Source organism: Engraulis encrasicolus, chromosome 1 (genome assembly GCF_034702125.1).
Source record: "Engraulis encrasicolus isolate BLACKSEA-1 chromosome 1, IST_EnEncr_1.0, whole genome shotgun sequence".
Lineage (NCBI taxonomy): Eukaryota > Metazoa > Chordata > Actinopteri > Clupeiformes > Engraulidae > Engraulis > Engraulis encrasicolus.
The window spans coordinates 687,447-830,006 of record NC_085857.1 but is presented as its reverse complement, the minus strand read 5'-3'; the positions used below and the strand labels follow the sequence as shown (position 1 = coordinate 830,006).

Below are 142,560 nucleotides of genomic sequence, written 5' to 3'. Positions count from 1 at the left end.
CTGTAGATGAGAATTTAAACCATAGATCTGATCTTGATTTCAGTTGAAGAAATTGCTGAGAAAATTATGGTCAGAATAAGATTGGTCAGTCAGAAAGAAATTCTCCTTTCTGGATCATTAACCATTGAACAAACATACATACAAATGGTTTGAAAATGTAATATCTATAACTTTCAAAAAGAAACTTATTTGAGTAATGCACTTTTGCCTGTCAATAGGTGTTGGTACTGTGAAACTCATTGAGCAAAATAAGACTTGAGGAACTTGTCCAAAGATCAGGTTTTCTTGCCTAGTTGTGAGAAATAACATTCTGTGGCTTATAAATCATTATTAACCTGTGTGTTCATTGTGCAAATACAAGATGGCCATCAGTGCATCAAGTGAAATATCTCTTGAGGTGGCCCCTCCCCAATGACATAAAGAGAAGACGGGGAGGTAAGGTCCCCAGGTACCTCTTCGCCTACAGGGCCCACAAATACCTTGAAGCGGCCGCGTGTGTATGTGCATGTTTTTATTTATTTATTTATTTAATCAGGAAGGTCCCCTTGAGTTATACCTGTAAAAACCTGTTCTTAAAGGGTGTCCTGGCCAAGACGGCATAAAAGACATGCACAAGACTTAGACAAACAAGAAAAGCAGGATATGCATAAGCCATATCAGACATGGGTGCAAGCTGATGGACAATAGCAAAGCAGGCGAGCACCAAGCAGTGAAAAGGAAAAGTGAAAAAGAAAAGCATGCACACAATAGACAAGAATACAGGGGGACACAAAACTGAACTGACATACGTAGAATGACATGAAACAAAACAGCAAAAAGGAGATTAAAAACAGTGACACTCCTCTGCTAAAGTTGTTTTTAAATATTCCAAGTTTAAAATGTTTTGGAGGTTAGGCCTATTTCAAGGATGTGGGGCATATGAATTAAAGTTAGTCTTGCCAAGTTCAGTGCATACAGCAATAATATTTAAGAATATTTAATTTCCTGACTTAGTGTCATATAGGAACTGATTTGGCGTGACAACAGAAAGTTGATGTATGATGGGAGTTTGCCAACCAATGCCTTTGCAATAAACATGATGTTTTTTTCTCCTGCGTGATGGATGGTTAAGTCCATGTTACCTTTTTCTACAATGTGCAGTGCTGTGTTGACATGTTTGTGTAATAATTCACAACGCTACATGGTAAACCACCTCCAGCGTTTTTAAAAAAAAAGAGAGGCAGAAGCATGTATATATGCATATAATACGTCACCATATAGCCTAAGATGGGTAAAAATGTACTCTGACATTTAAAGGAAAGCACTTTCTAAACAGAAATAAAAACTCTGGGGTAACACTTTATAATAAGTACCCCTTTTTAAGCATAAGTTAAGCCTTAGTTAAGCCTTATTTTAACATTAGTTAACCCTTAGTGAATCAAAAGTTAGTCATTATGTAAGTATTATTTCTCATTTCTTAATCATTAACTACTACCGTTAGTAAATGGTTTGTGTGTGCTGATGTAACTGTTCGCTAAGTAAAGTTAAGCCTTAGTCAAGCCTTATTTTAACATTAGTTAGCCCTTAGTGAAAGTGAAAGCCCATTGGGAAACTCCAACTCCCATTGTCATTGTGACACAGCACTCCACAGCACACAAGTGAACACTGCACACTGCACACAACGAAATTGCATTAATGCCTCACCCGTGCAAGGGGGCAGCCCTCAGTGGCGCCCCATGGGGAGCAGTGCGGTGGGACGGTACCATGCTCAGGGTACCTCAGTCATGGAGGAGGATGGGGGAGAGCACTGGTTGATTACTCCCCCCACCAACCTGGCGGGTCGGGAGTCGAACCGGCAACCTCTGGGATGCAAGTCTGACGCCCTAACCGCTCACCCATGGTGTATCACAAGTTAGTCATTATGTACTTCTTGGTAATTATTACATACTGTTAATTAATGATTCGTTTATGGTGATTGAACTTTCTGCTAATGATTAGTAAACCATCATTAAAATGTCAGATAACCCTCCTTTTTTTCTGAAAAAAAAAACATTATCTCTTTGTTGTCTCCGACCACCTAACAATTAACAAGTACCATTAGGCATGTATGGTAATGGTTTGTAAACACTTGCTTTAGCATCAGTGAAATCTTAATTAACCCTTTTGTGATGGTTAGTGTGTGATGACTGGTAACATGGCAAACAGTAAGTTGAGGCTCATGTGACTGCCCCTCATGGATGTTTCTGGACATTAACAAATGACTTGTTAAGCATTGCTTAAGCATTATCAAGGATTTATAACCCAATACTTACTGTAAGTATATCTGGGGAACTGTTTTAAAGTGAAAACCTGTTAAGGCTTTACAACACATTAACAAATGACTTGTTAAGCATCGCTTATGCATTACCAAAGAGTTACAACTCATTACTTGAGGCGGTGGTAGCTCAGGTGGTAGAGGAGCAGTTCAGCAACCCAAAGATTTCAGGTTCGAGCCCCACTCGGCTTGTCTCCATAGTGTGTCCTTGAGCAAGATACTTAGCCCCAAGTTTCTCCTGGTGGCAGGGTGGTATCTCGTGTGGCAGCCTCGGTCACCGCTGTGTGAATTTGAGGCATACACATACACATAGTCCATTTACCATTACTTAAGAATATCTGGGGAACTGTTCTAAAGTGAAAACCTGCTAAGACTTTACAACACATTAACAGATGACTTGTTAAGCATTGCTTAAGCATTATCAAGGAGTTACAACACTTTATTATCAAGTCATTTGTTAATGTCCAGAAACATCCATGAGGGGCAGTCACATGAGCCTCAACTTACTGTTTGCCATGTTACCAGTCATCACACACTAACCATTACAAAAGGGTTAATTAAGAGTTCGCTGATGCTAAAACAAGAGTTTACGAACCATTACCATACATACCTAATAGTACTTGTTAACGGTTAGGTGGTGGGAGACAACAAAGAGATTATGTTTTTTTTCATAAATAAAGGAGGGTTATCTGACATTTTAATGATGGTTTACTAATGATTAGCAGAAAGTTCAATCACCATAAACGAATCATTAATTAACAGTTTGTAATAATTACCAAGAAATACATGATGACTAACTTGTGATTCACTAAGGGTTAACTAATGTTAAAATAAGGCTTGACTAAGGCTTAACTTTGCTTAGCGAACAGTTACATCAGCACACATAAACCATTTACTAACGGTAGTAGTTAATGATTAAGAAATGAGAAATAATACTTACATAATGACTAACTCGTGATTCACTAAGGGTTACCCAATGTTAAAATAAGGCTTAACTAAGGCTTAAATTATGCTTAAAAAGGGGTACTTATTATAAAGTGTTACCAAACTCTGCGTTGGTCTAAGCTTTTTAAGAAGATGGTCAATATGTGTTTCATAGTTCAAAGTTCATGGTAGTAATGCGGGTCTGGGTAAGTTTGTGATGGTACCTCTAATCATTATCTGAATGATGACCAGACACCGTTTTAACCTCTTTCTACAGAATTTAAACACAATAAAGTTCAGAGTAGATTCCAGAGGGCGGGATTAAACTGTGTCTATCCAAGAAGAAAATGAACAGGATTGATAAATGTATCCTACTATACTCTAATATACATTTAGTATGCATCATTCCTTCCGTATTCATAAATCAATTTCCCTAGACCTTAAAATGAAATAAATACGATACGATTAGACTTGTCAGTTTTCACTGAAATTAATTTTGCGTCCCTGAGCAACACTTGCTTAAGACATACACATAACATGACGGTGCTGTCAGCCATTTTGGATTTGCTGATACACTGAATGGAAAAAAACTAATGGATACCTAGACCATGAAATCCTGTGAATAGACACCAGAATTATAGCTGTAGATCTTCTAGATCAGGGATGTCAAACTCAGGCCCGGGGGCCAAATCTGGCCCGCGGAGGTGTTTTATTCGGCCCGCGAGATCATTTCAGATCTGTATTACAGTTGGCCTATATGCACCATTAATGTATAGCGTAATAAGACTTGAACATGAAATATGGTTTGTCACAGGATGTGCAGACACATTTGAACTACCATACATGATGGGAAAAGGTGTGTGAGAAATTTAACTATGAGTATGAAGCTTACGTTCACACAATTTTAGTCAGTTCGGCCTGCGACTTCGTCCCAGATTTTTATTTTGGCCCTCTGTCAGTTGAGTTTGACACCCCTGTTCTAGATCTTCTTCCAGGTGATATGACACTTTGTAGCATAGAGGTAGAAAATAACACTAGAAAGGACACAGCAATTTGCGACAGCACTGGGAAATGGCAGCTGGAGCTTTCCAACTTCGTAGGTAGTGTAGGTACTTTCAGGCAATGCAAGTCAATGGAGAACACGCCCACCCCTGTCAAGAAATTAACTAAAACTGTGTGACTATAAAGTAACACTTTAATCAAAGACCAGATTTGAAGTGTCAGGCTACATATCTACTGAAATCATATGAGTCGATAAAATACATTTAAAAATCAAATAATATATTTTATGAACATAGTTAGCAACACACTTCAACTATTGTCCGTATAGTGTGTTGATGGACATTTTCACATGATTAAGCCATTTTTGACAGAGGTGAGCCTCGTTCTCCGTTAATTTCCATTTCTCTGATCTACCTACAGATAATGGCCGCTACAGATTGCCGTAAATAGGGGGGCGGGGTCCTCTCTAGTGTTATTTTCTACCTCTATGCTTTGTAGCATAATGGCCAGTGTTTGGCAGCCATCTTGGATTTCCACAATATAAAGGCTGGTTGATGATGTGTACGCCACAGAACCTTAATTATCTCACTATAAAGTACCAATTAGACAAAAACATGTATCTATGGACAATTTACAATACATTTATATTATATGAATTTTCTTTCTTTTTGGGGGCACCCCTTCTAGGATGTCTTCAAATCACTCAAGGAACATATGTACCAAATTGCTTCTATCCAACACTTAACCGTTTTCCATATAAGGTCCCTTACTGTATGGGCTCCACAAAGCTGTGCTGGCACACACACACACACACACACACACACACACACACACACACACACACACACACACACACACACACACACACACACACACACACACACACACACACACACACACACACACACACACACACACACACACACACACACACAGGAGATTCTGGGTCAGGTGGGGCGCCAAGCAAAAACGCAAAAGAATGAACATTTGAACTAAAATCACTACTACTGTAGTGTGGTATGGACTGTTATTCACTATCTAGGGGCTTGGGGGCCCCAAGCGGCTGCCTGCCTTGCCTAGATGCACCTCTGCACACACACACACACGCACGCACGCACGCACGCGCGCGCGCGCGCACACACACACACACACACACACACACACACACACACACACACACACACACACACACACACACACACACACACACACACACACACACACACAATGCTTAGGTTCATTTTATGGTGTCCTGTGGCGTGACTGCTCTTATAGAAGGAAAAAAAAACTTTTTTTTATATAAATGAAAACACATATTAAGATGTATACAAAAGGATTAAAATGGCCATAATGCAGTGATCATTTCCTGTGGTGTGACTTCATTTTCCTGCGGTGTGACATGCCTATGCAATGTCTTGAAGCAGGACACATTTTCCCAAAAATGGCAAAAATAAGGCGAAATTCCACGGACCTATAAGTGCTTTATGTTTTTCTATTTATTTCCAATTTTTTTCCATCATTTTTTTCAGGAATTGGAAAAACTTTTTTTTTTTTTTTGGCGTTACGCCCTTAAACGTCAACCACCCATTTATGTATAGATTCTGATTGTAGTTGTGATATACTGTATTTGTGTATAGATTCTGATTGTAGTTGTGATATACTGTATTTGTGTATAGATTCTGATTGTACTTGTGATATACTGTATTTGTGTATAGATTCTCATTCACTGTGGGTGTTTGCAACGTATATCCTGGGAGATACACAGTTTCCACCATTCAACGTGGTGCTGATGCTGGATGATGTCCAGGTGGGATTCTTTTATTCAAACGAGACTGGACTCATCAACACAAGACCCTCAAGTGGGGACAATGACACTCAATATCTACGAGACGGTTCCATTATCTTTGAAGACATGTTTCAGAGCATGAGAAGAAGAGTACATATGTTTAAAGACCGGCTCAACAGCTCAGAAGGTATGGAAAAAATCCTTGTTTACAGAGAAAGTACCCTCACAGCTTTGAAGGTATGAGTAGGCTATTTCCAGTTCTCCAAAGTGCTTTGTCTTTCTGTCTGAATGTGAACTATAGAGCTTGAAAGTTCTGCCCCTTAGTTCCGCATTTCACGGGACCTAAGCTGACCATCAAACAACATGGTTGCGAGTAAATATCTTCTGATCTCAGTCATTATATGCGCTGGGCTACAAATATGCTGTTAAAGAGGCTAGATAAAGATTATTCGTGCAGAAGTATCAATGTTTTGTTCCGAGGTCGTCTGCATGAAAAATGTGAAGAAACACAGCTTTCTAAAAAGTTTGGGGGTTCGTACGAAAAATTAAACAAAAATATCAGAAACAACTTATGTTGAGCTCGTGGCACAACTCGAAGGGGATCGAAATATCATTTTAATACCGCAATTGGATTACATGCTACGATTTTCGGCTAAAAACGCTGTTGAGGTCCCATGAAATCGGGGGAAGTGACATCACTTTCAAGCTCTATAGGAGAATCCATGCATGACGTCACTGTTTACACTTTTCACCTTCCATCCGACGGTGGGTGGCAAGAATCAGCTTAGTCACTTCGGCTTGTGTCGTGAATACACTACAAACACACCCAGACGGTAAGCCTCATGACTTGTTAAGAACTGTGCAATGAAATCTAGTTAGACATCACACCTGGTAGAATTATTATCTCCATCCTATTCCTAACACGGCTGAAATATCATCGGAAAAGACACTTCGTAGCCATCAGAAACCTAATATTTAGCTTGCTCGGAGTGGCATCACTCGGTACGTCAAGTCAACACTACAAAGTAAAAACCATTATTCTCAATGGTTTAGGCAACCTAGAGTAAACTGATTATCTGTTTGGTCTAAAGCTCGCTCTCATGACTACTGTGAAATACACTGGATTGATCCATCTTGACGTTAGCTATAGGCTACTTACTTTCTCAGTGTTTGTAAACGTTTAAGTGCGTACGCAGCCAGGGATTCCAAAATGCTAGGCGGCTAGGTGTTTATCATTGGAAGTCCCATTGGAGCCCTGTACATTGTATGACAAGGACCTGTTGTCTTGTTGGCTGGCGATTTTATCCACTTGCTCGGACGCTGTACTGTCGGTGACACCGTTTGGAAGAACATAGGCCTACTATCATGTCCCTCGGAATTATTTGCCTTGCTCCCTAAAAAACGCTATATTGTGTTGCAAAGTGCACTGCTGACAAGGCGTCAGGTTTCGCAGTTGGAGGCAGCCTCTGATTGTTTGGAAGCTGCCGTCATTCAAAAGTTGTCCCAGAGATTTTGATAGGAAGGTGAGATGGGACAGCGTACATAGATCGTACATAGAAATTAACGGTGAAGATTCATAACGCAAATATGGCATCTACCCGCACATCTCCCGCCTGCTGAGCTGCGGTGCCAGTGATCCAATCATCTGGCTCCATCGGCGCACGCGAAATGATGCGCATGCTCAGTTGTGAAAAGCCGTTGCTCTCGTGCCGTTACGGAACTACTGCGCCCGCGCTCTGTCAAAAAAACAGTGAGAAAAGTGGCTTAAAAAGCTTTGTTTTGACTCGTATAACACAACCAAGCAGTCTAGATTGATCAGTTGTTCAAGGTGGTTTCAACCATATGGTCCTATACTCAATTTCCCCATTCATTTTTCCCATTGACTCTCAGATCTGGTCTACTTAATCGCGAAATAGCACCCCGAAGGCGTCAACAAGATGGCCGCCATCTGTCCAGTCTCGATCTAAACCGCCTCTGGTTGTCCTCACGTGACGTCATACAATATAACTTAATTTAATTGATTCTTATGTACTCACGTTAAGATTCTCCCAGAATGGAGTCGGTAGGAATACAGAAACCAGAGAAACCGCTACAACATCTAGCCGACTAGAAAACAAGTTATAACCACGCACTACACTGGTCCAATGGAAGTTCCAATGTTAAACACTGAGCCACCTTTTTGGGATTCCTGGCTGCATGCGTATTCAGGTATTATCAAAACAGAAAAATCCATGTATTAGGCTGACAAAATAGCTTCCCAGATCTATGCATTTTGCTCTGCACGTTTTCTCTTTGAGCATTTTGTCCAAGTTACTGATACTGCCACCTATCACATTTTGATGTGCCATCAGTATGCAAACAGCCATACAATAAAAGGAAAATCAGCTTAGCAAATTGCAATGTTTGGGCTTGCAGCTGGTGACAGTCATGTAGTTTTTCATTGCACAGTTGCACAGTTCTTTAATAAGTCACAAGGATTATCTGTGTGCTTTTGTGACATGAAAAACGATTATACATGTGACAAACTACACAGCCAACTTTCGGAAAAACAAAACTGTTGATGCAATGTGTCATTGTCTGAACATAGTTGAGAAAGACATTCACTGAACTTTTTAAGCACATTTCATACCTGGCCAAATCTTCAATTAGCGAAATAAACCATAACCCCCATAACCAATATGTAGGCTAATGTGTAACACGTCATGTGGTATTTCTGGCCCAGTTTCTGCCAAGATGTGCCAGGAATTTCGCCTCAAATTGAATGGGGAATGCTGCTGTTATCTCAGCTCCACCCAGCATGTTGGTGCATGCGCAGCATTGTGTAGAAACGTGTAAGTAAGCCCATACAACTTTGTTGCTGTCGACCAACGTTGACGGAAGCACGTGAGCGAGAACTTGTTGTCACGATGTGGGTGTTATTAAATACAGCGCATTTGCAGTCGGCCACAAATATGAACGAGACGATGAGCTCGCACCGGTTTGCTCTACTAACACACCACGTGTGAGGAGTGGGGGGACAGGCAATGAGGAGGAGCTGAAGTGGGGACCTGCGCAAACTTGTGTAGAGGTGTGAGACAAGACCCATATGCACACGTGAGTGAGTTGTTGACCAACCAGTTCATGGGCGCGTGACCTCGGAGGCAGTCCGCCGACGAGCGTTGAAGGGGATAAGCAACTGCAGAGGTTGCAAGATCTGACTGCAGCCGTATTCATCCCGCGATAGTTTTACACCATGTGACATGTCACCTCGTCAACGCAACGTCGACGAAATTTCGAAGTTTGACAGGAAATCTAACCGTCATGCAGCATTTTCATCCAGGGTGCATTGCTGTCTAAATGTGCATGCATGCGTTGATGACATCTCGATCGCACCTAATGTGTAAAGAAGATTCGCCTAGATGATATTGGATGGGCCAACATGCCATCATGCCATGGTGTTAGGATGACGCAAAACCTAGTGCAGTGCACTTCCAAGTGTATCAGCCTAATTAGTCACACCCAGTGATTGGATTAGATACTTGTCGGTGAACTCTACGGAATATCCAATCACGGGACGTGACTAATAAAGAGTATCCAATCACTGGGTGTGACTAATTAGGCTGACGTGCAAAGACGTCACACCTCAAGGCGGAATGCACTAGGTGCGATCGAGATGTCGTCAACGCATACATGCGCATTTAGACAGCAATGCACCCTGGATGAAAATGCTGCATGACGGTTAGATTTCCTGTCAAACTTCGAAATTTCGTCGATGTTGCGTTGACGAGGTGACATGTCACATGGTGTCAAATTATCGCGGGATGAATGCGGCTGCAGTCAGATCTTGCAACCTCTGCAGTTGCTTATCCCCTTCAATACTCGTCTGCGGACTGCCTCCAAGGTCATGCGCCCATGAACTGGTTGGTCAACAACTCACTCACGTGTATATGGGTCTTGTCTCACACCTCTACACAAGTTTGCGCAGGTCCCCACTTCAGCTCCTCCTCACTGCCTGTCCCCCCACTCCTCACACGTGGTGTGTTAGTAGAGCAAATCGGTGCGAGCTCATCGTCTCGTTCATATTTGTGGCCAACTGTAAATGCGCTGTATTTAATAACACCCACATCGTGACAACAAGTTCTCGCTCACGTGCTTCCGTCAACGTTGGTCGACAGCAACAAAGTCGTATGGGCCTACTTTTTTTTGCAATCGCATGAAATTCATGTTTTGCATAAGGACAGTCTGATTGGGCGTTTGACTCAAATAATGTACATATATTTTTTGTCATGTGCACCCAAATCTACTGTATGTGGAACTACACAGAGTTGCCACGTGCCAAGAGGTAGTCTAACCTTGTGTTGCCTAGGTCTTAAAACGTGTTTTTGGCTTCCTCAGGATTAAATGTTCAGCAGAGGCTCGTTGGTTGTGAGATCTCGGATCAAGATCAAGACCATCAAATGATGTCTTCAGATGCATTCAATGGAGTCAAAACAGAGAAGTTGCAAATTTTGAGTGAAGAGTCCTACAGTCTTGAGAGCACATGGTCAATGAAGTTGACTAAAACAAAAGTTGAATTTGTGAAACATTTGTACATATCCTTTTACCTCCCAGTCTGCATAAAAACTCTCAAGACCTTCCTCAAGAAATACCAGAAAGTTGTACTGAGACGAGGTAATGTCTGTAGAACTGATTTTATGTCCTCAATGGCTGTGTCTCAAATGTCGCACTTGTGCACTCCGTGCACTGTTTTTCAGTGCCTAGGGCGCTCACGCTGAAAATGTCAGTTGAGCCAGTGCACTGAAAGTGCCAGGATGATCCCCTAACAATGGCGGAAAAATGCAGTGCTTGAATGATGGACACTGCACGCACCATAGAGGTAGAAAATAACACTAGAGAGGACCCCGCCCCCCTTGTACGGCAATCTGTAGCAGCCATTATCTGTAGGTAGATCAGAGAAATGGAAATTAACGGAGAACGAGGCTCACCTCTGTCAAAAATGGCTTAATCATGTGAAAATGTCCATCAACACACTATACAAGGACAATAGTTAAAGTGTGTTGCTAACTGTGTTCATAAAACATATTATTTGATTTTTAAATGTATTTTATCGACTCATATGATTTCAGTAGATATGTAGCCTGACATTTCAAATCTGGTCTTTGATTAAAGTGTTACTTTATATTTACACAGTTTTAGTTAATTTCTTGACAGGGGTGGGCGTGTTCTCCATTGACTTGCATTGGCTGAAAGTACCTACACTACCTACGGAAGTTGGGAAGCTCCAGCTGCCATTTCCCAGTGCTGTCGCAAATTGCTGTGTCCTCTCTAGTGTTATTTTCTACCTCTATGGCACGCACTAAACGGCGGCCATGTTGACAATGACAGGGAGGAAATGTGACATTCAGTTCAGTAGAAGAGTTTGGTCAACAGTCTCCTAATTCTGTAAGTAATGTTGATGGGACACCAACCTTTTCATGCCAACCAAAGTATTGTATGTGTGATTGTTGTCCTTTGGGCTGAAGGACATGGAAATACAAGCACCAGACGCTGTGCATTGTAACCAGTAGCCAACTCATATTTTGGCGAGCTAGTGCCATGCTCAGCCGTCACTTCCAGCGAGGGCACAGTGCATAGTGCTCAAATTTCTCCACGACACTATGCACTAAAGACCTCAGTGCACTGTCTGCACTATGCACTGACTGTCAGTGCACTGCCATAAGTGTGTGATTTGAGACACAGCCAATGATTTCCACATGATGTTTCCTGTACACCCTCTCTCAGAGGCTAGATATGGCTGCAGCCTAGGGCCCCCACCTGCCAGGGGGGGGCCCACACAGGCTAGATATGGCTGCAGCCTAGGGGCCCCCACCTGCCAGGGGCCCCCACAGGCTAGATATGGCTGCAGCCTAGGGCCCCCACCTGCCAGGGGCCCCCACAGGATAGATATGGCTGCAGCCTAGGCCCCCCAAGGGGCCCCACAGGCTAGATATGGCTGCAGCCTAGGGGGCCCCACCTGCCAGGAGGCCCCTAATTGGGCAAAAATTAAAATGTGCAGAATTGTGACAAGATGCAATATTGAAAATGTCATCTGTTGAGTTGAGTCCAGTTGGTAGACATGCTATCCTTAATTCCTGGCTTGTAATTATGACACTGTCTATATGACTTAGTCGTGAAATTTGTTTTCCGTGGGGGCCCACAGAAACCTGTAGCCTAGGGCCCCAGGGCATCTTAAAGGGGCATTCCACCAGTGGAGACATGAATATGTATTGAAAATGGGTTATATTTGTAGTAGAATAGTAGCATAACTTTCTAATTTGGTGCCTTCTTGGCCAAGAAAAGGCAGAAACCTTTTAGTGCTTGTGGATTTGTGACATCGATCCCCATAATGCATTGCAATGCTCAAGATCCACAGGCCACGCCCAGGCAGCTCTGCCAGTGACTAAAGGGCTCTGCATACTTCACGCGCGCACTTTGACGCGTTTGGCGCGAGAACTATTAATGACGTCATCACTTGCGCCAGACTATACATACTTCAAAAGCGCCATTAACAGACTTTCGCTCGCATTTTCGGAAGTGCCCCCTGCTGTTCATGAGAGAAACGGCAGTATCTTTCGCAACTCGCAGCGTGAGTTCTACGGATGTATAAAATAGAAAGCCAAACACGGCTGCTGTAGGGCTACTGAACGTCTGACTTGTGACTTACCACATTGAAACATAGATTTTTGTTGTAGCCTACATTGCCAGATCATTCCAAGACCATGTGAGAGCATTGTTCTGGCGGCAAAATTTATAAATAGATCGCCGAACACAACGTGCTTCTGAACAAAGTAAACAATTGTTTCACTGAACAACATTTAAGGGAGAAGATAAAATAACTCTCTAGGACATTTTATTATCCTCAAAATGATGCAGAATCCATTCTGTAGTAGCCTACAGTAGTTGTAGCCTCTCTTCGCAACTCCTGCTTTGTCTGCCTGCCTACATGGTCGCTGGTGGCGCACGCCAAGTTACAAAAAATGTGGGGTGCACGAACTCGCGACACGGCAGCTCGCGCCACGGCGTGTGACGTCATTTTGGGTCACGTGACGGCGCGCGCCATCGTCGCGAGTGAGGTATGATGGAGACTAGCGCCAGTCACGCCAAGTATGAATCCGACTGGAGCCTCAATGCCAGTGATTTCAAAAGCACTGGCACACTGATCTGTGATAGGTCTGTTAGCGCATCAGGTCCAACCCCCTATGGGCGGGGTTGAAAGGATGGGAAAAAGGCTTGTAGTCTCAACAGAAATCCACCTCTCTTCCTCCTACGATTTTTACATCATTGTAGGAGGAAGTGTTAAGAGGTGAATACGGATTTCTCCTGTCTCAGGGGGAATTGAGAGAGTGTTGCACAACCATTCAAAAGTATGACTGGGTTAGCAATGGAAAGCCTAATGCATATGGGTGGAGTGTCCCTTTAATCTGGCCCTGATGGTATGATTTGTGCTTTACAGTCAAGCCCAGACTGAGGCTTTTCCAAAGTGCAGAGTCACCTTCTGGATCGGTGAAGATAACGTGCCTGGCAACAGGCTTCTATCCGCGTCACATCAACCTGACCATACTCAGAGATGGCCAGCCTGCTGTCTCTGACCACCAGATCAGTGGCGGGGAGCTGCTACCTAATGGAGATGAAACGTACCAGATGAGGAAGAGCCTGGAGGTCAGCACAGAGGAGCTACAGCAGCACCGCTACACCTGCGCAGCTCAACACCTCGGCCTGGACAACAAACTCAACATTGATTTAGGTATAACTGGTTCATTTGTAGGGCTCTCGTAATTGTAATTGTATTTGTAATGTGTGTATCTACATTGGCGTGGTGCATGGATGTGCTTAACTGTGTATGTGTGTGTGTGTGTGTGTGTGTGTGTGTGTGTGTGTGTGTGTGTGTGTGTGTGTGTGTGTGTGTGTGTGTGTGTGTGTTAAAGGGACAGTTTGGTCAATTTCAACATGCAGTTGTATTGCTCACGCTACCCTTGACTTGTCAGTACCTGGTGATGCCACATTTTTCGGCTCAGCCCTTTCCGAGATATGAGCAATTCTAATGGGGGCAGCGTTTGTTTACATTTTTTAAAAATGAAACATAGGCCAACTCCAAATATTTTCCCAAAAGGTACTGCTGTTTGCTAGTTGTCTACTGATGTTTTATAACCTTTTGGATGTTTTTGGGAATAAATAAAAATGTTTTTTTGAAATGTAAACAAAGAGCTGCCCCCATTACAAGGACCAGGATCTCGGAAACGGCTGAAGAAGAAGAAAAAAAAATCTCAGGCACTGACAAGTCCAGTGTAGTGTGAGCATTACAACTGCATGTTGAAATTGACCAAACTGTCCCTTTAAGATCATCACAGGGAATTGAATACTACAACCTTGTCGCTGTCTGTACTGGGAGCAGTTGCTGCTTGCCTTCTTGGAACAAGTGTGGTCATCATTATATGCTGCAAGAGGAAAACAGGTAAGCTGTTGTCTAATTAGTTTATATCCAATTAACTCTGTCTAACTAATAAGTCTGACTTGTGCATGGATTTTTTTTTTTGCCGTCTTGTCTGAATGTGTACTTTTGTAACAGGCAAGGGCTCTCAGACATCTCTGCAAAGTAACTACTCACCCACTCAAAGTAAGTGACATTTCCAATACATACACTCCTGTACAAAGCATACCATGACATTCAGCAAGCTACAATGTCAATGGAAATATGTCTAACATCATTATAACACAGATAGAGGTGTTTAAATTTGATTTAAACATTTTTCTCCCCGAAAGGCTCAGAAAGAGAGGAGATTGAAGGCACCGAATTATGAGTTTGATGCGAAGAACCTGCTGCTTGGACGACAAAGTAGGAAATGCTGGCAGAGGCTTTACTGGCTGCACTTCAGAGTCAGCCCAGCAGCCTCATCAGCCAGATCAGAAGGAGCCCTGATGTCACTGATGTGTGTCCAGTGCTTAATTTGAGGGGGAAGCAAGGGGGAGCTAGCTCCGGAACCTCAGACGAGTGCTCCGGAACCTCAGGGAAAGACATGACAGACACCCCCTCAGGGGGGAGCCACCCATCCTCTGCACTCCGGGACCTCCCACTTGACAAATTAAGCACTGTGTGTGTCCTCAGTGGTGGAACGGTCTCCCAGAGGCAGCAAGACTAACCATTCAAATAGGGACTGGGGATTTTTTAACAAGAGTGACCCACACAGGGCAGTTTGAAATGAGTAGAATATTTGCCGTGGTGGAAATGAAAGAGAGCCTCCACAGTCCACACAAACAGTTGTCTGGTGATGCCATTGTGCATGTAGCCTAATGAATGTTGTGCGCAAAGCCAGTATTTGTGGTCACTGCAGAGGATACATCACTGGTTTTGGCCATGTGGCTGTGACGCAGATCTAAACAAATCCGTTTTGGCTGTAACAATGGCAACGCGAACGACTGCGTTTCTAGATTTTCTCACTCTGGAACCCATTTTCCAAAACTATCGTTCGAGGCTACTCAGAACGACGGCATCATGTAGCTATGACAGGGGAACGCGTCGCAAATCTGTCGTTAGCTTAGAAAAAACATTTCCGTGTAACCAACCCTTCAATGCTTGAGCTGCCCTAGTCCCAGGCCAGACTCTTGACATGATGTAGGCCTGTGTGTGTTTACTGCATTACTGAAAAAAACATACCTAACCAGCATCTGTACTTGTTGTTCTGTATATTTCCTGTAGGCCTGCTTGTTGTTCTGTATATTTCTTGTGCACTTTGCATCTGCTAGTGATGTTGGCTATGGTTACTGTATGTCCTCAATTGTAGGTTGCTTTGGTTATAAAGCGTCCAAATGCAATGCAATGTAATGTAATGTAATACAATGTAATAATGTATCCATATTAGAGCAGTTTGGGAAATGGACATTTTTTGCATTGGGCACTGCACTGCATTGTAAAATGCATTTTATAGCTTATTAAAAAAGTATGTCTTGAAAATATTTGAATGCCAAGAATGCACACATAGATGAAAGGCCACCTGAACAGTAATTTCCAATAATAAAATGCAAAAGAAAAAAAATGGTGCATACATAATAAATGTGAGGGAGTGAGATGTCAGATGGGATTTGCCATTCGACCCCCTAAAAATGATTAGAATGCAGGAAATTGTATCTTAAAAACATATTTTTTTCTGGGGCAGGACCCCCATACCCCCACACCCCCCTTCCACTCCACCTACAAAGTGTCCCACAGTGGTTCTCAAAGTGGGGGTCGTTGCCCCCTCCCATGGTGGTGACCCCCCTGGTGCTCCGCATAACATCATTTTCTAGAAAAAGCCCTGAGTGTCTCTTCTTGTTACATCTGTATTGTTTTCATGCTGTGGCGGGTACAAAGCAAGGCATGCTGGGTGATCATTGGTGTCGCATGGTGAGCATGTGTGTTGCTGAGCTTCCCATGACCATCAAGTCAAGTCAAGTCAAGTCAAGTCAAGTCAGCTTTTATTGTCACTTTCTTCATAGGCACAAGTCATACAAGGAAAATGAAATTACGTTTTCTCTCTATACCATGCCAGGACATAGACATATACAGGACTGATATTTTACAGACTGACATAAGTGCAAGACAGGACAGGTAACAGTGATAGACTGGTAACAATAAGTGGTCGATAATAAATACAGTACAAATGAACATTTAACATTCAACATTTAACATTGAACATGTAAACCGAAGATGGGATAAAGAAAAAATAATGTAGACATTACAATGATAGAATAATAACAGTGACAGTAGCAAGTAGACATTGTATCAACATCCTGACATGGGCAAACACAACTAGTAGGCGACCTATTTAAAGGTGCTGGAAAACTGAAAAATTGTTGTTTAGAGGTGCTTGAAAAGTGCTTGAATTTGTTCATGAAAAAAGTGTGGGAACTGCCTGACAGGGGCACAGGTGCTGCGACGGTCGCTCACGCTGATGGAACTATGCGGATCTGCTGACTTGAAAACTGATCATGATGCATTACAATTTACTTTAGCTTACATGTTAAATACAGTAACATTGCAATGCAAGGGATTACTTTGAAAAGACAGTAACATTTGTTCATCGGTAGCCAACCACTGGACGCACTCATGGTATTATACTAGAGTAGAGACAGTGGAAAGGTTAGAAAATAGGCCTGGTGAAAACAGCGTCACTGTGTCCCTGCCACTCCTATATTATATATATATACTATATTTTAAAAAGTATGTTTTGAAAATATTTGAATGCCAAGAATGCACACATAGATGAACGGCCACCTGAACAGTAATTTCCAGTGATAAAATGCAAAAGAAAAAAAAATGGTGCATACATTATAAATCTGAGGGAGTGAGATGTCAGATGGGATTTGCCATTCGACCCCCTAAAAATGATTAGAATGCAGGAAATTGTATCTTAAAAACACATTTTTTTCTGGGGCAGGACCCCCATACCCCCACACCCCCCTTCCACTCCACCTACAAAGTGTCCCACAGTGGTTCTCAAAGTGGGGGTCGTTGCCCCCTCCCATGGTGGTGACCCCCCTGGTGCTCCGCATAACATCATTTGCTAGAAAAAGCCCTGAGTGTCTCTTTTTGTTACATCTGTATTGTTTTCATGCTGTGGTGGGTACAAAGCAAGGCATGCTGGGTGATCATTGGTGTCGCATGGTGAGCATGTGTGTTGCTGAGCTTCCCATGACCATCAAGTCAAGTCAAGTCAAGTCAAGTCAAGTCAGCTTTTATTGTCACTTTCTTCATAGGCACAAGTCATACAAGGAAAATGAAATTACGTTTTCTCTCTATACCATGCCAGGACATAGACATATACAGGACTGATATTTTACAGACTGACATAAGTGCAAGACAGGACAGGTAACAGTGATAGACTGGTAACAATAAGTGGTCAATAATAAATACAGTACAAATGAACATTTAACATTCAACATTTAACATTGAACATGTAAACCGAAGATGGGATAAAGAAAAAATAATGTAGACATTACAATGATAGAATAATAACAGTGACAGTAGCAAGTAGACATTGTATCAACATCCTGACATGGGCAAACACAACTAGTAGGCGACCTATTTAAAGGTGCTGGAAAACTGAAAAATTGTTGTTTAGAGGTGCTTGAAAAGTGCTTGAATTTGTTCATGAAAAAAGTGTGGGAACTGCCTGACAGGGGCACAGGTGCTGCGACGGTCTCTCATGCTGATGGAACTATGCGGATCTGCTGACTTGAAAACTGATCATGATGCATTACAATTTACTTTAGCTTACATGTTAAATACAGTAACATTGCAATGCAAGGGATTACTTTGAAAAGACAGTAACATTTGTTCATCGGTAGCCAACCACTGGACGCACTCATGGTATTATACTAGAGTAGAGACAGTGGAAAGGTTAGAAAATAGGCCTGGTGAAAACAGCGTCACTGTGTCCCTGCCACTCCTATATTATATATATATACTATATTTTAAAAAGTATGTTTTGAAAATATTTGAATGCCAAGAATGCACACATAGATGAACGGCCACCTGAACAGTAATTTCCAGTGATAAAATGCAAAAGAAAAAAAAATGGTGCATACATTATAAATCTGAGGGAGTGAGATGTCAGATGGGATTTGCCATTCGACCCCCTAAAAATGATTAGAATGCAGGAAATTGTATCTTAAAAACACATTTTTTTCTGGGGCAGGACCCCCATACCCCCACACCCCCCTTCTACTCCACCTACAAAGTGTCCCACAGTGGTTCTCAAAGTGGGGGTCGTTGCCCCCTCCCATGGTGGTGACCCCCCTGGTGCTCCGCATAACATCATTTGCTAGAAAAAGCCCTGAGTGTCTCTTTTTGTTACATCTGTATTGTTTTCATGCTGTGGTGGGTACAAAGCAAGGCATGCTGGGTGATCATTGGTGTCGCATGGTGAGCATGTGTGTTGCTGAGCTTCCCATGACCATCAAGTCAAGTCAAGTCAAGTCAAGTCAAGTCAGCTTTTATTGTCACTTTCTTCATAGGCACAAGTCATACAAGGAAAATGAAATTACGTTTTCTCTCTATACCATGCCAGGACATAGACATATACAGGACTGATATTTTACAGACTGACATAAGTGCAAGACAGGACAGGTAACAGTGATAGACTGGTAACAATAAGTGGTCAATAATAAATACAGTACAAATGAACATTTAACATTCAACATTTAACATTGAACATGTAAACCGAAGATGGGATAAAGAAAAAATAATGTAGACATTACAATGATAGAATAATAACAGTGACAGTAGCAAGTAGACATTGTATCAACATCCTGACATGGGCAAACACAACTAGTAGGCGACCTATTTAAAGGTGCTGGAAAACTGAAAAATTGTTGTTTAGAGGTGCTTGAAAAGTGCTTGAATTTGTTCATGAAAAAAGTGTGGGAACTGCCTGACAGGGGCACAGGTGCTGCGACGGTCGCTCACGCTGATGGAACTATGCGGATCTGCTGACTTGAAAACTGATCATGATGCATTACAATTTACTTTAGCTTACATGTTAAATACAGTAACATTGCAATGCAAGGGATTACTTTGAAAAGACAGTAACATTTGTTCATCGGTAGCCAACCACTGGACGCACTCATGGTATTATACTAGAGTAGAGACAGTGGAAAGGTTAGAAAATAGGCCTGGTGAAAACAGCGTCACTGTGTCCCTGCCACTCCTATATTATATATATATACTATATTTTAAAAAGTATGTTTTGAAAATATTTGAATGCCAAGAATGCACACATAGATGAACGGCCACCTGAACAGTAATTTCCAGTGATAAAATGCAAAAGAAAAAAAAATGGTGCATACATTATAAATCTGAGGGAGTGAGATGTCAGATGGGATTTGCCATTCGACCCCCTAAAAATGATTAGAATGCAGGAAATTGTATCTTAAAAACACATTTTTTTCTGGGGCAGGACCCCCATACCCCCACACCCCCCTTCCACTCCACCTACAAAGTGTCCCACAGTGGTTCTCAAAGTGGGGGTCGTTGCCCCCTCCCATGGTGGTGACCCCCCTGGTGCTCCGCATAACATCATTTGCTAGAAAAAGCCCTGAGTGTCTCTTTTTGTTACATCTGTATTGTTTTCATGCTGTGGTGGGTACAAAGCAAGGCATGCTGGGTGATCATTGGTGTCGCATGGTGAGCATGTGTGTTGCTGAGCTTCCCATGACCATCAAGTCAAGTCAAGTCAAGTCAAGTCAAGTCAGCTTTTATTGTCACTTTCTTCATAGGCACAAGTCATACAAGGAAAATGAAATTAAGTTTTCTCTCTATACCATGCCAGGACATGGACATATACAGGACTGATATTTTACAGACTGACATTAAGTGCAAGACAGGACAGGTAACAGTGATAGACTGGTAACAATAAGTGGTCGATAATAAATACAGTACAAATGAACATTTAACATTCAACATTTAACATTGAACATGTAAACAGAAGATGGATAAGATAAACATAAAATAATGTAGAAATTATGTACCGGAGGCTAACTAGCACAGAGTTGGCGTGGAACGTTGGTAAACCTCCCTCCGATAGCTTCATACAGTCTCGTGCCGTTGGGCCGAGAGACTAGTCTCTTGGCCCAGCGGTAGGCCTATCGTACTGTGTCTCCCATTGCCGAATCGTTGTAGTTGACGAGATCGCACGTTCGATCCCCGAGGGGGGTGAACAGGTGCAAGATGACCTCCGTCACAGTGGTGCCGCTGACCCGGGATGGGAGTGAGGTTTAAGTAGTGGCGGACTTAGCAATTTGGGCGCCTAAGGCGAAGTTAGCTAGGGGGCCCATCGGCCCACCCAAGTGTGTACCCCCCCCCCCTTTAAAAAAAAATAAAAAATAATAATAGGCTCGCTTAGAGAAGATGCTTAGCTCACAGCATCTTCTGTATCACAGATACACAATTCAAAGACTAAGCTCTCTACAACAGTCAGAAGACCTCCTGAACATAATGTTCTTGGGTCCAGTTTTGCTTTAACTTTGACAGCAATCAAAATTCAATGTTGACATTCAACATTGCAATCTTCACATGCACATCAAACAATTACACATGGGCATCAAAGGCTTCTCTCTCTCTCTCTCTCTCTCTCTCTCTCTCTCTCTCTCTCTCTCTCTCTCTCTGTCTCTCTAGCCAGACCATTGCAGTGGTAAACACACACAAAGTTCAACGACACAAATAAAAATATACAGTAAGATTGCATTGTATCATTTTGCCCAAATGCCACCACCGCACACCACCAACTGCGTGTGCACATGACGTATTGGATGACGAGCAGCAAGCATCTCAAACTGAATAGGCTACAAAACAAAACACCACAGCGGGTGAATTCCAAACCAACCTACTGAGGCATAGTAGCAATAGTTCCAATTGCCATCACACACGTAAGTGCGCGCGCACACGCACACGCACACGCACGCACACACACACACACACACACACACACACACACACACACACACACACACACACACACACACACACACACACACACACACACACACACACACACACACACACACACACACACACACACACACACACACACACACACAATCAATGTGACTTACTATGAGTAGAGTGCGCTGTCTTTTGTCAATCATGTCTGCGTTTCTCCAAGCTGAACTTCCACATCACCTCCTGTTAGCATCCAGAACTAGCCAGCAATATCGCCACGTAACAGTTCATTACTAAAACTCCAGCATATCTACTGGAGCTATGGCTGACATGTCAGCTGTTCTGCGCTTTTCTGAATCTCGCCACATCGCATGAAGTTACAGAATGTTCCTTGAAAGCTGCAGGCTTGTTTATGCCTTTCCCAATTTCGATAGCATGTTTCTGAAATCGTTTCAGAGAGATTGAGAAGGTTGTGTCTGATGATACAGTAGGCTAACCGATGCACCGTCTGCAAGCACTTCAAAGGAATAACCTAGGGTATAACTTACTCGAGCCAATCCCAGTTCACAGCTAGAGGAAAAGTAACGTCTTTTTGAAACAAAATATCTCACAAGGTATTCATTAAACAAAACCTGATTGGGTTTATCAGTGCCGCGGCCATTCACAGATTCATCAGTGGGGATCGCCACAGTAGTTGACCTGCTAGTGCTACAGTGTAGGGCACCGCTTCCTTGTCGCTGTCGGATCCACGGAGATAGTCCAGGCTTCTAACATGTCATGTCGTGGGTTATCCAAAGTTACTGATGTTGGAGTTTTAAAACATTTACGCACAGTGTTATCCATATTCAGGAAAGCACAAAACTCGCATGTCTGCTTGCAATCCTCCTTCCCCACCACTTCATTTTTGGAATCAGTAATCCACTCTTCATCTTAAATGGACATCCACAACATTCGGGCCAACCGGTATTGATGCATAAAAAAGCTTATCAGCTTCGGAAGTGCATTTGTCTTTGATTAAGTATCTTCCCTTTCCTCCGTTTGGTAACACTACCAGGGTATTGGCGCTTCATTTTGATAATATCACAACTGTATCACAACTGACTTGACTGAACTTTCCTCCACTTCGCGATGCCACATGCTGCACAAATGTGCGCAGGCAGCGCAGCACAGCACAACCACACTGCATTATGATTGCTTTGTAACTGGCAATGCGCTTATTTACGCCGCGCTGACTTGCGCAAGTGTGTCACCGTGAACGTTGTGTTGGATATTTCGTCTCGCGCACATGGCATAGATGGAATATACCATTTTTACGCGAAAGGGAGGGGGTGTGCATGTAATCTATATTTATTTGAGTTTTATTATGCTGTTTATTTTGTTTCTGACATGCAGAAATAAATATTTATGAACGCAGTATGTGCATTACTGACCAAAGGGCCCCAACTACCAACTGTAGGCCTATGGGAAGTTTGGGGGACCCCTCTGGGGGCCCCTAGATTTGGTGGGGCCTAAGGCGGTTGCCTAGGTACGCCTCAATATAAAGACCGCCACTGGGTTTAAGGGGGAGAGTGTAACGGAGGCTAACTAGCACAGAGTTGGCGTGGAACGTTGGTAAACCTCCCTCCGTTAGCTTCATACAGTCTCGTGCCGTTGGGCCGAGAGACTAGTCTCTTGGCCCAGCGGTATCGTACTGTGTCTCCCATTGCTGAATCGTTGTAGTTGACGAGGTCGCACGTTCGAACCCCGAGGGGGGTGAACAGGTGCAACATAACCTCCGTCACAATTACAATAATAGAATTATAACAGTGACAGTAGCAAGTAGACAGTAGACATTGTGTCAACATTCTGACATGGGCAAACACAACTAGTAGGCGACCTATTTAAAGGTGCTGGAAAACTGAAAAATTGGTGTTTGGGGGTGCTTGAAAAGTGCTTGAATCTGTTCATGGAAAAAGTGTGGGAACTGCCTGACAGGGGCACAGGTGCTGAGATGGTCGCTCATTCTCATGGAGACTCATACTAGAGTAGAGACAGTGGAAAGGTTAGAATAGGCCTGGTGAAAACAGCGTCGCTGTGTCCCTACCACTCCGCTAGATGGCGATAATGAGTCTCGGAACGGATGCTCTGCTGAATGTCAGATGCTGACCTGCGCGGAAGAGCTCAGGACGAGGCTGTAGCAACCCTGTAGCAACCCAATGTAAGTAGGCTGCCGGATGTGAGTGCCCGGATATCCGCCCGAGTATTTACGTCTATTTTACCTCAGCTACTCGCGTTCGGTCGTGTATTTACGACAGTTTAACCTCAGCTACTTGATTTCGGTCCGATTTGAGTCTGACTGAAGATGGAAGGGACATAGGTGCCGTGCGTAAAGAGCCCACCGCACATCGCCGTTTCGGCGACACCAGAAAGTTCCTTGATCTCCCAATCAAAAGAATAGGCCCTGTGACATCAAAATAATAATAAAAAAGTATACAATGAAATTATAACTTAAAACCGAATTGATTTGGGTGTGAAAATTAAACTGTCTCAACCGGGCACCCAAAGGGAATCCATCAAAAGATAACGGCGTTACTTTCTCGTCGGCATTATTTTGTGTTTATCCAGGAGGACTGAGCTGAAAACTGCAGCAGTCACCTTGCACAGTTCTAGCTGCTCTGAAGCACTTGCGTGTCTAAGCAAATCAACCCGCCCATTCGCAATGTTAAATAAAAAGTTTTGCACAAGGCTATAGTCTAAAATAGACACTGGAATAGCCCGTTTCGGAAGGCATTAAAGTCACGAGTTTACCCAGTCTAAATGTAGCTAGCACCCGGGAAGTTTTACTCCTTACATTAGTGAAACATAATATCAGGATATCCAACAAGTTAAAAGAATATCTGGGCAAAACATTTAAAAGTGTCAGTGCAGAATTAAACTGGGCGCTGAATATAAATATTGGAGCCATTCTCCCTCCGTGTCTAGATACAGTCAGAGGCGCGCGCAAGTATTGGATATGAAAAAAAGATCCTAAAACGGTCACAACACCAGAGGACCCGTGGTGGTGTGGTGGATATTTGCGGCGGGGGCCGAGGCCGAGTTGTTACGGTAGGCTACAATCATGTTATAGCCTAGAAGGGACAGTCAGGCGACACAGCGCGACTCACATAGGGCAGGGTAGCTGTGGTACCGCAAAGCATTCCTGATGGTGGAAATGAATGCAAATGCCTGCAAATACTCGGGCGGATATCCGGGCACTCACATCCGGCAGCCTACTTACATTGGGTTGCTACAAACCCCATGTGAGTAGGCTGCCGGATGTGAGTGCCCGGATATCCGCCCGAGTATTTCCGGATATCCGCCCGAGTATTTACGGCTGTTTCCGGGTATCTGGCCCTATATTTACGACAGTTTTACCTCAGCTACTCGACCCCGGTCCGATTTGAGTCTGCCAGGATGGAAGGGAGTGCGACTAGCCGACTACCGGCGCGGAGACATCTGGATACCAGTTTTATGAAAACGTAAAAACATTTTTACAGACGGGGCGAATGTTGCCCCTCTGGGGGAAGCAGGAGAGGTGGAAGGTCCGCCGCTCATCCAAGCGGTAGTGAAAGTTAACCCTAATTTCATCAGAGTTGGAGATCTTTCCAGTTCATGTCAGTTGCTGTCATTAATAGTTTTCTGATATTCTTGATACGATGGCTCGCCAAAGGAGATTATGTGCGATCGATGTTGTCCTTCTCTGTTTTGTCAGTGTCGTTTGTCAGAATTGTCACTTGATGCTCACTTGGAATGCTTGTAAGAAACTCTGATGCAGTTCATGACAACTTCACGTAGCCTAATAAGAGTGTCAAAATAAGACATACCTTTTCCATGTTTTAATAGATCGTCGCTTATTTTACATCGGGCCGAGGCGGCAGTACATGCGGCTGGTAATAACCAGCGACGCGGAGAAAGATGCTGTGTGAAGCGAGTGTCACAACCTGGGTCTGGCAGCCACCGCAAGTTCAGGGGTACGCGAAACAAGGCCATTTCTGGGTATTTCTGGGATGGCCAGGCGAAGGACATTGAGAACTGGGTAAGTACTGTTGATTTCATTTCATATAGTCACTTCAGGGGTACCCGAAATAAGGCCATCTCTGGGAATTTCTGGGATGGTCAGGCGAAGGACATTGAGAACTGGGTAAGTAGGCTACTGTTGATTTCATTTCATATAGTCACTAACACATGTGATTGTGGCTTCATCTAGCAATCTAAGTGTAAGCATTTACTAATTTTAAAGGACCAGTTCTGTCAATTTCAATATGCTGATGTATTGCTCACGCTAACCTTGACTTGTCAGTGCCCGGTGATGTTGCAAGGGCTCAGCCCTTTCCGATATCTGAGCTATTCTAATGGGGGCTATTTTAAAAGCACACTGTTTGTTAGTTGTCTGCTGATGTTGCATAACCTTTTGGATGTTATTGGGAATAAATCCATTTGTTTTTTATGTAAACAAACACCTGGCTCCATTGCAATGACTAGGATCTCGGAAAGGCTGAATTAAAAAATAAACATTCTCTGGTACTGACAAGTCCAGGGTAGTGAGAGCATTAACAGTATGTTGATATTGGCTGAAGTTATCATTTAATACAGCTACTGACATTCACGTTTTAAACTTATATGTTACTTTTTAGGGGCAGTGCAGGCTCAGGTGATAGAGGAGACTGTTCGGCAGCCCCGCTCTGTCTGACCCCATCAATGTGTCCTTGGCTAAGATACTTCACCCCGAATTGCTCCTGGTGGCAGGGTGGTACCCTGCATGGCAGCCACTGCCACCGGTGTGTGAATGGGAAGAAAGTGAGGCATACAATGTAACGATCTTTGAGTGCTCGAAAGAGTGTAAAGGTGCTATACAAATGTAGTCCATTTAGCTTTTTTTTACCATTTAGTGTTTGGAGCCAAAGAGAGGGGTCTGTGTCTTTTCATTTGGGGAGGGAAGCTAATGAAACTTCTTTCAGGCGTTGTCGTGATGAGGGCCGCAGAAGAGAGACACCAGCAGGTTACGTGTCAAAGCTGGGGACGGGCACATCAAAATGCCTCTTACTGGGAGATGCACAGCGACAGGTTGCAACTGTGTTAATCTTGACTTTTCCCATGACAGGGTCTGCTGGTATGCATGATGTTATGGTTATGGAGGGGGCTACAGTACCACTCGGAGTCTTATGTGCCGAGGTGGTGGACTACGGCCTAATCAGATAGCTTTTCCTCTAGGCTGAGCTGGTGAATTGCCTTGATGGAGAGGGGCTGAGGGGGTGACACAAGTGGTGCTATGTAGCCTCGTGGAGGCTTGTGTGTGTGTGTGTGTGTGTTTGTGTGTGTGTGTGTTTGTGTGTGCGTGCGTGCGTAACCTCCCTACAGAACCAGGGAAGATGAACCAGGGACCCCTGTTGGATGTGGAAATATGTGTGTATGAAGGGGTTTGTGCAAGGCCACCCCGGGGCACTGAAACAGGGCTAGGGCCTGTGCTGTGGATGGCTGATGGTCTGTGTGGATGTTTGTGATTCATTAAGGCACAACAGGTAATGGATGTCAGACACAGGACTGACATGAAGCAGTTGTGCGTCACAAGATGAAGATGACCAGATAAAAAGACCTGACTGATTCCAGTTTGTACAAACGGACATAATTTTGGTTACATTCTTTAGTGAAATTATGTTACTATATAATCAATGGGTTCAGGGAGATTCAGTGTTCATCTTTGTTGATGCTAGGGCAAGATAAATTTGAACCCAGAGCTCTGTATTTCATGCTTTATTCACAGACATGTTTCTACAGGAGAAAATAAATAATCTTTGAATTTGACTGACTTATAGTACTGGCGTGCTGTGTGTTAATTATGGCTTATTCATGTCAGTGGCAGTCATGGGTAAGTGGTTAGGGCGTCAGACTTGTATCCCAAAGGTTGCTGGTTAGACTCCCAACCCGCCAGATTGGTGGGGGGAGTAATTGACCAGTGCTCTCCGCCATCCTCCTCCATGACTGAGGTACCCTGAGCATGGTACCGTCCCGTCACACTGCTCCCTTGGGTCGCCATCGGGGGCTGCCCACTTGCACGGGTGAGACATAAATGCTATTTCATTGTGTGCAGTGTTCACTTGTGTGCTGTGGCGTGTTGTGTCACAATGACAAAGGGAGTTTGAGTTTCCCAATTGGCCTTATCCTTGCCATAACTCTGATATGCATTGTAGCTGAAATATATGTCCTGGACACCAGCCGCCCAGGCAATGAACTCCTCACCAAAGAGGGAGATGTCTGCCTTCTCCGTGAGGATTTCCTAAGCCTGGGTCTCAACAGGTGCATGGACTCAACCGTGAGTATGACCTTTTGAAAATGTAGGTATCCTACATTATAACCAGACCGCAAGGATTATGAGTGTGTTTTCTTTTTAGATTGGAAATGCCTGCCTGAAGCTGGTGCGCGAGGCTGCTCTAAAGCATGTAAATCTGGTTTTGATTAATTTATTTATTTTTCTAAATCTTTAGTGCATGTGTTAAAACTGTCTATTTTGTTAGAAGCGGTTATCAGTATATGTCTCTGAGCAGGGAAAAGATGTCCATATTGTGGACATGTTTGCTGTCCCTACCTGGAAAATGGATGTGGACCCCCTGTCCAATCTGCCGGTGATTGTCTTTGCAGAAGTATGTGTATGTTTTTGTATGTATACACTTCCTCCAACATTCTGACCATGTGTACGCATCTTTCCATATCAATGCCCCATAGGACAGTAAGTGTGTATGTCTGTCTGCAAAATTATTCCCAAACAACAGGACGATGTGTGGTCAAGGGATGCTATCCTTTTTCCTGCTTGGAGTAGGCAACCAGGCCAAGGGGATCACTACTTGCTATGTGTTGAGTGAACATTTCAGTATTTCAGACCCATTTCTGCCCCCTTTAATAATTTACAATTAGCCATGTTGATGGGTGACACCAAATGTATGTCTGCAGGTGTTAAAAGTTCAAGACCGACAGATCCTCTTCTTGGACTCTCTTCTTCCTCAAGGTTTTGGAGATGAGGCATACAGAGCAATATTTAGGTTTATAGACCCCAAAAAGATCATGTTGAGGTTTTGGTATGATAATTCAGCATTTTCCATCTGGCAACACTGTTCAGGTTTGCAATGTGTACTATACATTTTAATATCCAAGTGTAACTGTGCTTTTATGATTCGCCTGCCTACTCTGCACATTTAGAATGTTTATACAAGAAGAAGAAGAAGAAGAAAATAAAAGAAAGTATATGTTTTACAACAGCTGTGTCCTCACGTTCTTTCAAACCTGCAGGGTTTTTTGTGTGTACAGTAGCCCTAGTGATGTCTCACTCTTATTGTGACTGGCATTGTCAAAGTTTTGACCTGTGTAACATCCCCTGGTTAGTTACACACGGACAAGATTTTCAGAAGTTAGACACTTGTTGATTCTTTTTCATCAGTTATGGTGGAATTTCAAATGGTTTCAATTTCATATTAGACAGATGGCCCCCAAAAATGTCACGTGGCACAACAACAAGGAGAAGGAGAAAATAAAACTTAATTCTCTGTTACACATGAAATGGCTTTTTATCTTTGGCGTGGCTCCAGCCTTTCTCACAGCCAGTGGCCTACCTACAAACTTCCACTTGCTCCTCTGCCCTTGGATGGAGTGACTTGAACGGTGTAGGCTACAGTATGTGTGATGCTGTACAATATTCAAATGTTATAAAATCAGTTAGTGTAATGTTTATGTCCCCTTAAATTTGCAATTAAAAAATGTTAAAATGTTATGCGCCTCTTTCTGACTATATTTCAATATATAGCCTAGGCCCTACTATGCGCATTACCTCTTGGCTCATCTTGCGCTTGACCCATAGATCAGTACAACACAAGCAGGTAATTGGAGTGCTTCTGGGTCTCTCAAAGGTGTGTAGTGTAGGGGCTCTCAAACTTGGTCCAGATAGACGCTGATGCCTCAGCATCCGTCTACCTTGTTCAGTGTAATCCTATGTCTTCCAGTCTGCTTGACAGCGTTTGTGTGTGTGTGGTGATGAAGAATTAATTAATTACCCAATGTATTTATAATTAATAATAAAATCGGTTAGACTGCCCCTTTATGTGCTTTTTGACTATATTTCAACATAAACTATGCGCATTTGGCTCATGGTAGATCTTGCGCTTGACCCCCAACATGCTTGACAGCGTAGCCTACGTTATCCGCGTTCTTTGGTGGTACCAGAGACGGTTTAAATGCAGATTAGAATAGAGAATCTTTGTGTAGCCCTGTGGTAAAGAAGTGTCACGGCGCAGCGCAGCGAACAGGTAGGCCAAATGGTAGACAATAGCACTAAAATGAAAATCGTCTATGGTCCGTGTCTACTTCTGCAAAACCGAAACAGTGAGTCCACTCCATAGCCGTGTGCTCTTGCGTAACTCCCAGCGCGACTCATATCGGGTAGCTGTGGTGCCGCAAAGCAATCCTGATGTTAGAAAGTATGTAAATACGCGCCCGGATATCCTAAATACTCGGGCGGATATCCGGGCACTCACATCCGGCAGCCTACTCACAAGGGGTTGCTACAGAGGCAACATGGCGGCGCACGGTGCCTTCCGTCTGCTGCGGGTTTCAGCTAGCGTTACAAACACACATTTGGTTGCTCGCGCTTTTCCGAGCGCACTCTCCGGGAGATGTCTGTGCTCAGCAGCCGCTCGAGGACACGGTGAGTCCGCCGCGGACTTTATCTCGCGATTTAGTACATGTGAATTAGAGATGCTGACCTTGTCTTGTCAACACACACACGCACACACACACTGGCGGTATGCTATTGCGAACCTCTACTCGTAATGTTGCTCTCATAAGCGGTTCTATGTGCTAACATTCATTTCCTTGAATATTGAAGAAAGGTGTGTGTGTGTGTGTGTGTGTGTGTGTGTGTGTGTGTGTGTGTGTGTGTGTGTGTGTGTGTGTGTGTCTGTTGGTGGGTGCCTGTGTCGGGGTCTCTGTGTGTGTGTGTAGTAGATTAGATAAGCGATCCAGTGAGTGTTATGAGATACTGCACATAGTAGGCTAGTATAGTGATCTGGAAAACTAGGAAGGATACCACCTTTACCCGTAAACTAAAACAAACTATGTTGGCTGACAACCTTTGAAAATCAGCGTAATATACTGCACAGGACGTTGAGTCTGATTTTAGTGTCTGCCAACCGGACGTTAAAAAGTGTGTGTGTGTGTGTGTGTGTGTGTGTGGTTTTGACAGCTATATGGAAACATGCTATTCCTCCAAAATTCTCAAATACCAACTATTGTGTAATGCTCTTAATAACGGTGGTTACTCTTGTAACACTATAGCATTAATCTTTGGTAGTTTGGGCCATGTCCATAAAATGTGTGTGCGTGGCTTACAGATTTGTGGACTCTCTAAAAGACAGGCTAAACAATTGACCAAATCCTGCTCAGTGTCCAGTATAATCGGGGGCCTTTTCATTTGGAGACACAGGTGCCACATGTGTCCTTAAGACACTCAGTGAGCAGATCCTTTTAGCTTTGTGTAAAACTCCTATAAAATTTGGCGTGTGCTATGATAAACGCCTATCTGTCAATCCAAACAAAGAAGTAAAATGTGTGTGTGTGTGTGTGTGTGTGTGTGTGTGTGTGTGTGTGTGTGTGTGTGTGTGTGTGTGTGTGTGTGTGTGTGTGTGTGTGTGTGGTTGGTAGGACAGCAGACTGGTGAAGAGGGTGGCTTCTTTACCCTATAATGACTTCCAGTAGCCTACTATCTGAATCAGTGATGATCCATTTGTGTTGAATAAACCTGTGTGTGTGTGTGTGTGTGTGTGTGTGTGTGTGTGTGTGTGTGTGTGTGTGTGTGTGTGTGTTGTATTGCATTGCAGTGGGTTTCTCCGACCCCGAGGTTCAACGCCTATTGAAGGTAATGACGGGATGTGACCTTCAGAAAGTCTTCAAGGTCACGCCGCAGCCGACGCTGAAACCTCCGTCATACAAGTTACTCACAGACCAGCAGTTACAACAGGTGCACACACACACACACACACACACACACACACACACACACACACACACACACACACACACACACACACACAGCAGCAGCCAAGACCAAAACCAACATCTTATAAATTACTCACAGATCAACAGGGACACACACACACACACACACACACACACACACACACACACACACACACACACACACGCGCATAATTTTAGGTAAATCTAGCTTGTTGTCCCCACCACAATTTCACAAATATATTTCACAAAAATAGCGACAATTAGCCATGTTAATGTCCCCAACACTTTCCAGGCCAAACTTACACCTTTAAACACACACACACACACACACACACACACACACACACACACACACACACACACACACACACACACACACACAGCAGCCAAAGCGGAAACCATGATCTTATAATTTACTCAGTGTGTGTGTGTGTGTGTGTGTGTGTGTGTGTGTGTGTGTGTGTGTGTGTGTGTGTGTGTGTGTGTGTTTGTGTGTGTGTGTGTGTCTGTCTAGGCGGTGTCTGCGGCGGAGGAAGAGGCGGGGCATCTGTTGACTCCGCCCCCGGAGCTGGAGGAGCGGGTTGCCATTAACGACGAGTTGTCCCATGATGCCTTGCTGGAGGGAGCAGACGAGGCCAAGCTGGTCTTTACCGACATCACACTCAACGTGCCGCACCGGGTAAACACACACACACACACACACACACACACACACACACACACACACACACACACACACACTACAGCTGTGCCAGATCCAGATCTCTTACTAAAGTGTATCACTGGCTACTTCCATAGTGAGTGTTAATATTTGACTTTTATCATTTGTTTTCATTGTCTGTGTGTGTGTGTGTGTGTGTGTGTGTGTGTGTGTGGTGCCACTTATCTAGTTCATGCCTGAGTATCTTTGCAACTAGTACATTTGTGTCTATGGAAACTCAATTTTGAATTGTGGGCACAAATAAAGAAGTAAACTGTGTGTAACGTGTGTGTGTGTGTGTGTGTGTGTGTGTGTATGTGTGTATGTGTGTGTGTGTGTGTGTGTGTGTGTGTGTGTGTGTGTATGTGTAACCGGTTGGGATTGCACTCTGCGTTGTGTTAGTTGCAATAAAGATGACTCCGAGACAAGATTGCAGATCCAAAGCTTTAGTGAGGGTTCTGGAATATCACAGACATAGCACAGAATCACCATGGGGCTTGGGCTGCACACTCCCACTCCTCTTCCCACAGCATACAGAGACAGGGCCAGTTTTAACAATAAACATTTAACAGTATCCCTAAATATGGTGAAAACATATAAGAAAAACAATTGAAATCGCTAGGTTAAGAGAAGTGCTACAAAAATCCTAGCCTGCTCCTCATAATAAACTCAGTGTGCCCTGGCTAGCTAGCTTAGCAAAACTCCGCTAGCATAAAGGGCGAGTTAGCTAAGTTGCCAGGGTCACATTTCCATTTCTACACACATTATACACAAACAACGAAAATAAACACACACCTGGAATATCACAGACATAGCACAGAATCACCATGGGGCTTGGGCTGCACACTCCCACTCCTGAGAAGACCATAAAAAGGAATGCTAAATACTCGTGACTAGCGTTAGCAACGCTAAGCTAAAGGATTGTCACGATGCCACCGGCTTATGTTACACCGGGTGGCGCTAACACATCAAAGTACATGAAACAGGCATCATATTCGTGTAATACATTAGGAAAGGGGTAATACACGAAATAGTGTTCAGGATTACTGTGATACAACTGGTGGATGACAGAATAGAAAGGAGATTTAAGTAAGATTAGGAAAAGAGAAAAGTGGAGAAACATACCTCTTCTACAGAGACAGGGAAGAGGATATGGAAAGCATAGAAATATGAATCAGACAAACGGAAACATTAGAGGGGGATAGAAGGAGGGGGGCAGGAAGCTCCATAGACACCCATGACAGTGAAGAAGTCTACTGTAAGTCTAGTGTAACAAAGGTGTGTCAAAATAAAAACCCATCTTTGTATAATTATACAAAATAAAGAAAGGTGCTAAAAGCACACTGTTACATATGTGTGTGTGTGTGTGTGTGTGTGTGTGTGTGTGTGTGTGTGTGTGTGTGTGTGTGTGTGTGTGTGTGTGTGTGTGCGTGCGTGTATTTGTAACGTGTGTGTGTTTGTGTGTGTGTGTGTGTGCCAGGAGCGCTTCATGGTGGTTCGTGAGCCGAGTGGCTCGTTGCGGAAAGCGTCGTGGGAGGAGAGAGATCGCATCCTGCAGATCTACTTCCCCAAAGAGGGACGACAACTTACACATCCCGCCATCTTCAACCAGGAGAGCATGAAGGTAACACACACACACACGCACGCACGCACGCACGCACGCACGCACGCACGCACGCACGCACGCACGTGTAGATGGACGGTCATGTTTACAAGCATTCTGCGGCGCACAGGAAAAGAATTCCACAATGCTAAGCGGCTAGCTGTTTAGATTCCTCAATGCTAGCTAAGTGGCTAGGTGCTAAGCGGCTAGCTGTTTAGATTCCTCAATGCTAGCTAAGTGGCTAGGTGCTAAGCGGCTAGCTGTTTAGATTCCTCAATGCTAGCTAAGTGGCTAGGTGCTAAGCGGCTAGCTGTTTAGATTCCTCAATGCTAGCTAAGTGGCTAGGTGCTAAGCGGCTAGCTGTTTAGATTCCTCAATGCTAGCTAAGTGGCTAGGTGCTAAGCGGCTAGCTGTTTAGATTCCTCAATGCTAGCTAAGTGGCTAGGTGCTAAGCGGCTAGCTGTTTAGATTCCTCAATGCTAGCTAAGTGGCTAGGTGCTAAGCGGCTAGCTGTTTAGCAGTGGAACTGAAGTCCCATTGGATCAGCAGAGTGCCTGGTTAGAACCTCTGTGTGTGTGTGTGTGTGTGTGTGTGTGTGTGTGTGTGTGTGTGTGTGTGTGTGTGTGTGTGTGTGTGTGTGTGTGTGTGTGTTTGCATTAGTGGTTAAAACCTGTTTTCTGCTGTCTGCTGGGTGTTGTAGCTGTTTCAGTGGTTTCTGTGCGCAGCAGAATGTTTGTGGAAAATCCCTCTATAGGAGTGTAACTCCTGTCTTGGTCTCTAGTTGGCGCTGTCTGAGTGGCGGCATGAGGTGTTTGTGTGTGTGTGTAACTATATGAGTGTAATTCCTGTCTTGTCCTCTAGTTGGCGCTGTCTGAGTGGCGGCATGAGGTATTTGTGTGTGTGTAACCACAGTGGGTTTACATACAGTGTTGAATCTCGCCCTCAAACCCGTGCCTGCAGTTCACCTTGGGAGCGCTGTCGAGACAGCAGAGCTCATAAGGCTGGCGCTAATAACTGACAATTGTGCTCGCTGTCAGCTGAAACTTGACAATATTACTGTAAGTTCTGAGAAACCAATGTGGATTTCAATGAAATGTACAATAACCTGGGAGTTATTTCCTTCTGATTTCCTACAGCTTTGGCATTTATGAGTCAGGCTCCGCTAGCATCTTGCTAACAAAATTGCTTTACGGCCGTCGTGGTCACAGCAATGCAGCCGGCCGACCAATCCAAACGCAGTGTGTGAAGCCACTTGTGATGTTATACTGACAATAAAGACGTATTTTACTAAGATCCAGCGAGTTTAAACATTCAAACTAAGTGCTGTTTGAAAGGATAATCTACCCTGCCTTTTGGAAAAATAAAATGAAACTATGATACCAATTCTCTCCCAAAGCAATGGCAGCATCGTGGTTGAGCTCCATGGGACCCCATTCATTTTAACAGCCTCTGCGCTCCTTGGCGCTCCTCTGCGCTGTCTGGAAGGCGCCACTTAGTGGACAGTACCACCCGGAAAAAGTCTCGAGATTACTCTCTCGTACTACCCATAAACACTCTCTGGTGTAACTATATGAGTGTAATTCCTGTCTTGTCCTCTAGTTGGCGCTGTCTGAGGGTCGTCATGAGGAGATCCTGAAGAGGAACCTGGTGCAGTTCGAACCCGACTCAGCAGAGTACAAGAGGGTACGTACACGCACACACACACACACACCGCACCGCATCACACACACACACACACACACACACACGCACCGCACCGCACCGCACACACACACACACACACACACACACACACACGCACCGCACCGCATCACACATTCATGTGGGAAAGAATGAACAAATCACTTAAAAGTCGTCATGGTTCAAGAAACTATTGAGATTGCAATTTGTGTGTCTGTGTCGTGTGTGTGTGTGTGTGTGTGCGTGTGTGTGTGTAGGTGTGTGTGCAGGTGTATGAGGATGTTGAGAGGAACGGAAGCTACGATCTGCTGCGCTCGACGCGCTTCTTCGCCGGACTCGTTTGGTTTCTAGGCAACAACAAACGCATCGACGCACTACTGCTGGACATGCTGCAGAGAGACCTGTAAGAACACACACACACACACACACACACACACACACACACACACACACACACACACACACACGCACGCGCACACACACACACTACTACACACACACACACACACACTACTACACACACACACACACACTACTACTACTACACACACTGTTAAGGCAATGATGTGGAAAAGGATATGTGAGATACTACTGCTTGGTTGCAAGCTAGGTGCATACCTGCCGACCATTACGCATTTTGTGTAGCAGATACGGATTTTGACATCAAACTACGGCGCTGTCACTTCAAAATACGGGAAAAAACAATAGCAAAGTGTTTTCACGGGCCCTTATAAATTGCTCTGTAGACTTGCAACCAGACAGAGCCGTAGACATGGCTCTGCTTGCAACTCTCGCGCTGGGCTTTCCATTGGCCAGCAACGTGTGGGGGGGAATATTGACCAATCAGAGCGCTAGTTAGAGGTCTTCATTTGTTGTGCTGCGCTCCTCTCGAGTCGAGGCATCAGCTGCCGATAGAAAGTTTGCTTCGAAATCACACAAGCAGAGAGACTGGTTAATGTAGCCTACTCCTATAATCTCTGAAACAAGTGTCCTCCTCCTGTCATCATGTATTATCCGTCTTGGTACTGTCGCTGTAGTTTTACAAGTGAGCTCCGTCAAAATCACAGTTTCAAAGGTAAATGGACTTTGAGAAAGGTGCGTCCAGTTGCTAAATCCGTAAACTTAAGAAAATAAATAAAGGCCGAGGTCTGTAATAATGATTCACCCAATGTTTCGCCGTATTTGACGGCAATATGTTGTTGCTTGTTTTGATATTGGACCGAAACGAGATTACTTCCGAATGAGAAAATGTGTCGATGACTGCGCTATAAATTAGCAGATTAGCAGCAAACTAAATTCGGTTTCCCTTTGCGCCGGATCATTTTAACCCGGGAAAATAAAGCGATAGTTCTAACGGTTGTGCTCGGAGTAGGTCTACATCCGTAAACTACCATGACACCGTATAGGAATACTGTTCCCCCCTGAGTCATGGCCCATTCTGTGAACTGGTGTAACAGGTCGTGCATCGTCACTCCACGACTACTATCCGTAATCACGTATGGCAATCTATTAATAAAATCAATTCTCCTATCATATATGTGCCGAACAGTGATCAATAGCCAACTCGTGGCGGCAGATGAGGGTAGATAGGCCTACTGTTATGCAGAGAAGTAATTAAACAAAAAAAAGAAGCGATGCCCCTCAAAAGTTACCGTGGAAGTTCCAAGAGCATTGGCCATTAGCCCCCGTCCCTCAGTAGAGCCACTACATGACGCATTTTGTACTGAATGAATGCTGAAAGTATGATTTTGATGTTAGCCCCCAAGGTAATAATATTAACCTGATATTATCCTAGCTTAGATAACACTTGTCTTTATCTTTTTCTCCACTGCTGATGCTTCTTCACAGTAGGTGACAACATTACCATTTATTAATAGTGGGGGAGATGATGTAAGAATCATTACAATTCAACTTTTTGTTCATAAAAATCACTGAAATGCCTCGGTATTATATAATCAAATTATACATTTTCCTACATGTACCTTCTACAGCCAAAAACATAATCAGCAAATGCTTCAATTTTATGCTCAATTCCAGCTCCAAATGCTCTGTTCGGCTGGTACATAGGATAACTTAATAGCCACTTACTAGCCAGACTGGTGGTATGTTTGACTAGTAAGATTAACAGCCATTGGCTGGTGATCAATAAAGTTAATTTAGAGGCCTAAATTTCAGCACACTATAACATAGCATTTTATTGGTGTTATGGTGTGAAACAAAAAAAACATCTTCCATGAAAGTTAAATAAATTATGGTAGTTCAAAGTACTGTGAAGAGCAAGATAAACTATTTGCCAGATACACGGGATGTTAGGCTAAAATGCATTAAAATGCAGGAAATTGCATCTAAGAAAAGCATTTTTTTCTGGGGGAGGACCCCCCTGCCTGAATGAAGTGTCTCATATCTTCCCTGTTGACATTTGGCAACCCTAGGTGTAGGGCAGACTATGCAAAACAAAGTAGCCTCTCAGATGGGCCCGCCGGCGGCCCCGTTGCTTTGCCATGCTAAGTTGTTGCGCCCTGAATTGCTGCGCCGCGATAAGTTGCTACTCAAAAAAAATTGTAAAGGTTGGCAGGTATGTAGGTGTACTCAAAGAAGGAACATGAGCATTCGCTTACCGACGAGGGGCGAGTCTTGTCGAGGTGGCTAGCCCAATCCTTGGCTCCCGCAGCCCGCCAGCGCAAGCGGTTGGGTTTAGTTAGTCCACTCAACATCAATGAGTAGGTCCACTTCTCGCCTCAGCACCGCAGTCTTCCACCAGCAATACCAATAAGACTCTCCCCCGGCTGCTCCAATAAGACTCTCCCCCGGCTGCTCCAATAAGACTCTCCCCCGGCTGCTCCAATAAGACTCTCCCCCGGCTGCTCCAATAAGACTCTCCCCCGGCTGCTCCAATAAGACTCTCCCCCGGCTGCTCCAATAAGACTCTCCCCCGGCTGCTTCTGGTGTCACCACCAGTCCACCTGCCCTTGGCTTATTTGGGGGGTGTCAACCCCAAACCCAATGCCGTACCTAAATAACAAGGCACTGAACCCTGCACTGCTCCAGGGGCTATAACCAATACCCTGTACCAAGGCACCTAGCCCCACACTGCTCCAGGGACTGTAACCAATACCCTGTAAATAATTGTAATTTGTTTTGGATGAAAGCACCGGCTGTGTAGTGTAATGTAATTCTGTGTGTGTGTGTGTGCGTGTGTGTGTGTGTGTGTGTGTGTGTGTGTGTGTGTGTGTGTGTGTGTGTGTGTGTGTGTGTGTGTGTAGGCTTGAGGACGCTGTTTGTCTGGTACGTCTCTTCCTCCTCCTTCACCCCAACAGCCAATCAGCAACGAGAGCTGACACACACACCACCGGACTGGAACTACTCAAGGTACACACACACACACACACACACACACACACACACACTTTCCAATCTGAAAAAGCATCTATCAATTGTATTGTTATTAGTAGTATTATTATTAGACTACTGTATGTGTACATAATTAAATTAAACCACATTAAGACCAATAATGAATAATCTCTCTCCCTCTGTCTTAACCTCCCCCTCCTCCTCCTTCTCTCCCCCTATATCTCTATCAGGTGTATTGTGAGTGTGATTGCCAGAAGAGGAGTCTGATGGAGTTGGCTCTGCAGACACACCAGCAGGCTGAAGCCCTCAGCTCTCACTAACACACACACACACACACTGCAGACACACACACACACACACACACACACACACACACACACACACACACACACACACACACACACACATATCAAACTCTCACAAACATCAAACTCTCACAAACTGGCTATCTATCTGTGTCTCTCTCTCTCTCTCTCTCTCTCTCTCTCTCTTTCTCTCTCTCTCTCTCTCTCTCTTTCTCTCTCTCTCACACACCCCATGTCCATGTCCGTGTCCCTTCTGCTGTTGTGTAGTAGGGTAAAGCTCGGCTTCCTTCTGTAAATAATAATTATAATAATAAATGCCGTTTCTATACATCTGACTGACTGCTGGAATTCCTTAACACACGCACATGTTCATGTGGTTGTGGGCTTTTGGGGATCACACTTAGTGTTTGTCAACAGTAACGTTTAGAACTGAAGTGCTTACCTGCGAAAGACTTGAATTCATATCATGCTCTGAACTTTGTTCTGCATGTGACAGTGTGGGGTTATTAGGTGCCTTGCTCAAGGCCTCTCAGCCATGGAGTGTGGTGGTGGGGGGACGACGACGAATCTTTTCAAAATAACTCAAAGCTGGGTTTAGTGCTGGCCCTATGAAGGTCCAGTGTAAATACATGATCACTATAATATATATATAATGACATTTAAAACGGAGTCAAACGGCCATAAACAGCATTGTAATGAAGGGTGTCGTAATGGCAGCATGAAAGAGATGGAACTTTTCACGACGACATTCTGGCTAAAAACTCGCCCTGGCCGCTTCCCTGCTTTGCTTAAGGACCAAAATTATAATATAAAAATGGAAATAATATAAAAACACCAGAGGACTGGAATGTGGCAGTGTTCTTTACTTTCAAGCGTGGGGAAACACATTAAAAATCGCAACAAAAATCGCACCTTTCACTTCATGCCGCAACAAAATCGCAACAAGACAGTAAGAAGCTCCGCAACTTTTATCGCGATTTTCTGGAAATCCTGTACTGTAATTATACTGTAAACGCAAAATGTGGATAAAAATAAATCCTCCATTGTATCAAATGCATTTCACCCCACTACATAGGATATTTTTTTCTCCTGCTTTTTATTCCTGGATTTTAAATATCTGCTACGTGGAAACGGAAGGCCAAAACCAATGCAACCAGGAGAGAAAAATATCCACATATAAAAATATCCTGCTACGTGGAAACAGCACCTAAAAGATCTATTGCCATCACGTCACTATCATCAATCATTTACACTAGGGATACAAATTACCGATTAATTCATTAACCATTAGTTGATTGCTTTATCGATTGACTTACGATTCATTGATAAGCGGCGTTTTTCCCCCAAAACACTAAATCTAAAAAATAAAATTAAAAATTGAGATAAAATACTGCATTTATATTAGTTCTATTCAAATTCTTTAATCCAAAAGTGATTTAAATATTCCCACTATTCACACCCTTCTTCACACACACTCTTCACATGCCCATTTCACCTGGGTCTCTTGTCAGTTGAATCGGCAATTAATTGTGATTAATGTTTTTGAATCGATTAATGCATTAAACGATTAAAGTTGATTAATCGATTAATCGTTTGCATCCCTTATTCACAATGACCAATATTTACACACTAAAGCGATTTTTACTGGCGGCAGCGAGAATGCATGGTGGTCATAGAAACGGATTAGTCCTTCCGCACCTAACACAGCGGTAGTCAGGCATTAGCGGCGCATGGCATTTCGAGAATCGAACCGGAGCGGAATTTGTGCGTGTGCACGAGTGTACAGTTGTGCTGAAAATAATAGCAGTGTCTTTACAAAGGTGAGTAAATGTTAAAATTCCTCCATGAAGTGTGCGTTCATGAGCAACGCTGCATTTGGGGACAAGCACATTCACTGCACATTCCATTTCCAGGCAAGAACATTGGGAAACTCTAAGGTGCTGTTTTCACATATCAGGATATTTTTATATGTGGATATTTTTTTCTCCTGGTTGCATTGGTTTTGCATTGGTTTAGGCCTTCCGTTTTCACGTAGCAGATATTTAAAATCCTGGTATAAAAAGCAGGAGAAAAAAAAAATCCTATTTAGGGGGCTGAAACCCATTTATTACAATGGAGGATTTATTTTTATCCACATGTTGCGTTTACATCTCAAGAGGAGATAAAAATACCCTGCTAAAAAAATACCCGGCTATGTGGAAACAGCACCTCAATGCCATAGTGCATTTCTCATCGGCATCAGCCTCCAAATTGGGAAACTACAATTGAAGAGTTCAGATGCAAAACCCCCTAAGTGCCTTTTCAGAAAATAATCTTAATTCATTTTTATTTAATACAAAGCTATCTAAATTGCATATTTTTTATTTTATTTATGTAATATAACTATTTATGGGTATTATCAAGTACATGAATATAAACCAAACCAACAACAGGGTTCTCTAAAAATATAAAAGTGCAGGTCTTCAGAAATGGAGTTAGGGGGTTTTGCATCTGAACTCTTCAATTACACTAAAGCCTCCGATATCTGCAAGTGGCAATTCTGTGTTTCTATGTCTGTATGAAGCGTTCTGTGTCTGTATGAAGAACAAAGCAAAGCTTGTTTACTTGCAAGGGTGTGTGTATTTGCTTTTTAGGGTGTGTGTGTGCGCGCGCGTGCACGTGTGTGTGTGTGTGTGGCTGCCAAACCTGTTGGAGTGGTTGAGGAATGCTGTGTGTGTGTGTGTGTGTGTGTGTGTGTGTGTGTGTGCTTGTGCAGGGCTGGACTGGGGGAGAAATAGTGCCCGGGCACTTTTGACTTAAAGGGCCCCCCTCATAATTAGTGGCGCAGAACTTGACTCACTGGTGGGCCCTGCACCCTTGTGGGCCCCTATTTTCAGAATTTAGATTTGTTTGCATTTCTGATAATAGATCCCATGAGGGCAGAGGTGCATCTTGTCACCAGGCTAGGCAGCCAGCCGCTTGGGGGCCCCTAAGCCTACAGATGGTGAATAACAGCAAAGATTTTAAACTACAGTATTTGCGATTTGTTGCAAACGTTCATTCTTTTGAATTTTCGCTTGGGGCCTAGAATCGCCTCTGCACAAGTGTGTGGGGCCCACTGGGAAATGCCCGCTATGCCAGATGGCCAGTCCGGCCCTGTGTGTGTTTGAGTTGTGTTACAGGTGTGTGGAACAACAGGAAGAGGAAGAGAGAGAGAGAGCAGAAGAGAGAGAGAGAGAGAGCAGAAGAGAGAGAGAGAGAGAGCAGAAGAGAAGCGTGTTGCGGAGCGAAATCAGCCAGAAGAATCTCAATTCTCAACGAACAGATAATAACAAGAGATCAAGATGGAGAGATGAAGAGGAGAGGGGGATCGAGAAGGAGAAGAAAACAAGGGATTGAGAAAGGAGGTAAAGGAAAGCGAGGGATACAGAGAGAGAGGAGGAGAAGAGAGAGGAGGAGAAAGGACTGGAGAGAGGAGGAGGAAGGTAGGTGAAGAAATCGAGTGCTATAGAGAAACAGGAGGAGGAGGTGAAGAAAGCGAGTGATATAGAGACAGGAGGAGGAAGTGAAAAAAGCGACTGATACAGAGAAAGAAGGAGGTGAAGAAAGCAAGTGATATAGAGACAGGAGGAGGAGGTTTAGAGGTTGATGGCCGGTCCAGATGAGGGTTCACACACTCGGGAGTTTCCCTGCAGCCCTCACACACACACTCCTCGCCCTGCTGCTGCTCGGCCACACAGGTAAGCGTGTGTGTGTGTGTGTGTGTAAGCGTGTGTGTGTGTGTGTGTGTGTGTGTGTGTGTAAGCGTGTGTGTGTGCGTGTGTGTGTGCATGTTTGCGAATGAGAGACAGGCAGTTGTCTGTCAGCCTATTTCACTGTGGAGAGCTATGTGTGTGTGTGTGTGCGTGCATGCGTGCATGTATGAGTGAATGAGTGAATGCTTGAGTGTGTACACCCACCGGCCACTTCATTAGGTAGGCTACCCCTTGCTAGTACGGACCAGGTTCGATCCCCTTTTGCCGCCTTCAGAACTCTATTCCACTGCATATAAGGGAACGTCCCTCTTTAGCCACCTTTAAGATGGAGTATAAAAAGTGGCTTCGAGCCCAACAAACATGTTCACACTGATGGTCTGAGCCTCTACACGGTGTACACGCACACACACACTCACATAACACATGGCCCTATTTTGGGACCTTTTTCTTTTCTCTTTTCCTTTTATTTACATGCATGCTTTTTCCTTCTGTAGTGGGTTTTATTTCTTTTGTTACTAACAGTCTGTTTTGATATTGGATGAATGTTTGGGATTTTAAATTCTATTGCTTGTAAACATCTACCCTGCCTATTTTGGACACCAGATGGAAATTTGCCCGTGGGCTACAATCTGTCATATTTACATATATGTACATGTATGTATATGTTCATTAATGTGCAATGTCCTGAAGAAATAAAGTAAAGTAAAGTAAAGTAATATTCCTGAACTGCCTGCAGCAATACTCTGGTAGGCTCAGCTGATATATATATATATTTTTATTTTACCTTTATTTAACCAGGGATAAAATCACATTGAGAATAAAATTCTCTTTTACAAGTGAGCCCTGGCCAAGGCAGCAGCACACATCACAAATACATTTACAGACGGGACAAAGACAAAACAGAACAAATCAATATGGAAGAAGAGATAAAATGACACAATAAAAACCATAAAATAATAAACAAAAAAAAAGGTTAAAAGGAGATTACAAGATTAAAAGCAAGCGCAGACAGATTTAAAAGTGACATTAAGATAGGCTTTAAACTCATTTACAGACATAAAAACAGCAAGTTTAAGAGATTTCTGAAGCTCATTCCAGTGAGTTGGGGCACAATGAATAAAAGCAGTTTTACCAAATTCTGAACTGCCTGCAATCCTCAGGTGGCTCAGCTGATATTCCTGAACTGCCTGCAGGTGGCTCAGCTGATATACCTGAACTGCAATCCTCAGGTGGGCTCAGCTGATATTCCTGAACTGCAATACTCAGGTGGGCTCAGCTGATATTCCTGAACTGCAATCCTCAGGTGGCTCAGCTGATATTCCTGAACTGCAATCCTCAGGTGGGCTCAGCTGATATACCTGAACTGCAATACTCAGGTGGCTCAGCTGATATTCCTGAACTGCAATCCTCAGGTGGCTCAGCTGATATACCTGAACTGCAATCCTCAGGTGGGCTCAGCTGATATTCCTGAACTGCAATACTCAGGTGGGCTCAGCTGATATTCCTGAACTGCCTGCAGGTGGGCTCAGCTGATATTCCTGAACTGCCTGCAGGTGGGCTCAGCTGATATTCCTGAACTGCCTGCAGGTGGGCTCAGCTGATATTCCTGAACTGCCTGCAGGTGGGCTCAGCTGATATACCTGAACTGCCTGCAGGTGGGCTCAGCTGATATTCCTGAACTGCCTGCAACAACACACAGGTACAGTGTTGCCATGTGTCTGATCAAATCCCCCCCAAAAGCTTCTCAAAAACCGCCAAAGTGCGCTAAATTCCGCCCAAATTCAACAAATTACATTGACTTCTATCCCAAAACGGCTGAAAAATACGCCAAATGGTCAATTTTTCCCGATTTTTACCCACAGACGCTCATCCTAAGTAGCCCAATCTGGCAACAATGCTCAGGTAGGCTCAGCTGTGGCATTGCAACAATACTATAGCTATAATATATAGAACGACAGCATATCTGAATATGTGGATCATGCTTTTAAGCTAGAGCCGTGGTGTAAGAATAGCTCACTTTTACTTAATGTTTCTAAAACCAAGGAGCTAATTCTTAATTATACTGGTGTCCCTTCACCACTTTTAAGTTCTGATCAAAATGTTGAAATTGTCAGCTGTTTTAAGTATCTAGGCACATATACAGTATTGACTGCAAGCTTAACTTCACAGATAATGTTGATGCAATATGCAAAAAAGCCAATCAACGGTTGTTTTTAATCAGGAAACTGAGAGGCTTTGGAGTAAGCTGCAACATATTGGAGAGGACATACGTAAGCCTAATAGAGAGTGTCTATTTGGGGGGGGTGGATGCAGCATTTGTATGTGTGTTTTCTGTCTATTTGTGTCTATCTGTGTTTATATCCTGTTTTTTACCCTGTGAGACCAAAGGCAATTTTCATGCTTGCATGATAATAATGTATAATCTAATCTATAGGCTGTGGCAACAATACTATTGGGAACATAGGACCCAGGGAATGAAAAAGGGATGACCCCTTTTCGTGTTGTTGACACCGAATTCTGACCCTACTATCAGTGTTGCAACTGTACACTGTGCCTTACCCTGTCCTTGTTTAAATTGCTCCTTGTAAGTCGCTTTGAACAAAGGCGTCTGCTAAATACTAATGCAATGTAATGTAATGTTCAGTATGTTGGACTAGAGACACACATCAGGTGTCAGCGTCAAGTGTGATGTAAACACATAATGTATGTATGCAGTAGGGATGTAGCGATATTGTATCGAACCGAGAAATCGTGAGACACAGAGTCACGATACTGTATCGTGATACAAGGAGGCAGTATCGTGATACGCCACTTCAAAGTTTTATTACCCATTAGTCCAGAAAACAACCTTATGATTTGATGTGATAGTGTTTCCAAACTTCAGTGGAGATACATTTCAGTAATCGTGGGGTGTATCGAACCGTAGGTCAAAAATCGTGATACGAACCGAATCGTGAGTTGAGTGTATCGTTCCAGCCCTAATGTACGTATGTGTAATGATGCTGTGTGTGTGTCTAGACCTAATGTTGATGGTGTGTGTGTGTGTGTGTGTGTGTGTGTAGGTCTTGGTGAGGAGGGGTGTGTGTGGGGGGAGGTGACTGAGTCTGTGCTACTTCCTGCTGACATCAGCGATGACGTCAACGACTCTGGCCCCTCCCCCTTGCTTTCCTGGCGTGTCGTCACGTCGACCGGCTCGCATCCCATCGTCTCCTGGCGACCAGAGTCAGGCTCCACCCCTAACGTGTCGTCGGCCTATCAGGGCCGTGTCACCATGCACCACAACGGCTCCCTCACCCTCTCACACCTGCGTCTCCATGACAACGGCTATTACATCCTCACGGCAACCGACGCCCTTGGCAACACCAGGGAGGAGGGGCTACTGCTACAGGTCACAGGTACACCAACGCTGGTGTGTGAAGTATGTGTGTGTGTGTGTTAGTGTGTGTGTGTGTGTGTGTGTCGAGGTGCGTTATGTGTGGAATAACGGCAGACGAGGTGTCCCGATATCAAGGGAAATAATGAACGAGGCGGAGCGTTCTAAACAGCCCGACGGCGGAGCCTTGATATCGGGACACCGCGAAGGCCACTATTCCGCTTATCACCCGGTTGCCAGCATTTAAGTATGAATTTATTAATTTGTTGATCTAAGGCTTCATGAGAAAGTAGATTAAAATCGGCGCTTGGTTCGTTGCTCTGGGCACCACTTCCTAATCTAGTGAGGCGCGCCTCTATTGGAGGCCTGTAAGGACGCGCGTAGAATGTTTGGGGCGACTTGACAACCAAATGCGATAGAATTGACGATGGAGTCTTGGCTTGACAACCAAATGCGATAGAATTAACGACGGGGTCTTGGCCATAGCAACCTGCAGTTTAGAATTAGTAACGGCAGAAAGTTAGAAAAGAAGCAGCTTAGAGGCACGCATGACATCACTGGTGTCCTGCTCTCAGGGAATAATGGACACCTGCTCAGCCAATCAGAAGACGTTTCCGTCTGCTCACCGGGTGATGGTGCTGGCTGCTGTTCACTGTGTGTGTGTGTGTGTGTGTGTGTGTGTGTGTAGACGTGCGTTATGAGGATCTGCAGTACCTGGCTGTTCCCTGATGTGCCTGTGTGTGTGTGTGTGTGTGTGTGTGTGTGTGTGTAGAGGTGTGTTATGAGGATCTTCAGTACCTGGCTGTTCCCTGATGTGCCTGTGTGTGTGTGTGTGTGTGTGTGTGTGTGTGTGTGTGTGTGTGTGTGTGTGTGTGTGTGTAGAGGTGTGTTATGAGGATCTTCAGTACCTGGCCGTGTTCCTGCTCGTCTTGTTTGCTGTGAGCGGCTCCCTGATGGTCTCTATGTGGCTGCTGAAGAGAGTCGTGTCGGCGTGGAAACGCAAGAGGCACTCCTCCTCAGTTACGGTAACCCTGACAACCCCACAGCCGACCTGGAGGTACTACAGTAACCATGACAACCCCACGGCCGAAATGGAGATGCTAGAGTAACCATGGCAACCCCACGGCCGAAATGGAGATGCTAGAGTAACCATGGCAACCCCACGGCCGAAATGGAGATGCTACAGTAACCATGGCAACCCCATGACAACCCCACAGCCGACCTGGAGATGCTACAGTGACCATGGCAACCCCCTCAGCATGGAGACTAGAGATCTCATCCCATCTCATCAGAGACAAACAGAGGGAGGGGATGGATTGAGCAAGGCGATGGGTTGCTAAAACAGAGGAAGGGGATGGATTGATTAAGGGGATGGTATGGGCATGAGTAACTGGGCGAATAGACCAGCCGTGACGCGATTGAAGCGACAGAGAATCGCTTCTGTGCAGCAAGAGCGATACGAGCGATTGAAGAGTCAAGTCAAGTCAAGTCAAGTTTGTTTTATTGTCAATTTCTTTACATGCACTGGTCATACAAAGAATTTGAAATTACGTTTCTTGCTTTCCCATGCAGACAGACTAATCTAGGTAAGGACATAGACAGTATAGACATAGACAGTACTCATACATGGACATAAGACAGTATGGACATAGACAGTGCTCATACAGACATTTAAAGTGCAAGACTGGACAACAGAAGACTTGTAGAGAACATACATTAAGAGGAGGTAATTGTTGTGCTTTTCCTAAAAGTCCTTTATAGCGTTCTGACATAGTAATAGTAGCATTTTGAAGAAAAATAAATATTAAAATAAGGTCTATCAAGTACACCAGCAGCAGTGAGAGTGTGTGTGTGTGTGTGTTTAGTGCAGGTAGAAAGTGCGGTGTGTGTCTGTGTGTGTGTGTGTGTGTGTGTGTGTGTGTGAGTTGTGTGTCAGTGTGTGTATGTTTGGGTTTAGTGCAGAAAGTGCAGTGTGCTTGTGTGTGTGTATGTGTGTGTGTGTGGAGACTAGAGTATGTCCGTTAAAAGTAGAATGCAAGCATTTCAACATTCCCATTGGCTGTGGTTACTGACCTCTATACAGTCATTGGCTGTGGCGGCTTGTCGCCAAACCGTGTCATAGCTCATTTGCATAACATTCCCAGGAGTTCAACTACAAATTGTCGCTCTCGCGAATCCCCTCATCTCCAAAATCGCTTTTTTCGCGCGACTCAATACAAAGTCAATTACTTCCATCGCTCGCCTCGCTAATGTCGCGGCTGGTGTATTCGCCAGGTAAGGATATGGATTCAGAGTAAGGGTATGGATTGCTAAAACTATGTTGTGTGTACATTTTAAATGGTGTCAATCATGTGAAGTGGTAAAAAGTGATAGGGGTGCTCTCACTTTTGTGACATTAATGGCTGTATTTCAAATTATTTTGAATGAACAATAAATTGAAGTGGCTATGTATGGTAAGCTTTATGCTGGTTAAGTTCATTGTGTCATCGTGAAATTTCGTTAATGTTGTCACATGAAGAGATATACCGGTACTTACAAATCTGCAGAAATATGAGGGGAGGGGAGAGGGTTGTACTCACTTCTGTGACATACTGAACATGTTCTTCAATAAACATATAAGGGGAGGGGAGAGGGTTGTACTCACTTCTGTGACATACTTGTGATATATTGGTTTGATAACCAAGGCATGAAGTATATTAATAAATTACGGAGACCGATCGTAGCATGACTGTATGTTTATAGTAGTCTTCAACATAATACAGGTTCACTTGTACTGTAGTACTAGACCTATGTATTCCTAACGTGGAGGCCACCCTGTGGTAAGGAGGTGAACTACAACTAAATAACACAATACATCACATCTCTCTCCTTAAGATAGATAATCTCTCAACAGTTCTATCCTGTAATAACTTCTGTTAAGTTAAAGTTTTCTTTGCAAATTAAATCATATCATTTCTTTTACTAAATAAATTCTTACTTCATAGTTTAACTTTAACAAAATATTCCTTGGCAGTAATCTCTTACTTGAAATGCACAACATAAACAATGACTTTATAAAAAAACATAAAATAGCAAAAACTTTTCTTTTTTTTTTCTTTTCAATACTCAAGTTCATGGAGAGTAACGTGATGGTGGTTTGATCTCTCTGCCCACTCGTGACCTCTTCACCACTTCTTCATTCACGGTAGGTGTTGCAGGTGTTTTCACAGGCGATGACGCTGGTGTCTGGAATGATGCGTCACTTTCTGCAGGTTGTCTTTCTCCTGGATCATACTCTTCCAGATGTGTAGGACTCTGTGGTGTGAAAGTCTTGTTTCTGGTTTTCAGCAGGTGTCGCCGGTTTCTCCTGTAGGTGGTCCCATCAGGTGTTTTGATGACGAAGGATCTTGGTGTATCGTGACTTCTCAACACCGTTGCTGGTTGCCAGATGTCTTTCACTTTTACTCTGATCTTTTCTCCTTCCTCAAGAGTTGGTAGATGTTTTGCTCCACGATCAAAGTAATGTTTTTGTTTCAGCTGCCTGTCTTTGATTTTCTTGTGTGCATTCTTGTGAATTTGTGGTTTCAGGAGCTGTTTTGATGTTGGCAATTTTGTTTTCAGTCTACGCCCCATTAACAATTGAGCAGGAGACAGCTTAACGCCATCTAGTGGTGCATTTCTGTACTCCATCAGAGCAATGTATGGGTCGTTCTGGCTCTCTTCAGCTTTCTTTAACAGGTTTTTTTACTGTCTGAATTGCTCTTTCACTCTGTCCATTAGATTGTGGAAATCCTGGACTGGACGTAGTATGTGTGAATTCCCAGTTCTGTGAGAATGTTCTGAATTCTGCACTTGAAAGTTGCGGGCCGTTGTCACTAAAGACTTCGTCCGGAATTCCATGTCTCGAAAAGATCGACTTGAGAGCTGTCACTACATGTCCACTTGTTGTCTGTGTGAGTTTGGCAATTTCTGGAAACTTGGAGTAGTAATCCACGCACATCAGATAATCACCTTGATTGTAGTGAAACAGATCAACGCCAACTTTTGCCCATGCTCTGTCTGGTATTTCATGGCTAATGAGTGGCTCTTTGGTGTTATTGTTTTTGAACTTATCGCAGATTGTACAATTCAGTACAAGATCCTCAATCGCTTTTATCATGCCTGGCCAGTACATGACATCTCTGGCTCTTTCTTTGCACTTCACGATGCCTAGGTGAGACTCATGAACTCTCTCCAGCATGTCTGCCCTCAGGCTGTGCGGCACAACAACTCGTGAGGTTTTGAAGAGTAGGCCATCAGAGCATGTGAGCTCTTCTCTGTAAGTAAAGTACTTCCTTGCCTCTGGTGGAACATGTCTGATTTCTGCAGGCCATCCTGTCTGAACGCATTTCATCACCTGTTGCATCTCCTCATCTGTTGCTGTTGCTGTTTGGAATGCCTTTAGCTTTTCGGCTGAGATTGGCAGGCAAGATGACAAAACATGCACTTGTAATTCATCTTCCAACAGCTGTTCTGTGTGCTCTTTGAGAAAGGCACGGCTCAGTGTGTCTGCTATGTACAGCTCTTTGCCAGGTTTGTATTTGACTTGTAAGTCATAGGGTTGCAGTCTCATGAGCATTCTTTGAAGTCGAGGTGGGGCTTGCTGTAGTGACTTTTTGAACACTGTCTCTAAGGGCTTATGGTCTGATTCAACGTGCACCGATTTCCCATAAAGGTACTGGTTAAACTTCTCACAGCCAAAGACGATAGCTAAAAGCTCTTTCTCTATTTGAGCGTATCTTTTCTGACACTCAGTGAGAGACCTCGATCCGAATGCTATGGGCTGTCCTTCTTGCAGTATCACTGCTCCTAACCCCTCAGAACTTGCGTCTACTGACAGCGTAATGTCTTTGTTGACATCGAAGTATCTCAACACTGGGGTGTTACTCACCAGTGACTTGAGCTTTCTGAAGCTCTCTTGTTGCTCAAACTCCCAATGCCATGCTATGTCACTTTCTAGCAGTTTTCTCACAGGTGCACTCACCTCTGCCAGATTCGGTATGAATTTCGCCAGGTATTGCAGCATTCCCAGGAATCTCATCAGCGCTGCTTTATCCTCTGGTTCCGGCATGTCCTGTATCGCTCTGACCTTTTCTGGGTCGGGTTTCAGTCCGTCTGCTGACAAGACATGTCCAACATAGCTGACTTCAGTCATTCTGATCTTGCATTTAGCTCGATTCAGCTTCAGGTTGATGCTTCTGATTCTGTCTAACAGCTGTCTCAGTCTTTTGTCATGCTGCTCTTTATTTTCTCCCCACACAAGAATGTCATCAACAATGTTCACGACTCCCTCCAGGTCTTCTAGACGCTGCGCGATGCACTTTTGAAACACCTCTGGAGCGGACGAGATGCCGAAAGGTAATCTCAGGAACCGATACCTTCCAAACGGAGTGTTGAAGGTACACAGTTTGGAGCTTTCGTCGTCGAGTTGCACTTGCCAGAAGCCATGGTTGGCATCCAGTACGGAAAACACCTTCGCATTTGGCATTTCCGCGACGATCTCTTCAACTGTGCGTAGTGGATAATGCTCTCGGCGTATCGCTTTGTTGAGATCTTGTGGGTCAATACAAATCCTCAGTTTGTTTGGCTTTACTACAGTCACCATGCTATTTACCCAGTCAGTGGGCTCTGTTTGTCTCGCAATGACACCAATGTCTTCCATTCTGTCTAGTTCTTCTTTAACTCTGTTTTTTAATGCCACAGGTACTTTGCGCGGTGCATGGATGACTGGTGGAACATCTTTGTCCAGTTGGATACGGTGTAATCCTGGAACACATCCTAAGCCTTTGAATAAATCTTCATATTCACCTAAGATGTCGTCATTTTCTTCATTTCCTATTTTGAACACTCTTTTGATCAAGCCTAGCTCTGTGCATGCATCTCTGCCAATAATTGCAGGTGATTTGCCATCAACAACTTGGAATTCAAGCTCATATTCCTTGTCTTTGTGGTAGCACTTGAGCTTTGCCTTGCCTTTTGGCTCCATCGTGTGGCCAGAATAGGTAACAAGCCTACAATTTGATTTCAGTAGCGCTTTCTTGCTTGCCACTTTCTCATACTCTCTGTACGGCAGTACATTGCATTCTGCTCCTGTGTCTAGCTTAAATGTCAATGCATGGTTATTCATTTTCAGTGCTTGTGACAATTTCTGATTTTCCTTTTCATTTGCAGAGACTGTATCCAGGCGCTTAATTGGCACATTTTCTTTCATTTCAATGCAACCTAGAAACATTTCAACATTTTCTTCCTGTTCTAATTCATGAACTTTTCTCTCTGTTTTCTTTGAGTAGCCCTTTCGTTTTGGTGTTTTGCACATTCGGCCATAGTGATTCTTTCCTGAACACTCATTGCAAACTTTTCCGTATGCTGGACATTTCTTAGGCTCGTGTGTGTATCCACATCGCGTGCATTCATCACCATCTTTCCTGTCACGTTTCACGTGCATGCTATCTTGCTTAGCTCTGGGCTTTGTTTTGGTTATTTTGTTCACGGCAATGTCTGATTCCTCATGCAGAGCTTTCAGGTGGCTTTGTGTAACTTCATTAGCTCGACAAATGTCTAATGCTTTTTTCAAATCCAATTCATCTTCTCGCAAGAGTCTTGCCCTCACTATGTCATTGTTCACTCCACACACTATGCGGTCTTTTATCAGTTCATCGTTCAATGTTCCGAATCCACAATCCTTAGCTTTATTTTTCAAATCAGTCACGTATGCGTCAATGGTTTAATTTTTCCCTTGCGCTCTCGTGAAGAAGATATGTCTCAGGTAAGTTACATTCTTCCTTGGTTCACAGTATTTTCTAAAGCTTTCCTTCAGTACAGCCAAATCCAGTTCTCCCTCTCCAAACTCCATTGTATTATATACCTTCAAGGCTTCATCTCCCGCCACATGTAGAAACGTTGCACACTGCCTTTCTTCACTCTTCTCCGCCAACCCAGATGCGATGAGATAGAGGTCGAATTTCTGAACCCATGTTCTCCAGTTTTCAGCGACGTTCCCCTCGAAGCTCAGACTATTCGGAGGTTTCAGTTGCTCCATAGTTCTTCTAGATCAACTAGTTCACTTCTGACACCATGTGATAACCAAGGCATGAAGTATATTAATAAATCACGGAGACCAATCGTAGCATGACTGTATGTTTATAGTAGTCTTCAACATAATACAGGTTCACTTGTACTGTAGTACTAGACCTATGTATTCCTAACGTGGAGGCCACCATGTGGTAAGGAGGTGAACTACAACTAAATAACACAATACATCACAATACTGAACATGTGTTCTTCAATAAACATATAAGGGGAGGGGAGAGGGTTGTACTCACTTCTGTGACATACTGAACATGTGTTCTTCAATAAACATATAAGGGTGAACAAGAAGGGTGAAGTGGGAGGGGTGTGTGTGAGGGATGTGTCGGTGACTGTAGGGTGGTGTGTGTGAGGTGTGTGTGTGTGTGTGTGTGTAGGGTGTGTGTCTGTGTAGAGTGTGTGTGAGGGATGTGTCGGTGACTGTAGGGTGGTGTGTGTGAGGTGTGTGTGTGTGTGTGTAGGGTGGTGTGTGAGGGATGTGTCGCTGACTGTAGGGTGATGTGTGTGTGTGTAGGGGGTGTGTGAGGTGTGTGTGTGTGTGTGTGTAGGGTGGTGTGTGAGGGATGTGTCGGTGACTGTAGGGTGGTGTGTGTGAGGGATGTGTGTGTATAGGGGGTGTGTGAGGTGTGTGTGTGTAGGGTGTGTGTGTGTAGGGTGTGTGTCTGTGTAGAGTGTGTGTGAGGGATGTGTCGGTGACTGTAGGGTGATGTGTGTGTGTGTAGGGGGTGTGTGAGGTGTGTGTGTGTGTGTAGGGTGTGTTTGAGGGATGTGTCGGTGACTCTAGGGTGGTGTGTGTGAGGTGTGTGTGTGTGTAGGGTGTGTGTGAGGTGTGTGTGTGTGTTAGGGTGACCAGACGTCCGGTTTTGACCGGACATGTCCTACTTTTGAGACCTAAAAAAATGTCCGGGGGGAATTTCAGAAATGCCCGGGATTTTGTTGGACTGCCTGAAATATAGACCTAATTCATCTGCACTGTAATTTTCACTCCGTTCCATTTGACTCCACTCCAGGTTTCTCTCTACCATTCACAAATTAGTCACGCCCTTCTCATCAAATCTAGCCACTTCGCACCATGTGTCCGAAAGAAGTAGCCTCGGGGACTAGCCAGTGCGCCCCATGTTTACAAGCAAAAGTGCATCTGTCTGCCGGTTCGACGGACTGCAATGCCGATAGAAACGCAAATGCACGTTCGCGGTGGAGTTGAACAAAAATTCCCGCGTGTGAAGCCAGGTATGAAGGTAATCTAACACAGGAGTATGCCTAGTAACACCACCAAATCCATCATTTAAGGAGGTACAAGTTTTGTTACACCTTGTCACAAGACTTAGCCTAAAAATTCTTTCATGATCTGACATTTCCAAGTTATTTGCAAAAGCAATTTCTCGGAGCTAGAAGGACTCATTCCTGAGTTAAGAAATTGAGCTTCTTCTTCATCAGCTTCTTCTTCTGTCTATTGCCTTTGCAGTTATTGATAACGCTGTATGGATTATCTTATTAATGGTAGGCCTAGGTAAAACTCCACTTCCTCTCTTAATGGTGTCCCATTGCTAATCTCTGAGCACCATGCCACTACAAATAGCCTATCTAAATAGGCCTAATGGATGACAGTGGAGGGGTAAATTGTGAGGTGTCTTATAAACATATTAAGCCGAAAATGTAGCCTTATAGAACTTCATTATCAATTCAGTTGAAAACCACAAATGTTTTATATTTAGTTTCCAATGTTACAGTATATCACGTAAGTGAATACACCCCTCACAGTTTTGCAGATTTTTGAGTATATCTTTTCATAGGAAAGCATTACAGAAATGTAACTTTGACACAATGATTAGTGACCTTTTAACAACATATTTAACCGCTTAAATTTCTTGTTCACTCAGAAAAAAACAAAATACAGCCATTAATGTTTGAACATGTACTCACAAAAGTGAGTACACTCCAGATTAAAATCCGGTAGAGAAAAAGCAAATTTGTTTATCTTGGTCTCTTCAGATCACACAACATGGTTCCAGTGATCCATATCCTTGGTCTGTTCATCTCTCTTGAGACCAAGATAAACAAATTTGCTTTAGATGGCGTCAAGCATGTGTGGTGGTAAACAAGTGAGTTGTACAAAAAAGGTGTATCCTCTCATAAGCCAAGCATGGTAGTGGGACTGACATGGTTTGGGGATGCATGAATGCTGTCAACATTGGTAATCTGAAATACACCTAAAAGAAACATACATGTCAACATGCACTGTGACTGCTGAAGCAGATCATGATATTCTCCATAGGATTGCATTCAAATCTGACACCAATCTATTTAAGCCAGATGCAGACTCAAAATGTAAAAGTTCAATGCAAAGAAAGGTTGAAACGCACACTGATGACCTCCCTTGTCATCCCTTTTCATTTCGTGACGATTCGAGCCAACATAGCCCCTTCTCTACCGGATTTTAATCTGGGGTGTACTCACTTTTGTGAGTACATGTTCAAACATTAATGGCTGTATTTTGTTTTTTTCTGAGTGAACAAGAAATTTTAGCGGTTAAATATGTTGTTAAAAGGTCACTAATCATTGTGTCAAAGTTACATTTCTGTAATGCTTTCCTATGAAAAGATATACTCAAACATCTGCAAAACTGTGAGGGGTGTATTCACTTTCGTGATATACTGTATATAGCCTAATGCCGTTCATCTTTGTGGGGAATGGCTGAGCTGGGCCTACATGATGGTGAATCTATTTTTAAAAACCTAATGCAGAAATTAGAATAGGCCTATGAAATTGAGCTGCATTGTTATGCCGTTTAGCTACTCCAATATAGGTGTTAAGCCTACTATCTAGGATTGTAACAAAGGCTCTGCATCATATGATCACACAAATTATGTGATAGGCCTATAGGCGTAACTGAAGAGATTTTAATTGTCATTTATGGTAGACAAATGAATGTGCATGCAAAAAAGTTCGAGTGGCTTTTAAACAAATGACCATTTTGGATGCGTTGATACTTTATAGGCCTACTATCATACCTCATACCCATATATACTTTCATACCTGTAGATACACATATACACCGATGACCCCCCCCCCCCCCAAAAAAAAAAAGTGTCCTCCTTTTTACAAATCCAAATCTGGTCACCCTAGTGTGTGTGTGAGGTGTGTGTCAGTGACTGTAGGGTGGTGTGTGTGAGGGATGTGTGCGTATAGGGGGTGTGTGAGGTGTGTGTGTGTGTGTGTGTAGGGTGTGCGTGTGTGTGTGTGTGTAGGGTGTGTGTCTGTGTAGGGTGTGTGTGAGGGATGTGTCGGTGACTGTAGGGTGGTGTGTGTGTGTGTGTAGGGGGTGGGTGAGGTGTGTGTGTGTGTGTGTGTAGGGGGTGTGTGAGGTGTGTGTGTGTGTGTGTGTGTGTGTGTGTGTGTGTGTGTGTGTGTGTGTGTGTGTGTAGGGTGTGTGAGGGATGTGTGTCTGTAAGGTTTCATCCGGCACCCGATATAAATTTAATGTTATTCAGCTTCACATGAAATATGACATATTTTGCAAAGGAATCTTAGACAATACATTTGCAATACAAGTAAGTTATATTCAGGGGACCTCGAGAAGGTGGGGTCTGTTTTGCTACCTTTAATATAGGCCTTAAGTGCAAGGGGAAATCCTGGTTTGTGTCTGTTGTAATAGATACATAATAGGAAAATACATTTGACAAGAATAATCGTAATAACAAAGAAATAGATGGTATTTACAAAGCGGATGACTTGAGGAAAGAAACTGTTGCTTAATGTTCTGTCCTGCATCATATAGCGTAGGCCTACATGTTGTTTGAAAATGGCTGGATGGAGGATGCCTTTCGTGATGAACATGCTCAAAGTGATACTGTCCCATTTTTGGAAATAAGCTTATTGTACACCTCCCCTTGAGTTAAATGATTGAGTTTTACATTTCTCCTGCACTTTCAATTGTTCTCTGAGTATGGCAGTGCAAATTTTACTTCTAAGCTACCAGTTAAGATTGAGTCCTATGAAACCAGCTGGCGGCTAACTGGTCTCATAGGACTCAATGTTACCTGCTAGCTTGGAGGTAAATGTGCACTGCCATACCCAGAGAACAGTTGCTTCTATTACTTTGACAATGTTGTCAGTGTTGCAACTGTACACTGCACCTTGAGGTCTTTGTTTACTTTTTTCTACTTTTTAATGCATTGTCCTCTTCTTTACTCTTTGTAGGACAATGCTATCAGTGTTGCAACTGTACACGGTGCCTTACCCTGTTCTTGTTTAAATTGCTCCTTGTAAGTCGCTTTGAACAAAGGCGTCTGCTAAATACTAATGTAATGTAATGTAACAACATAATGATAAATGGGTTGAAGACAATGATACTTATGGAGGTCAGTGGATGGTTAAAGGGACACTGTCCAGGAAATGGTCAAAAAAGGTACTGCAACTAAGCTGCTCATTGAAACTGGGTTGGCTATCACCAAATTTGATATTTACATGAAAGTTTACTGAGTAATAAACAAATATGTCCTAGTATGGTCCAAGTATAGTCATTTTTGCAGCTAAAAATGGCTATTTTTTGGAAATTCTAAATGGCGGATGTATGAAAAGTGACATTTATTCCAGTCACAGTGAATACTTAGAATTTGATGGTGGTGGTAAATATTCGTGAAAAATACACAACATCAACATTAACATCAGTGAATGGGCAGCATGAATTCAGGAAATAAACAACTAAAAATCTCACAAAGTGTCCCTTTAAAGATGAAACCATTCAAATATTGTAAAGTAAAACACTGTATCCTGTGATCCTGTAAAATACTGTGTTTCCTGTTCCCCTGTAAAATACAATGTTTCCTGTTCGTGTGGTAATGAATGGTGCATTTCAGTCCTTCTCCTGTATAGAAATATGAAAATGAATAGACCCAAGTCGTGTACAACATGTGCTGCTTAGTCTGCTATTCATTTTTAGTTTATGGTGGATATGCATCAACAAGCAGCAGGAGGTTAAATCGACACAAGTTTGTAAAACACCAAACATACATCTGCTCACAGTGTTTCAACATGGCGAAAGTCTTAAGGGTTACTTTAGTGCCACAGCTTTGCTCATTCATAGGGTCCTTATAACTATATGCGTATGAGCAGTTTAACACGCAAGTGACTGTGCTTTACGCAGTCAAAAACATGCTATTTGTAGAGTAATAGGCCTACAGAAGGCAAAAGCAAATTAATAGTATTTATTTGGATAGACAGCATTGTGAATTTTGTCATTTGGGCTTCGAAGGCAACATGTGATATGTGGAAAATTCTTAAAATCACGAATTTTCTTGACAAAATTGACCCAACTCTCCATAACTCCACCTTTACTAGTGAAGTTGCAGTTAAGTTTAAACACCAAAAACGGACAGGTGTGACAAGTCTAGCTCATGGACATACTGCAGGAGGCTTGGTCAAATCTGTGTGTTTATTTTCTGAAATGATAGGTGGTACACAAACACGGGATAGAGGGTTAAGACAGGTTTCATGGCTACCTCGGTCAACGCCGTGACATCCTCCAGGCGTGTTCTTAATAAATAAAATAAATATAAGGTGTGTGTGTGTGTGTGTATGAGTGTGTGTGTGTGTGTGTGTATGAAAATGCTACAGTGGGCTACTTTATACTGCACATGACATAACCATTAACGTTACGTAGCCTACATAAAACAATAAATACCGGGGCTACTCTTAAATGGGGTTACACAGAGGGATACAACATGACATCGGAGATTCATAACAATAGACAGGGATAAAGTGATCGTATAGTGGTTAAATGGTTGGGGATACATAACGTGATAGTAATCTCAATAGAGAATGGAATACAGACATAACAGTGAATAGGTTACAGTGACCAGTTTTTGGTTATACAAAAGATACATGAACAAATTTACGATATCGTCAATGAATACAGGGTTCAGTGGATGCCGCGAGACAGTTCTACAGCTAACGTCTGCTCACGAGAGAGCAGCTCTAACTGACTCGCTAGCATCCTGAATTAGCTTAACAAGCTTGAAGCTGATAAAACCGAAGCTTCATAACAATTACATAAAATAAATAAAAGACACAATAGTACAATCGATACAAACAATGAAATTACCTGAAATGATAGGTGGTACACAAACACGGGATACAGGGTTAAGACAGGTTTCATGGCTACCTCGGTCAACGCCTGGAAGTGGAGTCAGATCAAAACAATGTCAAAAACGGTATCAAACTGCTATTCATGTCTAATAAAAAGGTGCTGAACATATCTGTTTTCTATCTGACCTGTATTACACGAAAATACAGGATTAATACTTGTATCTGAGACTTTATATCTTTAACAGTCCCAGACTGCTCATGAAAGCAACCTACCGTGACATCCTCCAGGCGTGTTCTGAAGTAGCCACGCAACGTACTGTTCTGATATGATATGCAGAATGCATATAATTGTAATTCCGGACATGGCCACAAGGTGGACCTACCGATGTGATAAATACAAGGTCAACTATGAGTAAGTGCTAGTAGAACCAGGGACACTGAACATGTAACACGGTTATCATTATGCTCGTTCAATAAAGTTGAGCACAAGCTCATTGTGGATTCTACAAAGTTTATGATTCAATTCATTAAACAACACATGGTACCAGGAGTAAAACTTCGTGTCAAGCCACTGAATTAACCGAAGATGGAGACGTTAAGGCCACCGGAGGGACTGAAACTCGTCGGTAATGTGGACAGCAATTGGCGGTCTTTCAAGCAACAATTCGAGCTGTACTTGTCTGCCACGGGCATGGACAACAAGCCAGGGCCAAGAAAGATTGCAATTCTGCTCACGGTCGCGGGTCCCCAAGCCATGGAAGTCTTCAATACGTTCGAGTTTGAGAGTGCTGATGACAAAGAAGATTACGGTAAAGTGATTGAGAAATTTGAAGCATACTGTTCCCCTAAAAAGAACATTGTGTACGAGAGGTACGTGTTCCGATCACGAATGCAACAGGCAGGAGAGACATTTGATTGCTTTATGACTGATTTAAAACTGAAGGCACAGTCTTGTGGTTTTGGAGATCTTAAAGATTCCATGGTCCGCGATCAGATAGTTTACGGAATACTTGACAAAAAGACGAGGGAAAGGATGCTAAGAGACGATAAGCTAACTTTGGCTGAGGCTGAGAAGATATGCCACGCTAGTGAACTAGCACAACAGCATGCAAAGACGTTTGCAGACCCGAGTGCATCAGTCGTGCACGAGAGCGCTAAAGTTGCAGTCGTCAGAAATAAGATGAAAAGAAATGATCAACAGAAAACTAACAAAAACGCAAACGCAGCAAACTGCAAGCGATGTGGTGGAAAACATGAACCAATGCAATGCCCCGCGTATGGCAAAAGATGTGCAAAATGCAACGGAAAAAATCATTTCGCCAAACAGTGCCTGACTAAAGACAGATCAAAGCCAGTGAGGGTAGTTGAGGAAACAGACCTGGGTGAGACGTTCTTCATAGACATGGTGTCATGTGAAAATATAAAGAAAGTGCAAGCCACAGAGGCACATAAAAGGCACACAGAGGATGAAAACTGGATTGTTTCACTGCCAATAAATGAAGCTTTGGTAGCACTGAGAATTGACACGGGCGCACAAGCCAATCTGATCAGTATGACAGAAATCAAGGCTATGAAAGAAAAGCCGAAAATATTCAAGAAATCAGTGCACCTGAAAGATTACAACGGAAAAGAAATAGAAAGCAAAGGTCAGTGCAGACTGAGAGTGACAGTGAAAAACAAACAATATAGTGTGCTGTTCTCGATAGTACCTGAGGGTCGTGAGTCACTGTTAGGAGGACTCACCTCAAAGAATCTGAATCTGGTGAGAAGAGTCTACCAAATCAGCTGTTCAGACGCTGTGAGGGCACACAACGGCACAGTTGACTCCATAGTGCAACGTTTTCCTGATGTTTTTAAAGGACTGGGTTGCCTTCCCTACACATACACAATTCAATTGAAAGAGAATGCAGAACCAGTGATCCACGCTCCAAGGAGAATTCCAGCTCCACTTAGGGAGCGCCTCAAAAAAGAATTGGACAGAATGTGTGAGATGAATGTGATCACAAAGGTTGAGGAGCCTACAGAGTGGGTTAACTCTATGGTGTGTGTAGACAAAAAGAACAAAAACAAAGAACTGAGAATTTGCATGGACCCAGGAGATTTAAACAGGAACATAAAACGTGAGCACTATCAGATACCGAAACGTGAGGAAATTGCAAGTGAAATGGCAGGTGCTAAGTATTTTTCCAAGTTAGATGCAGCACAAGGATTCTGGCAAATCAAGCTAGATGACAAAAGCTCACGATACTTCACATTCAATACGCCTTACGGTCGATACAGATTCCTACGCATGCCTTTTGGCATAATCTCAGCATCAGAGATCTATCATCGTGCGATGGACAACATGCTTGAGGGCCTAGAAGGGGTACGTTGCTACATAGACGATGTGGTGATATGGGGGTCCACCCTACAAGAGCACAATGAGAGACTGGCGAAAGTCCTCCACAGGATATCTGATAATGGACTGAAATTGAATCGTGCAAAATGTCAGTTTGGCGTGCAAGAAGTGACATTCCTCGGAGACAAGTTGTCTTCTGAAGGAATTGAGCCTGATGAGAGGAAAATACAAGCGATCCTTAGCATGCCACGCCCCACAGACAAAAAAGGGGTACTCCGAATAATGGGGATGATCAACTTTATCGGCAAGTTTATACCAAACCTATCTGTGAAAACTTCAGCACTGAGGGAACTACTCCATGACTCCACAGAGTTCAAGTGGACAACAAGAAATGAGCGAGAGTGGAATGCTCTCAAGGCTACTCTGACAAAGTCCCCTGTGCTAGCGTATTATGATCCAGAAAAGAGACAGAAGATTTCAACAGATGCGTCGAAAGATGGCCTAGGAGCTGTCCTCCTGCAGGCAGAAGGAGATAGCTGGCAGCCAGTTGCCTACGCTTCGCGGTCAATGACCAAAACTGAAACTAAATATGCTCAAATAGAGAAAGAATGTTTGGGATTGGCCTATGGGCTAGAAAAGTTTCACTGCTATGTCTATGGGCTTCCCTCTTTCACTGTCGAAACAGATCATCGCCCTCTGGTGTCGATCATCAAAAAGAATCTCAACGAGATGTCACCAAGGATCCAGCGACTCATCATGAAGCTGCAGAGGTATGATTTTGAGTTAATATACACTCCAGGCAAACACTTGGTGATAGCAGATACGCTGTCACGAGCGCCAGTGATGAGCGAGGCGAGCTCCACTGAGAAAGACATTGAAAATCACGTCAACATGATTGTTCAGTCACTGCCAGTATCTGATGTCAAAACAAAACAAGTACGCGATGAATTGGACAAAGACACAGAATTACAAACAGTAATGAAAAACATGCTTACCGGATGGCCCAGAGGCTCCTGTCCAAAATACTTCAACATCAGAGCAGAACTAAGTGTGGCAAACGGACTGTTACTGAGAGACAATAGACTCGTCATCCCACAGAGTCTTAGGCCAGAGATACTTAGACAGATACACGAGGGACACCTCGGAATTGAAAAATGCAAAAGGAGAGCCAGATGCTCAGTGTATTGGCCTGGCATTAATCAAGACATTGAAAACATGGCAGGAAAGTGTGAAACATGCAAAAAGTACCAGAGCAAACAGGCAAGGGAACCCATGATGATTCCAGATCTTCCCACTGCACCTTGGGAGAAAGTTGGAACTGACCTGTTTCATTGCAATGGAAAGGACTATTTGTTAGTGATTGATTACTACTCAAACTTCCCTGAAATTGCCCTGCTGTCCAGCACAAATGCCAGTACTGTCATTATGCATGTCAAATCCATATTTGCCCGGCATGGAATAGCAAAGACTGTAGTGAGTGACAATGGTCCATGTTACAACTGCAAAGAGTGGCAGCAGTTTGCGAGCCACTATGGCTTCAATCACGTCACCTCCAGTCCTCAGCATGCACAGGCAAATGGCAAAGCTGAAAAGGGAGTGCACATCATCAAACAGATTCTGAAAAAGGCCACAGACAGCAAGTCAGATCCTTACCTAGCTCTTCTAAGCTACAGAGCTGCACCACTTGAATGTGGTTTATCCCCAGCAGAACTGTTAATGAATCGCAGATTGCGCACAACCCTTCCCTGTTACACAGACATCAAGCCCAACACAGGGATACAGAAAAAGTTGGAGAACATGAAATGGAAACAAAAACAACGCTTCGACAAATCGACGAAACCCCTCAGTCCACTCGCCAAGGATGACGTGGTACGAATCCAGGATCAAGATGCATGGAACAGGAAAGCAACTGTACTCCAGGAGGTCGGACCTAGATCCTACGAAGTGAAGACTGAGGAAGGACATGTGCTCAGAAGGAACCGCCGCAGCCTTCTGAAAACAAAAGAGACTTTTACAGAGACTGAAATTGATGCTGATGCAGTCAGTGCAAGCGCAGCATCAAATGATGACACTGATGGACATTCACAGGAGGACACAAGCAATGTTCAGTCGGAATTACCTGTCCTGAGAAGATCTGGTCGCCAGACTAAAAGACCTGATAGACTGGATTTGTAAGTGTATGGACTGAATATTGGTTCACTGTTAAAGAATAAAAACACAAACAAAAAAAAAAAAAAAAAGAAAAAGAAAGAAAAGAAAAAGTGTACAAAAAAAAAAAATCTAAGTACACTAACGCAAAAAAAAAGAAAAGAAAAAGAAAAGGTGTACAAAAAAAAAAGAAAGTAAGAAAAGAGTACACATAAAAAAAAAGAAGTTTGTGTTTCTTGTTTAAAAGAAAATGGTTGTTTAAAACTGTTGATGTATTGCTCAATGTTTGAAGTAAGTATTTGTGTGATGAGCAATGTTTAAAGTAAATATCAGTACGTGGATTTATGTTTAAAGTAAGTATCAGTATGTTGATCAATGCTTGAAGTAAGTATCAGTGTTATTAGATCCTGAGAAGGGGGGATGTTCTGATATGATATGCAGAATGCATATAATTGTAGTTCCGGACATGGCCACAAGGTGGACCTACCGATGTGATAAATACAAGGTCAACTATGAGTAAGTGCTAGTAGAACCAGGGACACTGAACATGTAACACGGTTATCATTATGCTCGTTCAATAAAGTTGAGCACAAGCTCATTGTGGATTCTACAAAGTTTATGATTCAATTCATTAAACAACACACGTACCACCATATCAACCCACGAGAGCTACCAATAGAGGGCGCTCTCGTACCATTTATGATAATTTTACAATGAACGCAGATGTACTCTGTTACACATAGAACCACTTTGTATGTGTTTCTGTGAACGTTAGGTTATTTAATTTACCAGAGAATTTGTTTGCGCACCCAAACGTGGTTTCATTATTCATTTTAACATACACGAGAGCAGAAAACACAAACGAGCTGCTTGTAGAGACAAAGAGACGGAGAGCTCATTTGGTTGAATCTCTACGGCTCTCATGTTGTCCTGCCCACTGGCTTATCCAGTCATTCATTCTGTGGAAACACTGAAAGACGCAAGCGACAAGAATGGCAGAGACTGCTCCAGCCCCCGCTGCCGTACCGGCAAAATCACCTAAGAAGAAGGCACCCAGGCCCAAGAAGACTGGCCCAAGTGTCGGCGAGTTGGTTGTGAAAGCAATCGCTGCCTCCAAGGAGAAGAAGGGAGTGTCCCTTGCCGCTCTGAAGAAGGCGCTCGCAGCTGGTGGCAGTCAGAGCACTGGTCACCAAAGGCACCCTTGTTCACACGAAAGGAGTCGGTGCGTCCGGATCCTTCAAGTTAGCCAAGAAGGCAGCAGAGCCCAAGAAGAAGGCAGTCAAGAAGCCAGCGGCCAAAAAGCCAGCTGCCAAGAAGCCCAAGAAGGCAGCAGCCAAAAAGCCTGCCGCAGCCGCCAAGAAGGCTACCAAAAGCCCGAAGAAGGCTAAGAAGCCCGCCACCCCCAAGAAGGCTACCAAGAGCCCCAAGAAGGCAAAGAAGCCCGCAGCTCCCAAGAAGGCAGCAAAGAGCCCGAAGGCAAAGGCAGCCAAGCCCAAGGCAGCTAAGCCTAAAGCAGCTAGGCCCAAGAAGGCAGCACCTAAGAAGGCAGCCCCCAAGAAGAAGTAAATGCATTTTAGGCTGCTGTCACAAACAAAAGGCTCTTCTAAGAGCCACCCAATTTCCTCATTAATTGCACATGTTCAAATGAAATGCACCATGCATCAATGCGGTCTTTGAAATTAGCATGAACGTTGGCAAACTTGGATTGCGCGCAATTTTGCAACAAAGGTCATTCGGTGTTAACAAAACAACCGAAGGCCCGCACCAACCCAACTCAACGAGTTATGGCAATAAGCTTTTGCCTTATACCCATCTAACGTCTATACCCAGCCAAGCGAACAGTTGCACACGGATAGTTCCGTATATACGTCCACATAACATTTTGTTTGTAGGTTATGGCTATTCTCAATTAAATTTGGAAACAACTTGGTTCGAGTCAAATGTCCATGGCGCGCTAATTTCGTATGGCTCAAGTTGCAATACACTCCATAGCGAAGAGCGCACAGTATAAAGCGCAACGTATTCTATGAAATACTATGCTATATGAAAATCCGTCCTTTATACATTATTTCAGTTAATTCCATTGTGTTGCTCGTTTTGTTTGCCTAAAAAGATAATGTGATTGTGGGGAGAACGGAAGAGAGCGCCGACTGTTTGCCCAACAACGTCACGGTGTTGATTACCCAGTGATTGGCTCCAAAGCTTACAGCTTCAGCCACTCAGGCTCTAGGTTGCCTCCCCAGCCGAGTGAATATAGTGGCGTAAGGCGGAACAGCTGGTACTCGATACTTCAAAATCTAGGAGAAAGAAGTAAACATGAGCGGAAGAGGCAAAACCGGCGGCAAGACCAGGGCTAAGGCCAAGACTCGTTCATCCAGAGCTGGACTGCAGTTCCCCGTTGGTCGAGTGCACAGACTGCTGCGTAAAGGCAACTATGCTCAGCGCGTGGGAGCTGGTGCACCCGTCTACATGGCTGCTGTGCTCGAGTACTTGACCGCTGAGATCCTGGAGTTGGCCGGTAACGCCGCTCGTGACAACAAGAAGAGTCGTATCATTCCTCGTCATCTGCAGCTGGCCGTGCGTAACGACGAGGAGTTGAACAAACTGCTCGGTGGCGTTACCATCGCTCAGGGTGGTGTGCTGCCCAACATTCAGGCTGTGCTCCTGCCCAAGAAGACCGAGAAGTCCAAGTAAATCTGACCCCCAACCTCCCTGACCACAAAGGCTCTTTTAAGAGCCGCCCACCTATCCCTTAAAAAGCAAGTTTCAATGTCTGATAGAAATGATGATAAAACAAAGAAAAACAGAATATATTGACTGGTTTACATGAACAATAGAGATCGGTACTATCACCAACTCCTAAAATGCTGGCCTACACACGGTGAACATACTGGCTGCATAGGGAGGTAGATGGACACTCCCAACTGAGATCGCTCCTGGGCGTGTAGTCCCAGGTGTTTCTATCACTCCCGGACGTGTAGTCCCACCCGATTATATTTCACGTATTATCATACACTGCCACATACAAGCAATTTAAGGTTAAGGTTAGGGTTAGGGTTAGAAACAAAAAACTAACATCAAAAAGATAACTAGCTCCGTTATATGGCGGTGGGATCGATAGTCTGGCTAGTCGGAGCGAGCCGACCGGGGAGCGTCCTGCGTTGGGAGCGACAATCAGGGAATCGGCTGCATAAACAACTTGAGAAGACACCGGAAGGGAAATTGTTAGCTCAATAAATACAAAGACACGTTGACATCCAAAGTGTTTTTCCTGCATTAGACGCAAGCCAGCATAGTGTGTTGGCATGCATTCGTCTACGACTATGGCCGAGCTAATATAAACATCTAGTGTGTTGAATCATGCATACGCATGTTCCACTTGAAAGTTTTTCAGAGAAGTGTTTCCAACACGCATGATGCAAAGACCAGTGAGAGTGCTGCGGTTTGGGCGCCAAAGCCATATGAAGCCTAAAAGCGTAGCGTGATTATGACATATGGCTGTGGTGTTAGCGTGGCATGAAAGGACATACATTGTACACGGATAGTTTCGTACATACGTTCACATAACATGTCGTTTGTAGGTTATGGTTATTCTCTATTTTGTAAACAACTTGGTTCAAGTCAAATGTCCATGGCGCGCTACTTCTGGCACAAGTTGCAATACACTCCATAGTGAAGAGCGCGCAGAATAAAGCGCAGGGTAGATAATAAATGATATGTAAAGGACGGCGTTTCATATAGCATATGTTAATTCCATTGTGTTGCGCGTTTTGTTGTTTGCCTAAAAAGATCATGTGATTTGGTGAGGAGAACGGAAAAGAGCGCCAACTGTGTCACAGTGTTAACTACCCAGTGATTGGCTCCAAAGCTTACAGCTTCAGCCACTCAGGATCTAGGTTGCCTCCCCAGTCGTAGATATAAAGTGGCCTGAGGTGAAAAGATTAACACTCGATAACCCGAAATCAAAGACAAAGCAAACATGAGCGGAAGAGGCAAAACCGGAGGCAAGACCAGGGCGAAGGCCAAGACTCGTTCATCCAGGGCTGGACTGCAGTTCCCCGTCGGTCGTGTGCACAGGCTGCTGCGTAAAGGCAACTATGCTCAGCGCGTGGGAGCTGGTGCACCCGTCTACATGGCTGCAGTGATGGAGTACTTGACCGCTGAGATCCTGGAGTTGGCTGGTAACGCCGCTCGTGACAACAAGAAGAGTCGTATTATCCCCCGTCATCTGCAGCTGGCCGTGCGTAACGACGAGGAGTTGAACAAACTGCTCGGTGGCGTTACCATCGCTCAGGGTGGTGTGTTGCCCAACATTCAGGCTGTGCTCCTGCCCAAGAAGACCGAGAAGTCCAAGTAAAAGCATCCCCAACCTCCCTGACCACAAAGGCTCTTTTAAGAGCCACCCACATCCCTAGAAAAAGCATTTTCCAACTTTCCAACAAATTTGGTTAAAAAAATAACAAGGAAGTACATAATAATTACTAAACATGCTGTATTATCACAGTTAATAATTTCAATATGATCTACACGCAGCGTAAGCTACATTTCACATTACTATAACCAGGAAGGTTCAATTGATGTAAAAACGAACAAAAACATCTTACAGGGAGTTCTGGCATAAGTACCGTCTAAATAATGTGTGTTGTGTGAAGACTGAAGGAAATGGTTACCATTAATAAATACAAAGGCGCATTGACTACCTCGGTACTTTTCTTACAATAAATGGGTTCCAAAGTTTGTTTATAACCTGACTACGCGAAACTATCTGTCCACAACTCAACCTCTCATTGTTGCAATCCGCAGTCGGTCAAACAAAATGCGCACGGGGTTGGCTTTCAGTGTCTTGCCTGTCCTCAACATCGTGTGTACAAACATTCAGAACCCATGTATAGACGCAGCACAGCTCGTTGCATGTATCCACGATATATACAGTATAGTATAGTGTATAGTATAGTATATATATATAGTCTATAGCATAATATAGCCTTCATATTGTTTCAAAACAAAACCGATGATGGTGATGGCTGTTTGCGCGCCACTCCAAATGAAGCCGAAAACATGAAATGTGAAATATATGGTTTTAAGGGAGCGTTGCATAAACAGACATTTGTTGTTTACCTGGATGTACGCATTGTTAGACGTGTAGGCTGGTTGAGACATGAAAAGCACGTTTTTAAACTATTTTAACACCGATTAATAAATTGTACTGGTGGTGGGGCGGTGCTCTACGGTTTGAATTTTAGGCGCCATCAGGATGTAATCCAATCAGAGGGAACAGTCGAGGAAACGTCATAGGGGGCAAGTCTCGGGTGTAGCAATAAATAGCACGCGCTTCGCATTCAACTTCACATTCGTCTCTTCCAACGAATTTCTAAAATGGCAAGAACCAAGCAAACTGCCCGCAAGTCCACCGGAGGCAAGGCCCCGAGGAAGCAGCTCGCCACCAAGGCAGCGCGTAAAAGCGCACCGGCTACCGGTGGCGTGAAGAAGCCTCACCGTTACAGGCCAGGAACTGTGGCTCTGAGGGAGATCCGTCGCTACCAGAAATCCACCGAGCTGCTGATCCGCAAGCTGCCCTTCCAGCGTCTGGTCAGAGAGATCGCTCAGGATTTCAAGACCGACCTGCGCTTCCAGAGCTCTGCTGTCATGGCTCTGCAGGAGGCTAGCGAGGCTTACCTGGTTGGTCTGTTCGAGGACACCAACCTGTGCGCCATCCACGCCAAGAGAGTGACCATCATGCCCAAGGACATCCAGCTGGCTCGCCGTATCCGCGGAGAGCGTGCTTAAGTCTTTCCCCTGAAACCAACAACGGCTCTTTTAAGAGCCACCCACACCGTCTTATGAAAGCATTGTTTCTACCCAGCCAGTTGCAGTGTCAAGTACAGTAAAGCACGACACGAACCCAACAAAACGCTTGCACAGTGCAATATAGCAGCAATCATTCACTTAATATTAGGAAGCCATGACTATCATGTGAAGTAACGGGCTACACGAATGTTGTATGCACAAGCTAACATGTTAGTAAGAAAATGTCATTACTGTCCTGATGTGAAAGTAGGCTTGTTTCGTGTAGTCCTATGTATGCAGCTCCATTATGGATCAACTATAAAAAAGAGACAATGCGTAAACTCCAAGTAGCTAATGACTGAGGATATTGCTGAAAAAGCCCAGGAGTTGCAGTGCTAGTAAACTATTTTGTGACTCAGGACTATGTACTTTACAGGCTCTCCTGGGGAACCTAAGTTTTAAGTTCATGTGCCATTTGGATAAGTCTGAAAACGGCATTATAATGATGCTCACAAGTGCCAGATATAGCTCTGTCCGTTACCAATCATATATGTGGAAACATTGGTATGGCTGCCTTTTAAGACCGTCATGACATAGTTTGTATATGCTTTGGCATCACTGCTGTTTTTTTTTTAATTATTATTTTCTTTTTCCTGCACATTCTATTTCTATGTATATGTTGTGTGTGCCTATTGGGCCCTGAGCCTGTAATAAAGTTTATATATACACAGTGTGAGTCTACAGCGAGAGCGCACGCTGGCCGAGCAGTGGTAGGCCCTATTTGTTATTGATCGCCAATACATCCTTGTCGTACTTTCCAGAATATATTCCCTAATCTTAAATGTGATTGAAAGCCAATTATACTACACTCTCGCAACTTCACATGACACGCATCAGCATGATCCAATACAGCAGACTGCAAAACGTAGAGCAGACGTGCAAAAAAAGTTAGGTGTCCGGGCTGCTTGACTTTGGTCAACTTAACAAGTTGAGCAGATTTCTCACAGTAATTTTGGTCATCTTGTACATACGTACTTGAATTGGTCTACAAGTTCAACCAGGCGCTAGCCTATGTGGACACATGCGAGGCCCAATAGCGAAAGACTGCAATATCTTACTGCGCGTCATCCTAGGCCTGGCATATGATTCAGTAGCCTGCATTTTGTTTGTTAGCTTGTGGAGTGGTGGCTTTTGTTGTGCGCGTCTATGTGGAAGACTTAGGCCTACTACACAGGTCATTCTGTTTAATATTCAAAATACATGGAATAGCTTTTTGATGAGATTTTGGGTGGCTCTTAAAAGAGCCTTTGGTTTGGGAAAAGGGGGAGAACTCTTTACTTGGAGCTGGTGTACTTGGTGACGGCCTTGGTTCCCTCAGACACGGCGTGCTTGGCGAGCTCACCGGGCAGCAACAGACGCACTGCGGTCTGGATCTCCCTGGAGGAGATGGTGTGGCGCTTGTTGTAGTGTGCCAGGCGGGAAGCCTCACCAGCAATGCGCTCGAAGATGTCGTTGACGAAGGAGTTCATGATGCTCATGGCCTTGGAAGAGATCCCAGTATCGGGGTGGACCTGCTTGAGGACCTTGTACACGTAGATGGCATAGCTCTCCTTCCTGGTCCTCTTGCGCTTCTTGCCGCCCTTCCCGGCGGTCTTGCTCACGGCTTTCTTGGAGCCCTTCTTGGGCGCAGGCTTAACTGGATCAGGCATGGTAAGCAGTTGTAAGGGACAATTGTGTTAACTAGATTTGCTCTGCTGTTGTTATACCCACCAGTATGCAAATAACTCACTTCAAGTCGACACAAGCTGAGCTCAAGGACAATCCAATGAGCCATTTCCCTCCATTTTCAGAGGCGATGATTGGTCACTTTTGAAATAGGGGGGCGTTCCGTCTGCCTCAAAGAACACTCTACCCACAAACGTTAGTTTTGCCCTGGTTGCACACTGGCCATTTCCCGCACTTTTTAACGAAATAAATTACGTTCAACAAAGTAATACAATCAGCTTATTCTAGTCAGATGAACACTTTAAATCACCTGAGAAGTTATGAGTACGTTGCGAGCAAGCAGACTCAAGTTTCGTATTAAGGTAAATAGCAGACCTTATTGTACCTGCCTAACATATGTAGTTGCCTACATTATTCATTCTGTAGTATAGAGTATAATTTATGGATCCCAGGGGGAAATTATTGTGAGGGGCATTCTTGACCATTTTCACGATGTTGAGATATACTACTATAGGCTACTATACAATGGACCACATTGTGGAAAGTGGTTTTTGTCACCTTCAGCTCATAGGAAACCTGCTGGGCAAGTCCTATACACTAAATAAAGCTGAGTCAGTAAGTCATGATAGATAGCCTACAGTTAAATGATTCTACCACGCACGGTAATAAGCATGGTCTAAATTGAAATAACAAGTTCAACTGCCTCCGAATTACAAATTGATGTAATTGTTTTACTGCAAGTCGTGTGAATTTCAAAGCTTCACACTGTATAATAAGGATTTAAATTGACTTAGATTAAGTTCTGCGGCAGCTTGTGTAGTCGACTTTGCAGTGAAAGGCTTAAATAATTGTTTATTCCACATTCTGCATAAAACCTTTTCATTGTTTCATACAGATGTTCCCTTCATTTGAGTGTGGACGCAATGGATATATTAGCTTTTTCAGATAAGTGGGTGGCTCTTAAAAGAGCCTTTGGGTTTTGTTGGGTGAGTCGATATTTAACCTCCAAATCCGTACAGAGTACGGCCCTGGCGTTTCAGAGCATAGACGACATCCATGGCTGTGACAGTCTTCCTCTTGGCATGCTCGGTGTAGGTGACGGCATCACGGATCACGTTCTCAAGGAACACCTTCAGCACACCACGGGTCTCCTCGTAGATGAGGCCAGAGATACGCTTCACACCACCACGGCGAGCCAGGCGCCTGATGGCGGGCTTGGTGATACCCTGGATGTTATCGCGAAGGACTTTGCGATGACGCTTAGCGCCACCCTTTCCAAGACCCTTTCCTCCTTTGCCGCGTCCGCTCATGTTGTCTCTCTGTAATCTCAAAGACTAATACCTTCTCTTTAGGTGACCCACGTATTTATACCAGACAGGAGGACCTGCTTGAAACCAGGCTTACTAGGGCCAAGCGCCCCTCCCTTTGTGAGTTCGAAACAGTTATGGCGGGAGCATGTAAGCTATCCATCTTGGTGACATGCGCAGTGCCCTTCTAATGGTGCGTTCCCCAGGGTTGGGAGATGGGATGTTTCTGACCTCCTACATGCTGAAATGCATTGGAACGCCTGTTGAAGCGGAATGTTCAAGTCGCGAGCTGGGGCAAAAGCGAAGCAAACCGACTTCGCCCCATTGACTATCGTGATGTCATCACAGCAATAAGCCCATACGACTTTGTAGCGAGCGTCGATGTTGCAAAAGGAACGTGAGCGAGAACTTGTTGTCACAATGTGGGTGTTATTAAATACAGCGCATTTGCAGTCGGCCACAAATATGAACGAGACGATGAGCTCGCACCGGTTTGCTCTACTAACACACCACGTGTGAGGAGTGGGGGGACAGGCAGTGAGGAGGAGCTGAAGTGGGGACCTGCGCAAACTTGTGTAGAGGTGTGAGACAAGACCAGAATACACACGTGAGTGAGTTGTTGACCAACCAGTTCATGGGCGCGTGACCTCGGAGGCAGTCCGCCGACGAGCGCCGACGAGCGTTGAAGGGGATAAGCAACTGCAGAGGTTGCAAGATCTGACTGCAGCCGCATTCATCCCGCGATAGTTTTACACCATGTGACATGTCAATCTCGTCAACGCAACGTCGACGAAATTTCGAAGTTTGACAGGAAATCTAACCGTCATGCAGCATTTTCCATCCAGGGTGCATTGCTGTCTAAATGCGCATGCATGCGTTGATGACGGCCCAATTCGAAACCGGGAAGGCAGCTGTCCTTCCAGTGAGCTTACTGGACATCGAGTCATGAAGTGAGGATCGAAACGAAAAATTGCTTTATTTCCTCCCTCGGCAGTTTAATGCATTTGTGGGCGTAACAGGGATATTTCAAGGATACATCAGATAATAGGTGCGATCGAGATGTGTCAACGCATGTATGAGCATTTAGACAGCAATGCACCCTGGGTGGAAAATGCTGCATGACGGTTAGATTTCCTGTCAAACTTCGAAATTTCGTCGACGTTGCGTTGACGAGGTGACATGTCACATGGTGTAAAACTATCGCGGGATGAATGCGGCTGCAGTCAGATCTTGCAACCTCTGCAGTTGCTTATCCCCTTCAACGCTCGTCGGCGCTCGTCGGCGGACTGCCTCCGAGGTCACGCGCCCATGAACTGGTTGGTCAACAACTCACTCACGTGTGTATATGGGTCTTGTCTCACACCTCCACACAAGTTTGCGCAGGTCCCCACTTCAGCTCCTCCTCACTGCCTGTCCCCCCACTCCTCACACGTGGTGTGTTAGTAGAGCAAACCGGTGCGAGCTCATCGTCTCGTTCATATTTGTGGCCGACTTTAAATGCGCTGTATTTAATAACACCCACATCGTGACAACAAGTTCTCGCTGACGTTCGTTGCGCAACGTCGACGCTCGCAATGAAGTCGTATGTGCTTACTGACTTCGCTTCCTTGGTACCCAACATGCTGTGCGCCACCTCCCTCTCAACCGGAAACCTGAAAAACAAACATGGCTACTACCCAAGCTACTACCTTATCATACTCTTTATTCTGACAGTTATGTATGTATATATTGAAAATCGAATGCATAAATCAACATTGTAGTATCTAAATATGCTGTCGCTAGATCTATTTATAGCCTATTTTACGATTCCGCCGTCTGACGATCATTCACCGTTCAAATAGCATGCGTAAGCTAAGCGCTAACGTGATGAACGTAACTCCCCCCATAGAATCGCAAGAATCGCCGTAACATCAAATGCGCAAGACGGCGCACTCGTTAGTGCCGTTCGTAACGGCTGCCTCATCAGCTGACTTCGCCTCTCTGATCAGTGACCTGTTTATGTAGGAGGAGAGTCATCGAGTCACTGCCTCCCGTTTCGAATTCAGCCGACAACTCGATCGCACCTAATGGCAGCGCACAGTAATGGTGCATTCCCCAGAGGTAGGAGCCTCCTAGTAGGCAACAAAAAGGCAGCTACCTCCCAATTGAAAGCGTTCCAACCAGCAAGTCGAACAAACTACAAACATGGAGGGACAAAAACTACATATCCACTTCTCAAAGATGTCAGCAATGTAAACAACATCATGCATTATTTTCATTTAGCCGCATTTCATCTGTGAAATGCAATGTCAATATAACTACACCTTAGAAAGGTTAATAGGCTGTTTTGCAACCGTTAACCTGTCCAAATCAACTTTATTTGTCCATAGAATGGTGATGTGCAACATAAACTATTCCTAATACTGTGCGCTGCCATTGCTGTGATGACATCACGATAGTCAATGGGGCGAAGTCGGTTTGCTTCGCTTTTGCCCCAGCTCGCGACTTGAACATTCCACTTCAACAGGCGTTCCAATGCATTTCAGCAAGTAGGAGGTCAGAAACATCCCATCTCCCAACCCTGGGGAACGCACCATAAGGACATACGACTTCATTGCGAGCGTCGACGTTGCGCAACGCACGTCAGCGAGAACTTGTTAAGCACATACGACTTCATTGCGAGCGTCGACGTTGCGCAACGCACGTCAGCGAGAACTTGTTGTCACGATGTGGGTGTTATTAAATACAGCGCATTTAAAGTCGGCCACAAATATGAACGAGACGATGAGCTCGCACCGGTTTGCTCTACTAACACACCACGTGTGATGAGTGGGGGGACAGGCAGTGAGGAGGAGCTGAAGTGGGGACCTGCGCAAACTTGTGTAGAGGTGTGAGACAAGACCCATATACACACGTGAGTGAGTTGTTGACCAACCTTTTCATGGACGCGTGACCTCGGAGGCAGTTGGGACAACTTATAGTATACTTGAATACACTTGAACTATGATTAAGTACAGCTTAAACACATTTCAAGTTGACTTTTTTGTACCAAAATTAAACTTTGTAAGCGTACTTAATATACTAAAATCATACTTAACTTAAGTACATTTCAAATATACTTACTAATTCACTTTAGAATATCTTAAAATTATGGTCAGACTTAGCTCCAGTTGTGACTGTTGATAAGGTCTGCCAAAGATTCCAAGGCACACTGCTGGTGAAGTTAAAAAGCCTTTAATTAAACGGGCTGACGCGTTGCGACTACTGTCTTCTTCAGAGCCTAAACACTGACTAATTCCCAAGTCCCTATAACAGGGAGAAGGCTCAGGTAATCAAGTAGGACTAAGTGGCAGGTGCATAGACTCCACCTATCAGTCAGTTAGTGTTGCACCATGACACACATAAAAACATCACACACAAGTTAAAAACAATTATACTTCTTATGAGGACTAAAGTAATCACTTCATAAGGGCTACAAAGAACAGTTCATCTCAGTTCAGTTCAGTTCAGTTAAGCATAGAAGAGAAATTAAGCTTTACTTTTAGGTCAAACTATGTCTCCCTCTTGTGGTCATTTTGTAAATATTTCTTAATCAAGCATGTAAAAGTAAACATTAAATCACCTACTATAGGGGGCCTATATTAATTGCTCTGAAGAAGACGTACAATCTTATAATTACAATTATCACATTTAAAATGCCTTTATAAAAAGGGGGTGTAGTCCAAGTCTTCATTAAGTCCTGGCCTTGTGAGGGCTTTTAATGTATATATCCAGTAGGTCTCCCTCTGTAGTAATTTTTTAAGTTTGTCCCCTCCCCTTTTGGATAGCTCAATTGTCTCTATTCCCATTGCCCGTAGTGACTCTGGGTTGCATCCATGGTGTTGCTTGTAGTGCTTCGCCATTGGGTAATCCTCATTTCCTGTACGAATTGCATATTTGTGCTCTGCTACCCTCTGTTGTAGTTTTCTTTTCGTCCTTCCAATGTAGAAATGTCCACATGGGCAGTACAGGTAATACACCACATAAGTGGTGTTGCAGTTGATGTATCCTTTGATGTAATGGGTTTTTTGCGCATGCACATCTGTAAATTTATTGGTTTGCTGCATAGTAGTGCAGTGGTTGCATCTCCCACATTTAAAGAACCCTTGCGGTCTCCTTTCAAGCCATGTGTCCTTTTTGTCCCCGGGGAGATAACTGTGGACAAGCTTATCTCCGATGGTTGGTGCTCTTTTAAAGCTCACGACTGGTGCAGTGGGGAATATTTCTTTTAGTGCAGGATCACATTCAATCATTTCCCAGTTATTTTTTATAATTTTCTTCAGTTCGTTTGCTCTAGTATTGTACTGTGTCACAAGGTACACTTGTTGTTCTCCTGGTGTTTTTTGTTTGTGTTGTAGGAGGTCTTGTCTTTTCAGGGATTTTGTTTTGTTATATGCTTCATTTATGACTTGAGATTTGTACCCTCTGTTTTTGAATTATTATCAACAGTCACAACTGGAGCTAAGTCTGACCATAATTTTAAGAAACTTAATTTCCTTGAGCCAAAGAGCACCTGCTAAAGAGACAAAAGTGAAGCAGCACTCCTCCATGATCAACATTCCCCAGTGAACAGTTGATTTTTTTAGCGTATGAGTTTCATGTGGACACATCAAGGGTGTTCTAAGAAGGAGTAGCTCCACTCTACCGAGTGTTTTCACTACATTGTTGAGAAACTTTACACAGAATATGATGCCTAACAGAAAAGCACCTGAGTTATTCTCATACTCAACAGAAGAAGGCAGAAATATAATTGTTCAGGACTCTCTGTTCAGTGGTGCCAACCAAACACACCAGGAAATGGACATTAACAAAATGTTTTGGGAGCTACAGAAACTTTTGGAAAAGGATACAAAGCTACATCTACATGCAATCACCCTCTCTGACTATTGGAGGGAAGGACGGATTCCTAGAGGATTGAGGATTAAAAAATTCCCTTCATCAGGATTCGGCAATGATGATTTCAGACAAAAATGGGAGGCCATACTCAATAAATGTTCATCAGACCTCATGCTGTTGATCATTGAAGAGGCTAAAAAACAAAAGGAACTACTACAGGCCGACATTGCGGAGATCAAGTCCAAGATTGCAGCCTCCCAAGAAGATCACATGAAAACATCACTAGAGGAGAAGCTCTCCAAAGATATGGAGGCACTGACAAAAAAGCTAAAAGAGCTAAAATTGAAGAAATATAAAAGAGATGAAAAGGACTATGATGACGGAATGGTCTACACCTGGAATACTAGACAGAGACAAAGAAAACAAAGAACAGTGTCATTCAATTTCCCTAATGAAGAGGAAGAGGATAACCAAACACATGGAGCTGTAGGTACAAGCCAGTCTTTTTTGGATTACATAGCAGAACCACAAGAACCCCCCCAAAAAGGAAGAAGAAAACAAGGAGGGGCAAAAGGAAATCAAGGCTACACTCCCAGATCGATCCTCAGGAGCAACAAGAACCCCAGGTAGTAATCAACATTTCAGACACCCCATTGACTGATGACTGTGTTGCAGTATTGTCAAAAGGCTTAACATTTGCACCTACCAACTATGCCAACTGCTTTAACACCAAAGTAGACCTCTTTAGATTTTATCGCAGTTTGCACTTGAAACTTTGGTATAATCAGAACCCAGGCACCTCAACTGCTGCCAATACCAGTGACTATAAAACTTCTTTCCGCCCCAAGTCATATTTCTGTCCTCTCAGCAACAACCCTGTTCTAGCAACTTTTTGCAGAAAAACGGATGCTGATATTGAAAAACTGTTTAGTAACAAAGAGGACTCCATCAAACACAATTTAACAAAGAAGGAAAGAATAGCACTAGATGGTCTGGCAAAGAATGAAAACATAGTTATTAAGCGTGCCGATAAAGGAGGATCGGTGGTAGTGTGGCAAAAAACAAAATACTTACAAGAAGCCCACCGCCAACTTGACAACACTGCATTCTATAAAAGCTTGAAGACTAACCCTATGGAACAAATGAAAACTGACTTGAAGAAGATTTTGAGAGATGCTATGGACAATGCCTGGATAAGCAAAGCAGAGCATGATTATCTATTCTGCCCTAATCCTGTACTACCCTGCTTCTATATGCTACCAAAAGTGCACAAAGACCTGCATAATCCTCCAGGGAGACCCATAATATCTGGCAATGGATCTCTCACAGAACCCATATCAAAATTCATAGACCACTTCATTCAACCCTATGTTTCCAACCTACCATCATTTATCCAGGACACAACGCATGTACTTAACAAGTTGGCCCTTCTGAACAACATTGAACATTGCTACCTCGTCACAATGGACGTGGAGGCTTTATATACTAACATAGACCATGAAGAAGGCCTCAATGCTCTGTCCCACTATCTGAACACACGCCCAGCATCTAGTACACCACCCACAGAGTTTCTGCTCACACTAACTAAATGGACACTTGAAAACAATGTCTTTCTATTTCAAAATGACTTGTACCAACAAATAAAAGGAACAGCAATGGGAGCATGTTATGCACCAAGCCTAGCCAATCTATTCATGGGCCTATGGGAAGAACACTTTGTTTATTCACACAACAATCCTTACAGGAACATGATCACCTTCTATGGCCGCTATATTGATGACTTAGTGTTCCTCTTCTCTGGTAATGAACAAGAACTAACTTCATTTCACAGATACCTAAATAACACCAACAAAAACTTAAAATTGAGTATACAATATGACCTGACTCAAATTGACTTCCTGGACCTCACAATACAGAAGGATAAGGATGGACGCATTAACACCACAGTCTTTCGGAAACCAACTGACCGCAACACACTGCTCCGGGCAGACAGTTTTCATCCTCCATCACTTAAGAAAAACATACCGTATGGGCAGTTCCAACGGCTGAAAAGAATATGTGACCAGGAGTCAGATTTTGAGACAAAAGCAGAGGATATGAAGTTGCGATTCAAAAACAGAGGGTACAAATCTCAAGTCATAAATGAAGCATATAACAAAACAAAATCCCTGAAAAGACAAGACCTCCTACAACACAAACAAAAAACACCAGGAGAACAACAAGTGTACCTTGTGACACAGTACAATACTAGAGCAAACGAACTGAAGAAAATTATAAAAAATAACTGGGAAATGATTGAATGTGATCCTGCACTAAAAGAAATATTCCCCACTGCACCAGTCGTGAGCTTTAAAAGAGCACCAACCATCGGAGATAAGCTTGTCCACAGTTATCTCCCCGGGGACAAAAAGGACACATGGCTTGAAAGGAGACCGCAAGGGTTCTTTAAATGTGGGAGATGCAACCACTGCACTACTATGCAGCAAACCAATAAATTTACAGATGTGCATGCGCAAAAAACCCATTACATCAAAGGATACATCAACTGCAACACCACTTATGTGGTGTATTACCTGTACTGCCCATGTGGACATTTCTACATTGGAAGGACGAAAAGAAAACTACAACAGAGGGTAGCAGAGCACAAATATGCAATTCGTACAGGAAATGAGGATTACCCAATGGCGAAGCACTACAAGCAACACCATGGATGCAACCCAGAGTCACTACGGGCAATGGGAATAGAGACAATTGAGCTATCCAAAAGGGGAGGGGACAAACTTAAAAAATTACTACAGAGGGAGACCTACTGGATATATACATTAAAAGCCCTCACAAGGCCAGGACTTAATGAAGACTTGGACTACACCCCCCTTTTTTATAAAGGCATTTTAAATGTGATAATTGTAATTATAAGATTGTACGTCTTCTTCAGAGCAATTAATATAGGCCCCCTATAGTAGGTGATTTAATGTTTACTTTTACATGCTTGATTAAGAAATATTTACAAAATGACCACAAGAGGGAGACATAGTTTGACCTAAAAGTAAAGCTTAATTTCTCTTCTATGCTTAACTGAACTGAACTGAACTGAGATGAACTGTTCTTTGTAGCCCTTATGAAGTGATTACTTTAGTCCTCATAAGAAGTATAATTGTTTTTAACTTGTGTGTGATGTTTTTATGTGTGTCATGGTGCAACACTAACTGACTGATAGGTGGAGTCTATGCACCTGCCACTTAGTCCTACTTGATTACCTGAGCCTTCTCCCTGTTATAGGGACTTGGGAATTAGTCAGTGTTTAGGCTCTGAAGAAGACAGTAGTCGCAACGCGTCAGCCCGTTTAATTAAAGGCTTTTTAACTTCACCAGCAGTGTGCCTTGGAATCTTTGGCAGACCTTATCAACAGTCACAACTGGAGCTAAGTCTGACCATAATTTTAAGAAACTTAATTTCCTTGAGCCAAAGAGCACCTGCTAAAGAGACAAAAGTGAAGCAGCACTCCTCCATGATCAACATTCCCCAGTGAACAGTTGATTTTTTTAGCGTATCACTTTAAAATATGTTTAATATGTACTTTAGCATGCAGTTTAGTGTAACTATTTTAAGTATACTAAAAACTATTTCAAGGTCATAAGAAAGTACTTTATAGCGTGCTGCAGAAGTACATACTTAAGTTGTGTTGTTATTTGTTGTTATTTTGGGACAACTTACAGTATAGTACACTTAAATACACTTGAAATATGATTAAGTACATTTTAAACACATTTTAAGTTTACTTTTTTGTACTAAAATCAAACTTTGTACAAGTGCAGTTAATGTACTAAAATATACTTTACTTTAAGTACATTTCAAATATATTAACAGTACATTTAGTACATTTTAAGTGTACTGATTCTAAATGTATTTTAAGTATACTACAAGTAGATTTTACTTTAAGCACATTTAAAATATATTTATTTTAAGTACACTTTAAATATATTTCAAAAGTATTGAAATACTTTCCTACAATAATCTCGTACTTTTCACCATTTTATCCAAAAACTTTTAGGAGCAACATAAATGTGTGCATTAAATACAGACCCTTGCAGCATATATATTTGCTTTTTAGTTTGTTCTGGTCCAACTCTTGAGCAGAAATGACTTCAAGTAGGCTTATCCATGTTCAAATTGTGTTTATTTCTGAACAAAAGGGCACATACAGTACATTAGGCCTACATCTGCTCGACAGTGCTCTTTAACATTTTTTTTCTTTCTTAAATAAGTTTTTTTTGGGTCTTTTATGACTTTATTTGACAAGACAGTTTGGGAGGTGGTCAGGAAGCGAATGGGCAGAGAGACGGGGAGGGGTCAGCAAACGACCCGGGCCGGTTGGCCACGGCAGTGCCGCTGTTTATCAATTAAAGCATCTGAAGCAAAATGTATTGTCATAAACACATCAATGAGAAAAGAACCAAACAAACAAAACAACAAAAACTTATATTCGTTGTTTTTACACAGATCAGCGAATGTTTATAGGCAATTCTCCTTCAGGACATCTCTCCATCAAACAGCATACATGCATGTACGTAAGCACTTAGCACTTACATAAAACCAATCAAATAACAAATGACTAATATGACAATGGTTTTCCTCTTGACACAACTTCTTGACACAACTAAGATTTGCGACATGTTTTTACTGACATGTTTTTACTGACATGTTTAATAACAGGGTTTTGATCTGAGTATCATTATCTGGTGCTCAAATATTAGGCCTAATCATTTCACACAGTAGTGGTAGTTCCAAACTATAGAAAAGGTTAATATTAGATGATTGCAGCCAATGAACTAAAGGCAAAAATTAAGCTGACGCCACACATACATGATTATATTTAGAGAGAATTAATCTGCTTATGTGCATGGGTAGGCTATGCAGGTAACAACTTAAACATAAATATGATTGGAAATGTTTGGAAATGTTTGTTCGGTAAACAATTTGCTGTTATCTAGAACCCGAATGAAGACCATATCCCTGATTTTTTCTCAGCAGTCAAATCTGGAAATACTTGCACACCTTCAGTTGTGTTCACCAGTTCAGCTATCTTTCTCATGAGCTCGTCTGCCTGCTGCTTTTTTCCTTTCTTATCCCTGTTGTTAAACACCTGATACCTGTTCCCACAGTTGCTAATGAGCACCTGGAGGTTCTTGTTGGTATTTCTGATGTACTGATCAATGTTCTGGGATCCCAAGTCATCCCCATACGTGAAGAGGATGATGGTTTTATCCCTGGTAATTGGCAGTGCTTTCTCCAGCCTCTGTAAGATGTCTCTCTCTCCCTCAGTGAAGCGACCAATCTGGATGACTAATAGGTATACACACAACCCATCACACAGGCGACTGCAGTCTAACGCATGATCTTTGTCCTGCAGATCGTCATCAAAGAAATCTGGAGTGTCGATGACTTTCACTTCTGTCCCGTAGATGTTCTTTGATCGCTCTTCGCACCGTATGGTGGTAGCATTGGAGTTGAGCTCTGATCGGAACCTAGTCTCTCCCAGGATGGTGTTCCCACTGGCACTCTTCCCAGAACCCTTCGACCCCAGCAGAACCAGACTCAGCCCCTGGTTTCCTACAGTGAGAAACATTTACAAAAATGTATTCGCCTCAAGATCAAAAGATCCAAATCTCTCAAGTCAACTGATCATAATGGTCATTTAAAAATAACACAGACTACAAAAGTTGAACAGTCGTTACAAAATTAAGCTACGATTATGTGCAAATGCTGCTTAGCAAAAGCAGTTACTTGGTCGATGAAAGGCATTTGGATGTGAAAGCCGAATCAAACAGCGTATTGGAAAACAGGTAGGCCTATCGCAGGGAAGAAATACAAATAAATTACAAACAATATGTAGATAATTGATTAATTCTGAGGAGATTGCACTTTTGTATTGTCATCATTTTTGTTAAAAAAAAACACACATTAAGCAATACGGTTTTAAGGTTTTAGCGAAGAGAGTTAGGCTAGATGTCTGCAAAACTAGTTCAACCACTGGCACCAATAAAATAATTTGACTTGACTTCCCTTTTGACTTGGATTACCCCTGGGACTGTAAAAGATCCAATGTCTGACGCAAATATGTAGCAAATATGGTAAAAATCCCAGCAAATGATGAATAAAATGCATAACATACCCCTGTACTTATCCACTGATATTTCTGAAGGCCCCGGGAGTGAATCCTTCCTGGAAAATATATTAGTTTTGGTTATCGCTTTTGTCGACGAAATGAAAATAGTTTCTGAAAATGGCAATATCAAATTGAGTCAACTTTTAGTCAACGTAAATTACCTTTTTGAAAGTATTTCTTTCACTAGATGTTGAGACGTGTACGGTTGTCCAAGTGATTGCCATGTCTTGTCATTAGAAGGCAATGGATTTTCTACTAATTGCCTTGTTTCTTTGCAAAGTGTTTGGATATTTTCGCAAACAGACTTTCCAAAAACATTCACCCACTTTCCCACCTGTGTGCCTCTCTCAACCATCAGATAAAAATCAGACCTATGGGAGGTGCCTGGTACAGGGTGAATGAAGGCCATAAGGTCTAATACATGTTTGTCGCTATAGCTGAACTGTGTAGCGTCCGGAGTGCAGATGACTGTGATGCCTTGGATGTTGACACGGTGACAATCAGAAGGACTGGGCTTTTGTATGCTTGCTCTCCCTCCTGCAGGCACCAAGTTGCTACCCAACAGCAGTAGGATCCTGTCCTCCTGTGACATTACTGAGACAGAAAAATAAATGATGTTGTTAATGATAGACCTGTAGTGATAACCCTAGATATAGAACAGAATATAACCATTTCAAAATAATATGAATCAAGATGATTTGCCTCAAAAACGATGATTTGACTGAAAAAAACAGGCTACAGTGAAATGGGCACTGAGATACTACGTTCAGATGTATTGTTATCTTTGTGAAGTAAATAGACTCTATGGTTATTCACCACAGTCAAATGTCCTGCAATGTCTAGCATCGCTGCTGCTATATTATATAGGTAGATTTGTGCCCGGCAGTCAATGAACATATATCATATATATATATATATATATATATATATATATATATATACAGTTGAGGACGATATTATTAGCCCCCCTCCTGAAATTAGACATATCTCTTCATTGATCATTGAGAATGATCATTATTAATAAATGTATGTTATTCTGGAAACGAATACACCATGGAGATAGTATCCAATAAGTTAAATTTGGACTTTTCCATTTTCACAATGAGTTTAAACAAAAAAGTGTAAAAATGGCAAGGACAAAATTATTAGCCCCCTTATCATTAATAGTCAATACAGTGCCATTTATGAACAAAAATTGACACCAGGCACTTTGATTAGTTGTTAACTATGTTGGCACATGTCCTACCAGGGATTTTGGCCCATTTTTTTCATTGCAAATACTTAAGCTGGTCCAAATTGCATGGATTTTGAGGATGGACATTCATTTTCAGCACTCTTCAAATACTATCTAAAGGATTGAGGTCTGAACCACTCCATGACCATGGTTTTAGTATCCTTGAAGAACATTTGAACTATTTTGAATGTAAGTTTTGGGTTATTATCTTATTGAAAGATCCAGTGAAGATCTTAGCTCCCTCTATGAGCATATTTTTGCATGGTCACTTTCCACATTGTATCATAATTTTCAGTTTTTATGGTGCCGTACACCCAAACAAGGTTTCCTGTGGCTGAGGCTGCCACAGAATGATGCATCCACCATTTAATTTAATTGTGGAAACCATCTTATAACAATTCAAGGCCTATCCCTTTCTTCACCTGACAGACGCAGAATCCATGCATCAAAGCAGGTGCAATTGAATATCATCAGATGAAAGCAGAGACGTTCAAAACTCATTTTTGACTTTCAAATGTTCACAGGCAAAGGTCAATAACACTCTGATATGCACTGCCTTTAGTAAAGGGTTTCTTCTGTGATGATGGCCCGAAAGCCCAATATGATGACAAGCCCTAACAGCTGTCTTTATTGGGGGGGGGAGGGGGGGGACCTCCAGGTGAGGCCAGGTCAATAACAATCATCTAGGCAGGTGTCCAATGCTTCTTTGGTCTAATGAGGCTAAGCAGTTTCCACAGTTACACATAGTGGTGGGGCATCAAGTTTAGTGTGTTATTCAGCCTCAGACACAGGGAGTCTGGGTCTGAATCTGGATTGCTGGGTCTTCCAACAACATTGTAACCCAAAGCATACATTTAGATTAGTTCAGAGGTTCTTCAAGGACACTAAAACCATGATATTGGAATCACCCGCTCATAGTCCAGTCCTCAATTCCACTGAGAGTCTGTGGTTAATGTCTATGCTCAGCATCCATGCGATTTGGACCAGCTAGAACACTTTGCAGTGAAGAAATGGGCCAAAATCCCTAGTGGGGCATGTGCCAACCTAGGTAGCAACTTATCAGAGCCTGTTGTCAGTTTTGGTTCATAAATGGCGCCATATTGACTATTAATGATCAGGGGGCTAATAATTTTGTCCTTGTCATTTTTGCCCTTTTTTGTTTAAACTCATCGTAACAATAGAAAAATCAAAATTCAACTCATTGAACATTATCTCCATCAGTTTATTTGTTTCCAGAATAACAGAAGCGGCTAATAATGGTCATTCTTACTGAGAAATCAAGAGAAATGTCTAATTTCAGGAGGGGGGCTAATAATATCGTCCTCAACTGTATATATACAGGGCTATACATTTTATAAAACGTTTTTCATCATTTGGCCAGTAGCTGCTAAGTCCACACATACACTAACTACCAGTCAAAAGTTTACTTTTCTACCAGCCAAACTGAATTTTCACCAGCATTTTGCCTGTTGGCTGGTGTTAATTCATAGCCCTATATATATATACGGTTTTATACATGTGAGATGGCCAGTTTTCTTTACATAAACTTTGTTTACCAGCACAAACTATCTCAGGACACTTTTAAAATAGATTTCAAAATGAGCTTAACAGCTGTAGAATAATTGGTGACTGAAAAACAATGTCCTACTAAAAGCAATAAAGGGAAAGTGCATTAATTGTTTGCAATGTAATGTCTGCCCCTTAGTCTCTATGAAAACAGTACATCTGTTTAATTCTGATAGCCTACAGAAACCCCCAGTTTAAATATTTCAGGGGTTTCCATTTCCATATGTAAAACATGACATTGCTGAAAGCTGTAAGAAATCAGCACTTACTGTTACTGTCTTCCTCACCAAGGGCAGTGGAGAATGAGAGTCGCAAATCGCTACAGCGTGTCTTTAGTCACACAAACACATGGGTGTGTCACAATAACCACAGCATGATCATATAAAGCTGCTGGGAGCCAGCCACAAAGAGTCTGAAGCACGCGACCATCTACCTGAAAGAGATACCTTGAGGTTCCATTTTGTACATGTTTTGGTAAGTGCAAATATTTAAATATTGTTAAAATATTGTTTCAATACCCGTTTAAAGAACAAATTGTAAAATAACGGACCATTACATCTTCTTGATGTGCAAGGGGATCCAATGTTAATCTAAAACTAATACATACTGAAATGTAAACAAACAAAAAGCAGCCTATAGGCCTATTCAAAGAGATCTGGATGAGTTGGTGCCTAACCTGCCCACATGTGTGTGTATGTAAGAATGTGACTTGCACTGTGTAAACTTTTTAGTTGTTTATTTCCAGAATACATGCTGCCCATTCACTAATGTTACCTTTTTCATGAATAGTTACCACCACCATCAGATTCTAAGTATTCGTTATGACTGGAAAAATTGCACTTTTCATACATGAAAAGGGGGATCTATACCTTGCCTGTATAGTAGGCTACGGAGGACATTTTTTTCTTTATCAATTTAATGAATGCGGAGTAGTTTGTAGGTCCTGTTTCCAAATTACTTTAGTGTCATTCATAACCCCTGTCTTCCTTTTTTGTTACACAGTGGTGGGTCCTTCTGAATCTGGTGGGCACATTCATTTTGGGAAAATACTTTTAAAACACCTTTTAAATACAATAGGAAAACATTGTCAAAAAAATCATTGTAACTTAAAGACTGAGACTGAAGTTCTCTATGAGGAGGAAACATTACTTAACCCTCCTGTTATCCTCCGATTTAGGTTACATCAGTGATTCTTGGGGTCATTTTGACCCCAGCCACTTTAATGTCCACAAAATGAGTTGAAGCAAAAACTTTTGCACCAGTTTATGCCTTAGATATTTACTGTTGCTCTGTTGGGGACAGAAAAACGCCCTTTAGATAAATCCTATCACCCCACACACAGCCCACACACCAACAATAATTATGTACTTAATGTATTTTTCAGACTTTAAACTTTGAATGGGGTCAAATAGACCCCAAGGATAACTGGATCTCTCTCTCTCTCTCTCTCTCTCTCTCTCTCTCTCTCTCTCTCTCTCTCTCTCTCTCTCTCTCTCTCTCTCTCTCTCTCTCAGATTAAGCAAGCAGCTCAGTAACACTAGAGATCAATCCAGTAATGGGCAACTCCTCATCAATGCCAGCAGGTAGGTAGCTAATTTTTCACTGTCCAAATGATCGAGAACAGGTAAAAGTGAATGATTTATAAACATAAAGTGACAATACAAGTTCCTTGGTTGCAAGAAACATTTTGGTTCAGTTCACAAGATCACATTTGTGTGTTGTTTTGTGTTATTAAAGCCTTATATCCATGCTTGGAGTAATGTCATTAAGCCAGCGATGACCCATTATCAATAAAGAATGTTAAATGTTTCTAGGTCCACCCCTGAGGATCGTCCTGATTGGGAAAACTGGAGTGGGGAAGAGTGCTGCAGGGAACACCATCCTGGGGAGAAAGGAATTTAAGTCAGAGACAAGTGCCAATTCTGTTACACATGATTGTAAACCAGCATCAATTGAAGGGGAGCGGGAAATACTGGTTGTTGATACTCCTGGTATATTAGACACGGATGAGGATCAGACAGAGACAATTAAAGAGGAGATTCTGAAATGTATCAAGGTCTCCACACCAGGTCCTCATGCCTTCCTGATGGTCATGTCAGTGGCTCGCTTCACCAAAGAGGAACAGAATGCAGTCAGGGCCCTCCAGGAGATATTTGGAGAGAGCGCAAAAAGCTACATGATGGTCCTCTTCACGCGTGGAGATGATCTGGACGGCAAACCAATCAATGAGTTTGTGCGCACAGGTCATAAAAAGCTACAAGAGGTGATTAGAAGCTGTGGGCATAGGTTTCATGTTTTTAACAACAAGAGCAATGACAGAACTCAGGTAATAGAGTTAGTCAAGAAAATAGATGAGATGGTAGCAGCAAATGGTGGAGAGCACTTTTCTGAGGAGATGTATAAAGAGACAGCCAGAGTAATGAAGGCTAGGAACCTTAAATGGAATTCACCTGCATTGGATCAGCATTTGTCCTACACTGATATCCTCTTTCGGAAGGTCCTTAGATTCCAGAACGTTCTCAGTGAGGAATAGGCCTATTAAAGGGACAATCCAATGTAAAATTCACCAGTGCAAAACAGCTATTTAATCACGTCACGTGATCAATTTTGGCTTGATGATAATGCTCCCATTTACTTCCAGTGATTGTTATGCTAATAATTCTGATAGTAACCCACTGATAAAGAAATGATATGTACATTCTCGAATAATGCTTGGGAATAGCCTACTGCAAATATGTGAAAATCAAAAAAGGGCGTACTGTTCCTTTAAATGTGCACTGTGTAGATTGTGGCCAGAATGGGTACTGCAACTATGCTGCTCATTGTGGCCAGAATGGGTACTGCAACTATGCTGCTCATTGTGGCCAGAATGGGTACTGCAACTATGCTGCTCATTGGAACAGTGCAGCCTATTGCCAAATTTGACCATTTCACGAATATTTACTAATTAATAAATAAATATATATTTACTAGTAGGCTATAAACAAAGTGCAGTAAGTTTTGCAGCTAAAAATGCTTCAAAATGGCGGAGCATGGAGAAGATCCCCCTTTTCATGTATGGAAACGGCAATTTTCCCAGCCATTATATAGGCTACTTAGAATTTGATGATAGTGCTAAGTATTTGTTAGAAAGGTAACATTTGTGAATGAGCATGAATTCTAGAAATGAAATACTAAAAATATTACACCGTGCACCTTTAAGTTATGATGGCTCTTGTGTTTATCAGCCATTTCCATCGTCATGAAAGAAAAATGCAATGTCTTGTAAAAATCTTGTAATAAAAAAACAGATCTTATAATAAACAGTCTGTTCTCATGTAAAGTTGTCTGTCTCATTTTGAATTTCAAGGCTATTGTTACAACCAGTGTGATTCTCATGAAGCTGCAGTTAACATGTCTAGGACAACTTTTTTTTAAAAATCAATATTTAATTCACATAAACTCTGATATTTTGAGTGAAGCAAAGAGGGAGCGCTGTATGAATATTTAATATGTCAATGAAATAGAAAATACATTGAAATTCTCAACACCGTTATGAGTCCACATTCAGTTTTCCAATTTTTAGTACAGCGTACAATAAAATGTGTTAATCCCAAAGGAAATTCAGGTGTCTAGTAGCATACACATATACAAATTCATGTACCTATTAAAATACAAGTTTTGCAGTGCAGTAATTGTGTAGAACTAACTTGTGTAGTTGTGTAGAACTAAAGGCAGTATGGGAGTTCCGTGCGGTAGCCTCCAGAACTAAGATAAGATAAGATAAGATGTTTGTACAGAAATTTGTCTTGCATGACACTTCTCCACAATCCATAAGTGAATGCAGCCTTCAAGAATGTGATGTAAACGCACATTAAAGACGCACAAAACACAAGCTGGCCTGTAGAGTCTAGTCTTCTAGGTCCATAAGCTGTTAGGGCAGCACAGTCCAATACAATTAAAAAGTTACTGATTAAGTTACTAAGTTAAGTTAGGCTACTAAAAAGAAGTTACTAAAATTTACTAAAAAGTTAATTAGTTACTAATTAAGTTACTAAAATTAATTTAGGCTACTAAGAATTGTCTACTTTTCTCCCCTTTTGCTAAAACCCCAAATGATGTCAGTCCCACTACGGGGCTTGACGAGCCAGATGATGCACTTTTTTGGTAAAATTCACTTGTTTACCACCACACATGCTTAACACCATTTAAAGCAAATTTGTTTAATCTCGGTCTTGACGTTTTGGTTTTAAGGATTGTTGTTGTGGTGTGTATGAGATTGTGTCTGTAGGAAACAGTCCTTGCGTTCTGTATACTTATGCCCATTATTTTTACATTTCCTTTCCTTCGGACTGAGGATATCAAACAATGACAGGAAAAAAACACTTACCAAAAGACACGCTGGCAGTTTCCTCCTTGCTAGTGTGACTGACACCCATTTTGTTTCCTCAAAGATTTTATGTCATACAAGAACACTGTATAGAAAGGTCACACGCGTTGTGTGTTTGTGGCAATAGCAATGATTCCTGCTATGATTCAAGGGGTTATAGGGAATAATATAATACAAGTAGTTCTGTCAGAACCATTACAGTCAAGAAACACAAGAGAAGAATATACAGTGCCCTCCATTATTATTGGCACCCCTGGTTGAGATGTGTTTTTTAGCTTCCAATTATTATTATGTTTCTCTAAATAATATGGGACCTTAATGGAAAAAAAGAGAAAAATCCAACCTTCAATACAAGTGCATTTATTCAGTGGGGAAAATATCCCACATAAAGAAATAATTATTTGACATCAAATAATGTGTGTCACAATTATTAGCACCCCTGTTGTTAATATTTTGTACAACCCCCTTTTGCCAACAAAACAGCACCTAATCTTCTCCTAGAATGTTTCACAAGATGGGAAAAGACAGAAAGAGGGATCTTCAGCCATTCCTCTTTGCAGAATCTCTCTAAATCATCCAGAGACCTGGGTCCTCTCCTCTGTACTCTCCTCTTCAGCTCACCCCACAGGTTCTCAATGGGGTTGAGGTCTGGGGACTGAGATGGCCATGGGAGGAGCTTGATTTTGTGTCTGGTTAAGCATTTCTGTGTAGATTTGGCCATATGTTTAGGGTCATTGTCTTGCTGAAAGACCCAGTGACGACCCATCTTCAGCTTTCGGGCAGAGGGCAACAGATTTTGATTTAAAATGTCCTGGTATTTCAAAGCATTCATGATGCCATGCACCCTAACAAGCTTCCCAGGGCCTTTGGAAGCGAAACAGCCCCACAGCATCACTGACCCACCCCCATACTTCACAGTGGGTATGAGGTGCTTTTCAGCATGCGCATCTTTCGTGGCACGCCAGACCCACTTAGAGTGTTTGTTGCCAAAAAGCTCAATCTTGGTCTCATCTGACCAAAGCACGCGGTCCCAGTTGAAGCCCCAATACCGCTTGGCGAACTCCAGACGTTTGCGTTTATGATTGTGGGTGAGGAAAGGTTTTCTCCGTGCATGCCTCCCAAACAGCTTGTTGGCGTGTAGACAGCGCCTGATGGTTGATTTGGAGACTTTGTGACCCCAGGATGCTACCATTTGTTGTAATTCTGTAACAGTGAGCTTTGGAGATATTTTGGGCAAAATAAACTTGGGTCCTCGTCCAGGCTTGTTTACCACTGTTCCAGTTGTTTTGAACTTCTTAATTATTCCTCTCACAGTAGATATGGGCAGCTGCAGTTGAGTGGCAATCTAAGAGAAATGGCCTCGGTGTCACGTCATATTTATACCCCAGCGAAACAGGAAGTGATGAATTACTAATTAAATGTTCCTACATACTCTGGTAAAATTTGTAAACTACTGTAGAAATGACAGAAATGCTTCAATTATATTTATTTCCTGGGAATTGTTAAGGGTGCCAATAATTGTGGAACAGGTGATTTAATGAAAAATAATTATTTTTTAGTCAGGGATTTTTTTTATTTTCCTACAATTCATTTGAGTTGAAGGCTACATTTTCCTAAAATTTTCAGTGTGACAGTATTCTCCTGCAATAAACACTGAATTTATTTTAAGGCTTTTAACACATCTCAACCAGGGGTGCCAATAATTATGGAGGGCACTGTAAATGACATTTCTTTTATTGAAATTATGAATTACATTTGGCGGTGTAGCTCTGTTCGGAGGAATCCCCCTATTTCCATGAGCAGCATGGAAAAGCATTGAGTCAGGGGGCAGCAGCAGTTTAGGGAATTCTCACCCCAGCAGGACAGGGCGAGAGATAACCCCCCATGAACAGAGCCAAGCGACGTGACGAGAACATGTCACATCATACACGACAAGGTGGAGCAGGGGAGGTGGTGGGCAGCAAAAACTGAGCTACAGTTGAAAGGAAGTGGATAGAATTGAAAAGGCGTGCCGAAGCTGTGTGGTGCGTGCGTGTGGGTCAAAGACGTGCAAACTGAAATTGTCATTCAGTGTAACGGATACCTTCTGCTGACTGTAACTGTAAACAACATGACTCTTTTTATTTATTTATTTTCCAGTGAATTCATGAAAGCCTCGGCTGTCATCCATTCACTTGAAACAATTTAAAAATCACGTTTTTATACCATTACAGTCAGCAGAAGGTATCCGTTACATTGAATGACAATGCCATTTTGCATGTCTTTGACCCACGTACACGTGAACTGTGACAATAAAAGGCATTCTATTCTATTGGGGTCTTTCTGTTGGACAATAAATGATCACAAGCAAAGGATATCAGTGGATTTCAATGTAGTACATGAGTTACGTTTATTTGAAAACTAGGTAGTGCAATGACTAATGAACAAATGAAATATACAACTCTGAGAATGTTCTAGTTCTTATGGAACTATTCTGCTTATCTTCTCCATGAGCTCTTTCACCTGCTGATCATCTCTGTCCCTGTTGTTGATCACATGATATCTGTTTCCACACACACACACACACACACACACACACACACACACACACACACACACACACACACACACACACACACACACACACACACACACACACACACACACACACGATAGGCTCTGTAAGAGTCATTTAATGGGGAATTCATAAAGTAATAATTTAGAGAAAAAATGTTTCAAATGTTTCAAATGCTTAATTTCATTTCAGAAAAATCATAATGAGCATATTTTCTGGAATGCATAACTTAGTTATGTAGAAGATTGCAGCTCTATACGATGGAAGCAACACTATTTTTTGACCAATCTGTACCGAGCTTTTTTATTCCTTCCGTAAATGTATTTTTTTTAGGTCTCTAAATAAACATCACAAAAAGAAGACATGGTTTCAGTCAAGTGATTCAAGTACTGGTTTAGACAAGCTGCAAAGGTGGCACAAGAAATCTTGAAGACACGTACTGTACGCCTCTTTTCCTCTGCTGCTCTGGCTGCTGGTGCAGTAGTTTTTTTTATTAATCTTTTCCCCACTCTGACTTATGAAGCCAAAATGCATTATCGGCAAAACAGACACATTGACAAAAAGTCTGCAGATGTAGGCCTATATGTTATTGATTTATATTAAAGGATTTCTTTAATAAGCATATTGTAACGTTTTTGGCATCATGTCGGTTATGCCCCTTTGAAGATACTCCGTTTTTGCCAAACTGGCTGACCAAAGCTGGTGGTAAATCAAAGGCAAAACTGTAGTGTACTGTACTGCAGCTATATCTGCCCGACTGCAGTGTACTGTACTGCAGCTATATCTGCCCGACTGCAGTGTACTGCAGCTATATCTGCCCGACTGTGTGTGGTGTTTTGTGGCTACTACAGTTGCAATCCCCTGGTCCTCTGGTCCACTGACTCAAGGAGAAGGAGAAGCAATGGACGCCATCAATCAATCAATCAATCAATCAATCAATCAATCAATCAATCAATCAATCAATCAATCAATCAATCAATCAATCATTTTTCAGCATGACAATAAACAGGACACTGATATTTCACAGAGCATGGCACATAGATATGCACACTAGAACCCCAGGCGTTGTTGCTTTGATAGATACCATAGATATTGCCACCGGTAATGGGCATATCAGCAATTGATGGCAGCAATACCCCGACTGAAAATGGTGGTGATCTCATTTGAGGCATTTGGAGTCAATAAGGTATCTAGTATTCATATCTAATGCACCGCTCATCAGAAACACCCCATTTCTGGAACTTCCGCTCAGTTGACTTTAGGGGTGCATTCCATATTCAAACTCCTGTCCTAGACTTGTGCTTGAGGCCTCACACCTCGTTGATGTCTGTCATCACGAGGCCACAAGCACAAGGAAGGATGGGAGTTCAGATAATGGACTGTACCCATGGGTGTGTATGAGTGTCCACAGGAAACAGCCATTGTGTTCTGTCCGATTGAGATAAGGAGGTGAAACAGAGGGCTACTCATGTTATGTCCAGGTGAATTATTTCTGTTTGGACGACATGTCGCTAGGACTAAGAATATCAAACAAAAACAAGAAATAATCACGTCATACAAAACCACTGTACAGAACTGTCTGTGTTTGTGTGTTTGAAAGGACTCAGAGCCAACGGTCAGCAGCAGACATCAACCCCCTCTCAAACTGTGGTCCGGGGCCCACTAGTGCTCCGCGACAGAGCTCTGGTTGTAGCTCCCTCCGCTGATAGATGGTCTAGTCGGCTCAAAAACTGGTGTCAAAGCGGTATTTATTAAAATCAAACCGAAGTAAACATATCCACATAAACCTTACACATACATAAACTTAGTAGGAGTACATTAACAAAAGTAAAAGTCCATCTTTAAATGCATAAAATGTCCATGAATAAATCAGATGAAGTCCATTTCTGTGATTCAAATAATGATATGACTCAAAATAAACAAACGGATGGGTGAGTTAGACAGGGTCATCTACACTGGTCTTCTACAAGCGGATTTCTACTTTTCCAAGACAAGCTAGCAGTAGGCTATATTTGTAACATTATTAAACAAAGCTGAAGTCTCATTTTCACCACAGTAAGACAGGTTTGTAAATGTTGATAAAAAGTAGGGCTAAGTTAGGGTGACCAGATTTGGGTTCAGGAAAAGGAGGACACTTTTTTTGTTTGGGGGGGGGTCATCAGTGTATCTGTGTATGTAGAGTACAGGCATGAAAGTATGAGGCGAGGGGGGGGGGGGGGGGGTCATCGGTGTATGTCATCGGTCATCAGTGTCATCGGTGTATCTGTGTGTCTACAGGTATGAAAGTATATATGGGTATGAGGTATGATAGTAGGCCTGTATCAACGCATCCAAAATGGCCATTTGTTTAAAAGCCACTAGAACTTTTTGGCATGCACATTCATTTGTCTACTATAAATGACAATTAAAATGTCTTCAGTTAGGCCTATAGGCCTATCACATAATTTGTGTGATCATATGATGCAGTGTGCCTTTGTTACAATCCTAGATAATAGGCCTAACAATATTGGAGTAGCTTAACAGCATAACAATGCAGCTCAATTTCATAGACTCACCATCATGTAGGCCCATCTCAGCCATTCCCCACAAAGACGAACAGCTGATGAACATTAGGCTACATAACAGTATAAACTAAATAAAAAAAACACAACATTTGTGGTTTTCAACTGAATAGATAATGTAGGCCTAGTGCTATTAGGCTACACTTTAGGCTTATAGCCTCTGTTTATAAGACACCTCACAATTTACCCCTCCACTGTCATCCATTAGGCCTACTTAGCTAACTGCAAAGGCAATAGACAGAAGAAGAAGCTGATGAAGAAGAAGCTTAATTTCTTAACTCAGGAATGAGTCCTCTACCTCCGAGAAATTGCTTTTGCAAATAACTTGGAAATGTCAGATCATGAAAGAATTTTTAGGCTAAGTCTTATGACAAGGTGTAACAACACTTGTACCTCCCTAAATGATGGATTTGGTGGTGTTACTAGGCTTAGGCCTACTCCTTTGTTAGGTTACTTTCATACCTGGCTTCACACGCAGGATTTTTGTTTCAACTCCACCGCCAACGTGCATTTGCGTTTCTATCAGCATTGCCGTCCGTAGAACCGGCGGACAGATGCGCTTTCGCTTGTAAACATGAGGTGCACTTGCTTGTCCCCTACTTCTTTCGGACACACGGTGCGAAGTGGCTGGATTTGATGAGAAGGGCGTGACTCATTTGCGAGAGAGAAACCTGGAGTGGAGTCAAATGGAACGCAGTGAAAATTACAGCGTAGATGAATTAGGTCTATATTTCAGGCAGTCCAACAAGATCCCGGACATTTCTGAAATTCCCCCCGGACATTTTTTTAGGTCTGAAAAGTAGGCCATGTCCGGGAAAAAGAGGACGTCTGGTCACCCTAGCCTACACCGTTTGGTTATTAATTTTGTTGACTTATGGTTGTGCTTTGAAGTAGCCTAGGTTTGGCTTATTTGCTGCATGCTGGGTTTATTGCACAATGTAGACAGACTTTTTGTAAGCTATATGTAAGAGGTGGGACTGTCACTGTTAAAACAAGATTGTCCCTTGATGGCTTCTATAGCCAGTGATGTCATCAAATTCAGCTTGAGGGCCGCCAAGGGGAAAATTCTTCCCACTCCGCCCCTGGTGTGGCATAAGACCAAAGTGATTTATGGAGGGGGTTTCAGACAGTGACACGGTTAACACAGATTTCGTGGACACACACAAAATGGCAAATTTCAATTTCATTTCAATTTCAATGGAAAGGACAGTGGTCTTTCTGACAGTGAATCAACAAACAAAACAAGTTTCTTTACATGCTAATATGAAGACTGAATCTGACATTTGGAAAACAGGACGGCATGAAAACGCCCAAAATCAGTATTAAATATTCATTCTTGCTGAGGGAAATAATGCTATGTCTACACTTTCTGTATTATATGAAAGATAAATGTGTGCTAATGTCCAAAACAACATTGGATTAATTCATCATTGAGTTAATAATTAGTGGAATTGGCAAATAAAATCCATGGACTTAAAAGCGCAGTCGAATCGTAGAATCACTCCAAAGGTGGTTCTACAAATTATTAAAGGGGTAATCCGGTGTGAAATGGTTATGTAGTGTTAACTAGTGATGCTGAGCGATAACTTTTGCCACATACCTCACCCTCATAGGTCCCCTGCAATCCGAAGTCAAGCGCTAGTTAGCCAATGCTAACATAGGGCTTTTGCTGTGGTCCATCCGGGCATCGAATTAGCCATCTTTATAAACCTGTACTTTCCACCCATTTGCGGGCCTCAAAATTACTTAAATGTTCATCCCATAGAGTCGCGGGGTTGTTGACATGTAAATCCAGGCACAGAGAAGTTTGATAGTGCACCAGAAACAACACCATTCTTACAGGGTGTCGCAAACGCTGACATCCAAGTGCAGCGAGGCGTGTCTTCATAAAGCCACTTCGATGACGTCATTACGGGGCATATATTGAATTTTTGTAAAACTCACTTGTTTACCACCACACATGCTTGACAAATTTGTTTATCTTGGTTTCAGGAGAGATGAACATGAAGGATATGGATCACTGGATCCATGTTGTGTGTTCTAAAGAGACCAAGATAAAAAAAATGTAGATGCTGCCAACAAGTGAGTTTTACAAAAAAAAGATGGCAAAATACAGATTTTGTGTCTCATTTTGTGAGAAGGTGTTGATTTTAAAGATGTGACACATAAACACTTGGCACAGAGAGACTTTTGAACACACACACACACACACACACACACACACACACACACACACACACACACACACACACACACACACACACACACACACACACACACACACACACACACACACACACACTTCGGAATCGCGAAGTAAAAACTGACTATTCTTCAAATCCGCATCGTCATCACTGCCAAAATGTACCGCAACTGAAACAGAAACGCATTAAAACAGTAGGCAGTAATTTACTTTGGTTGCATCTGATGTAATATTTCACTAAGGCATTACCATGATTCTATCCATCTGATTCTATGCATTGTGAGTTTCTTGTAGTTAAAGCATGGGACGGCGTCATCAAAGGAAGACAATAGAACAGTGATCTCATTTGTGCATTTTCTAATTGAAGATCCCAACAATACAGTCAATAAAAAAAGTTACAGGAACCCAAAACATTCAAATGTAAAGTCCAATTTACTTTTTTAAGTCACTGAAATCCATAACGTTGCGGTTCAGGGTCAATCTTTCGAGGGCATCTCAGTCTCTCATTAATTCTGCAGCGAATTTTGGACCACTGCTCCACAGACAGGTCAGGAAACTGCTGAGCAGTCAGGTGATGGACATTTTTTCTCAAGTTCTCCGGCAATGTTGCTTTGCCGTTGGATCCACTCCAATTCACAGTCTTCCCCCAGCGCTGATACTGCTCAAACAGCATCAAAGGAGCCATGACAATGTTTGTGGCATAAATGTCTGGTCGGTGCTGTCCTCGCTGGTAGCTGTCTGTATACATGGCATCCAATCGCTCAACAGATGTAACCGAGTGGACATTAGATGTTTAATTAAGATAGCCTAATTAATTACCAAGAGCACGACTACGCCACTTACGGGGGGATAGACCGCAGGAATTAACCGTTTCTAGATGTACCAATACAATTAAGGCAACACAGGTAAGTTGTACGTAAGCTAGAGACAAGGATCCCAATAATAACACACTTTAAAATTATTTTTACAAGACTGGGTTACGAAGGGGAAGAATAAAAGCATGTGCAAAATGGCAATACAATAAACATTCAAGCTCACTCATGTGCACACACAGATTTTAACTCAGGCCGCGGAAATAGAGCAAACAATGGATAATAATAATAATAATAATAATAATAATAATAATAATAATAATAATAATAAAAATAGAAATAATAATACATTTTATATAGGTCTAGCGCCTTTTATATAGGCGGGGGGGGGGGGGTGAAGGGGCAGGGGAAGGGACAGTGAAGTTAAAGTCCATATGCCTCTGTGAATAGATGGGATTTAAGGTGCTTCTTGAACGTAGCCAGTGTGGGGGCCTGGCATATGTTGGGAGGTAGACTGTTCCAGAGCGTGGGGGCAGCAACACAGAAGGCTCTGTCACCAACAGTATAAAGTCTGGCTCGGGGGATGATGAGATTGTCCATCTCAGAAGACCTTAGTGACCAGGGGGTCGTTTCTCGACAGTGCCTTTGCTAACGACTTTAGCCATTTTGTTCGTTCTTAAGACCAACGTTGTAACCAAGGTCTTGAGTTGGTCTTAAGTTGTTCTTAAGTTGTTCTTAAGTTGTTCTTAAGTTGGTCTTGCGTCTAAAGACCAACTGAAGACCAACTTAAGATCAACTTAAGACCAACTCAAGAGCAACTTACGACCAACTCAAGACCGACTTAAGACGGTTAGCAAAGACAAGAATCGAGAAACGGACCCCTGGACTGGGAGTGGGGTTGGAGGAGTTCAGAGAGGTACTGAGGAGCAAGAGAGTGAAGTGATTTGTATCAGTGATGCGCGGGTCGACGAAAAAACAAGATGCAACCGACCGTTTTTTCCCTAGTCCGCCCGCCAGTGGTGGTTCTAGCTTTTTTTAGGAACAGGGGCCACCATGGGGCCAAATGTAACCTTCAGGGGCCAACAGGGTCACCACCATCTGATATCCAGTGATGACGCGGCTTAGATAAACATCAATTGGCGACAAGGCAATACACATTATCCAGCAAGTGGCAAGAAAACATCATAGTCTTAATGAATTAAATTACCCATCATAGCCTCATTGTTAATAGGCTACCAGCCTTGCAGATTTTGTTGAGTGTATTGCATACTCTAATACATCATACCTACATGTTGCTCATTTTTCAAACATACTTTTCTACAGTATGCTGACAGTAAAGACCATCGACTTCTACGCTACTATCCAAATACACAAATGAATAATTCAGTAGGCCTATTCCTTTTCAAACTTAAATAAAACATTATGAATCAGTATCATTTACAATACTTATTATTCGATTGATACTTTTATTCGATCTATGTGCATGAATGACACATCAAACATAATCAACAACATATAAGATAGGAGCAGATAGCAGTGTTATTGTGGATGACACAGGACTAAGTAGTTTGATCATAAAATGCTTTGAAAGGCATGGGCTGGAGTATCATAACAACCTAGTCGGTCATGGCTATGGCAGAAATGCTGTTATGACTGGAAAGCACTCCTGCGTTTGCACACAAATTCAGGATGTGGCAAAATGTGCATATTATGTACATTGTAAGGCTCACCGCTTATATCTTGTGATTGTGAATAGTGTAAAATCACTGACTAAGGCAGGTTGTTTTTTAACTCTTGCATAAGTTGTACAATTTCTTGTCAGGATCTTACGTGCATACAGAATGGCAGGATGCTCTGGACGTCAAAATGTCTGCGGAGAAGCAAATAGAAGAAATAAGTGAACATATGAAACATTATGCAAAGAAAACTTTTTTTTACTTTGTCCATAGAATGGTGATGTGCAACATAAACTATTCCCAACACTGTGCGCTGCCATGGCTGTGATGACATCACGATAGTCAATGGAGCGAAGTCGGTTTGCTTCGCTTTTGCCCCAGTTCGCGACTTGAACATTCCACTTCAACAGGCGCTCCAATGCATTTCAGCAAGTAGGAGGTCAGAAACATCCCATCTCCCAACCCTGGGGAATGCACCATCAGTCCACACACACACACACACACACACACACACACACACACACACACACACACACACACACACACACACACACACACACACACACACACACACACACACACACAGTCTGTCCACAGTGTCACATGTGCCTTAGCTGAGTGGCACATAGAAGCCAAGACAAAAGTGTCCAGAAGTGTCGGAAGTCTCTCTGCCCAGTACAATGTCCATAGTATTCCCTGGAAAAAGATATGGGGTAGCACAAGTCGCCCGATGTGTCACTACACACACACACACACACACACACACACACACACACACACACACACACACACACACACACACACACACACACACACACACACACACACACACACACACACACACACACACACACACACACACCCCCTATTTGTTTATGCAGTCCAGTCACCTATGACGATCTCTTTCTGTGTGTCCTTCTGTGCAATGTTGAATAGCTGGATGGCCCTGGATACTAACCCCAACTCCGATGAAGTTGGGACGTTTGGTAAACAGTGAATAAAATCAAAATGCTATCATTTTCAAAACACTCAATCTATTCATTAGATGGAGAATAGTGAAAAGACAACATATTAAGTGTTAAAACCGAGAAAAAATATTGTTTTGGGGGACATATGTACTCATTTCTAATGTGAGAAATCCAACACGTCTCAAAAGAGTTGGGACGGGGACAATAAATGGCAGCAAATGTCGAGGAAGACTAAAAACAAAACAAAAGACAACACTTAACAGTTAAATACATTAACCGATGAGATGATTTTATATAAAAAACAGTGTTAATTCCTATCTTGGACATGATTTCACCATCTTAAATGGTGGGTGTATTCCTTGTCATGTTTTGCAATGTTTTCCTTTCTGTAGTGCTTACAGTGTGACAGGTCTTGACCAAAAACCCACCATTTTATCACATGCTGGTCCTTATGATGGAGCCAAACTGTTAAAACATAGTAGAGAATGCAATTTGACCTTACTATGTGGCAGTAATCGAAGATCTCCCTTCAAAATATAATGCATGAGTGGCTTTTCATGCTGTTTAAAACCCATTTATACCATTCAGCACTGTATTTAACTCTACAGATGAGTGAGAACATCTTAACCAATGCACTACTGCATCCGCATGCCATCATGGAGGCTGACTTTTGAAGCTAGCACTAACACAAGTTGGATGGTCCATTTTCACTGTAGCACAGGATGTGCAATGCTCTATTATTGTCAAAAAGAATGGACTTCTACAACTTCTGCTGACTTCTGTAAGCAAAGGACAGTTTCCCATGTCTTCTGGGTCTATTTCAAGTGAGCTCAGGTGCTTAGGAGAATGTTAAACCCCTGTGTCATTTTCATGCATTAAGCATTCTACCATAGAAGACTCGATTGACAAATAAGATGAAAGTGAGGTACTGTCTCGTCTTCCTACCAGGACTTCACGTCACAGCTTACATTTCTACCATAGAAGACTCAATAGACAAAAATGAAATGAAATGTATTTATTGATACACAGGGAGGTAACATTTCTCTTTGGCGCAGGTCCCCGACCTGCAGAGTATAATTTGTAAAACGGGGGGCTCATATCCTGCCGATGATGAGGCAGGGGCGAAGCCTACCCCCATTACAGGACAGGGACCAACTGGTGACGATGGCTCATAGGGATAAGGCTGAAGGAGGCTGAAGCGGACCAGGGAAACAGGACATCGGGAGATGTAGGTTGAAAGAGATGGGATCCAAGGAGACGAAGGTTGCAGGAGATGCGGTCCGGGGAGACTGGGTTGAAGGAGACGGGGTCCAAGGAGATGGAGGTTGAAGGAGATGGGGTCCGAGGAGACAGAGGTTGAAGGAGACTGGGTCCAGGAAATGGAGGTTGAAGGGGATGGAGGTGGGGCGTCGGCGTCTGCTTACGCTGAGTAGCAAAGAGCGGAAACAGACAAAACTTTTAAAACCAAGGAGTAGACATTCTATTGGCTGAAAGCTGAGGATAAGCGAGTGACGTGGCGGGATTCCCCAACCGGGAGCTATGATTGAATAATTAAGGGCAGTGATGAGTGTGAGTTACTGTCTCGTCTTCCTAGCAGAACTTAACGCCACAGGCATACATTTCTTAATATGGTCAATTTTCAATAGCTCTAGCACTCCAGGAATTAGAGTGAGACTACAGCCAATATATATTTCATGATGTCATGAACCTATACAATGATTTTATTAACAAAAATATGTCTTATATACACTCAATCGTGGTAAATCAAAGGGAATTCAAAAATGTATGTAATAACTATGGTAATTATTCCCTTTGCATCTTTAATTCTGAGTGACTCAGCCTCTCTGTGATGATCTTATACCTGGACACCTATATTGTCCGTCAGTACAATTCATTTTGAAATGTTCTTCTTTGTTGTTTTATCTTATTTGGATGTTTACTAAATTTCACTGATCCCCGTCCCAACTCTTTTGAGACGTGTTGGATTTATCAAATTAGAAATGAGTACATATGTCCCCCAAAACAATATTTTTTCTCGGTTTTAACACTTAATATGTTGTCTTTTCACTATTCTCCATCTAATGAATAGATTGAATGTTTTGAAAATGATAGCATTTTGATTTTATTCACTGTTTACCAAACGTCCCAACTTCATCGGAGTTGGGGTTTGTACAAAGGACTTCTGTAGCCTGTCTGTCTCGCAGGAGATGGCGCGCAGTCTGTAGCTGAACAGGAGACTGGGTAGAGTGGGTGCTTGTAGTTGTCCAAAATAGAGCACTCCACAGCACACAAGTGCACACTGCACACAACGAAACTGCATTTATGCCTCAAGGGGGCAGCCCTTAATGGCACCCCATGGGGAGCAGTGCGGTGGGACGGTACCATGTTCAGGGTATCTCTGTCATGGAGGAGGATGGGGGAGAGCACTGGTTAATTACTCCCCCCAGCAACCTGGCGGGTCGGGAGTCGAACCAGCAACCTTTGGGCTACAAGTCTGACGACCTAACTGCTTACCCAGCTGCCTGGTCAAGTTAATTGAGAAGCGAAACTATGTGCAGGGCCAGGCACTATGGGCAGTCTAAGGGCCAATCCCATTTGTATTTTTCTACCCCTACCCCTACCTCTACCCCTTACCCCTCCAAACGGAGTCTGCCTGTCCGAACCCCTCCTTTTTTAGGGCTACAAAGCCCTCCCCCTTACCCCACCCCTCTGCCTTAACGACTATTGGGATACCACTACCCCTACACAAAATGGAAGGGAGGGGTAAGGGGTAGGGCCAAGGGGTGAATTGAGATTGGGCCCAAGTCGAGGTAGAAATGTGTTTGGTGAAAATGTCAATGGAGACACGAGTGATCTTTGTGTTTTGAAGATGGAACTGAACAATGTCACCATCTGGTGGCAGGAAGCAGAAACAGGGGGGGGGGGGATGTGGTGGATTCTGGAACAGATTTATTGATGCCATTTTCATGTTGATTACTCCAAATTTCACATCTCGAGTCAGACGACGCTTAAGCTTACCATTATTGTCATTGAAATCTTGCTTATAGGCTATATTGTGGTTTTGAATTTGAATTTAAATGATAACAAAAAATATTTTAAATATTAAGTTTATTAAATCATTATTTAAATAATGAACATTTAAATCTTTAGCCTATTGCAAGTTGTGTGAACAAAAAGCTCAGCTGCAATTCAAAGTGCACAACCTAGGCTACAGATTTAAATTAACTTGGGATACTTAGGCAACTGTTTTTTCTCCATTTATTTAGGGTATTTTACAGCGCAGAAAGCCAACAGAATTGTCAGGAAAAATATCAGATGATGCCTTCGTTTGGACTACACAATGGGCACTTGGCTTTTATAGATATGTGGGTGGCTCTTAAAAGAGCCTTTGGGTTTTGTTGGGAAAGTCGATATTTAACCTCCGAAACCGTACAGAGTACGGCCCTGGTGTTTCAGCGCATAGACGACGTCCATGGCTGTGACGGTCTTTCTCTTGGCATGCTCGGTGTAGGTAACGGCATCACGGATCACGTTCTCAAGGAACACCTTCAGCACACCACGGGTCTCCTCGTAGATGAGGCCAGAGATACGCTTCACACCACCACGGCGAGCCAGGCGCCTGATTGCAGGCTTGGTGATACCCTGGATGTTATCGAAGGACTTTGCGATGACGCTTTGCGCCACCTTTTCCAAGACCTTTTCCTCCTTTTCCGCGTCCGCTCATGTTAGCTCTCTGTAATCACAATGACGAGTAACCACTGTTAATGAGCCCCGCGTATTTTTACCAGACATGAGGACCTGCTTGAAACCCGGCTTGCTGAGGCCAAGCGCCCCTCCCTTTGTGAGTTCGAAACAGTTATGGCGGGAGCATATGGTGCATTCCCCAGAGGTCGGACCTTGCCAATAGGCAATAATGGTGCATTCCCCAGAGGTAGGAGCTTCCTAGTAGGCAACCAGAAGGCAGCTATCTCCCACTTGAAAGCGTTCCAACCAGCAAGCTAGCCCACAAACATGGAGGGACAAAAATACATATCCACTTCTCAAAGATGTCAGCAATGTAACATGTAAAATGAGCTGTAGGGCCTAAATAACACCATGCGTTTTTATTCATTTCATCTTTGAAAGAGGCAATTGCAATAACTACACCTTAGAAAGGTTCATGGGTGCAACTGTTACCCTGTCCAAATGAACTCTATTTGTGCATAGAATGGTGATTGCTGAGTAATGTGCAACATAAACGATTCACAACACTGTGCGCTGCCTTTGCTGTGATGGCATCACGATTGTCAATGGGACGAAGTCGGGTTGCTTCGCTTTTGCCCCAGCTCGACTTGAACATTCCGCTTCAACAGGCGTTCCAATGCATTTCAGCAAGTAAAAGATCAGAACCTTTAAACTCTAGAGACCAGTCGCATTTTACACATTATACATAGGCCTACCGTTAGGCTACATTATTAGCACACTTAGACTACTAGGCTACTAGACAACTACTACGCCTAGGCTAATAATGCTTCTTGGAATAATTGGATTACTCATTAGAATAATAACAAAAATAGGCTATAGTTGCAAACCCTATGCACACATTATATTGACAAGACATCCTGTCGAGATGAGCTACCAAGGCCTGCTCAAATAATCTAACTGCATTTCATCTGAAAATGCTGTTTAAAAGCTACAGAATATTGCACTTTTGCTATTTGCACTTCTGATTACATCCTGGAATATGTTGGGTTTTGTACCAAGTACAACATAAAGTGTTGGACACAAGCATGATGTCTGTGTCATGGCATGACCGTGTCATAACAGTGTCATAACAGTATAAGGTGACATTACTTGGGCCGTCTTTATTATGACAATTTGACATTACTCAAAGTGACATTACCTGAAAACGTGCTTAGGTGGTTGACAAATAATGGTGAAACGCTCTCGTAAAAACATTTTGCACAAAATGTTTGAAATTATAATATTCAAAGGTTGACATTTTTTGTTCTTTTCCAATGTGTCTTCCTGACCATTGAGGGAAAAAAAGTCCTGCAGTGTGGCATCACATTGAAGTAAAGACATAATTAATCTATAACATTGATTTCAACAGCATATCTCATATGTAGAAGTTCAAGAATACCTACCTTTAATAAAATATTAAAGTCTTAAGTCTTTAAGAGCATACACATTTCTTAATTGTGCTACCTTACCTCAACTAACAGAGTATGTTTTTGCACATTATAGGCCTACCCCAACTCACAGAATATGTTTTTTTTGCACATTTGCCTATTCATTTTTTTCTGTAGTCTCTATTTTCCCCCTCCCTGACTATTACCTGTATAAGATGTGTCTTGAAATGTCCATGTGGGCATGTATGTGTATTTATGTGAGCTACTTGACACATGAATTTCCCCCCAGGGATCAATAAAGTTACTCTACTCTCTCATTCACATAGAAATGTGTTTTTCAGGGGCATTCAGCCAAACCACATGACATGGTGAGGCACAGCTTAAAAAAACAAAACAAAAAACGGACGGACCGATTATTCACTTTGACTTTTGGTTATAGGCTTATATGATTAGACTCCAGAAAGTGCAATGTGACATCTGAATTCAACGTTGCAACAATTGACCCTGTACAGTTCCACTCTATCCTGATATATGGGTGTTGCATGGGCTAATTTGAAGCCCCATAGAGATAAGGTAGAACCCCTTCTTTTCTTTTTAAATATGTGGTATGGATGCTCAGTATACTAATGTTAAAATGCAGCTATTAATTTGGTAAAGGGTTCCGAGTTGAATATTAAAGGCAGCTGTAAATATTTCAACTTCAGGCTTTGAAGGAGAAACAGGCCAATGGATATGACGTGTTTGAAACACAATAGGTCATCTTTGAGTTAAGCATGACAATCCTTTAATGTGCTCTTTTGCACATCTGGGAGATCACTTCTTCATTATTAGGCAGATATTGAGCAGTGACATAACAAGTGGTACTTCTTGTAGACCAGCATCTCCTGGTCCACATTGAGCATCTATACACAACATAGTATAAATATAATATATAGCATAGTGAATTGTAGCCCTTGTCCTGCTTGTAAGGTGAAATGGATAGGCCGAGACAATTGTGTGTACAACATGTATGGGCTTTGCCTTGCTTTGCTATCCATTCTTTTGTGCATGATGATTATAGACCATAAAGCAGAGAAGGCAACAAAATGTGAAACATCAACACACACATTAAAGAATCAAACCCACATTTGTTCACCAAGTTTAAACATGGCCAAAGTCTGAATGGTTACTTTAGTGGCACATCTCTGCTTGATATTTTGTCCTTAGGCTCATAACTAGCGTATGGCCAGTTGGCTGCGCAAGTGACTGTGCTTTACGCAGTCCAAAACATGCTATTTGTACAGCAATACCGAAGGCGAACGCAAGTTATTACTTTTTCATTGGACAGACGAAATTATGAATTTGATCACTTGGGCTTCGAAGGCAACGTTTGATATCTGTAAAATCCTTAAAATAGCGTGTTTTCATGACAAAGTACACCCAAGACTCCATAACTCCGCCACTACTAGTGAAGTTGCAGTGAAGTTTAAACACCAAACACGGACATAAAACCTCTTTGTTCATGTTTCTGTGAACGTTGGGTTATTTAATTCATCAGAGAACTTGTTTGTGCATCCAAACGTGGTTTCATTATTCACATATTTTAACATACACGAGAGCAGAAAACACAAACGATCTGCTTGTAGAGACAATGAGTCGGAGAGCTCGCTTGGTTGAATCTCTACGGCTCTCATGTTGAGTTTAAGACCTGCCCACTGGCTCATTCAGTTATTCATTCTGTGGAAACACTGAAAGATTAACGCGACAAGAATGGCAGAGACTGCTCCAGCCCCCGCTGCCGCACCGGCAAAGGCACCCAAGAAGAAGGCACCCAGGCCCAAGAAGACTGGCCCAAGTGTCGGCGAGTTGATTGTGAAAGCAATCGCTGCCTCCAAGGAGAAGAAGGGAGTGTCCCTTGCCGCTCTGAAGAAGGCTCTCGCAGCTGGCGGATACGATGTGGAGAAGAACAAGGCTCGTGTCAAAGTGGCAGTCAGAGCACTGGTCACCAAAGGCACACTTGTTCACACGAAAGGAGTCGGTGCGTCCGGATCCTTCAAGTTAGCCAAGAAGGCAGCAGAGCCCAAGAAGAAGGCAGTTAAGAAGCCAGCGGCCAAAAAGCCAGCTGCCAAGAAGCCCAAGAAGGCAGCAGCCAAAAAGCCAGCCGCCGCTGCCAAGAAGGCTACCAAAAGCCCGAAGAAGGCTAAGAAGCCCGCCACCCCCAAGAAGGCTACCAAGAGCCCCAAGAAGGCAAAGAAGCCCGCGGCTCCCAAGAAGGCAGCAAAGAGCCCCAAGAAGGCAAAGGCAGCCAAGCCCAAGGTAGCTAAGCCCAAAGCAGCAAAGCCCAAGAAGGCAGCACCTAAGAAGGCAGCCCCCAAGAAGAAGTAAATTCATTTATGGCTGCTGTCACAAACAAAAGGCTCTTTTCAGAGCCACCCAATTTCCTCATTAATTGCACATGTTCCAATGAAATACACGCACCCAAGTACTGTCTCTAAGTTTGGCATGAATCATGAACGAGCGGTCGGTTGCCAAGCATGATTTGCGCCATTTCCCCCCCAACAAGCCATTCATTGTTTGCAAAATCACAGAAGCCCTACTCTCAAGTCCCTGCCGCAGCTGCCATAACGATAAGCCAGCTAGCTATTACATGACTGAACCCAGCCTGACGCACAGTGACCGGTTAGTTATTAGCATGCATGTGAGCGTACACCTCCTAACAAGCACATAACATGGTAATTATCATATAGGTTCAAGCACATACCATGTTAATTATAAAGGTTCAAGTTTATTTTGCCGTATCATATAGCTTCTGTCTGTCTTTGTTGGAATCTTTGGAAAGACGCGCCATGGACGTTTGACTACAGCTGTTTTTCTACTTGAATACGAAACAAGTTGCAACAGTTGTATACAATATAGATTGACTTAGATGTGTAATTACAACACTAGTAGTATGGCATTACAAAGATTGTTGACATGTTATAACGTTGTAATTACATCTGTACGAGTACTTCTACTTTAATGAATACAACGAAAACAGAGCATTTAACAAAGCGCATGATAGGTTGTATGAAATTCCTTCGTCGTGCATACAAGCTTTTACTTTCATTCCATGGCGTTAAGTATATTGTTTTACAAAATAAATATGTGATTGTGGGGATAACGGAAAAGAGCGCCAACTGTTTGCCCAACAAAGTCACGGTGAATAATAACCAGTGATTGGCTCCAAAGCTTACAGCTTCAGCCACTCAGGCTCTAGGTTGCCTCCCCAGCCGTGGACATATAGAGGCGTGAGGTGAACCTTCAGGCACTCGATTTCTCGTAATCAAAGCATCAAACATGAGCGGAAGAGGCAAAACCGGAGGCAAGACCAGGGCGAAGGCCAAGACTCGTTCATCCAGGGCTGGACTGCAGTTCCCCGTTGGTCGTGTGCACAGACTGCTGCGTAAAGGCAACTATGCTCAGCGCGTGGGAGCTGGTGCACCCGTCTACATGGCTGCAGTGATGGAGTATTTGACCGCTGAAATCCTGGAGTTGGCTGGTAACGCTGCTCGTGACAACAAGAAGAGTCGTATCATTCCCCGTCATCTGCAGTTGGCCGTGCGTAACGACGAGGAGTTGAACAAACTGCTCGGTGGCGTTACCATCGCTCAGGGTGGTGTGCTGCCCAACATTCAGGCTGTGCTCCTGCCCAAGAAGACTGAAAAGTCAAAGTAAATGTCTCCATAACTTCCCATACCACAAAGGCTCTTTTAAGAGCCACCCACATCCCTAAAAAAGTATTTTCCAAGTTGTTATGAAATTGGGTATAAAATCACAAGGGATTACCTTGTCCATAATGTTTGCTAAACATGCTGTATTTTTACGCTTATCATTAACAATTTCAATATAGTCTACACGCAACGAAATCTATATTTCCCCATTACGATAACCAGGAAGATTCTATTGATGTAAAAACGAACAAAAAAATCTTACAGGGAGTTCTGGTGTAAGTACCGTCTAAATAATGTGTGTTGTGTGAAGACTAAATGACATTGGTTACGATTAATAAATACAAAGGCGCATTGACTACCCGAGTACTTTTCTTACAATACATGGGTTCCAAAGTTTGTTTATAACCTGATTACGCGAAACAATCTGCCCACAACTCAACCTCTGATCGTTGCAAACCGCTGTCGGTCAAAAACATTGCGCACGGGGTTGGCTTTAAGTGTCTTGCCTCTCCTCATAACTTCATGTTTACAAACATTCAGAGCCCATGTATAGACGCAACACAGCTCGTTGCATGTATCCACGATATATATAGTATGATATATATATATAGCATAATATAGCCTTCATATTGTTTCAAAACAAAACCGATGATGGTGATGGCTGTTTGCGCGCCACTCCAAATGAAGCTGAAAACATGAAATGTGAAATATATGGTTTAAAGAGCGCGTTGCATAAACAGACATTTGTTGTTTACCTGGATGTACGCATTGTTAGACGTGTAGGCTGGTTGAGACATGAAAAGTACATTTTAAACTATTTTAACACCGATGAATAAATTGTACTGGTGGTGGGGCGGTACTCTACGGTTTGAATTTTAGGCGCCATTAGGATGTAATCCAATCAGAGGGAACATTCGAGGAAACGTCATTGGAGGCAAGTCTCGGGTGTAGCCATAAATAGCACGCGCTTCGCACTCATCTTCACATTCGTCCCTTCCAACGAAGCTCTACAATGGCAAGAACCAAGCAGACTGCCCGCAAGTCCACCGGTGGCAAGGCCCCGAGGAAGCAGCTCGCCACCAAGGCAGCGCGTAAAAGCGCACCGGCTACCGGTGGCGTGAAGAAGCCTCACCGTTACAGGCCAGGAACTGTGGCTCTGAGAGAGATCCGTCGCTACCAGAAATCCACTGAGCTGCTGATCCGCAAGCTGCCCTTCCAGCGTCTGGTCAGAGAAATCGCTCAGGATTTCAAAACTGACCTGCGCTTCCAGAGCTCTGCTGTCATGGCTCTGCAGGAGGCTAGCGAGGCTTACCTGGTTGGTCTGTTCGAGGACACCAACCTGTGCGCCATCCACGCCAAGAGAGTGACCATCATGCCCAAGGACATCCAGCTGGCTCGTCGTATCCGCGGAGAGCGTGCTTAAGCCTTTCTCTCTAAACCCCAACGGCTCTTTTAAGAGCCACCCACACGTTCCTATGAAAGCATTGTTTCTACCCAGCCAGTCGCAGTGTCCAGTACAGTACAGCACGGCACAAATACAACACAAGCCAACAAAACAAAGCGCTTGCATATAGTGCAATATAGTAGCAATCATTCACTTAATATTATGAAGCCATGACTATCAGCCTGTGAAGTAACGGGCTACACAACCTGTGGGTCTACAGCGAGAGCGCATGCTGGCAGAACAGTGGGTTTTTATTTTTCGCCAATACATCCTTGTCGTAGCCATTTAGTCTGGTTTATCAGGCTATCCTCGTCGTACTTTTCAGAATATATTACCCAATCTTAAATGTGACTGAAGGCCAACTACACTCTCGCAACTTCACATGACACGCATCAGCATGATCCAATACAGCAGACTGCAAAACGTAGAGCAGACGTGCAAAAAAAGTTAGGTGTCCGGGCTGCTTAACTTAAACTTGTTAATTTGAGCAGATTTCTCACAGTAATTTTGGTCATCTTGTACATACGTACTTGAATTGGTCTACAAGTTCAACCAGGCGCTATGTTGACACATGCGAGGCCCAATAGCGAAAGACCGCAATATCTTACTGCGCGTCATCCTAGGCCTGGCAAATTATTGAGTAGTCTACATTCGGCCTGTGGACTGGCGGCTTTGGTTGAGCGCGTCTGTGTGGAAGACTTGATTTGATCATAGGCCTACTACACGGATGATTCTGTTCAATATTCACAAGAAAATGGAATAGCTTTTCGATGTGATTTTGGGTGGCTCTTAAAAGAGCCTTTGGTTTAGGAAAAGGGGGATAACTCTTTACTTGGAGCTGGTGTACTTGGTGACGGCCTTGGTTCCCTCAGACACGGCGTGCTTGGCGAGCTCACCGGGCAGCAACAGACGCACTGCGGTCTGGATCTCCCTGGAGGAGATGGTGTGGCGCTTGTTGTAGTGTGCCAGGCGGGAAGCCTCACCAGCGATGCGCTCGAAGATGTCGTTGACGAAGGAGTTCATGATGCTCATGGCCTTAGAAGAGATCCCAGTATCGGGGTGGACCTGCTTCAGGACCTTGTACACGTAGATGGCATAGCTCTCCTTCCTGGTCCTCTTGCGCTTCTTGCCACCCTTTCCGGCGGTCTTGCTCACGGCTTTCTTTGAGCCCTTCTTGGGGGCAGGCTTAGCAGGATCAGGCATGGTTAGCAGTTGTCAGGGACTGTGGTATTTGGCCTAGTTGCTCTGCTGCTCTTATACCCACCAGTATGCAAATACCTCACTTCAAAACGGCACAAGCAGAGCTCAAGGACAATCCAATGAGCCATTTCTCTCCATTTTCAGAGGCGATGATTGGTCACTTTTGAAATAGGGGGACGTTCCGTCTGCCCCAAAGAACACTACCCACAAACGTTAGTTTTGCCCTCGTTGCACACTGGCCATTTCCCGCACTTTTAACGAAACAAATTACGTTCAACAAAGTAATACAATCAGCTTATTCTAGTCAGATAAACTAATGGTGCATTCCCCAGGGCTGGGAGATGGGATGTTTCTGACCTCCTACTTGCTGAAATGCATTGGAACGCCTGTTGAAGCGGAATGTTCAAGTCGCGAGCTGGGGCAAAAGCCAAGCAAACCGACTTCGCCCCATTGACTATCGTGATGTCATCACAGCAATGGCAGCGCACAGTGTTAGGAATAGTTTATGTTGCACATCACCTTTCTATGGACAAATAAAGTTGATTCAGACAGCTTAACGTTTGCAAAACAGCCTGTTAACTTTTCTAAGGTGTAGTTATATTAACATTGCGTCTTTCAAAGATGAAATGCGGCTAAATGAAAATAATGCATGATGTTGTTTACATTGCTGACATCTTTGAGAAGTGGATATGTAGTTTTTGTCCCTCCATGTTTGTAGTTTGTTTGACTTGCTGGTTGGAACGCTTTCAAGTGGGAGGTAGCTGCCTCCTTGTTGCCTACTAGGAAGCTCCTACCTCTGGGGAATGCACCATTAAATCACCTGAAAAGTTACTATGAGTACGTGTACCCTATGTTGCGAGTAAGCAGACTCAAGTTTCGTATTAAGGTAAATAGCAGACATTATTGTACCTGCCTAACATATGTAGTTGCCTACATTATTCATTCTGATTTAGAGTAGAGTATAGGCTAATGTATGGATCCCAGGGAGAAATTATTGTGAGGGGCATTCTTGACCGTTTTCACGATTTTGAAATATACATTTAAACAATGGACCACATTGTGGAAAGTGGCTTTTGTCACGACCAGCTTATAGGAAACCTGCAGGGAAAGTCCTACACACTAAATAAAGCTGAATCAGTAAGTCATGATAGATATAATAAAATGATTCTACCACGCACGGTAATAAGCATGGTCTAAATTGAAATAACAAGTTCAACTGCCTCCGAATTACAAATTGATGTAATTGTTTTACTGCAAGTCGTGTGAATTTCAAAGCTTCACACTGTATAATAAGGATTTAAATTGACTTAGATTAAGTTCTGCGGCAGCTTGTGTAGTCGACTTTGCAGTGAAAGGCTTAAATAATTGTTTATTCCACATTCTGCATAAAACAAACAACTTCATTGTTTCATAAAGATGTTCCCTTCATTTGTATGTGGACACAATGGATATATTAGCTTTTTTAGATAAGTGGGTGGCTCTTAAAAGAGCCTTTTGTTTTTGTCGGGTGAGTCGATATTTAACCTCCGAAACCGTACAGAGTACGGCCCTGACGTTTCAGAGCATAGACGACGTCCATGGCTGTGACAGTCTTCCTCTTGGCATGCTCGGTGTAGGTGACGGCATCACGGATCACGTTCTCAAGGAACACCTTGAGCACACCACGGGTCTCCTCGTAGATGAGGCCAGAGATACGCTTCACACCACCACGGCGAGCCAGGCGCCTGATTGCAGGCTTGGTGATTCCCTGGATGTTATCGCGAAGGACTTTGCGATGACGCTTAGCGCCACCCTTTCCAAGACCTTTTCCTCCTTTGCCGCGTCCGCTCATGTTGTCTCTCTGTAATCACAAAGACAAGTACCTTCTCATGGTGAGCCCCGCTCATTTTTACCAGACAGGAGGACCTGCTTGAAACCATGTTTACTCGGGCCAAGCGCCCCTCCCTTTGTGAGTTCGAAACAGTTATGGCGGGAGCATGTAAGCTATCCATCTTGGTGACATGCGCAGCGCTCTTCTAATGGTGCATTCCCCAGAGGTAGGAGCTTCCTAGTAGGCAACAAGAAAGCTGCTACCTCCCACTTGAAAGCGTTCCAACCAGCAAGTCAAGCAAACTACAAACATGGAGGGACAAAAACTACATATCCACTTCTCAAAGATGTCAGCAATGTAAACAACATCATGCGTTATTTTCATTTAGCCGCATTTCATCTTTGAAATACGCAATGTCAATATAACTACACCTTAGAAAAGTTAATAGGCTGTTTTGCAACCGTTGAATCAACTTTATTTGTCAATAGAATGATGATGTGCAACATAAACTATTCCTAATAGTGCCTTATGTTACTGGAAGAGAACTGCGCTCATCCAGCACAAGCCGTCTGGCTCTGCCATCCAGTCGCTCTAGGTACTCCCAGTCAAGATTGTTCTCCGTTGTGGTACCCAAGTGGTGGAACAGTCTCCCAGAGGCAGCAAGACTGAGCACATCTCTTGCAGCTTTCAAGAAACAACTAAAGACATTCCTCTTTCGAGAGAATCTACTAGACCAATGCTTGAACTGGCCTTGCCCCAGGGCAGACTCCTGACATGATGTTTAGTTTAGTTTAGTTTAGTTTAGTTTAGTTTAGTTTGTGAGTGTGTGTTTGTGTGTGTGTGTACTCGTTATTTACTCTTTATATAAAAAAAACAAAAACAAAAACAAAAAAACAACTAACCCCTCTTTGCAACTGCTCTTGTTGTTCTGTATATCTCCTGTGCACTTTGTATTTGCTTGTGATGTTGGCTTGATTATGTCCTCTTTTGAAAGTCGCTTTGGTTATAAAGCGTCTGCCAAATGCAATGTAATGTAATAATGTAATAATGTAATAGCCTACTGTGCGCTGCCATTGCTGTGATGACATCACGATAGTCAATGGGGCGAAGTCGGTTTGCTTCGCTTTTGCCCCAGTTCGCGACTTGAAGATTCCACTTCAACAGGCGTTCCAATGCATTTCAGCAAGTAGGAGGTCAGAAACATCCCATCTCCCAACCCTGGGGAATGCACCATAATAGCAACAATGTAACACACGAGTAGGCCTATACATTGTCACAACCGTTAAACTGTAGACCAGTCGTATTCTACACACTACATGCATGCACACATTAATATTTGCTTATTCTTCCTTTTTTACCCCTCTGACAGGGGTGGCTGCAATATATTTGGTTTGCTTTAGGCCTACTATTATGGACGAATGTTTGCTGATTGGTAGTAATGTATGGGCAGAACTATATTGACAGAAGCTGTCCGCATATGTTACATACAGTATTTCCTTGTTCAGTGTACATTTGTCATTTGTCTGTCTGCTGTGCTGTTTTGGTGTACATCACACTCTCATGTCCAAACAAAAGTTCTCTTGAAGAGACAATAAAGGATTATCTAATCTTATCATGTCATAATAATAATACTCCTTGGAATAATTAGATTACTCATTGTAATGATAAGAAAAATATAGTTGCAAAAACCCTATGCATAGATTGCAATGACAAGACATTTTTGTCGAGATGAGCTATCAATAGCCTAAATCGAAGGTGAGTCTACCAAAACCCTGTGCCTAATCTAACTAATTTTTAGTTGATTTGTTTGTACTAAAATCAAACTTTGTACAAGTGCACTTAATGTACTAAAAGCATACTTTACTTTAAGTACATTTCAAATATATTCACAAAAATCGCTTAAGTACATTTTAAGTGTACCAACTCTAAATGTATTTTAAGTATACTACAAGTAGATTTTAATTTAAATATATTTATTTTAAGTACACTTTAAATATATTTCATAAGTATTGAAATACTTTCCTACAATAATCTCGTACTTTTCACCATTTTATCCAAAAACTTTTAGGAGCAACATAAATGTGTGCATTAAATACAGACCCTTGCAGCATATATATTTGCTTTTTAGTTTGTTCTGGTCCAACTCTTGAGCAGAAATGACATAAAAAAAAGTAGGCTATCCATGTCCAAATGGTGTTTATTTTTGAACAAAAGGGCACATACAGTACATTAGGCCTACATCTGATAGACAGTGCTCTTTAACATTTTTTTTCTTTCTTAAATAAGTTTTTTTTGGGTCTTTTATGACTTTATTTGACAAGACAGTTTGGGAGGTGGTCAGGAAGCGAATGGGCAGAGAGACGGGGAGGGGTCAGCAAACGACCCGGGCCGGTTGGCCACGGCAGTGCCGCTGTTTCACAATTAAAGCATGTAGCCTAAACCAAAATGTACTGCCATAAACATATCAATGAGAAAAGAAGCAAACAAACAAAACAACGAAAACTTATATTCGTTGTTTTTACACAGATCAGCAAATGTTCTAGGCAATTCTCCTTCAGGACATCTCTCCATCAAACAGCATACATGCATGTACGTAAGCACTTAGCACTTACATAAAACCAATCAAATAACAAATGACTAATATGACAATGGTTTTCCTCTTGACACAACTTCTTGACACAACTAAGATTTGCGACATGTTTTTACTGACATGTTTAATAACAGGGTTTTGATCTGAGTATCATTATCTGGTGCTCAAATATTAGGCCTAATCATTTCACACAGTAGTGGTAGTTCCAAACTATAGAAAAGGTTAATATTAGATGATTGCAGCCAATGAACTAAAGGCAAAAATTAAGCTGACGCCACACATACATGATTATATTTAGAGAGAATTAATCTGCTTATGTGCATGGGTAGGCTATGCAGGTAACAACTTAAACATAAATATGATTGGAAATGTTTGGAAATGTTTGTTCGGTAAACAATTTGCTGTTATCTAGAACCCGAATGAAGACCATATCCCTGATTTTTTCTCTGCATTCAAATCTGGAAATACCTGCACACTGTCAGGTGTGTTCACCAGTTCAGCTATCTTTCTCATGAGCTCGTCTGCCTGCTGCTTTTTTTCTTTCTTATCCCTGTTGTTAAACACCTGATACCTGTTCCCACACTGTCTAACAAGCTCCTGGAGGTTCTTGTTGGTCTTTCTGATATACTCATCAATGTTCTGGGATCCCAAATCATCCCCATACGTGAAGAGGATGATGGTTTTGTCCCTGATAATTGGCAGTGCTTTCTCCAGCCTCTCTAAGATGTCTCTCTCTCCCTCAGTGAAGCGACCAATCTGGATGACTAATAGGTAAACACACAACCCATCACACAGACGACTGCAGTCTAACGCATGATCTTTGTCCTGCAGATCTTCATCAAAGAAATCTGGAGTGTCTATGACTTTCACTTCTGTCCCGTAGATGTTCTGTAATTGCTCTTCGCACCGTATGGTGGTAGCATTGGAGTTGAGCATTGATCGGAACGTATCCTGTCCCAGGATGGTGTTCCCGCTGGCACTCTTCCCAGAACCCTTCGACCCCAGCAGAACCAGACTCAGCCCCTGGTTTCCTACAGTGAGAAACATTTACACAAAAATGTATTGTTAGGGTGTTGTGGTTCAGGGCCGAAACACCCCGTGATGGTTGGACACCACCTGACGACATCTGCTCCTGGCTTAAGGCTACAGCTACCTGCTAAGGTAGCTGAGGAAGGCACCTCGTGTGTATCCATCAAGTATTCGCCTCAAGATCAAAAGATCCAAATCTCTCAAGTCAACTGATCATAATGGTCATTTAAAAATAACACAGACTACAAAAGTTGAACAGTCGTTACAAAATTAAGCTACGATTATGTGCAAATGCTGCTTAGCAAAAGCAGTTACTTGGTCAATGAAAGGGCATTTGGATGTAAAAGCCGAATCAAACAGCGTATTGGAAAACAGGTAGGCCTATCACAGGGAAGAAATACAAATAAATTACAAACAATATGTAGATAATTGATTAATTCTGAGGAGATTGCACTTTTGTATTGTCATCATGTTTGTTAAAAAAACACATTAAGCAATAAGGTTTTAGCGAAGAGAGTTAGATGTCTGCAAAACTAGTTCAACCACTGGCACCAATAAAATAATTTGACTTGATTTCCCTTTTGACTTGGATTACCCCTGGGACTGTAAAAGATCCAATGTCTGACGCAAATATGGTCAAAATCTCAGCAAATGATGAATAAAATGCACAACATACCCCTGTACTTATCCACTGATATTTCTGAAGGCCCCGGGAGTGAATCCTTCCTGGAAAATATATTAGTTTTGGTTATCGCTTTTGTTGACGAAATTAAAATAGTTTCTGAAAATGGCAACATCAAATTGAGTCAACTTTTAATCAACGTTAATTACCTTTTTGAAAGTATTTCTTTCACTAGCTGTTGAGACGTGTACGGTTGTCCAAGTAATTGCCATGTCTTGTCATCAGAAGGCAGTGGATTTTCTACTAATTGCCTTGTTTCTTTGCGAAGTGTTTGGATATTTTTGCAAACAGAATTTCCAAAAACATTCGCCCAATTTCCCACCTTCTCAAACATCAGATAAAAATGGGAGGTGTCTGGTACAAGGTGAATGAAGGCCATAAGGTCTAATACATGTTTGTCGCTATAGCTGAACTGTGTAGCGTCCGGAGTGCAGATGACTGTGATGCCTTCGATGTTGACACTGTGACAATAAGAAGGACTGTGCTTTTGTATGCTTGCTCTCCCTCCTGCATCCACCAAGTCGCTACCCAACAGCACTATGATCCTTTCCAGCTGTGACATTACTGAGAGAGAAAAATAAATGATGTTGTTAGTGATAGGCCTGTAGTGATATAGAACAGAATGTTACCATTTCAAAATAATATGAATTTGCCTGAAAAAAAAAAACAGGCTACAGTGAAATGGGCACTGAGATACTATTTGCGGTTCAGATGTATTGTTATCTTTGTGAAGTAAATAGATATAGTGTTATTCACCACAGTCAAATGTCCTGCAATGTCTAGCATCGCTGCTGCTATTTGTGCCCGGCAGTCAGTGAACATATATCATATATGTATATATATATATATGTACAGGGCTATAAATTAACGTTTTTCATCATTTGATCAGTAGCTGCTAAGTCCACACATACACTAAATATCAGTCAAAGTAAGTTTCCTTTTCTACCAGCCAAGCTGAATTTTCACCAGCATTTTGCCTGTTGGCTGGTGTTAATTTATAGCCCTGTATATATACTGTGTTTATATGTATGTGAGATGGCCAGTTTTCTTAACATACACTTTGTGCTCCGTTACCTGCACAAACTATCTGAGGACACTTTTAAAATAGATTTCAAAATGAGCTAAACAGCTGTAGAACAATTGGTGAATGAAAAACAATGCCCTAAAAGCAATAAAGGGAAAGTTCATTAATTGTTTGCAATGTAATGTCTGCCCCTTAGTCTCTATGAAAACAGTACACAGTAAAGTCTGCAGTGCTCATTTAACACTTAAAGAGTTGATTTGACATCATTTGGACTTAAATGAACTCTTTAAGTGTTGAATTAACACTGCAACATTTACTGTGTACATCTGTTTAATTCTCATAGCCTACAGAAACCCCCCAGTTTAGATATTTCAGGGGTTTCCATTTCCCTACGTAAAACATGACATTGCTGAAAGCTGTAAGAAATCAGCACTTACTGTTACTGTCTTCCTCACCAAGGGCAGTGGAGAATGAGAGTCGCAAATCGCTACAGAGTGTCTCTATAGTCACACAAACACATGGGTGTGTCACAATAACCACAGCATGATCATATAAAGCTGCTGGGAGCCAGGCACAAAGAGTCTGAAGCACGCGACCATCTACCTGAAAGAGATACCTTGAGGTTTTTATTTTGTACATGTTTTGGTAAGTGCAAATATTTAAATATTGTTAAAATATTGTTTCAATACACAGCCCGTTTAAAGAACAAATTGTAAAATAACGGACCATTACATCTTCTTGATGTGCAAGGGAATCCAATGTCAATCTAAAACTAATACATACCATCTGAAATGTAACCAAACAAAAAGCAGCCTATAGGCCTATTCAAAGTGATCTGCATGAGTTGGTGCCTAACCTGCCCACATGTGTGTCTTTGTAAGAATGTGATTTGCACTGTGTAAACTTTTTAGTTGTTTATTTCCAGAATACATGCTACCCATTCACTAATGTTATCTTTTTCATGAATACGTACCACCACCATCAGATTCTAAGTATTCATTATGACTGGGAAAATTGCACTTTTCATACATGAAAAGGGGGATCTATACCTTGCCTGTATAGTAGGCTACGGAGGACATTTTTTTCTTTATCAATTTAATGAATGCGGAGTAGTTTGTAGGTCCTGTTTCCAAATTACTTTAGTGTCATTCATAACCCCTGTCTTCCTTTTTTGTTACACAGTGGTGGGTCCTTCTGAATCTGGTGGGCACATTCATTTTGGGAAAATACTTTTAAAACACCTTTTAAATACAATAGGAAAACATTGTCAAAAAAATCGTTGTAACTTAAAGACTCAAGTTCTCTATGAGGAGAAAATTCTGCTTCGAGGATACATTACTTAACCCTCCTGTTATCCTCCGATTTAGGTTACATCAGTGATTCTTGGGGTCATTTTGACCCCAGCCACTTTAATGTCCACAAAATGAGTTGAAGCAAAAACTTTTGCACCAGTTTATGCCTTAGATATTTACTGTTGCTCTGTTGGGGACAGAAAAACGCCCTTTAGATAAATCCTATCACCCCACACACAGCCCACACACCAACAATAATTATGTACTTAATGTATTTTTCAGACTTTAAACTTTGAATGGGGTCAAATAGACCCCAAGGATAACTGGATCTCTCTCTCTCTCTCTCTCTCTCTCTCTCTCTCTCTCTCTCTATCTCTCTCTCTCTCTCTCTCTCTCTCTCTCAGATTAAGCAAGCAGTTCAGTAACACTAGAGATCAATCCAGTAATGGGGGGCAACTCCTCATCAATGCCAGAAGGTATGTAGCTAATTTTTCACTGTCCAAATGATCGAGAACAGGTAAAAGTGAATGATTTATAAACATAAAGTGACAATACAAGTTCCTTGGTTGCAAGAAACATTTTGGTTCAGTTCACAAGATCACATTTGTGTGTTGTTTTGTGTTATTAAAGCCTTATATCCATGCTTGGAGTAATGTCATTAAGCCAGCGATGACCCATTATCAATAAAGAATGTTAAATGTTTCTAGGTCCACCCCTGAGGATCGTCCTGATTGGGAAAACTGGAGTGGGGAAGAGTGCTGCAGGGAACACCATCCTGGGGAGAAAGGAATTTAAGTCAGAGACAAGTGCCAATTCTGTTACACATGATTGTAAACCAGCATCAATTGAAGGGGAGCGGGAAATACTGGTAGTTGATACTCCCGGTATATTAGACACGGATGAGGATCAGACAGAGAGAATTAAAGAGGAGATTCTGAAATGTATCAAGGTCTCCACACCAGGTCCTCATGCCTTCCTGATGGTCATGTCAGTGAGCCGCTTCACCAAAGAGGAACAGAATGCAGTCAGGGCCCTCCAGGAGATATTTGGAGAGAGCGCAAAAAGCTACATGATGGTCCTCTTCACGCGTGGAGATGATCTGGACGGCAAACCAATCAATGAGTTTGTGCGCACAGGTCATAAAAAGCTACAAGAGGTGATTAGAAGCTGTGGGCATAGGTTTCATGTTTTTAACAACAAGAGCTATGACAGAACTCAGGTAATAGAGTTAGTCAAGAAAATAGATGAGATGGTAGCAGCAAATGGTGGAGAGCACTTTTCTGAGGAGATGTATAAAGAGACAGCCAGAGTTATGAAGGAGAAGAACCTTGAATGGAATTCACCCGCATTGAATCAGCATTTGTCCTACACTGGTATCCTCTCTCAGAAGGTCAGAAGATTCCAGAGCGTTCTCAGTGAGGAATAGGCCTATTAAAGGGACAATCCAATGTAAAATTCAACAGTGCAAAACAGCTATTTAATCACGTCACGTGATCAATTGTGGCTTGATGATAATGCTCCCATTTACTTCCAGTGATTGTTATGCTAATAATTCTGATAGTAACCCACTGAGAAAGAAATGATATGTACATTCTCGAATAATGCTTGGGAATAGCCTACTGCAAATATGTGAAAATCAAAAAAGGGTGTACTGTTCCTTTAAAGGTGCACTGTGTAGAATGTGTCCAGAATGGGTACTGCAACTATGCTGCTCATTGTGGCCAGAATGGGTACTGCAACTATGCTGCTCATTGTGGCCAGAATGGGTACTGCAACTATGCTGCTCATTGGAACAGTGCAGCCTATTGCCAAATTTGACCATTTCACGAATATTTACTAATTAATAAATAAATATTTACTAGTATAAACAAAGTGCTGTAAGTTTTGCAGCTAAAAATGCTTCAAAATGGCGGACCATGGATAAGATCCCCCTTTTCATGTATGAAAACTGCAATTTTTTAGAATTTGATGATGAAGTATTTGTTGGAAAGGTAACATTTGTGAATGAGCATGAAATGAAATACTAAAAATATTACACAGTGCACCTTTAAGTTATGATGGCTCTTGTGTTTATCAGCCATTTCCATCGCCATGAAAGAAAAACGCAATGTCTTGTAAAAATCTTGTAATAAAAAAACAGATCTCATAATAAACAGTCTGTTCTCATATTAAGTTGTCTGTCTCATTTTGAATTTCAAGGCTATTGTTACAACCAGTGTGATTCTCATGAAGCTGCAGTTAACATGTCTAGGACACCTTTTTAAAATCAATATTTAATTCATGTAAACTCTGATATTTTGAGTGAAGCAAAGAGGGAGCGCTGTATGAATATTTAATATGTCAATGAAATAGAAAATACATTGAAATTCTCAACACCGTTATGAGTCCACATTCAGTTTTCCAATTTTTAGTACAGCGTACAATAAAATGTGTTAATCCCAAAGGAAATTCAGGTGTCTAGTAGCATACACATATACAAATTCATGTACCTATTAAAATACAAGTCTTGCAGTGCAGTAATTGTGTAGAACTAACTTGTGTAGTTGTGTAGAACTAAAGGCAGTATGGGAGTTCCGTGCGGTAGCCTCCAGAACTAAGATAAGATAAGATGTTTGTACAGAAATTTGTCTTGCATGACACTTCTCCACAATCCACAAGTAAATGCATCCTTCAAGAATGTGATGTAAACGCACATTAAAGACACACAAAACACAAGCTGGCCTATAGAGTCTAGTCATCTAGGTCCATAAGCTGTTAGGGTAGCACAGTCCAATAAAATTAAAAAGTTACTAATTAAGTTACTAAGGCTACTAAAACGACTACTTTAGGCTACTAAAAGGAAGTTACTAAAAGTTACTAAAAAGTTAATTAGTTACTAATTAAGTTACTAAAATTAATTTACTAAGAATTGTCTACTGTTCTCCCCTTTTGCTAAAACCCCAAACGATGTCAGTCCCACTACCGTGCTTGACTAGCCAGATGATGCACTTTTTTTTGGTAAAATTCACTTGTTAAAACACCACACATGCTTAACACCATCTGAAGCAAATTTGTTTAATCTCGGTCTTGACGTTTTGGTTTTAAGGATTGTTGTTGTGGTGTGTATGAGATTGTGTCTGTAGGAAACAGTCCTTGCGTTCTGTATACTTATGCCCATTATTTTTACATTTCCTTTCCTTCGGACTGAGGATATCAAACAATGACAGGAAAAAAACACTTACCAAAAGACACGCTGGCAGTTTCCTCCTTGCTAGTGTGACTGACACCCATTTTGTTTCCTCAAAGATTTTATGTCATACAAGAACACTGTATAGAAAGGTCACACGCGTTGTGTGTTTGTGGCAATAGCAATGATTCCTGCTATGATTCAAGGGGTTATAGGGAATAATATAATACAAGTAGTTCTGTCAGAACCATTACAGTCAAGAAACACAAGAGAAGAATATAAATGAAATTTCTTTTATTGAAATTATGAATTACATTTGGCGGTGTAGCTCTGTTCGGAGGAATCCCCCTATTTCCATGAGCAGCATGGAAAAGCATTGAGTCAGGGGGCAGCAGCAGTTTAGGGAATTCTCACCCCAGCAGGACAGGGCGAGAGATAACCCCCCATGAACAGAGCCAAGCGACGTGACGAGAACATGTCACATCATACACGACAAGGTGGAGCAGGGGAGGTGGTGGGTAGCAAAAACCGAGCAGCATACAGTTGAGAGGAAGTGGATAGAATTGAAAAGGCGTGCCGAAGCTGTGTGGTGCGTGCGTGTGGGTCAAAGACGTGGCAAACTGAAATTGTCATTCGGTGTAACAGATACCTTCTGCTGACTGTAACTGTAAAACAACATGACTCTTTTTATTTATTTATTTTCCAGTGAATTCATGAAAGCCTCGGCTGTCATCCATTCACTTGAAACAATTTAAAAATCACGTTTTTATACCATTACAGTCAGCAGAAGGTATCCGTTACATTGAATGACAATGCCATTTTGCATGTCTTTGACCCACGTACACGTGAACTGTGACAATAAAAGGCATTCTATATTCTATTGGGGTCTTTCTGTTGGACAATAAATGATCACAAGCAAAGGATATCAGTGGATTTCAATGTAGTACATGAGTTACGTTTATTTGAAAACTAGGTAGTGCAATGACTAATGAACAAATGAAATATACAACTCTGAGAATGTTCTAGTTCTTATGGAACTATTCTGCTTATCTTCTCCATGAGCTCTTTCACCTGCTGATCATCTCTGTCCCTGTTGTTGATCACATGATATCTGTTTCCACAGACACACACCAGACACACACACACACACACACACACACACACACACACACACACACACACACACACACACACACACACACACACACACACACACACACACACACACACACACGATAGCCTCTGTAAGAGTCATTTAATGGGGAATTCATAAAGTAATAATTTAGATAAAAAATGTTTCAAATGCTTAATTTCATTTCAGAAAAATCATAATGAGCATATTTTCTGGAATGCATAACTTAGTTATGTAGAAGATTGCAGCTCTATACGATGGAAGCAACACTATTTTTTGACCAATCCGTACCGAGCCTTTTTATTCCTTCTGTAAATGTTTTTTTTTTTAGGTCTCTAAATAAACATCACAAAAAGAAGACATGGTTTCAGTCAAGTGATTCAAGTACTGGTTTAGACAAGCTGCACAATCTTGAAGACACGTACGCCTCTTTTCCTCTGCTGCTCTGGCTGCTGGTGCAGTAGTTTTTTTATTAAATCTTTTCCCCACTCTGACTTATGAAGCCAAAATGCATTATCGGCAAAACAGACAAAAAGGAGATTCTGTGATTCATATCATATTGTACTGTTATAACTGCAGATGTAGGCCTATATGTTATTGATTTATATTAAAGGATTTCTTTAATAAGCATATTGTAACGTTTTTGGCATCATGTCGGTTATGCCCCTTTGAAGATACTCCGTTTTTGCCAAACTGGCTGACCAAAGCTGGTGGTAAATCAAAGGCAAAACTGTAGTGTACTGTACTGCAGCTATATCTGCCCAACTGCAGTGCACTGCAGCTACTGTATATCTGCCCGACTGCAGTGTACTGCAACTATATCTGCCCGAATGTGTGGTGTTTTGTGGCTACTACAGTCGCAATCCTCTGGTCCTCTGGTCCACTGACTCAAGGAGAAGGAGAAGCAATGGACGCCATCAATCAATCAATCAATCAATCAATCAATCAATCAATCAATCAATCAATCAATCAATCAATCAATCAATCAATCAATCAATCAATCATTTTTCAGCATGACAATAAACAGGACACTGATATTTCACAGAGCATGGCACATAGATATGCACACTAGAACCCCAGGCGTTGTTGCTTTGATAGATACCATAGATATTGCCACCGGTAATGGGCATATCAGCAATTGATGGCAGCAATACCCCGACTGAAAATGGTGGTGATCTCATTTGAGGCATTTGGAGTCAATAAGGTATCTAGTATTCATATCTAATGCACCGCTCATCAGAAACACCCCATTTCTGGAACTTCCGCTCAGTTGACTTTAGGGGTGCATTCCATATTCAAACTCCTGTCCTAGACTTGTGCTTGAGGCCTCACACCTCGTTGATGTCTGTCATCACGAGGCCACAAGCACAAGGAAGGATGGGAGTTCAGATAATGGACTGTACCCATGGGTGTGTATGAGACTGAGTGTCCACAGGAAACAGCCATTGTGTTCTGTCCGATTGAGATAAGGAGGTGAAACAGAGGGCTACTCATGTTATGTCCAGGTGAATTATTTCTGTTTGGACGACATGTCGCTAGGACTAAGAATATCAAACAAAAACAAGAAATAATCACGTCATACAAAACCACTGTACAGAACTGTCTGTGTTTGTGTGTTTGAAAGGACTCAGAGCCAACGGTCAGCAGCAGACATCAACCCCCTCTCAAACTGTGGTCCGGGGCCCACTAGTGCTCCGCGACAGAGCTCTGGCGGTCTGCAAGCGGATTTCTACTTTTCCAAGACAAGCTAGCAGTAGGCTATATTTGTAACATTATTAAACAAAGCTGAAGTCTCATTTTCACCACAGTAAGACAGGTTTGTAAATGTTGATAAAAAGTAGGGCTAAGTTAGGGTGACCAGATTTGGGTTTATTGGGGGGGGGGGGGGGGGGTCATCGGTGTATATGTGTATCTACAGGTATGAAAGTATGAGGCCAGGTATGATATAGGCTAAAGTATCAACGCATCCAAAATGGCCATTTGTTTAAAAGCCACTAGAACTTTTTGGCATGCACATTCATTTGTCTACTATAAATGACAATTAAAATGTCTTCAGTTAGGCCTATAGGCCTATCACATAATTTGTGTGATCATATGATGCAGTGTGCCTTTGTTACAATCCTAGATAATAGGCCTAACAATATTGGAGTAGCTTAACAGCATAACAATGCAGCTCAATTTCATAGACTCACCATCATGTAGGCCCATCTCAGCCATTCCCCACAAAGATGAACAGCTGATGAACATTAGGCTACAGTATAAACTAAATAAAAAAAACACAACATTTGTGGTTTTCAACTGAATAGATAATGTAGGCCTAGTGCTATTAGGCTACACTTTAGGCTTATAGCCTCTGTTTATAAGACACCTCACAATTTACCCCTCCANTGTCAGGGCCGGTTCTGGCTTATTTGGTGCCCTAGGCGAGTTTGAGTTCTGGCGCACCCCCCCCCCCCCCCCCCCCCCCCCCCCCCCCCCCCCCCCCCCCCCCCCTTTCTTATACCTTACAGATCACAAGAGTAATATCCGTAGTAGCCTAAGCTTAACTAAATAGCATCAAGAACAATAACCGTTTTTCATCAAATGGATTTGTGGTTCTTTTTGACAGGCGACCAACACATCAGATTGAGTCGCATGAAAGTAGCTTCACTGTGTGGTATGTTGGATGTGATGGTGGTGGGGCCCCCAACCCCAGATGAGATGGAGGTTATCAATGTGTTTGAATTGTAACGTGAAATTGAAATGCCAGGAGAGTGATACAGTAGGCCTACATTTGCATGTAAAATGCATGTGTAGACAATAAGCCTACCAAGGAGGTCTGCATTGATCTACACTACCTACAGCATCACAAAGCATGGCAGCATAACAATTTTAATAAGCTACACATTTGTGCTGTCTTCCAAACCAATTTCATTTCTGGACTGGAAATAGTGGTGCATTTGTGAGTAGGAGAATGAGAAGGGGGCTATGTGTTTGAACTGGAGGGACAGGGTGAGAGAAAGGGAGAAGAGCTGTCACGCTATTGAATTTCATAATATACAAAATATAGTAAATAGCCTCACTTGTCTGCTGTGCATGGTTCTGTTACATGATTAATGTAGGCTATGTCATTCTGGTCTGGAAATTAATGTTCCTTTAAGCTTACAACAAGCAGGTAATTCATGTGGATGGAAGGAGATATGGCAGCTAAAATTGTTTTAAACATTGCACCAGTCTTACTTTACATTGCTTGTCAACCTAAGCAAGTAGGCCTATTATGATATCAGGTGGGTGTTAGTGAGTAGTGAGTAGGCTACCAACAGCTACTTTACTGGATTTCATTGCTTGGCATACTTGGCTAATGTTAGCATGCTAACTAGCGATTTCTCTGATCAAAAACAAAGCTCTTTTTCTCTCTAATTCCAAATAGTAACCTCATAACTATTAGGCTTTCCATAATCACAAACGGTTGCTGATTAAATCACATAGTTCCAAAACACCCTCTGAAACTCCTGCATCATGCAATGAGTGGTTTAATGAGAACATAATAATCTCCATCCAGCAGAGCAGCACTATTGTTTGCGCTTGCCCTCTCTGTCTCTCGAGTGAGTCTCCAAATTCAAAATAGAGCGCAGGCTGTCACTCGTCCCGCCCCCTTTCTCAGAACTGTCTGTTTATTGGTTCTCAGACTTCCCAGAGACAGTTGGAAGCGATATTGGCTGAGGGGCACTTTGCCGTGAGGAGCGCTTTCGCCACTCTTTGTTGATTGCGACTTCATAAAAAAAAACTTCATATCGCAAAATTACGCATAGGAGAGCGCCATTTCGGCGCCCCTTCTTCACATGGCGCTCTAGGCGACCGCCTAGCCGGCCTATGCTAAAAACCGGCCCTGTCCACTGTCATCCATTAGGCCTACTTAGCTAGGCTACTTGTAGTGGCATGGTGCTCAGAGATAAGCCATGGGCACTGCAGCCATTAGAGGAACTGGAGTTTTACGTACCATTAATAAGCTAACCCATACAGCGTTATCAATAACTGCTAGGCAATAGACAGAAGAAGAAGCTGATGAAGAAGAAGCTTAATTTCTTAACTCAGGAATGAGTCCTCTACCTCCGAGAAATTGCTTTTGCAAATAACTTGGAAATGTCAGATCATGAAAGAATTTTTAGGCTAAGTCTTATGACAAGGTGTAACAACACTTGTACCTCCCTAAATGATGGATTTGGTGGTGTTACTAGGCTTAGGCCTACTCCTTTGTTAGGTTACTTTCATACCTGGCTTCACACGCAGGATTTTTGTTTCAACTCCACCGCCAACGTGCATTTGCGTTTCTATCAGCATTGCCGTCCGTAGAACCGGCGGACAGATGCGCTTTCGCTTGTAAACATGAGGTGCACTTGCTTGTCCCCTACTTCTTTCGGACACACGGTGCGAAGTGGCTGGATTTGATGAGAAGGGCGTGACTCATTTGCGAGAGAGAAACCTGGAGTGGAGTCAAATGGAACGCAGTGAAAATTACAGCGTAGATGAATTAGGTCTATATTTCAGGCAGTCCAACAAGATCCCGGACATTTCTGAAATTCCCCCCGGACATTTTTTTAGGTCTGAAAAGTAGGCCATGTCCGGGAAAAAGAGGACGTCTGGTCACCCTAGCCTACACCGTTTGGTTATTCATTTTGTTGACTTATGGTTGTGCTTTGAAGTAGCCAAGGTTTGGCTTATTTGCTGCATGCTGGGTTTATTGCACAATGTAGACAGACTTTTTGTAAGCTATATGTAAGAGGTGGGACTGTCACTGTTAAAACAAGATTGTCCCTTGATGGCTTCCATAGGGGGGGTGGGGGGGTGGGGGGGGGTGGGGGCTGGGTTCGAGGGCCGCCAAGGGGAAAATTTCTCCCACTCCGCCCCTGGTATGGCCTAATAATAATAATAATACTTTCGTTTTATATAGCGCCTTTCAAAACACCCAAGGACGCTTCACAGAGTGTTGTGTTGGAGATTGTGAGTGTGTGTGCGCGTCAGTGTGTGAGCATGTGTGTGAATGCGTGAAAGTGCTTGTGGAACTAGCAGCCATAAGCCTCCAGGAAGAGATGTGTCTTAAGGTGTTGCTTAAACATGGCCAGTGAAGGGACATTTTGGATGTGGTCGGGCAGATTGTTCCAAAGAATGGGAGCAGCAACATGGAAGGCTCTGTCACTGGTGGCCTTGAGCCTGGCACGAGGGACGATCAGCTGGCCCTTGGAAGAGGACCGCAGGGATCTTGAGGGGTCATAGGGGTGAAGGAGGTCACTGAGGTAGTGGGGTGCCAGACCATGGAGGGACTTGAAGGTTAGGAGGAGGACTTTGTAGGTAATGCATGACTTGATGGGGAGCCAGTGAAGCCGCTTGAGTATGGGGGTGATGTGCTGCCAGGGCCTAGTGCCTGTGAGAATCCTGGCTGCAGAGGTCTGGACATATTGCAGTCCGTCTATGGCCTTATTGGGAAGACCAAGCAGGGTGGCATTGCAATAGTCCAGGCGGGAGGAGATGAAGGAGTGAGTGAGCGTCTCCGTAACTGTCTTAGAGAGTGAAGGCCGGAGTCTGGAGATGTTTCGGAGATGATAGAATGCCGATTTGGTGACTTTTTTGATGTGGGAGTGAAGTGAAAGTGATGAATCCAAGATGACACCCAGGTTACGTACTTCGACTAAGACCAAAGTGATTTCAGGTTTCAGGATTTCAGGGGGTTTCAGACAGTGACACGGTTAACACAGATTTCGTGGACACACACAAAATGGCAAATTTCATGGAATTTCAATTTCATTTCAATTTCAATGGAAAGGACAGTGGTCTTTCTGACAGTTTTGTCATATTGTGATGATTACTGTGAATCAACATTCACAAGTTTCTTTACATGCTAATATGAAGACTGAATCTGACATTTGGAAAACAGGACGGCATTAAAACGTCCAAAACCAGTATTAAATATTCATTCTTGCTGAGGGAAATAATGCCATGTCTACACTTTCTGTATTATTTGAAAGATAAATGTGTGCTAATGTCCAAAACATCATTGGATTAATTCATCATTGAGTTAATAGTTAGTGAAATTGGCAAATAAAATCCATGGACTTAAAAGCGCAGTCGAATCGTAGAATCACTCCAAAGGTGGTTCTACAAATTATTAAAGGGGTAATCCGGTGTGAAATGGGTTATGTAGTGTTAACTAGTGATGCTGAGCGATAACTTTTGCCACATACCTCACCCTCATAGGTCCCCTGCAATCCGAAGTCAAGCGCTAGTTAGCCGATGCTAACATAGGGCGTTTGCCGTGGTTAATCCGGGCATCAAATTAGCCGTCCTTATAAACATGTACTTTCCACCCATTTGCGGGCCTGAAAATTACTTAAATGTTCATTCTGTAGAGTTGCGGGGTTGTTGACATGTAAATCCAGGCACAGAGAAGTTTGATAGTGCACCAATTTAGAAACAACACCATTCTTACAGCGTGTCGCAAACACTGATATCCAAGTGCAGTGAGGCGTGTCTTCATAAAGCCACTTCGATGACGTCATTACGGGGCATACATGGAATTTTCACATACTTGACAAATTTNGCCTGATAAACCAGACTAAATGTGCCGTCCAGCGGGTGGCGCTGGTTCACCAGGCTATGACAAATTTGTTTATCTTGGTCTCAGGAGAGATGAACATGAAGGATATGGATCACTGGATCCATGTCGTGAGTTCTGAAGAGACAAAGATAAAAAAAAAAAATAGATGCTTCCAAGCATGTGTGGTGGTAAACAAGTGAGTTTTTTTTTTTTTTAAAAGATGGCAAAATACAGATTTTGTGTCTCATTTTGTGAGAAGGTGTTGATTTTAAAGATGTGACACATAAACACTTGGTGTTGGAACTGTCTTTGCATCATGAGGCACAGAGAGACTTTTGAACACACACACACACACACACACACACACACACACACACACACACACACACACACACTTCGGAATCACAAAGTAAAAATTGACTTTTCTTCAAATCTGCATCGTCATCACTGCCAAAATGTACCGCAACTTGCTCAAAATTTTGCAGACCAAAGGTTAAGAAACGGACCGATTATTTAACGCATTAAAACAGTAGGCAGTAATTTACTTTGGTTGCATCTGATGTAATATTTCACGAAGGCATTACCATCTGATTCTATCCATCTGATTCTATGCATTGTGAGTTTCTTGTAGTTAAAGCATGGGACGGCGTCATCAAAGGAAGACAATAGAACAGTGATCTCATTTGTGCATTTTCTAATTGAAGATCCCAACAATACAGTCAATAAAAAAAGTTACAGGAACCCAAAACATTCAAATGTAAAGTCCAATTTACTTTTTTAAGTCACTGAAATCCATAACGTTGCGGTTCAGGGTCAATCTTTCGAGGGCATCTCAGTCTCTCATTAATTCTGCAGCGAATTTTGGACCACTGCTCCACAGACAGGTCAGGAAACTGCTGAGCAGTCAGGTGATGGACATTTTTTCTCAAGTTCTCCGGCAATGTTGCTTTGCCGTTGGATCCACTCCAATTCACAGTCTTCCCCCAGCGCTGATACTGCTCAAACAGCATCAAAGGAGCCATGACAATGTTTGTGGCATAAATGTCTGGTCGGTGCTGTCCTCGCTGGTAGCTGTCTGTATACATGGCATCCAATCGCTCAACAGATGTAACCGAGTGGACATTAGAGGTTTGATTAAGATAGCTAATTAATTAAACAGAGCACGACTACGCCACCTACGGGGGGTTAGACCGTAGGAATTAACCCTTTTGGATGTACCAATATAATTAAGGCAACACAGGTAAGATGTACGGAAGCCAGAGACAAGGATCCCAATAATAACACACTTTAAAATTATTTTTACAAGACTGGGTTACGAAGGGGAAGAATAAAAGCATGTGCAAAATGGCAATACAATAAATGCACACACAGATTTTAACTCAGGCCGCGGAAATAGAGCAAACAATGGATAATAATAATAATAATAATAATAACTTGGTTTTATATAGGCCTAGCGCCTTTCAAGGAACCCATTACATTGGGGGGGGGGGTGAAGGGGCAGGGGAAGGGACAGTGAAGTTAAAGTCCATATGCCTCTGTGAATAAATGGGATTTAAGGTGCTTCTTGAACGTAGCCAGTGTGAGGGCCTGGCGTATGTTGGGACACAAAAAGCTCTGTCACCAACAGTACGAAGTCTGGCTCGGGGGATGACGAGATTGTCCTTTTCAGAAGACCTTAGAGACCTGGACTGGGAGTGGGGTTGGAGGAGTTCAGAGAGGTACTGAGGAGCAAGAGAGTGAAGTGATTTGTACCAGTGAGAGTCGACGAAAAAACAAGACGCAACCGACCGCTTTTTTCCCTAGTCCGCCCGCCAGTGGTGGTTCTAGCTTTTTTTAGGAACAGGGGCCACCATGGGGCCAAATGTAACCTTCAGGGGCCAACAGGGTCACCACCAGGGTTCACGTTAGCCGGCTGTGGCCGGACATTGGCCGTTTGCATGCATGAATGGCCGGCAAAATAAAATGTGGCCGGACAAAAATGTCCGACAAAAATGACAGCAATTATTCAGTAAATAATATTAGCTCATTTTAAATAGGCCTACTTAAAGTTACAAGACACCAGTAGGCCTAATATGAAACTGAACAAAGCTGAAAATATTTGTGAATAGCCTATGTAAATGAACTTGTCATGAACAGCACGCAATATTGCTTGCGCTCTCGTCCCCACCATCGTTGTCCCCAATCACGTTATGCTTATAATCACTTGACTCACGCTGGCTGCTGTGCTGTCGAGGAACGATTCTGTTTTTTTGTAGGCTATTTTTACAATTATATCAGTGAACAGAACAAAGGGCATTGCATTTGCAAAACCTTCATGCCCAGTTGCGAAGTCAATTGTCTAATGGTTTGGGACTCAATGGCATGCGCAGCATCGAATCACTTTCACTTTTACCTCTGCTGAAAAATGGTGGTGGATCTCCAAGTAGGCTACAGAGGGTCAAGTTAAACATTCCAGAGAACGATGGACTCGCGAGAAGTCCCAGTGAAAGTGCATGCATGGCTTTATTGTTTTCATCACCGGCCAAAACGTGTAGCCCATATAGAGCATCGTACGGAACGTGTCAATTCCATTACTTTCGAGAGCGCAGAAAGAAACACAACGCAATACAGTTCAAATGTCAGTAGCGTCGATACCATTAGGCTACTGCACTATTACAGACATCGCCTCGTCACCCAATTTGAGTAGGGAAATCCTCTTCGGGATTGCTGATAAAACACACTGTTTGAGTTGATAATTTAGGGATCTGCGCACAGCGTTGGCTGGCTGTTTTTTCTCTCTTTCAGTTCGAGCTCTCGAGTGTGTGAAAGAAAGCGCGCGTTTACTCCCCGGCCCGTGCGCATAAGCAGGGCTCTAAATTAACACCAGCCAACTGGCGAAATGTTAGTGAAATCTAAGCTTTGCTGACAGAAAAGACCAATTTACTACACTTTGACCCATTAGGGAGTGTGTTTTTGGCTATTTGAGGGAAGGTCCGTTAGATATTTCAAATGTCCGGTATTCTGCAATACAGCCGGCCACTTGTCCGGCCAGTGAGAATTCTAGCGTGAACACTGGTCACCACCATCTGATATCCAGTGATGACGCGGCTTAGATAAACATCAATTGGCGACAAGGCAATACACATTATCCAGCAAGTGGCAAGAAAACATCATAGTCTTAATGAATTAAATTACCCATCATAGCCTCATTGTTAATAGGCTACCAGCCTTGCAGATTTTGTTGAGAGTATTGCATACTCTAAGGCCAGGGGTGGGCAACTTTTATGATCAGGAGGGCCACATTTTTCCAACGATACCATTGAAGGGCCACATGACCACAAATCTGACTCTAACTCGCAGAGTTTGAGATGCAGTTGGTAGCTCACCGATGGCCAATATTGTTTGGAAGGAACAGAAGTGTTCTCTATCGGCCAACAGTAAAATTACAATGGATTAATTTAGTAGTGATTTTTTTTTAAAATCTGGTCTTTTTTAAAATTATGTTTTATCTAGGGGCCTCAATGAGCGAGGAGGCGGGCCGCATGGGGCCCCTGGGCCTCCAGTTGCCCATCCCTGGTCTAAGGGGTCTTACACACCAATGCGGTAAAGCGTCGCGGAACGGCCGTGTTTTTTACCGGCGTCGGTGAAAATACATTGAAACCTATCTGTTCTTACACACCAACCGGCGGTAGTCGGGCGTCAGCGGCGCGGGAGCCGGCTCCGCGCCGCGCTGCATTTGGAAAATAGAACTCGAGCGTATTTTTCACGCCGGCGACCGGCTGTGTCTCGTTCAAATGAATGACAAAGTAGCATGCTAGCTTTGGCTGTGGGGAGGGTTTTGAATAGGACTGGCCGCGCACGCCGACGCTGTCAGTGTGAAAGGCAGAGAAAAACACGCCGGCCAAAACTAAGCAGAAAGACCGCGTCCGTCCCGGGACCGTTCCGTTCCGCCTTGGTATGTTTTGGCCCTAATACATATCTACATATTGCTCATTTTTCAAACGTACTTTTCTACAGTATGCTGACAGTACAGACCATCGACTTCTACGCTACTATCCAAATGCACAAATTAATAATTCAGTAGACTTATTCCTTTTCAAACTTAAATAAAACATTATGAATCAGTATCATTTACAATACTTATTATTCGATTGATACTTTTATTCGATCTATGTGCATGAATGACACATCAAACATAATCAACAACATATAAGATAGGAGCAGATAGCAGTGTTATTGTGGATGACACAGGACTAAGTAGTTTGATCATAAAATGCTTTGAAAAGCATGGGCTGGAGTATCATAACAACCTAGTCGGTCATGGCTATGGCAGAAATGCTGTTATGACTGGAAAGCACTCCTGCGTTTGCACACAAATTCAGGATGTGGCAAAATGTGCATATTATGTACATTGTAAGGCTCACCGCTTATATCTTGTGATTGTGAATAGTGTAAAATCACTGACTAAGGCAGGTTGTTTTTTAACTCTTGCATAAGTTGTACAATTTCTTGTCAGGATCTTACGTGCATACAGAATGGCAGGATGCTCTGGACGTCAAAATGTCTGCGGAGAAGCAAATAGAAGAAATAAGTGAACATATGAAACATTATGCAAAGAAAACTTTTTTTTACTTTAAATTAAAGTATTGAACTGAACACACCAATGTGTGGTTACAACAGCAAGAGAAGAGAATGATTGCCATTATGCCATCACTTATAAACATTTTTAAATTGCTAAATTAATCTATGTATGCATGTCTGTCTGCAGATGTTTGCAATATATTGGATCTGTGAAATGTATATTATATGTGGTGGCAAGACCATAATCTTCTTTTGGAAATCTAGATCAATACAGTACTTCTACTCTAATATTGTTAAGCAATGAATAGTTGTCAACTGACAAGCTTAAACAGGATACTGGATGGGCATAGCCTACATACCATCAGGTCCAGGTGGTAGCCTACAGCACAACTGTTCTTCACTGGCTCCTCTGCTGCACTGGGACAGGTCTACAGAGCAAATGGAAAAATAAAACAATCACAGTTAGTGCAATTCACATTGTCTGTAATATGTTAGTCAAACGTAAGAGAAATACAGGCCTATAGTTCCAATTTAGTTGTTTTATTTAATAAAATGCAAATAAGTAGGCTACATTACACCCATACAACACAGTATCATTACTTATATGGCTGCTATTACAGCTTAAGCACTTAACTATTTTGTACTGTATTAGGCTACCAAGTGGACATGCTGAACAACTTATAGCAGTAGGCCTAGGCATTTGGGTGCTAAAACAAGTCTAGACCACTGAGCATTTCCCCTCAACACAATGAATACTGCCATTTCCAGAACCACACATGTAATTAGTTGTGGTCATCTCGATTTGTTGAACAAATAGATCAAAGCTATTGCTATCCAACCAACAAACTAACAACTTTCTTTCTCAAAGCCTAGGCCAGTGTCCTTCCAAGTGTATCAGCCTAACTGTATTTTCAGTGCGGGGGTATGTCAAAGTGTTCAGAGTAAAGAAATGCACACATTGAAAATAGGACAATTTATCAGGAAAATGAGGGCACACCATAAATATTTCTAGTAAGTGTATAAAAATGTTTAATACAGCACTACAAGGTAGCATACACAGAACGAGCAAAATGGCGCATGCGCTTAAGCTTGTTAACGAGGGATTGCGCAATCCGCAGTGAGGAACGACTCGGAGCTGCCCCATGTCGCTGCGTATTCGGAGCAAATTGATAGGAAAACGGAAAATAGTGTAATTTTGGCCACAAAAATGATTGAAAATTATTGAAACTGTTTTACTGCACAAATGGCAGTTATGGTACAGATGCTGGAAAACAATAGTTATTATTGTTACTATTATTCACATTTACTGCATCTCATCATTCTCATGATGTCTGGATGGGGCTGGTGAGGCACATAATCATTCCCATGCACAAATTGCTTGGTTAGTCCACACACACACACACACACACACACACACAGTCCACACAGTCCACACAGTCCACACAGTCCACACACACACAGTCTGTCCACAGTGTCACATGTGCCTTAGCTGAGTGGCACATAGAAGCCAAGACAAAAGTGTCCAGAAGTGTCGGAAGTCTCTCTGCCCAGTACAATGTCCATAGTATTCCCTGGAAAAAGATATGGGGTAGCACAAGTCGCCCGATGTGTCACTCCACACACACACACACACACACACACACACACACACACACACACACACACACACACACACACACACACACACACACACACACACACACCCCCTATTTGTTTATGCAGTCCCGTCACCTATGACGATCTCTCTTTGTGTGTCCTTCTGTGCGATGTTGAATAGCTGGATGACCCTGGGTACAAAGGACTTCTGTAGCCTGTCTGTCTTGCAGGAGATGGCGCGCAGTCTGTAGCTGAACAGGAGACTGGGTAGAGTGGGTGCTTGTAGTTGTCCAAAATAGAGAACTCCACAGCACACAATTGCACACTGCACAAAACGAAACAACATTTATGCCTCAAGGGGGCAGCCCTTAATGGCGCCCTAAAGGAGCAGTGCGATGGCACGGTACCATGCTCAGGGTACCTCAGTCATGGAGGAGGATGGGGGAGAGCACTGGTTAATTACTCCCCCCAGCAACCTGGCGGGTCGGGAGTCGAACCAGCAACCTTTGGGCTACAAGTCTGACGACCTAACTGCTTACCCAGCTGCCTGGTCAAGTTAATTGAGAAGCGAAACTATGTGCAGGGCCAGGCACTATGGGCAGTCCAAGTCGAGGTAGAAATGTGTTTGGTGAAAATGTCAATGGAGACACGAGTGATCTTTGGGTGCATCCCAATATGTGACCTTGCCTCCTCCACTTGTGCTTGTCTCCTTGTCCCGCCTCCTGGCCCCTCCTCCGTGGAGAAAACGATAGTGTTTCCCAGCTGTTAGCCTCGCCACAACAACTTTTGAGGGACTATTTTTCATTCACCATCCCTATTGCAAATGAGAAAAAGACTTTACAATTTAGCTTTTGCAAGATATTGAAATATAATGCTTTTGTCAGTGATGTCATCATGACGAGAAGCAAGTGGAGGAGGCAAGTGGAGGAGGCAAGGTCGCATATTAACCCTCTACTGCATAGGGTTGCCATATGGCAACCGTTAACTTTTTCCAGTTTTTCTAGTAGATGGTACACTATAACCTATATATTTAGACTTATTTGTGATAAGACAGCCTTTTACTTTGAAACCAAATAAACTTTTCAGGTCACATGATTAAGAAATAAACACAGGAAGCCCTTTTTCATCACCTACTTTGGTGTGTGGAGGTCATCGCTCAAGGCCTCCATAAACCAAGGTATTAACAACATTTCAGCCCAAAATATTGTTATAAAAAAAATAAAAACACTATCTGTAATATGTAAACTATTATTTTTCATCATTAAAACAACTTTAGTTGCAAAGGTGTTTTTGTAAAATGGTAAAATGTTATGGTTGCCATATGGCAACTTCATGCAGTTATGGAACAACATTTTGGCCATTCACCCCAATCAACCCCATTGGAATGACTTAGAATTAGAGTAGTATGAGGCTATTTTTACAGATATTTCTTATAATTCCTGTGCCAAATGAATAATTTGTACTTATATTTGTAATTTTAGACATGTTTAATGTAAAAATGCATTGTACATGTTTGCAAATAGGTGTAAACAACCTTTTCGGAAGCTTTTTTGTAAATGTGTGTACATGTCTATGGGCCGAATTGTTGACCATATTTTGCTATCTTACCAAAAATAATTTCACTAAATACTAAAAATATATATTTGAATTTATGTAATTTAATGAGTTTTAACATTTGGAAAGTAATATATTGGAGTTTTATCAAGGAAAAATTCTCTTTTTGAGGAAAAACCTGATTTTACACAAGATTCCACGACTGCATGAAGTTGCCATATGGCAACCATAAACTAAAATCTTAATTAAAAATAATTTTTTAATTTTTTTTTTGGAAATCTATTATTTAACTCATTTTAACACTAAAAAAGCACTGAAACATTTTTTACATTGTAAATATAATAATTCATGCAGTAGAGGGTTAAAACGCACTCTTTGTGTTTTGAAGATGGAACTGAATAATGTCACCACCTGCTGGCAGAAAGCAGAAACAGGCTGTTTAGCCAGAAGGTGGAGGATGGGAGAGAGGTGGGGGGACGTGGTGGATTCAGGAACAGATTTATGGATGCCATTTTCATGTTGATTACTCCAAATTTCACATCTCGAGTCAGACGACGCTTAAGCTTACCATTGTTGTCATTGAAATCTTGCTTTTAGGCTATAACGTGTTGTTTTGAATTCGTTATTTAAATGATTACAAAAAAAATATTTTAAATAAAGTTTATTAAATAATTATTATTTAAATAATCAACATTTAAATATTTAGCCTATTGCAAGTTGTGTGAACAAAAAGCTCAGCTGCAATTCAAAGTGCACAACCTGCAATTGGCTACAGATTTAAATTAACTTGGGATTCTTAGGTAGCCTACCTGTTTTTTCTCCATTTATTTAGGGTATTTTACAGCGCAGAAAGCCAACAGAATTATTCATTTCTCAGAAAAAATATCAGATGATGCCTTCGTTTGGAAGTAGTTTTACACAATGGACACTTAGCTTTTATAGATATGTGGGTGGCTCTTAAAAGAGCCTTTGGGTTTTGTTGGGTAAGTCGATATTTAACCTCCGAAACCGTACAGAGTACGGCCCTGGCGTTTCAGAGCATAGACGACGTCCATGGCTGTGACAGTCTTCCTCTTGGCATGCTCGGTGTAGGTGACGGCATCACGGATCACGTTCTCAAGGAACACCTTCAGCACACCACGGGTCTCCTCGTAGATGAGGCCAGAGATACGCTTCACACCACCACGGCGAGCCAGGCGCCTGATGGCGGGCTTGGTGATTCCCTGGATGTTATCGCGAAGGACTTTGCGATGACGCTTAGCGCCACCCTTTCCAAGACCTTTTCCTCCTTTGCCGCGTCCGCTCATGTTGTCTCTCTGTAATCACAAAGACTGATATCATCCATGGTGAGTCCTACGTATTTATACTAGACAGGAGGACCTGTTTGAAATCGGGTTTACTAGGGTCAAGCGCCCCTCCCTTTGTGAGTTCGAAACAGTTATGGCGGGAGCATATGGTGCATTCCCCAGAGGTCGGACCTTGCCAATAGGCAATAATGGTGCATTCCCCAGAGGTAGGAGCTTCCTAGTAGGCAACCAGAAGGCAACCAGCCACCTCTCACTTGAAAGCGTTCCAACCAGCAAGCTAGCCAAACTACAAACATGGAGGGACAAAAATAGACTTCTACATATCCACTTCTCAAAGATGTCAGCAATGTGAAATGTAAAATGAGCTGTAGGGCCTAAATAACACCATGCGTTTTTATTCATTTCATCTTTGAAAGAGGCAATTGCAATAACTACACATTAGAAAGGTTCATGGATGGTTTTGCAACTGTTACCCTGCCCAAATGAACTCTATTTGTGCATAGAATGGTGATTGCTGAGTATTGTGCAACATAAACTATTCCCAACACTGTGCGCTGCCATTGCTGTGATGGCATCACGATTGTCAATGGGACGAAGTCAGTTTGCTTCGCTTTTGTCCCAGCTTGACTTGAACATTCCGCTTCAACAGGCGTTCCAATGCATTTCAGAAAGTAAAAGATCAGAAACATCCCATCTCCCAACCCTGGGGAATGCACCACTAATACGCTTGTATTAATAGCAACAATGTAGGCCCTAATACAAGATTATACGTTGTTACAACCTTTAAACTATAGAGACCAGTCGCATTTTTACACATTATACATAGGCCTACCGTTAGGCTACATTATTAGCACACTTATGGTGCATTCCCCAGAGGTAGGAGCTTCCTAGTGGGCAACAAGAAGGCAGCTACCTCCCACTTGAAAGCGTTCCAACCAGCAAGTCGAACAAACTACAAACATGGAGGGACAAAAACTACATATCCACTTCTCAAAGATGTCAGCAATGTAAACAACATCATGCATTATTTTCATTCAGCCACATTTCATCTTTGAAATATGCAATGTCAATATAACTACACCTTAAAAAAGTGAACAGGCCGTTTTGCAACCGTTAACCTGTCCGAATCAACTTTATTTGCCCATA

The 142,560-nt window shown here is 42.6% G+C and overlaps 16 protein-coding genes and 2 pseudogenes across 17 annotated transcripts in view; 11 read left to right on the top strand and 7 right to left on the bottom strand.

The window, feature by feature from the left end:
* LOC134446308 (DLA class I histocompatibility antigen, A9/A9 alpha chain-like) overlaps window positions 1-15,950 on the top strand; it is a 16,434-nt gene extending 484 nt beyond the window's left edge. The window contains exons 2-7 of the mRNA XM_063195658.1: window positions 5,935-6,192; window positions 10,380-10,655; window positions 13,477-13,767; window positions 14,362-14,475; window positions 14,590-14,637; window positions 14,784-15,950. Coding sequence (XP_063051728.1) covers window positions 5,935-6,192; window positions 10,380-10,655; window positions 13,477-13,767; window positions 14,362-14,475; window positions 14,590-14,637; window positions 14,784-14,821 — 1,025 coding nt within the window. The 3' untranslated portion in view covers window positions 14,822-15,950. The remainder of the gene's footprint in view (window positions 1-5,934; window positions 6,193-10,379; window positions 10,656-13,476; window positions 13,768-14,361; window positions 14,476-14,589; window positions 14,638-14,783) is intronic.
* Window positions 15,951-30,010: 14,060 nt separating this feature from the next.
* On the top strand, window positions 30,011-39,419 carry mrps22 (mitochondrial ribosomal protein S22). 2 transcript variants are annotated; one of them, XM_063195638.1, is made up of 8 exons: window positions 30,011-30,142; window positions 31,314-31,453; window positions 31,967-32,131; window positions 33,633-33,776; window positions 35,355-35,438; window positions 35,693-35,838; window positions 38,699-38,804; window positions 39,017-39,419. In XM_063195638.1, exons 1-8 carry the CDS (start codon window positions 30,013-30,015, stop codon window positions 39,104-39,106), a joined length of 1,005 nt encoding a protein of 334 aa, XP_063051708.1. In that variant the 5' UTR covers window positions 30,011-30,012; the 3' UTR covers window positions 39,107-39,419. The 2 variants fall into 2 exon arrangements, with proteins under 2 accessions (XP_063051708.1, XP_063051717.1); XM_063195647.1 differs by lacking the exons at window positions 35,355-35,438; window positions 35,693-35,838; window positions 38,699-38,804; window positions 39,017-39,419 and adding an exon at window positions 34,537-34,810.
* A 2,903-nt stretch (window positions 39,420-42,322) lies between these two features.
* LOC134452687 (V-set and transmembrane domain-containing protein 5-like) lies at window positions 42,323-49,188 on the top strand. The gene is made up of 3 exons (XM_063203609.1): window positions 42,323-42,810; window positions 45,888-46,220; window positions 47,081-49,188. The coding sequence occupies exons 1-3, from the start codon at window positions 42,732-42,734 to the stop codon at window positions 47,305-47,307; spliced, it is 639 nt and encodes a 212-aa protein (XP_063059679.1). The 5' UTR covers window positions 42,323-42,731; the 3' UTR covers window positions 47,308-49,188.
* A 15,667-nt stretch (window positions 49,189-64,855) lies between these two features.
* Window positions 64,856-65,453, top strand: LOC134446274 (histone H1-like; annotated as a pseudogene).
* Window positions 65,454-66,170: 717 nt separating this feature from the next.
* On the top strand, window positions 66,171-68,777 carry LOC134445436 (histone H2A.J-like). Its single transcript, XM_063194520.1, has 2 exons — window positions 66,171-66,565; window positions 67,836-68,777. The coding sequence occupies exons 1-2, from the start codon at window positions 66,192-66,194 to the stop codon at window positions 68,230-68,232; spliced, it is 771 nt and encodes a 256-aa protein (XP_063050590.1). The 5' UTR covers window positions 66,171-66,191; the 3' UTR covers window positions 68,233-68,777.
* A 104-nt stretch (window positions 68,778-68,881) lies between these two features.
* LOC134446284 (histone H3) lies at window positions 68,882-69,691 on the top strand. The gene has a single exon (XM_063195626.1). The coding sequence runs from the start codon at window positions 69,252-69,254 to the stop codon at window positions 69,660-69,662; it is 411 nt and encodes a 136-aa protein (XP_063051696.1). The 5' UTR covers window positions 68,882-69,251; the 3' UTR covers window positions 69,663-69,691.
* Window positions 69,692-70,933: 1,242 nt separating this feature from the next.
* On the bottom strand, window positions 70,934-71,380 carry LOC134451778 (histone H2B 1/2-like). The gene has a single exon (XM_063202477.1). It carries the CDS (start codon window positions 71,369-71,371, stop codon window positions 70,997-70,999), a length of 375 nt encoding a protein of 124 aa, XP_063058547.1. The 5' UTR covers window positions 71,372-71,380; the 3' UTR covers window positions 70,934-70,996.
* Window positions 71,381-72,363: 983 nt separating this feature from the next.
* Window positions 72,364-72,707, bottom strand: LOC134446239 (histone H4). The gene has a single exon (XM_063195570.1). It carries the CDS (start codon window positions 72,695-72,697, stop codon window positions 72,386-72,388), a length of 312 nt encoding a protein of 103 aa, XP_063051640.1. The 5' UTR covers window positions 72,698-72,707; the 3' UTR covers window positions 72,364-72,385.
* Window positions 72,708-86,929: 14,222 nt separating this feature from the next.
* LOC134446057 (GTPase IMAP family member 7-like) lies at window positions 86,930-89,310 on the top strand. The gene is made up of 3 exons (XM_063195296.1): window positions 86,930-86,988; window positions 88,029-88,097; window positions 88,329-89,310. Exons 2-3 carry the CDS (start codon window positions 88,070-88,072, stop codon window positions 89,045-89,047), a joined length of 747 nt encoding a protein of 248 aa, XP_063051366.1. The 5' UTR covers window positions 86,930-86,988; window positions 88,029-88,069; the 3' UTR covers window positions 89,048-89,310.
* Window positions 89,311-105,071: 15,761 nt separating this feature from the next.
* Window positions 105,072-105,381, bottom strand: LOC134446245 (histone H4-like; annotated as a pseudogene).
* A 3,099-nt stretch (window positions 105,382-108,480) lies between these two features.
* Window positions 108,481-109,272, top strand: LOC134446252 (histone H1-like). Its single transcript, XM_063195595.1, has one exon. It carries the CDS (start codon window positions 108,518-108,520, stop codon window positions 109,130-109,132), a length of 615 nt encoding a protein of 204 aa, XP_063051665.1. The 5' UTR covers window positions 108,481-108,517; the 3' UTR covers window positions 109,133-109,272.
* A 798-nt stretch (window positions 109,273-110,070) lies between these two features.
* On the top strand, window positions 110,071-110,486 carry LOC134446153 (histone H2A-like). The gene has a single exon (XM_063195456.1). The coding sequence runs from the start codon at window positions 110,084-110,086 to the stop codon at window positions 110,459-110,461; it is 378 nt and encodes a 125-aa protein (XP_063051526.1). The 5' UTR covers window positions 110,071-110,083; the 3' UTR covers window positions 110,462-110,486.
* A 938-nt stretch (window positions 110,487-111,424) lies between these two features.
* LOC134446121 (histone H3) lies at window positions 111,425-111,899 on the top strand. The gene has a single exon (XM_063195410.1). It carries the CDS (start codon window positions 111,470-111,472, stop codon window positions 111,878-111,880), a length of 411 nt encoding a protein of 136 aa, XP_063051480.1. The 5' UTR covers window positions 111,425-111,469; the 3' UTR covers window positions 111,881-111,899.
* Window positions 111,900-112,698: 799 nt separating this feature from the next.
* On the bottom strand, window positions 112,699-113,114 carry LOC134446162 (histone H2B 1/2-like). The gene has a single exon (XM_063195468.1). The coding sequence runs from the start codon at window positions 113,102-113,104 to the stop codon at window positions 112,730-112,732; it is 375 nt and encodes a 124-aa protein (XP_063051538.1). The 5' UTR covers window positions 113,105-113,114; the 3' UTR covers window positions 112,699-112,729.
* Window positions 113,115-114,573: 1,459 nt separating this feature from the next.
* Window positions 114,574-114,945, bottom strand: LOC134446230 (histone H4). The gene has a single exon (XM_063195557.1). The coding sequence runs from the start codon at window positions 114,930-114,932 to the stop codon at window positions 114,621-114,623; it is 312 nt and encodes a 103-aa protein (XP_063051627.1). The 5' UTR covers window positions 114,933-114,945; the 3' UTR covers window positions 114,574-114,620.
* A 2,964-nt stretch (window positions 114,946-117,909) lies between these two features.
* Window positions 117,910-118,694, bottom strand: LOC134445429 (GTPase IMAP family member 8-like). Its single transcript, XM_063194513.1, has 2 exons — window positions 118,655-118,694; window positions 117,910-118,532 (listed from the first exon to the last, which is right to left on the bottom strand). The coding sequence occupies exons 1-2, from the start codon at window positions 118,692-118,694 to the stop codon at window positions 117,910-117,912; spliced, it is 663 nt and encodes a 220-aa protein (XP_063050583.1).
* Window positions 118,695-121,973: 3,279 nt separating this feature from the next.
* Window positions 121,974-123,398, top strand: LOC134445418 (GTPase IMAP family member 7-like). Its single transcript, XM_063194504.1, has 2 exons — window positions 121,974-122,004; window positions 122,236-123,398. The coding sequence occupies exons 1-2, from the start codon at window positions 121,974-121,976 to the stop codon at window positions 122,952-122,954; spliced, it is 750 nt and encodes a 249-aa protein (XP_063050574.1). The 3' UTR covers window positions 122,955-123,398.
* A 17,703-nt stretch (window positions 123,399-141,101) lies between these two features.
* Window positions 141,102-141,427, bottom strand: LOC134446222 (histone H4). The gene has a single exon (XM_063195546.1). The coding sequence runs from the start codon at window positions 141,412-141,414 to the stop codon at window positions 141,103-141,105; it is 312 nt and encodes a 103-aa protein (XP_063051616.1). The 5' UTR covers window positions 141,415-141,427; the 3' UTR covers window position 141,102.
* Window positions 141,428-142,560: the final 1,133 nt, after the last annotated feature.

Coding starts and splice junctions, on each gene's coding strand:
- mrps22 (XM_063195638.1), top strand. CDS start 30,013: ATGGCGGCGCACGGTGCCTTCCGTCTGCTGCGGGTTTCAGCTAGCGTT. Junction 33,777..35,354: donor TCAACCAGGAGAGCATGAAG/GTAACACACACA, acceptor CTTGTCCTCTAG/TTGGCGCTGTCTGAGGGTCG. Junction 35,439..35,692: donor ACTCAGCAGAGTACAAGAGG/GTACGTACACGC, acceptor GTGTGTGTGTAG/GTGTGTGTGCAGGTGTATGA.
- LOC134451778 (XM_063202477.1), bottom strand. CDS start 71,371: ATGCCTGATCCAGTTAAGCCTGCGCCCAAGAAGGGCTCCAAGAAAGCC.
- LOC134446230 (XM_063195557.1), bottom strand. CDS start 114,932: ATGAGCGGACGCGGCAAAGGAGGAAAAGGTCTTGGAAAGGGTGGCGCT.
- LOC134452687 (XM_063203609.1), top strand. CDS start 42,732: ATGAGGGTTCACACACTCGGGAGTTTCCCTGCAGCCCTCACACACACA. Junction 42,811..45,887: donor GCTGCTGCTCGGCCACACAG/GTAAGCGTGTGT, acceptor GTGTGTGTGTAG/GTCTTGGTGAGGAGGGGTGT. Junction 46,221..47,080: donor GCTACTGCTACAGGTCACAG/GTACACCAACGC, acceptor GTGTGTGTGTAG/AGGTGTGTTATGAGGATCTT.
- LOC134445436 (XM_063194520.1), top strand. CDS start 66,192: ATGAGCGGAAGAGGCAAAACCGGCGGCAAGACCAGGGCTAAGGCCAAG. Junction 66,566..67,835: donor AAGAAGACCGAGAAGTCCAA/GTAAATCTGACC, acceptor TCGATAACCCGA/AATCAAAGACAAAGCAAACA.
- LOC134446121 (XM_063195410.1), top strand. CDS start 111,470: ATGGCAAGAACCAAGCAGACTGCCCGCAAGTCCACCGGTGGCAAGGCC.
- LOC134446162 (XM_063195468.1), bottom strand. CDS start 113,104: ATGCCTGATCCTGCTAAGCCTGCCCCCAAGAAGGGCTCAAAGAAAGCC.
- LOC134446284 (XM_063195626.1), top strand. CDS start 69,252: ATGGCAAGAACCAAGCAAACTGCCCGCAAGTCCACCGGAGGCAAGGCC.
- LOC134446252 (XM_063195595.1), top strand. CDS start 108,518: ATGGCAGAGACTGCTCCAGCCCCCGCTGCCGCACCGGCAAAGGCACCC.
- LOC134445429 (XM_063194513.1), bottom strand. CDS start 118,694: ATGGATACACACGAGGTGCCTTCCTCAGCTACCTTAGCAG. Junction 118,533..118,654: donor TTCCTCAGCTACCTTAGCAG/GTAGCTGTAGCC, acceptor TTCTCACTGTAG/GAAACCAGGGGCTGAGTCTG.
- LOC134446239 (XM_063195570.1), bottom strand. CDS start 72,697: ATGAGCGGACGCGGCAAAGGAGGAAAGGGTCTTGGAAAGGGTGGCGCT.
- LOC134446153 (XM_063195456.1), top strand. CDS start 110,084: ATGAGCGGAAGAGGCAAAACCGGAGGCAAGACCAGGGCGAAGGCCAAG.
- LOC134446222 (XM_063195546.1), bottom strand. CDS start 141,414: ATGAGCGGACGCGGCAAAGGAGGAAAAGGTCTTGGAAAGGGTGGCGCT.
- LOC134446057 (XM_063195296.1), top strand. CDS start 88,070: ATGGGCAACTCCTCATCAATGCCAGCAG. Junction 88,098..88,328: donor CTCCTCATCAATGCCAGCAG/GTAGGTAGCTAA, acceptor AAATGTTTCTAG/GTCCACCCCTGAGGATCGTC.
- LOC134445418 (XM_063194504.1), top strand. CDS start 121,974: ATGGGGGGCAACTCCTCATCAATGCCAGAAG. Junction 122,005..122,235: donor CTCCTCATCAATGCCAGAAG/GTATGTAGCTAA, acceptor AAATGTTTCTAG/GTCCACCCCTGAGGATCGTC.